A 144,179-nucleotide genomic window follows, 5' to 3' on the forward strand; every position below is an offset into this window, starting at 1 on the left:
TTTGCTTAAAATATAATGCATGTGAAATTATTTAAACTTTTCTTTTACTTTTCATACTAAGGTACATTTTAGCAATTACATGATTTAAAACCAAATACTTTTAGACTTTGACTCAAGTAGTATTTTACTGGGTGACTTTCACTTTTACTTGAGTCATTTTCTTTTAAGGTATCTTTACTTTTACTCAAGTATGAATTAATTAAGATTGGGTCTTAATACGTCTGTAAATAAGGCATTTATGTATTGCATTTTTTTATACATTTGCAAAAATGTATAGAAACCTATTTTCGCTGTGTGATTATGGGGTATTGTGTGTATATTGAAGAAGAAAACATTTAATTTAATTAATGTTAAGGCTGTAACTAACAAAAGGTGGAATAGTTTCCGAATGCACTGTATGCACATGGGCTTTTTTCACGCACTTTTCTGGAATGCTTGATTTTTTTCTATGGCTTTACTGGGAAGCTTAGCAGAGGTAGACATGCTCAAGTTATTTATGTTAGTGCAGAGTGAGCTGCACACAGTGGACATCCTTCTAGAGCACACCGCCTCAGTGCTAAAAGTATAACTCTGCATACAATAGCTGTAGGATCAGCAGAGGCATTCGGGGCAGTAAGAGGGACATACAGTATATTAGGTTATCTACATTGTGTATTCCAACGCCCCAGGGATAATGTACATTTGCTGAAGAATTATGACAACTCAGCGAAACAACGTTAAGTATGAAATTAGCTGGGCTTGGTTCATTGATAAGTCATTTTCTCAACGCAGCTTTATAATGCTGTGAAAGTATCTAGAAATCCAAATGATTTCGGTGGATCCCATCCTGTATCCTCCTTATAAGAACTTTGTCAACAAAATTGTCAATAAATGTTACACCAACAGAGCTGCAAGAGTCTCGTAACCAGTTATGGAGGGCTAAACTTCTGCTGAACCGTTCAATGCCACAATTTAGGGAGGGCATAGGGTCAGATATTATGGGGTGTTTGTTGGTGTCAACAAGTGGTTGGTTTAAAATGTTTGGGAGCAACACAACACAACTCCAAAAATATATAAAATAATCAAAGTGGGTACAAAACCCGTACACCCAACACATAACTTGCACAAACATACAATCAAACAATCCCTGACAAAGACATGAGGGGAAAGAGAGGGTAAATACACAATGTAATTTATGGGATTGAAACCAGGTGTATGTAAGACAAGACAAACCAATGGAAAATGAAAAATGGATCAGCGATGGCTAGAAGGTCGGGGACGTCGACCACCAAACGCCGCCCGAACAAGGAGAGAGACCAACTTCGGCGGAAGTCGTGACAATTGAACTTCCCAATAGAGTGGCTGGAGAAGGGAATTGAGAAATCCCCCTATTCCAATTAGTTGAGGTCCAGACCTCCCATAGCAGGCAGTGCCCATTCAGATCCAGAGAGAGGGAAAGTAGCTGAAATCGATGATGAAGCCGCTGCTGGAGTCAGCGTAGTTGTCTCAGACACAGGCAGTCTCAGCGATGAATGTGCAGGTAGATCAGGCACCAGTCCAGTGCTGATTGGAACACTTCTATCTGGCATCATGTCTTTGCCGTCATTAATGCCATGACGATTATTTTATGAAATCAATTAACTACATTTCATTATTACGGGATAGGGGGCAGCATTTTCACTTTGGATGAATTGCGTGCCCATAGTGAACTGCCTCCTACTCTGTCCCATATGCTAATATATGTGTATTATTATTATTACTATTGGATAGAAAACACTCTGAAGTTTCTACAACTGTTTGAATTATGTCTGTGAGTATAACAGAACTCATAGGGCAGGCAAACTTCCAAACAGGAAGTGAAAATTCTGGGGCTGGTTGATTTTCAACTCATCGCCTATTCACATCCAAATAAGATATGGATCTGTTCGCACTTCCTACGCCTTCCACTAGATGTCAACAGCCAGTAGAACGTGGAATGAAGCCTCTAGTGTGATGTGGGACCGGATGGCAGCTATTTGAGTCACTGGTCTGGCAGAAAGCCAGAGAGTAGTCTTTACAGTGCCTTGCGAAAGTATTCGGCCCCCTTGAACTTTGCGACCTTTTGCCACATTTCAGGCTTCAAACATAAAGATATAAAACTGTATTTTTTTATGAAGAATCAACAACAAGTGGGACACAATCATGAAGTGGAACGACATTTATTGGATGTTTCAAACTTTTTTAACAAATCAAAAACTGAAAAATTGGGCGTGCAAAATTATTCAGCCCCCTTAAGTTAATACTTTGTAGCACCACCTTTTGCTGCGATTACAGCTGTAAGTCGCTTGGGGTATGTCTCTATCAGTTTTGCACATCGAGAGACTGACATTTTTTCCCATTCCTCCTTGCAAAACAGCTCGAGCTTAGTGAGGTTGGATGGAGAGCATTTGTGAACAGCAGTTTTCAGTTCTTTCCACAGATTCTCGATTGGATTCAGGTCTGGACTTTGACTTGGCCATTCTAACACCTGGATATGTTTATTTTTGAACCATTCCATTGTAGATTTTGCTTTATGTTTTGGATCATTGTCTTGTTGGAAGACAAATCTCCGTCCCAGTCTCAGGTCTTTTGCAGACTCCATCAGGTTTTCTTCCAGAATGGTCCTGTATCTTCCCATCAATTTTAACCATCTTCCCTGTCCCTGCTGAAGAAAAGCAGGCCCAAACCATGATGCTGCCACCACCATGTTTGACAGTGGGGATGGTGTGTTCAGGGTGTTGCTTTTACTCCAAACATAACGTTTTGCAATGTTGCCAAAAAGTTCAATTTTGGTTTCATCTGACCAGAGCACCTTCTTCCACATGTTTGGTGTGTCTCCCAGGTGGCTTGTGGCAAACTTTAAACAACACTTTTTATGGATATCTTTAAGAAATGGCTTTCTTCTTGCCACTCTTCCATAAAGGCCAGATTTGTGCAATATACGACTGATTGTTGTCCTATGGACAGAGTCTCCCACCTCAGCTGTAGATCTCTGCAGTTCATCCAGAGTGATCATTTGCCTCTTGGCTGCATCTCTGATCAGTCTTCTCCTTGTATGAGCTGAAAGTTTAGAGGGATGGCCAGGTCTTGGTAGATTTGCAGTGGTCTGATACTCCTTCCATTTCAATATTATCGCTTGCACAGTGCTCCTTGGGATGTTTAAAGCTTGGGAAATATTTTTGTATCCAAATCCGGCTTTAAACTTCTTCACAACAGTATCTCGGACCTGCCTGGTGTGTTCCTTGTTCTTCATGATGCTCTCTGCGCTTTTAACGGACCTCTGAGACTATCACAGTGCAGGTGCATTTATACGGAGACTTGATTACACACAGGTGGATTGTATTTATCATCATTAGTCATTTAGGTCAACATTGGATCATTCAGAGATCCTCACTGAACTTCTGGAGAGAGTTTGCTGCACTGAAAGTGAAGGGGCTGAATAATTCTGCACGCCCAATTTTTCAGTTTTTGATTTGTTAAAAAAGTTTGAAATATCCAATAAATGTTGTTCCACTTCATGATTGTGTCCCACTTGTTGTTGATTCTTCACAAAAAAATACAGTTTTATATCTTTATGTTTGAAGCCTGAAATGTGGCAAAAGGTCGCAAAGTTCAAGGGGGCCGAATACTTTCGCAAGGCACTGTATATCGCCTTGTGTTCCATTTCTCTGTAGACAAAACGAATGCTCCGGTTGGAACGTTATTGTATATATATATGATAATAACATCCTGAAGATTGATTCTCTACTTAGTTTGACCAGTTTATTCGACCTGGAATATAACTTTTTGAAGTTTTCGTCCGAGTTCGCCTGGACCAGCGCCAGCTTTTAGACATGTGAACTAAACGTGCTAGCAAAAGTAGCTAATTGGACACTAGTAATGGACATTATGGAACAAAACAACGATTTATTGCGGAACTAGGATTCCTTGCACTGCATTCTGTTGAAAGATCATCAAAGGTAAGGGAATATTTATGATGTAATTTCGTATTTCTGTTGACTCCAACATGGAGGAGAAATATATTTACTTCTGAGCGCCGTCTCAAATTATTGCATGGTAAGCTTTTTTCCTAACATTTAAAAAAAATCTGTCACAGCGGTTGCATTAAGAACCAGTGTATCTTTAATTATATGTAAAGCATGTATCTTTCGATAAAGTTTATGATGAGTTTTTCTGTTATCTGACGTAGCTCTCTGTAAAGACTCCCAATATTTTGGAGGCATTTCTGAACATGGCGCCAATGTAAATCGAGATTTGTGGATATAAATATGCATATTATCGAACAAAACATAAATGTATTGTATAACATGATGTCATATGAGTGTCATCTGATTGTCACGTTCTGACCTTAGTACTTTTGGTTTTGTCTGTGTTTTAGTATGGTCAGGGCATGAGTTGGGGTGGGCAGTCTATGTTTGTTTTTCTATGTTTGTTTTTGAGTTTGGCCAAGTATGGTTCTCAATCAGAGGCAGCTGTCAATTGTTGTCCCTGATTGAGAATCATACTTAGGTAGCCTGGGTTTCACTTTTGGTTTCCGTGTGAGTGTTTTGTTCACATCGTTTATTGTTTTGTTCCAGTGTTCAGTTTGCTTATTAAAAAGACATGAACACTTACCACGCTGCACCTTGGTCCTCCTCTCTATGTCCAGAAGACATCCATTACAGAAACACCCACCACCAAAGGACCAAGCAGCGTGGTAAGGAGCAGCAGCAGGAGAGGCAGCGATATTTGGAGTACTGGACTTGTGAGGATATTCTGGACTGCAAAGGACCCTGGGCACAGCCAAGGGAATATCGCCGCCCCAAATCAGAGTTGGAGGCAGCGAAAGCAGAAAGGTGCCGGTATGAGGAGGCAGCACGGCAGCGCGGCTGGAAGCCTGAGAGGCAGCCCCAAAAATGTATTGGGGGGGGTCACACGGGGAGTGTGGCGAAGTCAGGTAGGAGACCTGTGCCAACTCCCCGTGCTTACCGTGGAGAGAGAGGGCGTCGTACTGGTCAGGCACCGTGTTATGCGGTGGAGAGCAAGGTGTCCCCAGTACGCGTGCTTAGCCCGGTGCACTACATCCCAGCTCCCCGTATCGGCCGGGCTAGAGTGGGCATCGTACCAGGTGCCATGAAGCCGGCTCTGCACATCTTTTCTCCAGTGCGTCTCCTCGGGCCGGCGTACATGGCACCAGGCATGTACGCATGGTGTCCCCGTGGTGTCCCCGGTTCGCCAGCCCAGCCCAGTGCCGGCTATTCCACCTCGCCGCACTGGCCTTGCTACAGGGAGCATTCAACCAGGTAAGGTTAGGCAGGCTCGGTGCTCGGTGCGGTCTATCCGGTGCCACCTCCACACACCAGCCCTCCGGTGGCAGCCCCCCGCACCAGGCTGTCTCTTCGTCTTCTCCCTACAGGTGCTCCCGCCTGTCCAGCGCTGCCAGAGCCTTCCACCTGCCCAGCACTGCCAGAGTCTCCCGTCTGTCCTGAGCCGCCAGAGTCTCCCATCTGTCCTGAGCTGCCAGAGTCTCCCGTCTGTCCTGAGCCGCCAGTCTCCCGTCTGTCCTGAGCCGCCAGAGTCTCCCGTCTGTCCTGAGCTGCCAGAGTCTCCCGTCTGTCCTGAGCCGCCAGATCTGCCAGTCTGTCCTAAGCCGCCAGAGCCGCCAGCCAGCCAGGAGCTTCCAGAGCCGTCAGTCAGCCAGGAGATGCTAGAGCCGTCAATCAGCCAGGAGCTTCCAGAGCCGTCAGTCAGCCAGGAGATGCTAGAGCCATCAGCCAGCCAGGAGCTGCCAGAGCCATCAGTCAGCCAGGCGAGGCCAGAATCGCCCTTCACTCCGGAGCTGCCGGAATCTCCCGTCTGTCCTGAGCCACCAGAGTCTCCCGTCTGTCCTGAGCTGCCAGAGCCACCAGTCTGTCCTGAGCTGCCAGAGCCGGCAGTCAGCCAGGAGCTGCCAGAGCCGTCATTCAGCCAGGAACCACCAGAGCCGTCAGTCAGCCTGGAGCCGGCAGTGCCGCCAGCCAGCCAGGAGCCGCCAGAACCGCCAGCCAGCCAGGAGCCGCCAGAGCCGCCAGTCAGCCAGGAGCCGCCAGAGCCATCAGTCAGCCAGGAGCCGCCAGAGCCGTCAGTCAGCCAGGAGTTGCCAGAGCCGTCAGCCAGCCAGGAGCTGCTAGAGCCGTCAGTCAGCCAGGTGAGGCCAGAATCGCCCTTTAATCCGGAGCTGCCGGAGTCTGCCGCCTGTCTGGCGCTGCCGGAGTCTCCCGCCTGTCCGGCGCCGGAATCTCCCGTCCATTCGGTACCCGTGGCTTGGGTCCCCAGTACAAGGTCGGCGGTGAGGGTCGGCGCTGTAAAGAGGCCATGGAGGCGGGCTAAGAGGCGAAAAAAAACTATGGTGAAGTGGGGTACTGTTTCTTTTTGTTCACATCATTTATTGTTTTGTTCCAGTGTTCAGTTTGTTTATTAAAAAGCCATGAACACTTATTATGCTGCACCTTGGAATTATCTCTAATTCTGCATTTGTGACTCTATCTTTGGCTGGGAAAAATGGCTGTGTGTTTTTTTGGATTTGGTGGTGATCTAACATAAATATATGTTGTGTTTTCGATGTAAAACATTAAAAAAATCTGACAAGATGGGTAGATTAACAAGATGTTTATCTTTCATTTGCTGTATTGGACTTGTTAATAACCTCTTGCGACGAGCAATCCCGTATCCGGGAGCGTAATCATAGCCTCAAACGCATTAGCATAACGCAGCGGACATAAATACCCCTAGAAACTTTTCCTATTCATGAAATTCCAAATGAAATGAAATAAATATATTCAAACACAAGCTTAGCCTTTTGTTAACAACACTGTCATCTCAGATTTTCAAAATATGCGTTACAGCCAACGCTAGACAAGCATTTGTGTAAGTTTATCATGGTATAATGCTATGCTAGCTCTGCTGGCAGCAGGCAACATTTTCACGAAAATAAGAAAAGCAACCAAATTAAATAATTTACCTTTGAAGAACTTCGGATGCTTTCACTCAGGAGACTCCCAGTTAGATAGCAAATTTTCCTTTTTTCCAAAAATATAATTTTTGTAGGCGAAATTGCTCCCGTTTCTTCATCATGCTTGGCTGAGAAATCGACCGGAAAATGCTGCAACTATAACGCCAAACTTTTTTCAAACAGCCAAAGTAAATATTTCACCTACTCTGTCCCCAGCACAAGTACAGGAAGTAAAAACCCTGATCCAGAAAAATAGAGATGTGTTTTCAGAGGGACCCGGCCGAACTGAGGTTACGGCTCATGATATTGTTTCCTTACCAGGGAGAAAAGTGAGCATGAGGCCATATTGGGTACCTGAGGCTCGACAGGCCGCAATTAGAGCAGAGATGGAGAAAATGTTGGCAGCTGGAGTGATCGAAGAGTCACATAGTGAGTGGTCTAGTCGATTTGTGATGGTCTCCAAGCCCGATGGGTCTTTGCGGCTCTGTAACGACTTTTGGAAGGTAAATTAACTCTCCAAGTTTGATGCCTACCCCATGCCCCTAGTAGATGAAATACTGGAGAAAATTGGTTGGTACAATACGACCCTGCACCTAACCAAAGGGTACTGGAAAATTCCTCTGACCCCCAGAGCCTAAGAAAAGGCAGCCTTTGCTACCCCTGACGGTTTGTTTCAATACACCGTCATGCCAATCGGCTCACACAGGGCCCCAACTACGTTTCAACTGCTAATGGACAAGGTCCTAAAACCGCACCAAGCGTACGCCGCAGCTTATTTAGATGATGTGGGGATCTGCAGCCCAGATTGGGAATCCCACTTACCCCGGGTAAAGGCAGTGTTAGATGCACTTAGGAAGGCAGGGCTCACGTCAAACTCTGCCAAGTGTTAGGTGGGGTTAGAGGAAACAGAGTATTTGGGATACACCGCGGGAAGAAGGTTAATTAAGGAGAATTGTGTCTAAAGTTCCATGTATAATAGTCATATCTTTATCAATGTTTTTTATGAGTATTTCTGTAAATTGATGTGGCTCTCTGTAATATCACCGCATGTTTTAGAACTACTGAACGTAATGCGCCAATGTAAACTCAGGTTTTTTATATAAATATGCACTTTATCAAACAACACATACATGTATTGTGTAACATTACGTCCTATGACTGTCATCTGATGAAGATCATCAAAGGTTAGTGATTAATTTTATCTCTATTTCTGCTTTTTGTGACTCCTCTCTTTGGCTGGAAAAAATGGCTGTGTTTTTCTGTGGCTTGGTGGTGACCTACCCAAAGAGGGCAATGTAATGAGAGCACGACAACACCTTTCCCCCCTCAGGAGACTGAAAAGATTTGGCATGAGTCCCCAGATCCTCAAAAAGTTCTACAGCTGCACCATCGAGAGCATCCTGACCTGTTGCATCATCGCCTGGTATGGCAACTGCTTGGCATCTTACCTTAAGCCGCTACAAAGGGTAGGGCGTACGACCCAGTACATAACCGGGGCCAAGCTTCCTGCCATCCAGGACCTATATAATAGGCACTGTCAGAGGAAAGTCTAGAGGTGAAAAAAACGCACATCTATTTAGGCGAGGTGCTGGCTAGCGGAGTGGATCACCTGTTTAGACGAGGTGCCGGCTAGCGGAGTGGAACACCTGTTTAGACGAGGTGCCGGCTAGCGGAGTGGAACACCTGTTTAGACGAGGTGCCGGCTAGCGGAGTGGAACACCTGTTTAGACGAGGTGCCGGCTAGCGGAGTGAAACACTTAAAAACATAAAGGAGAACCGTACAGTCTAGGAGCTCGGATGCAAAACTATTTATGTCCAACGTTTCGACAAGAAAGTTGTCTTCATCAGGGTATAATGACAAACACTGTGAGATGACTCATTTATATAGTATCAAAAGACACACAGGTGTCTGTAATCATGGCTGGGTGTGGCCTGATATCATTGGTTGATTCTCATATATTAAAATAGCATTAAAAAAACATAAATGGATAGCGTACGATCATAGATCCAATTTGGCTACGTCAGAGGAAAGCCCATAAAATTGTCAGAGACTCCAGTCACCAAAGTCATAGTCTGTTTTCTCTGCTTCCAGACTCTGCTATCAGACCCACGATGCGTTCAGAAGTCAATGATCAGAATACTATGATAAGAATACAAAGATCAGAATACAAAAGCTGCATGAACTGTCAAGTCTCGACTAACTTGAATCAGATTAATGAATCAGTTAAACGTTGGGGTCCGTCTCTATGGGCCGAGCCGGTTTCAATTCACCTAGTCTTGCGTCTCTGAGACTCTTCTAAATGTTGTCATTTTCGTAATGGTCAAAATGAATTGAAGTCATTGCAAATGTACGAGGCTGTTTCTCGGTCCGAGAACCTTCTAGAGCCACCTAACTCACCACGCACTATTGACCGGAGGTCTAGAACAGGTTTCTAAAGTTTCAGAACTCTAGGTCTGACGGTTCTTTTTTAGCTCGAACAAAGCTAACTATTGCAGGCAATGTCTGTCTCTACGCACTACGTCCCTCCTTCCAAGTTGTGTATCTGTGTGATTTAGTTTTCCTTTGAAATTTTATGGGACAAATGACTGATTTACAGTTCATGGGGGTTGCCTAATCACATATATGAAGTTTTGGACAGATCTGACTTTTTTAACCCTTCGAAACAGCCCCTGAGTCACCAATTATGGCACTTCCGGTTGGCACAGGAAGCTATAAGTCAACACATATCCTCATTGGGGTATGCTTTTACAGAATCCTGAGTTTGAAGTCTTTACGTTTAGAATTGACTGATTTACACAGGGTTGAATGCACTATGTCTACAAAACTGGTGGCAGGGTATGGATATACACTTTTAGGGTGATTTTAACCACTTCCGGTTGGTCCAGGAAGCTTATAATCAACACAGGTAGACCTCATAGTGGCCTGATGGACTGTTACCGAAGACAGGTTCATACGGCATTCATAACCCATATAGGCTTCAGGTTGAATTTAGGGGTGCAGGCAATGTATTCCTATGGGGAGAGAAGTCAATGCAAACTGTTTGATGTAAACACCTTATTTTTACTGTTAAGGGTTAGTGCCACACAGTCAAGGTTAGGCTTGCACAGATCGGGAGGACCTTAGGAACATTCCTGTGGTGGAAGTTTTCTTCTCACCCTAACGGTTCTCCCTCTGTCACCCAAAATCAAATGACGTTGTGGGGCAGGCTTCATTTTGGGCCTACTTTTCTAATGGTCGCTGCGCTTAGACCGAGCGAGCTACGGTCAAGCAGGATATCTCGTTGAACTCGGCACGGCCTAGGGATTATGGTAATGCCATTGCCTGCTCTCTGTGTCTTTAAGCACCGCACTTTGTCACTCCATCCTTGCTGTGTGTGTGTGTGAGAGCTTTTCTTTGACATCTGTTGGGAGAAATGACTGACTTACAGTTCATGGGGGTTGCCTAATCACACATATGAAGTTTTGAAAAGATCTGACCTCTTTAACCCTTGGAAACAGCCACTATGACAACATTTAAGGCACTTCCGGTTGGCACTATAAATAAACTCATATCCTGATTGGGGTATGCCTTTACATAATCCTGAGTTTTAAGTCTTTACGTTAAGAACTGAGTTATTTACGGAGGGTTTGGTATGTGTGTGTTATTTCAGAAAATCATAGAAAATCACAGAAATCTCGCAGAGCTCCACAGCACAAAAGATTCGTATGAACACCTTGCAACTGGATCTGTAACTGTTGAAAAAAAAAACGCCTATCTTTGAACATCCCCAATATGTCATTGTACGATTTCTCTTAAATGACGATAGATAAATGGCTGGTTCTTTTTTTATTGACACCGGAGGCTCCTTGACTTTGACGTGAAGTGGAAAAATAATTTCTCTATTTCCATTTTGGACCTTTAATTCCAGAGAAATTGCCATAACTCAAACACCGTTGAGGCCTAGACGCCATCTTGTTCTGGGCCAACTGCCCATTATGCCAAACCTACGCTCACCAAGTTTCGGCTTCGAAATACTTTCCGTTTTCGAGATAAGGCCCCGTCGTGATTCGTGATGTTTTGTACAATTGCAATATGATTCCTTATGCCCTCTTGTGGGAATTTCCGGGACAGCGGAAAAATTGACCAAAATTTGATTATTTTATAAAACGGAAACCGAATGTCCAACAAAGTTCATTTGATGACTTCCCGGTAGGTCCGGCCCTACCGCACGGCCCGACGCCGACCGCGAATTTTAGAAATGTTTTCGGAAGTCTAGTAAGGGACCGTACATTTCCAATATGGACTTTCTCACTAACTATACACGAAATGTCAAAATGTTCCCTTAAGGTATGATGGTGCCACATTGAAAGTCACTGTGCTCTGCAGTAAGGCCATTCGACTGCCAATGTTTGTCTATGGAGATTGCATGACTGTGTGCTCGATTTTATACACCTGTCAGCAATGGGTGTGGCTGAAATATATCTGAATCCAATAATTTGAAGGGGTGTCTACATACTTTTGTATATATAGTTTATTTTATTAGTAATAACGTTTATAATACATTCTCTACTGAGTTATGAGCAATATTGACCATGTACCATAGGTTAAATATTTATCTTAGGTTAGGAAGAAGTTATTCTGAAATAAAACAGGACAATCTTCATGAGATTTTATGATGAGTTACTGTATGTATAAACATTTGACTTATCTGCACACATCTTGGTAAAACAAGTATATACTCTAATTAAACAAGCAGTACACAGAAGGCTGAGTACTTTCCCTTTGCGCAGCAGCAGCAGGGGGGATGAAAAAGGATGTGTTATACAGTATTAGACAAGTAGTGTAGCACAGAAAATACATATTTTTCAAACGTGATTATTTAGCACTCAGCAATTTGCGAAGACATTTCTTTAAAGTGCTAGCTACACGAAAGAAAAGCTCATTTAATAATCAAGTCGTACATACTTGAATAGCCACAGCTGAGCACGTCACAAGTGTTTGTTTCAATTCCTCCCCATGACATGTTTCTTGGTATTTTTCTCTGGTTTTATAAAAAGTATATAACATTTTGGAGCAAAAATACAAATCAATAATCCAAAGGCGGAAGACAGAATAGCGAAGATCTCCACAGCTACAGTGAACTTCCCAGGAGAACTGACATAAGCTGGGATAAAGGTGATCCAGACTGCACAGAATATGAGCATGCTGAAGGTGATGAATTTGGCCTCGTTGAAGTTATCAGGCAGCTTTCGAGCCAGAAAAGCCAGAACCAAACATATCCCTGCAAGAATACCTATATATCCCAACACTGCATAGAATGCAGTCTCGGAACCAGTATTACATTCTAGAACTATCTTCCAATGACTATATCTGAAGTCCCTGTAAGGTGGGTTCAGGTTTAGCCAGAGCACACATATAAATATCTGAACCACGGTGCAGGAGCACACGATGATCCTCTGCTGGGAGGGCCCAAACTTCCCTGCCACGCTGTTGCCGGGCAGGGTAGCCCTGAAGGCTGTTACCACCACGATAGTCTTGCCCAGCATGCAGGAGATGCAGAGGGCAAAGGTCACCCCGAAGGTGGTGTGGCGCAGCATGCAGGTCCAGGCGGTGGGCCTGCCGATGAAGGTGAGGGGACAGAGGAAGCACAGGAAGAGAGAGAACAGCAGTAGAGAGCTCAGCTCAGAGTTACTGGCCTTGACCACTGGTGTTTCCTTATAGTGGATGAACACCAGCATGGTGGCAAATGACAGGCAGGCCCCAAGCAGGGACACCATAGTAAGAGCGATTCCCATTGGTTCGTGGTAAGACAGGAACTCGACTGTTTTCAGGATACATTGGTCCCTCCCGTCGTTGGACCAGTACTCCTGTGGACATGGGCTACAGTCCGCTGCTCCTGAATAACTCACACACAACACCAGCTTATAGTTCATTAACAGCACAAATTAGTTTTCATTTTGACTGTTGATACCTGTTGATATTGCAGTGTGTTGACTGTAAACCTACCTGTTAATATTGCATTGTGTTGACTCTAAACCTACCTGTTGATATTGCAGTGTGTTGACTGCTGGCTTACCCGTTGCATTGGCTATTGTCCCATCAGCACAGGGGATGCAATCAAAACAGCAGACAGATTTTCCTTTGATTTGGGCTTTTCTGGTTCCAACAGGGCAGATTTGAGAGCACACTGCAACAGGAATCTAATGAGGAAAGTAAATATGTATAGTAGTGGTATTATATTATATTGTTATTAGTAGTAGTTTGCAATGTTCCATGCAAATACTGTCAATAAATAAATTATTGTAACTCATCTTTCTACCCTAAATATTCTGTCAAAGGTGTGTTGCTATAGCTACCAGTTTCCCTGTCCTCCAGACTATGCTATCTTCCTGGATGCTGAGCTTGTAGGCCTGGTTAGCAGCTAAGCCAAACTGGCCCACAGTCACATGCTGCACCTGCCCTGCCCTCAGCTGCCAGTTGATGACGTCATACGAGGCAGGGGGGTCTCCATTTTCGTCAAAGAACACAGCCTCACCGAATTGATTTATGAAATGCACAGTCTTCAGTTGATCACTGACCTATCGATTAGAAGAAGGAGAAAAGATGAATGTTTTTGCATGAATAGTAGTAGGACAAGAAAAAGCCAATGCTTTTTATCCCCCTCCTCAGCTCACCTCATTAGGCTGTATCTGTGATAGATTTACACATGGTCTCATCGTGCCTTCTCTTTCTGTTTTGCAAAATATTAAGTGATGAAGGGCATGTGCAACAGCATACACTGCCTTATACACATTATAAGACACTCTCAGCTGTGTGACATTGAAGAACAGATCCTGTGAGTCCACAAGTGTCTCCGCTCCAGTACACGTCTTACTGCTCCTCTCAGAGACTGAGGGCTCACCGGCTGAGAGAGGCCGACAACCCACCATCTTCTCCCAGAAATCCCTCACAAAGGCAGCCTTTCGATCTGTGTATGGACTGATGCCCATGAGAAAGTGTCGTAGCTTTGGGATGGCCATCTTTCGCACCACAAATCCTATGGCACCACCGAAGGAGCTATATATTTCAGGGGTGGAGGGCCGGGCTGCTGTGATCCAAGCCTCGCTGGCGATCCACTGAATGTGTGTTATGTTCTGCCTCACCACCTCCCTCATCAGAGGGTAAAGGTCACCCTCAGGAACAAATGACAGGATGACTTGGACTGTTGATTGTTTGATCATGTCCACCACATCAAGGATTTTACTGCTTGGGTAGGTTCGTAACACTGTCCCAACGAACGCAATGCAAACCCCAAGTTTTTTAACCTCTTCAGTGAAGGCTTGGACCCCATTCCGGCCATAGTCATTATCGGACTGTATCGCCCCAATCCAAGTCCAGCCAAAGTGCTTGACCAGGGCTGCTAAAGCCTTTGCCTGATGGTAGTCGCTGGGGATGGTGCGGAAGAATGTGGGGTATTTACCTTTATCACTCAGACATGCACATGTAGAGAAGTAACTGACCTGATAAAATGCAGAAAAAAATAAAATAATAATGGGACGAAGAAGAAAGTCAATGAAAAGCTTTCTCTCTTTACTCTAAGTATGCTTTTTGATTTAAAAGCTTTACAATTAGGCAAACACATCACACATCTGACATGCAAACATTACAGGATATCAAGCGCATCGGTATTGTACACCTTTTCAATATAGCTAGACACCCGTCATGGATGAAGCATGTGGGTCTTACCATTGGCACTCTGAATGGTCCCAGTGTTCCAGCCACAGCCAGGGACTGAGAGGAGCCTGATTCAGCTATTAGGGCAGATATAGTAGGTAGGCATGGGGCAGTGGGCTCGATCTCCTCTGGACTGCTAACCAACGTCAGAGCAGCCCGTAAAGTATTGGTGGGAGACGCACACGAGTCAAGGATCCTGTAGCCTAGAGAGACGTTGGGTAGTAGACTACTGTCTTTGTTTATTTCATCAATCGCAAACATCATCACTTGGGTCCAGCGAAAGGCCCGCAAGTCAAATCTGCCAGAGTAGGTTTTCAGGAGAAGAAAAGGGTAAAAAAAAGTGTTAATAATCAGACTGAACAGACATACACACAACTGTTATCTCATGGTACAGAAGGGTGACACACTTACCCAGCACACTTCACTTTATCAGGCTCCTTCACAAAAGAGGCACTGCTGTCCTCTTGTTTGTTGAATACAGGGAAAATGCCCCCTATCATGACATCCCCTGCTTTGAACAAACTAGGCATGTCAAACCGGCCCAATAGTTCACAGGCAAACACTGTGTGGATGCAAAGCAATGGCAATGAGCCGAGTATGACCCTCTCTAGTCCACACATGATCGCTCAGCATCTTGTGACCGGGTTCCGTTCTATGTCTGGGCTTTATATACACCTCTGTTCCTGTTGGGGATGTGTGTATGTTTGGGATGTGTGTGTGTTGGGCATGTGTGTGTGTGTGTGTGTTGGGGACAGGCAGGAGGTGTGCCCACTGGAAAACATCCTTAGTGATGCTTCTCCCAGAGGGTTCAGCACTGGCATTCTTGGATTGGCACCACTTGGCAAAAATAGTGGGTACAACAAAATGATATACACATAGCTTAAAAGGGACTATAGAACAATAGAGAATAAAGAACCTATCTATTTCTATTGTAGAGGGGGACTAAAACCTTTAAAAACACGGAATTCTCAATAAAAAAAATTTAACGGCTTTATGGAACATTAAACATGGTAGTAACACTTTACAGTAAGGATCTTTAAATAGCTACCACACATTTAAGCTAACTTTACTGGACTTGACTTGGCAAAATGTATCTGAAGTTTATTTTAAGAAAAGCGAAGAATAGATTACAGTTTGTCCTGGCACTCACTGCGAGGAACCATCTACCATCTATTAGAAAGGGAACGAGGAATCATGGCCGTGTTTGTAATATATAGCAGTACCGGTGTGGACAGAAGAGGGCGCCACATGCCTGTTTCTAATGTGAGGTTGCTTCAAATCCTCTTGATAAGACAAATATATTACTAATATCATCAATATCAATACATCATAGCACGTTTTTGTGCTCATTCACTAGTTTTTACATGATTAAGTAGAATCCTGTTGAGTAAGTATGCTAAAGGGTTATATTTTGACAATGTGGCCCTTTATGTTTATAGCACCCCAGTATCTCTACTTGCACATTCATCTTCTGCACATCTATCACTCCAGTGTTTAATTGCTACATTGTAATTACTTCGCCACTACGGCCTATTTATTGCCTTACCTGCCTAATCTTACCTCGTTTGCACACACTGTTTATGGATTTTTTCTATTGTGTTATTGTACGTTTGTTTATTCCATATGTAACTCTGTGTTGTTGTTTGTGTCACACTGCTTTGCTTTATCTTGGCCAGGTTGCAGTTTTAAATGAGAACTTGTTCTCAACTAGCCTACCTGGTTAAATAAAGGTGTTCTCAACTGGCCTACCTGATTAAATAAAGGTGTTCTCAACTGGCCTACCTGGTTAAATAAAGGTGTTCTCAACTAGCCTACCTGGTTAAATAAAAGTGTTCTCAACTGGCCTACCTGGTTAAATAAAGGTGTTCTCAACTAGCCTACCTGGTTAAATAAAGGTTAAATAAATATATATATATCTAAGCTGGAGGCAGCTAGAGGTGGCCCTTTATCTAACTTCCTTCATAATCGACACAAAGACATAAAAATGGCATCCACAAAATATCCCTTTAAAAGTATCATTGATATTCCTAAAACATGAGTTGACAATGATACTGTTGCTGATTCCTGTTGCTGATTCCTGTTGTCATGTATTTTTAATTTTTATATTTTTATTTCACCTTTATTTAACCAGGTAGGCTAGTTGAGAACAAGTTCTCATTTACAACTGCGACCTGGCCAAGATAAAGCAAAGCAGTTTGACACATACAACAACACAGAGTTACACATGGAGTAAAACAAACATACAGTCAATAATACAGTAGAAAAATAAGTCTATATACAATATATACAATATACAATGAGATGTTAATAGGATTTGTTGTCCCACTACAGACAGGTGCATATAACAAAAAATATGATATTGTGATAACTATAAACGTTTATACTAACATCACAGATCTGAGGTCAAAAGGATGTGTATTTCCTGTAATTCTTGTGAAAACGTTAAATGTAGTAGCACATTCTGTCCACCATAAGTAAATTAGCTTATAATAAATCATTTCCAATGTCAAATGAAGAACGTTCAAAATGTTCAACATGAAAACCCAACAATGATATCTATTTCTTACTACTTTAACCATGGAGAGAGTTTAAAAATTCATGCAATCAGGGGCGAGTGGGGTACGGAAGCAATCTTTCCTCATTGAAAACCATGCTGCCAAGCCTGATTTCAGGCATTAACGACACACATACAGAGATGCTCGCTCTTAATTTGATTTTGTTGTTGAGATTTTTCCTGCATGCAAACTTTTAGTGTATTCAAGGTTTAAAAAGGCTTCTAACGTTTGTAATTTCCCCTTTAACATTTCAAACTTGTATATACTGTATAAATAAAAACAATATAAATATATAATATTTATATATAATACGTAAAATATATATAATATAAACATGTCCAACCGGCTTCACAACAGCCGACCACGTGTAACCACGCCAGCCCAGGACCTCCACGTCCAGGTTCTTCACCTGCGGGAACGTCTGAGCCCAGCCACCCAGACAGCTGATAAAATTGTGGGTTTGCACAACCAAAGAATTTCTGCACAGACTGTCAGAAACCGTCTCAACCCACCAGAAACAATCCTAAATCCGTAAACATGGCACCCTCATAGATATTATCCTGACCAGCTTGCCCTCCAAATACACCTCTGCTGCTTTCAATCAGGATGTCAGCGATCACTGCCTTATTGCCTGCATCCACTATGGGTCCGTGGTCAAACGACCACCCCTCATCACTGTCAGACTTTCCCTAAAACACTTCTGCGAGCAGCCCTTTCTAATCGACCTGGAAGGATATTGACCTCATCCCGTCAGTCGAGGATGCCTGGTCGTTCTTTAAAGGTAATTTTCCCACCATCTTAAATAAGCATAAATAAGCATAAATAAGCATGCCCTTATCAAAAAAAATAGAACTTAGAACAGATATAGAACATATATAGCCCTTGACCAGCACAACAACATTCTGTGGCGGACTGCAATAGCATCGAATCGTCCCCGCGATATGCAACTGTTCAGGGAAGTCAGGAACCAATACACGCACTCAGTCAGGAAAGCAAAGGCTAGCATTTTCAAACAGAAATTTGCATCCTGTAGCTCTAACTCAAAAAAGCTTTTGGACACTGTAAAGTCCATGGAGAACAATAGCACCTCCTCCCAGCTGTCCACAGATAAATCCATGATAATCTAAAATTTCAATAAGCATTTCTCTAAGGCTGACCGTGCTTTCCTCCTGTCTACCCCAACCCCGGTCAACAGCTCCGCACCCCCCCCCCCCCCCCCCCAGCTACTTGCCTGAGCCGCCCCCGATTCTCCTTCACCCAAATCCAGATAGAATATGTTCTGAAAGAGCTGCAAAACCTGGACCAGTACAAATCAGCTGGGCTAGACAATCTGGGCCATCTCTTTCTAAAACTATCTGCCACCATTGTTGCAACCCCTAACCCCTGAGATCACTAAAGATTGGAAAGCTGCTGCGGTCATCCCCTTCTTCAAAGGGGGTGACACTCTAGGCCCAAACTGTTATATACCTATATCCATCCTGCCCTGCCTTTCTAAAGTCTTCGAAAGCCAAGTTAATAAACAGATCACAGACCATTTCGAATCCCACCATACCTCCGCTGTGCAATCTGGTTTCAGAGCTGGTCTCTGAATGAGTGGACACTGTAGTGTCCCAGAGGTTTTTCATCCGCTCGACCGAGAGCGCGCCTTTCTTGTTTTCCTTTTATATTGACAAAGCTTTTGTCCGGTTGAAATATTATTGATTATTATGACTAAAAACAACCTGAGGATTGATTATAAACATTGTTTGACATGTTTCTGCAAACTTTACTGATACATTTCAGATTTTCCGTCTGCCTGTTGTGACTGCCTTTGAGCCTGTGGATTACTGAACAAAACGTGCGAACAAAACGGAGGTTTTTGGATATACAGAGGGACTTTAACAAAACAACCATGAATTGAGTAAATGGGAGTCTTGGGAGTGCAACCATATGAAGATCATCAAAGGTAAGTGGTTAATTTTATCACTATTTCTGACTTTTGTAACTCCTCTAATTGGCTGGTTACTGTTTGTAATGATTTATCTGCTGGGCGCTGTTCTCAGATAATCGCATGGTTTGCTTTCGCCATAAAGCCTTTTTGAAATCTGACACATCGGTTGGATTAACAAGAAGTTAATCTTTAAGCCGATGTATAACACTTGTGGATGTTTTATGAATTTCTATAATGAGTATTGCTGTTTTTGAATTTGGCGCTCCACAATTTCACTGGATGTTGGCCAGGTGGGACGCTAGCGTCCCACAGACCATAGAGAAGTTAACTAACCTCCGAACGAGCTTCAATGCCATACAACACTCCTTCCGTGGCCTCCAACTGCTATTAAACGCTAGTAAAACCAAATGCATGCTTTTCAACCCTTCGTTGCCCGCACCTGCCCGCCCGACTAGCATCACTACTCTGGACAGCTCTGACCTAGAAGAGGAGACTTACAATTCCCTCACTAACTTTAAACATCAGCTATCTGAGCAGCTAACCGATCGCTGCAGCTGTATATAGTCCATCTGTAAATAGCCCACCTAATCTACCTACCTCATCCCCATATTGTTTTTATTTACTTTTCTGCTCTTTTGCACACCAGTATCACGACTTGCACATCATCATCTGCTCATTTATCACTCCAGTGTTAATCTGTTAAATTGTAATGACTTCGCTATTATGGCCTATTTATTGCCTTACCTCCTCACTCCATTTGCACACACTGTATATAGACTTTATTTTTTTTCTATTGTGTTATCACCGCCTGGTATGGAAACCGCTCAGCTTCCGCCCATTGCCACCCCGACTATTTTCATTAGCTGGCTATCTGGATATGACTCTAGACAGTTAGCCATCACGAAGCTACCCGTAGTTACTGTATGTCAGAGAATGGTGCATTATTGGTAATTCCTGAGATGCCTGGAATAATGGATAATGTTGAAAGTCTTCTGTACTTCTGTATATGTAAAGTGTAATATTGGGATGTAAACTCACAATGTAACATGTTCTAACTCTATATCTGACATAGTACAGGTGCCCTCTTTATTTTAAGCCAATAACCATGTGTGTGAGGTGTACACTTTTGTTTCAAAGTAGATTGGTTTGAGACAACCCAGAAACAGTCTGCGTGACTGATTTAGCCCACTGCTATATGTTTAGGCTTAAAATGATAGGACCATACTGTACCTAGTGTGCTGATCACACCCCTATTTCAGCCTACTTGTTGGAGACCTGAATCAAATTTCAATGTAATGGACGCAGCTGGCTGATGAATGTCGTCTGTTGTGTGTGAGCTCTTTGTAATAATGAAAAGGGGGTTTAGGCCTCTGATTCTCACAATGGGCAGTACTACTACTATGTGCTCCATTCACTGCTATGTCAGTGGGGAGCCCAGCAGGGCTACAGCTCAAGCAGGTAACATATAGATGTAGGATCTTAATTTGATCACTCTTTTGTTGGTGAGAAAAGGCAAACTTGTAGTGTATTTAAGCAATAAGGCCCGAGGGGGTGTGGTATATGGCCAATATACCACGGTTAAGGGCTGTTCTTATTACGCAAAGCGGAGTTCCTGGATACAGCCCTTAGCCGTGGTATATTGGCCATGTACCACAAACACCAGAGGTGCCTTATTGCTATTATAAACTGGTTAACAACATAATTAGAGCTGCAAAAAGAAAGGTTTTGTCATACCCGTGGTATACGATCTGATATACCACATATTTCAGCCAATCAGCATTCAGGGCTTGAACCACCCAGTTTATAATTTAGTTTTAAACAGGCTTCTACAGCTCCGCACCCCTCCCCCCCCCCCCCCCCCCCAGCTACTTGCCTGAGCCGCCCCCGATTCTCCTTCACCCAAATCCAGATAGAATATGTTCTGAAAGAGCTGCAAAACCTGGACCAGTACAAATCAGCTGGGCTAGACAATCTGGGCCATCTCTTTCTAAAACTATCTGCCACCATTGTTGCAACCCCTAACCCCTGAGATCACTAAAGATTGGAAAGCTGCTGCGGTCATCCCCTTCTTCAAAGGGGGTGACACTCTAGGCCCAAACTGTTATATACCTATATCCATCCTGCCCTGCCTTTCTAAAGTCTTCGAAAGCCAAGTTAATAAACAGATCACAGACCATTTCGAATCCCACCATACCTCCGCTGTGCAATCTGGTTTCAGAGCTGGTCTCTGAATGAGTGGACACTGTAGTGTCCCAGAGGTTTTTCATCCGCTCGACCGAGAGCGCGCCTTTCTTGTTTTCCTTTTATATTGACAAAGCTTTTGTCCGGTTGAAATATTATTGATTATTATGACTAAAAACAACCTGAGGATTGATTATAAACATTGTTTGACATGTTTCTGCGAACTTTACTGATACATTTCAGATTTTCCGTCTGCCTGTTGTGACTGCCTTTGAGCCTGTGGATTACTGAACAAAACGTGCGAACAAAACGGAGGTTTTTGGATATAAAGAGGGACTTTAACAAAACAACCATGAATTGAGTAAATGGGAGTCTTGGGAGTGCAACCATATGAAGATCATCAAAGGTAAGTGGTTAATTTTATCACTATTTCTGACTTTTGTAACTCCTCTAATTGGCTGGTTACTGTTTGTAATGATTTATCTGCTGGGCGCTGTTCTCAGATAATCGCATGGTTTGCTTTCGCCATAAAGCCTTTTTGAAATCTGACACATCGGTTGGATTAACAAGAAGTTAATCTTTAAGCCGATGTATAACACTTGTGGATGTTTTATGAATTTCTATAATGAGTATTGCTGTTTTTGAATTTGGCGCTCCACAATTTCACTGGATGTTGGCCAGGTGGGACGCTAGCGTCCCACAGACCATAGAGAAGTTAACTAACCTCCGAACGAGCTTCAATGCCATACAACACTCCTTCCGTGGCCTCCAACTGCTATTAAACGCTAGTAAAACCAAATGCATGCTTTTCAACCCTTCGTTGCCCGCACCTGCCCGCCCGACTAGCATCACTACTCTGGACAGCTCTGACCTAGAAGAGGAGACTTACAATTCCCTCACTAACTTTAAACATCAGCTATCTGAGCAGCTAACCGATCGCTGCAGCTGTATATAGTCCATCTGTAAATAGCCCACCTAATCTACCTACCTCATCCCCATATTGTTTTTATTTACTTTTCTGCTCTTTTGCACACCAGTATCACGACTTGCACATCATCATCTGCTCATTTATCACTCCAGTGTTAATCTGTTAAATTGTAATGACTTCGCTATTATGGCCTATTTATTGCCTTACCTCCTCACTCCATTTGCACACACTGTATATAGACTTTATTTTTTTTCTATTGTGTTATCACCGCCTGGTATGGAAACCGCTCAGCTTCCGCCCATTGCCACCCCGACTATTTTCATTAGCTGGCTATCTGGATATGACTCTAGACAGTTAGCCATCACGAAGCTACCCGTAGTTACTGTATGTCAGAGAATGGTGCATTATTGGTAATTCCTGAGATGCCTGGAATAATGGATAATGTTGAAAGTCTTCTGTACTTCTGTATATGTAAAGTGTAATATTGGGATGTAAACTCACAATGTAACATGTTCTAACTCTATATCTGACATAGTACAGGTGCCCTCTTTATTTTAAGCCAATAACCATGTGTGTGAGGTGTACACTTTTGTTTCAAAGTAGATTGGTTTGAGACAACCCAGAAACAGTCTGCGTGACTGATTTAGCCCACTGCTATATGTTTAGGCTTAAAATGATAGGACCATACTGTACCTAGTGTGCTGATCACACCCCTATTTCAGCCTACTTGTTGGAGACCTGAATCAAATTTCAATGTAATGGACGCAGCTGGCTGATGAATGTCGTCTGTTGTGTGTGAGCTCTTTGTAATAATGAAAAGGGGGTTTAGGCCTCTGATTCTCACAATGGGCAGTACTACTACTATGTGCTCCATTCACTGCTATGTCAGTGGGGAGCCCAGCAGGGCTACAGCTCAAGCAGGTAACATATAGATGTAGGATCTTAATTTGATCACTCTTTTGTTGGTGAGAAAAGGCAAACTTGTAGTGTATTTAAGCAATAAGGCCCGAGGGGGTGTGGTATATGGCCAATATACCACGGTTAAGGGCTGTTCTTATTACGCAAAGCGGAGTTCCTGGATACAGCCCTTAGCCGTGGTATATTGGCCATGTACCACAAACACCAGAGGTGCCTTATTGCTATTATAAACTGGTTAACAACATAATTAGAGCTGCAAAAAGAAAGGTTTTGTCATACCCGTGGTATACGATCTGATATACCACATATTTCAGCCAATCAGCATTCAGGGCTTGAACCACCCAGTTTATAATTTAGTTTTAAACAGGCTTCTACAGCTCCGCACCCCTCCCCCCCCCCCCCCAGCTACTTGCCTGAGCCGCCCCCGATTCTCCTTCACCCAAATCCAGATAGAATATGTTCTGAAAGAGCTGCAAAACCTGGACCAGTACAAATCAGCTGGGCTAGACAATCTGGGCCATCTCTTTCTAAAACTATCTGCCACCATTGTTGCAACCCCTAACCCCTGAGATCACTAAAGATTGGAAAGCTGCTGCGGTCATCCCCTTCTTCAAAGGGGGTGACACTCTAGGCCCAAACTGTTATATACCTATATCCATCCTGCCCTGCCTTTCTAAAGTCTTCGAAAGCCAAGTTAATAAACAGATCACAGACCATTTCGAATCCCACCATACCTCCGCTGTGCAATCTGGTTTCAGAGCTGGTCTCTGAATGAGTGGACACTGTAGTGTCCCAGAGGTTTTTCATCCGCTCGACCGAGAGCGCGCCTTTCTTGTTTTCCTTTTATATTGACAAAGCTTTTGTCCGGTTGAAATATTATTGATTATTATGACTAAAAACAACCTGAGGATTGATTATAAACATTGTTTGACATGTTTCTGCGAACTTTACTGATACATTTCAGATTTTCCGTCTGCCTGTTGTGACTGCCTTTGAGCCTGTGGATTACTGAACAAAACGTGCGAACAAAACGGAGGTTTTTGGATATAAAGAGGGACTTTAACAAAACAACCATGAATTGAGTAAATGGGAGTCTTGGGAGTGCAACCATATGAAGATCATCAAAGGTAAGTGGTTAATTTTATCACTATTTCTGACTTTTGTAACTCCTCTAATTGGCTGGTTACTGTTTGTAATGATTTATCTGCTGGGCGCTGTTCTCAGATAATCGCATGGTTTGCTTTCGCCATAAAGCCTTTTTGAAATCTGACACATCGGTTGGATTAACAAGAAGTTAATCTTTAAGCCGATGTATAACACTTGTGGATGTTTTATGAATTTCTATAATGAGTATTGCTGTTTTTGAATTTGGCGCTCCACAATTTCACTGGATGTTGGCCAGGTGGGACGCTAGCGTCCCACAGACCATAGAGAAGTTAACTAACCTCCGAACGAGCTTCAATGCCATACAACACTCCTTCCGTGGCCTCCAACTGCTATTAAACGCTAGTAAAACCAAATGCATGCTTTTCAACCCTTCGTTGCCCGCACCTGCCCGCCCGACTAGCATCACTACTCTGGACAGCTCTGACCTAGAAGAGGAGACTTACAATTCCCTCACTAACTTTAAACATCAGCTATCTGAGCAGCTAACCGATCGCTGCAGCTGTATATAGTCCATCTGTAAATAGCCCACCTAATCTACCTACCTCATCCCCATATTGTTTTTATTTACTTTTCTGCTCTTTTGCACACCAGTATCACGACTTGCACATCATCATCTGCTCATTTATCACTCCAGTGTTAATCTGTTAAATTGTAATGACTTCGCTATTATGGCCTATTTATTGCCTTACCTCCTCACTCCATTTGCACACACTGTATATAGACTTTATTTTTTTTCTATTGTGTTATCACCGCCTGGTATGGAAACCGCTCAGCTTCCGCCCATTGCCACCCCGACTATTTTCATTAGCTGGCTATCTGGATATGACTCTAGACAGTTAGCCATCACGAAGCTACCCGTAGTTACTGTATGTCAGAGAATGGTGCATTATTGGTAATTCCTGAGATGCCTGGAATAATGGATAATGTTGAAAGTCTTCTGTACTTCTGTATATGTAAAGTGTAATATTGGGATGTAAACTCACAATGTAACATGTTCTAACTCTATATCTGACATAGTACAGGTGCCCTCTTTATTTTAAGCCAATAACCATGTGTGTGAGGTGTACACTTTTGTTTCAAAGTAGATTGGTTTGAGACAACCCAGAAACAGTCTGCGTGACTGATTTAGCCCACTGCTATATGTTTAGGCTTAAAATGATAGGACCATACTGTACCTAGTGTGCTGATCACACCCCTATTTCAGCCTACTTGTTGGAGACCTGAATCAAATTTCAATGTAATGGACGCAGCTGGCTGATGAATGTCGTCTGTTGTGTGTGAGCTCTTTGTAATAATGAAAAGGGGGTTTAGGCCTCTGATTCTCACAATGGGCAGTACTACTACTATGTGCTCCATTCACTGCTATGTCAGTGGGGAGCCCAGCAGGGCTACAGCTCAAGCAGGTAACATATAGATGTAGGATCTTAATTTGATCACTCTTTTGTTGGTGAGAAAAGGCAAACTTGTAGTGTATTTAAGCAATAAGGCCCGAGGGGGTGTGGTATATGGCCAATATACCACGGTTAAGGGCTGTTCTTATTACGCAAAGCGGAGTTCCTGGATACAGCCCTTAGCCGTGGTATATTGGCCATGTACCACAAACACCAGAGGTGCCTTATTGCTATCATAAACTGGTTAACAACATAATTAGAGCAGCAAAAAGAAAGGTTTTGTCATACCCGTGGTATACGATCTGATATACCACATATTTCAGCCAATCAGCATTCAGGGCTTGAACCACCCAGTTTATAATTTAGTTTTAAACAGGCTTCTAAAGTTTGTAATTTTCGCTTTGCCATTTCAGACTTGAATTTGCCCTAACGAAAAATGTATCAACCTCAGCAAAATGTCCATTCATAATAATCCACGTAATAATTCACATTTCCTGTTGCTGCAGGATTATTTTCCTGCTGTAGCAAACTGGCTCAAATTAAGATGCTACATCTGTAGTCTTGACACCTACAAACAACTCTATTCACCAGAGGTTCAGATACCTTATTATATGGTATAATGTCCTCTAAGGGTTAAAAGATGTACTTCTCAGTTTCATTGATTTGATTGTGGTATGATGTTATGATCACCAGTTTGTTAACCAGAGTTGAGTGTAATGATATTATTGTGTATTTTTGTATTTAGTATGGATCCCCATTAGCTGCTGCCAATGTATGTTGTATTGCACTTAAGGATGCTTTATGCACAGTTGTAGGAAACAGTCACATAATTACATTTTTGTATTGTTGCTTTATTAAGATGACATGACAAGATACATTTCTTAGGAGCGGCAGGTAGCCTAGTGGTTAGAGTGTAGAGGTGGCAGGTAGCCTAGCGGTTAGAGTGTAGAGGTGGCAGGTAGCCTAGTGGTTAGAGTGTAGAGGTGGCAGGTAGCCTAGCGGTTAGAGTGTAGAGGTGGCAGGTAGCCTAGTGGTTAGAGTGTAGAGGTGGCAGGTAGCCTAGCGGTTAGAGTGTAGAGGTGGCAGGTAGCCTAGCAGTTAGAGTGTAGAGGTGGCAGGTAGCCTAGTGGTTAGAGTGTAGAGGTGGCAGGTAGCCTAGCAGTTAGAGTGTAGAGGTGGCAGGTAGCCTAGTGGTTAGAGTGTAGAGGAGGCAGGTAGCCTAGCGGTTAGAGTGTAGAGGTGGCAGGTAGCCTAGCGGTTAGAGTGTAGAGGTGGCAGGTAGCCTAGCAGTTAGAGTGTAGAGGTGGCAGGTAGCCTAGTGGTTAGAGTGTAGAGGTGGCAGGTAGCCTAGCAGTTAGAGTGTAGAGGTGGCAGGTAGCCTAGCGGTTAGAGTGTAGAGGAGGCAGGGTAACCTAGTGGTTAGAGTGTAGAGGAGGCAGGTAGCCTAGCGGTTAGAGTGTAGAGGTGGCAGGTAGCCTAGCGGTTAGAGTGTAGAGGAGGCAGGGTAACCTAGTGGTTAGAGTGTAGAGGAGGCAGGTAGCCTAGCGGTTAGAGTGTAGAGGAGGCAGGGTAACCTAGTGGTTAGAGTGTAGAGGAGGCAGGTAGCCTAGCGGTTAGAGTGTAGAGGTGGCAGGTAGCCTAGCGGTTAGAGTGTAGAGGAGGCAGGGTAACCTAGTGGTTAGAGTGTAGAGGAGGCAGGTAGCCTAGCGGTTAGAGTGTAGAGGTGGCAGGTAGCCTAGTGGTTAGAGTGTAGAGGTGGCAGGTAGCCTAGTGGTTAGAGTGTAGAGGTGGCAGGTAGCCTAGTGGTTAGAGTGTAGAGGTGGCAGGTAGCCTAGTGGTTAGAGTGTAGAGGTGGCAGGTAGCCTAGTGGTTAGAGTGTAGAGGTGGCAGGTAGCCTAGCGGTTAGAGTGTAGAGGTGGCAGGTAGCCTAGTGGTTAGAGTGTAGAGGTGGCAGGTAGCCTAGTGGTTAGAGTGTTGAGGTGGCAGGTAGCCTAGCGTTTAGAGCGTTGGACTAGTAACTAAAGGTGACAAGATCGAATTCTAGAGCTGACAAGGTAGAAATCTGTTATTATGCACCTGAACAAGGCAGTTAGCCCACTGTTCCTAGGCCATCATTGAAAATAAGAATTTGTTGCCTAGTTAAGTAAAAATGTTGTGGTTACAAAGCTATTTTATTACTATGGATAATATTAACAAGTGATTAGAAAACAATGAATTTATGTACAACCGGGATGGGCAACTACAGTCCTCGGCGGGGCCTGATTGGTGTCACTCTTTCCCCCCATCCCTAGCTAACACACCTGATGAAACTAATTGCATTCTAAACCGAAGATCATGATTAGTTGAACATTGGAGTCAGGTTTGTTAGCTGAGACTGGGGCAAAAGTGTGACACCAATTAGGCCCTTGAGGACTGGAGTTGCCCATCCCTCGTGTACAACCTTTCAGTTTCTAGGTTTAGACATCTAGCTATGTTGAATGTATCTCAATGACCAGTTTATACCTTGTTGGTGCCCTGGAGGTTTGCAGCCATGCTGCTAATTGTACATGTATAAGAACAGTCAATAGAATGAACTTAGCTTGCATAGAAGGTAGCTTATTGACCAGAGAGACCAGAACAAAGCACAAGAAGGCTAGGAGCCCTATGTAGGGGAAAGGAGGGGAGACTGTTAACCAAAGCACACAGATCGAGACTTGTATGAGAGTGAAAGCCAGAACGCTGAGTCTCTGCTGTGGAGGACCAAACCATTTCATGACTTTACTGGCTGGAAGCGTAGCCCTGAAGGCCATCAACACCACTATTGTTTTCCCCAGAACACAAGAGATGCAGAGGACGAAGGTGATCCCAAACGCTGTGTGACGCAGCATACAGGACCATTCAGAGGGCCGGCCAATGGCGGTGAGAGGTGAGAGAGAACACAGAGTCTGTGTGATGAGCAGCAGGAAGCTCAGCTTTCTGTTGGCTCTGAGGACTAGGGTGTCTCTGTGAGATCTACTGGTGTAGATCATAAGCCAGAACAGAGCCGTCAGCAGAAGTCCTTCTTCCACCCAGCCATAAGAGACACACCGATGGCTGCTCTGCAGGATATGTGGGATATAGTTACTAGCATCTGGTAAAGAAACACAGCATTTAGAACAATGCGAGGATTTTACACTGTCAATAAGCAAAACATCAAAAAGGCGACATTGTAGCCTGAATAGATCATTGGTTATCTTTAATATGATTTGTGGTATTTAGGGTAATATCACACTGACTTAAAATAGATCATTGGTTATCTTTAATATGATTTGTGGTATTTAGGGTAATATCACACTGACTTAAAATAGATCATTGGTTATCTTTAATATGATTTGTGGTATTTAGGGTAATATCACACTGACTTAAAATAGATCATTGGTTATCTTTAATATGATTTGTGGTATTTAGGGTAATATCACACTGACTTAAAATAGATCATTGGTTATCTTTAATATGATTTGTGGTATTTAGGGTAATATCACACTGACTTAAAATAGATCATTGGTTATCTTTAATATGATTTGTGGTATTTAGGGTAATATCACACTGACTTAAAATAGATCATTGGTTATCTTTAATATGATTTGTGGTATTTAGGGTAATATCACACTGACTTAAAATAGATCATTGGTTATCTTTAATATGATTTGTGGTATTTAGGGTAATATCACACTGACTTAAAATAGATCATTGGTTATCTTTAATATGATTTGTGGTATTTAGGGTAATATCACACTGACTTAAAATAGATCATTGGTTATCTTTAATATGATTTGTGGTATTTAGGGTAATATCACACTGACTTAAAATAGATCATTGGTTATCTTTAATATGATTTGTGGTATTTAGGGTAATATCACACTGACTTAAAATAGATCATTGGTTATCTTTAATATGATTTGTGGTATTTAGGGTAATATCACACTGACTTAAAATAGATCATTGGTTATCTTTAATATGATTTGTGGTATTTAGGGTAATATTACACTGACTTAAAATAGATCATTGGTTATCTTTAATATGATTTGTGGTATTTAGGGTAATATCACACTGACTTAAAATAGATCATTGGTTATCTTTAATATGATTTGTGGTATTTAGGGTAATATCACACTGACTTAAAATAGATCATTGGTTATCTTTAATATGATTTGTGGTATTTAGGGTAATATCACACTGACTTAAAATAGATCATTGGTTATCTTTAATATGATTTGTGGTATTTAGGGTAATATTACACTGACTTAAAATAGATCATTGGTTATCTTTAATATGATTTGTGGTATTTAGGGTAATATCACACTGACTTAAAATAGATCATTGGTTATCTTTAATATGATTTGTGGTATTTAGGGTAATATCACACTGACTTAAAATAGATCATTGGTTATCTTTAATATGATTTGTGGTATTTAGGGTAATATCACACTGACTTAAAATAGATCATTGGTTATCTTTAATATGATTTGTGGTATTTAGGGTAATATCACACTGACTTAAAATAGATCATTGGTTATCTTTAATATGATTTGTGGTATTTAGGGTAATATCACACTGACTTAAAATAGATCATTGGTTATCTTTAATATGATTTGTGGTATTTAGGGTAATATCACACTGACTTAAAATAGATCATTGGTTATCTTTAATATGATTTGTGGTATTTAGGGTAATATCACACTGACTTAAAATAGATCATTGGTTATCTTTAATATGATTTGTGGTATTTAGGGTAATATCACACTGACTTAAAATAGATCATTGGTTATCTTTAATATGATTTGTGGTATTTAGGGTAATATCACACTGACTTAAAATAGATCATTGGTTATCTTTAATATGATTTGTGGTATTTAGGGTAATATCACACTGACTTAAAATAGATCATTGGTTATCTTTAATATGATTTGTGGTATTTAGGGTAATATCACACTGACTTAAAATAGATCATTGGTTATCTTTAATATGATTTGTGGTATTTAGGGTAATATCACACTGACTTAAAATAGATCATTGGTTATCTTTAATATGATTTGTGGTATTTAGGGTAATATCACACTGACTTAAAATAGATCATTGGTTATCTTTAATATGATTTGTGGTATTTAGGGTAATATCACACTGACTTAAAATAGATCATTGGTTATCTTTAATATGATTTGTGGTATTTAGGGTAATATCACACTGACTTAAAATAGATCATTGGTTATCTTTAATATGATTTGTGGTATTTAGGGTAATATCACACTGACTTAAAATAGATCATTGGTTATCTTTAATATGATTTGTGGTATTTAGGGTAATATCACACTGACTTAAAATAGATCATTGGTTATCTTTAATATGATTTGTGGTATTTAGGGTAATATCACACTGACTTAAAATAGATCATTGGTTATCTTTAATATGATTTGTGGTATTTAGGGTAATATCACACTGACTTAAAATAGATCATTGGTTATCTTTAATATGATTTGTGGTATTTAGGGTAATATCACACTGACTTAAAATAGATCATTGGTTATCTTTAATATGATTTGTGGCATTTAGGGTAATATCACACTGACTTAAAATAGATCATTGGTTATCTTTAATATGATTTGTGGTATTTAGGGTAATATCACACTGACTTAAAATAGATCATTGGTTATCTTTAATATGATTTGTGGTATTTAGGGTAATATCACACTGACTTAAAATAGATCATTGGTTATCTTTAATATGATTTGTGGTATTTAGGGTAATATCACACTGACTTAAAATAGATCATTGGTTATCTTTAATATGATTTGTGGTATTTAGGGTAATATCACACTGACTTAAAATAGATCATTGGTTATCTTTAATATGATTTGTGGTATTTAGGGTAATATCACACTGACTTAAAATAGATCATTGGTTATCTTTAATATGATTTGTGGTATTTAGGGTAATATCACACTGACTTAAAATAGATCATTGGTTATCTTTAATATGATTTGTGGTATTTAGGGTAATATCACACTGACTTAAAATAGATCATTGGTTATCTTTAATATGATTTGTGGTATTTAGGGTAATATCACACTGACTTAAAATAGATCATTGGTTATCTTTAATATGATTTGTGGTATTTAGGGTAATATCACACTGACTTAAAATAGATCATTGGTTATCTTTAATATGATTTGTGGTATTTAGGGTAATATCACACTGACTTAAAATAGATCATTGGTTATCTTTAATATGATTTGTGGTATTTAGGGTAATATCACACTGACTTAAAATAGATCATTGGTTATCTTTAATATGATTTGTGGTATTTAGGGTAATATTACACTGACTTAAAATAGATCATTGGTTATCTTTAATATGATTTGTGGTATTTAGGGTAATATCACACTGACTTAAAATAGATCATTGGTTATCTTTAATATGATTTGTGGTATTTAGGGTAATATCACACTGACTTAAAATAGATCATTGGTTATCTTTAATATGATTTGTGGTATTTAGGGTAATATCACACTGACTTAAAATAGATCATTGGTTATCTTTAATATGATTTGTGGTATTTAGGGTAATATCACACTGACTTAAAATAGATCATTGGTTATCTTTAATATGATTTGTGGTATTTAGGGTAATATCACACTGACTTAAAATAGATCATTGGTTATCTTTAATATGATTTGTGGTATTTAGGGTAATATCACACTGACTTAAAATAGATCATTGGTTATCTTTAATATGATTTGTGGTATTTAGGGTAATATCACACTGACTTAAAATAGATCATTGGTTATCTTTAATATGATTTGTGGTATTTAGGGTAATATCACACTGACTTAAAATAGATCATTGGTTATCTTTAATATGATTTGTGGTATTTAGGGTAATATCACACTGACTTAAAATAGATCATTGGTTATCTTTAATATGATTTGTGGTATTTAGGGTAATATCACACTGACTTAAAATAGATCATTGGTTATCTTTAATATGATTTGTGGTATTTAGGGTAATATCACACTGACTTAAAATAGATCATTGGTTATCTTTAATATGATTTGTGGTATTTAGGGTAATATCACACTGACTTAAAATAGATCATTGGTTATCTTTAATATGATTTGTGGTATTTAGGGTAATATCACACTGACTTAAAATAGATCATTGGTTATCTTTAATATGATTTGTGGTATTTAGGGTAATATCACACTGACTTAAAATAGATCATTGGTTATCTTTAATATGATTTGTGGTATTTAGGGTAATATCACACTGACTTAAAATAGATCATTGGTTATCTTTAATATGATTTGTGGTATTTAGGGTAATATCACACTGACTTAAAATAGATCATTGGTTATCTTTAATATGATTTGTGGTATTTAGGGTAATATCACACTGACTTAAAATAGATCATTGGTTATCTTTAATATGATTTGTGGTATTTAGGGTAATATCACACTGACTTAAAATAGATCATTGGTTATCTTTAATATGATTTGTGGTATTTAGGGTAATATCACACTGACTTAAAATAGATCATTGGTTATCTTTAATATGATTTGTGGTATTTAGGGTAATATCACACTGACTTAAAATAGATCATTGGTTATCTTTAATATGATTTGTGGTATTTAGGGTAATATCACACTGACTTAAAATAGATCATTGGTTATCTTTAATATGATTTGTGGTATTTAGGGTAATATCACACTGACTTAAAATAGATCATTGGTTATCTTTAATATGATTTGTGGTATTTAGGGTAATATCACACTGACTTAAAATAGATCATTGGTTATCTTTAATATGATTTGTGGTATTTAGGGTAATATCACACTGACTTAAAATAGATCATTGGTTATCTTTAATATGATTTGTGGTATTTAGGGTAATATCACACTGACTTAAAATAGATCATTGGTTATCTTTAATATGATTTGTGGTATTTAGGGTAATATCACACTGACTTAAAATAGATCATTGGTTATCTTTAATATGATTTGTGGTATTTAGGGTAATATCACACTGACTTAAAATAGATCATTGGTTATCTTTAATATGATTTGTGGTATTTAGGGTAATATCACACTGACTTAAAATAGATCATTGGTTATCTTTAATATGATTTGTGGTATTTAGGGTAATATCACACTGACTTAAAATAGATCATTGGTTATCTTTAATATGATTTGTGGTATTTAGGGTAATATCACACTGACTTAAAATAGATCATTGGTTATCTTTAATATGATTTGTGGTATTTAGGGTAATATCACACTGACTTAAAATAGATCATTGGTTATCTTTAATATGATTTGTGGTATTTAGGGTAATATCACACTGACTTAAAATAGATCATTGGTTATCTTTAATATGATTTGTGGTATTTAGGGTAATATCACACTGACTTAAAATAGATCATTGGTTATCTTTAATATGATTTGTGGTATTTAGGGTAATATCACACTGACTTAAAATAGATCATTGGTTATCTTTAATATGATTTGTGGTATTTAGGGTAATATCACACTGACTTAAAATAGATCATTGGTTATCTTTAATATGATTTGTGGTATTTAGGGTAATATCACACTGACTTAAAATAGATCATTGGTTATCTTTAATATGATTTGTGGTATTTAGGGTAATATCACACTGACTTAAAATAGATCATTGGTTATCTTTAATATGATTTGTGGTATTTAGGGTAATATCACACTGACTTAAAATAGATCATTGGTTATCTTTAATATGATTTGTGGTATTTAGGGTAATATCACACTGACTTAAAATAGATCATTGGTTATCTTTAATATGATTTGTGGTATTTAGGGTAATATCACACTGACTTAAAATAGATCATTGGTTATCTTTAATATGATTTGTGGTATTTAGGGTAATATCACACTGACTTAAAATAGATCATTGGTTATCTTTAATATGATTTGTGGTATTTAGGGTAATATCACACTGACTTAAAATAGATCATTGGTTATCTTTAATATGATTTGTGGTATTTAGGGTAATATCACACTGACTTAAAATAGATCATTGGTTATCTTTAATATGATTTGTGGTATTTAGGGTAATATCACACTGACTTAAAATAGATCATTGGTTATCTTTAATATGATTTGTGGTATTTAGGGTAATATCACACTGACTTAAAATAGATCATTGGTTATCTTTAATATGATTTGTGGTATTTAGGGTAATATCACACTGACTTAAAATAGATCATTGGTTATCTTTAATATGATTTGTGGTATTTAGGGTAATATCACACTGACTTAAAATAGATCATTGGTTATCTTTAATATGATTTGTGGTATTTAGGGTAATATCACACTGACTTAAAATAGATCATTGGTTATCTTTAATATGATTTGTGGTATTTAGGGTAATATCACACTGACTTAAAATAGATCATTGGTTATCTTTAATATGATTTGTGGTATTTAGGGTAATATCACACTGACTTAAAATAGATCATTGGTTATCTTTAATATGATTTGTGGTATTTAGGGTAATATCACACTGACTTAAAATAGATCATTGGTTATCTTTAATATGATTTGTGGTATTTAGGGTAATATCACACTGACTTAAAATAGATCATTGGTTATCTTTAATATGATTTGTGGTATTTAGGGTAATATCACACTGACTTAAAATAGATCATTGGTTATCTTTAATATGATTTGTGGTATTTAGGGTAATATCACACTGACTTAAAATAGATCATTGGTTATCTTTAATATGATTTGTGGTATTTAGGGTAATATCACACTGACTTAAAATAGATCATTGGTTATCTTTAATATGATTTGTGGTATTTAGGGTAATATCACACTGACTTAAAATAGATCATTGGTTATCTTTAATATGATTTGTGGTATTTAGGGTAATATCACACTGACTTAAAATAGATCATTGGTTATCTTTAATATGATTTGTGGTATTTAGGGTAATATCACACTGACTTAAAATAGATCATTGGTTATCTTTAATATGATTTGTGGTATTTAGGGTAATATCACACTGACTTAAAATAGATCATTGGTTATCTTTAATATGATTTGTGGTATTTAGGGTAATATTACACTGACTTAAAATAGATCATTGGTTATCTTTAATATGATTTGTGGTATTTAGGGTAATATCACACTGACTTAAAATAGATCATTGGTTATCTTTAATATGATTTGTGGTATTTAGGGTAATATCACACTGACTTAAAATAGATCATTGGTTATCTTTAATATGATTTGTGGTATTTAGGGTAATATCACACTGACTTAAAATAGATCATTGGTTATCTTTAATATGATTTGTGGTATTTAGGGTAATATCACACTGACTTAAAATAGATCATTGGTTATCTTTAATATGATTTGTGGTATTTAGGGTAATATCACACTGACTTAAAATAGATCATTGGTTATCTTTAATATGATTTGTGGTATTTAGGGTAATATCACACTGACTTAAAATAGATCATTGGTTATCTTTAATATGATTTGTGGTATTTAGGGTAATATCACACTGACTTAAAATAGATCATTGGTTATCTTTAATATGATTTGTGGTATTTAGGGTAATATCACACTGACTTAAAATAGATCATTGGTTATCTTTAATATGATTTGTGGTATTTAGGGTAATATCACACTGACTTAAAATAGATCATTGGTTATCTTTAATATGATTTGTGGTATTTAGGGTAATATCACACTGACCTAAAATAGATCATTGGTTATCTTTAATATGATTTGTGGTATTTAGGGTAATATCACACTGACTTAAAATAGATCATTGGTTATCTTTAATATGATTTGTGGTATTTAGGGTAATATCACACTGACTTAAAATAGATCATTGGTTATCTTTAATATGATTTGTGGTATTTAGGGTAATATCACACTGACTTAAAATAGATCATTGGTTATCTTTAATATGATTTGTGGTATTTAGGGTAATATTACACTGACTTAAAATAGATCATTGGTTATCTTTAATATGATTTGTGGTATTTAGGGTAATATCACACTGACTTAAAATAGATCATTGGTTATCTTTAATATGATTTGTGGTATTTAGGGTAATATCACACTGACTTAAAATAGATCATTGGTTATCTTTAATATGATTTGTGGTATTTAGGGTAATATCACACTGACTTAAAATAGATCATTGGTTATCTTTAATATGATTTGTGGTATTTAGGGTAATATCACACTGACTTAAAATAGATCATTGGTTATCTTTAATATGATTTGTGGTATTTAGGGTAATATCACACTGACTTAAAATAGATCATTGGTTATCTTTAATATGATTTGTGGTATTTAGGGTAATATCACACTGACTTAAAATAGATCATTGGTTATCTTTAATATGATTTGTGGTATTTAGGGTAATATTACACTGACTTAAAATAGATCATTGGTTATCTTTAATATGATTTGTGGTATTTAGGGTAATATCACACTGACTTAAAATAGATCATTGGTTATCTTTAATATGATTTGTGGTATTTAGGGTAATATCACACTGACTTAAAATAGATCATTGGTTATCTTTAATATGATTTGTGGTATTTAGGGTAATATCACACTGACTTAAAATAGATCATTGGTTATCTTTAATATGATTTGTGGTATTTAGGGTAATATCACACTGACTTAAAATAGATCATTGGTTATCTTTAATATGATTTGTGGTATTTAGGGTAATATCACACTGACTTAAAATAGATCATTGGTTATCTTTAATATGATTTGTGGTATTTAGGGTAATATCACACTGACTTAAAATAGATCATTGGTTATCTTTAATATGATTTGTGGTATTTAGGGTAATATCACACTGACTTAAAATAGATCATTGGTTATCTTTAATATGATTTGTGGTATTTAGGGTAATATCACACTGACTTAAAATAGATCATTGGTTATCTTTAATATGATTTGTGGTATTTAGGGTAATATCACACTGACTTAAAATAGATCATTGGTTATCTTTAATATGATTTGTGGTATTTAGGGTAATATCACACTGACTTAAAATAGATCATTGGTTATCTTTAATATGATTTGTGGTATTTAGGGTAATATCACACTGACTTAAAATAGATCATTGGTTATCTTTAATATGATTTGTGGTATTTAGGGTAATATCACACTGACTTAAAATAGATCATTGGTTATCTTTAATATGATTTGTGGAATTTAGGGTAATATCACACTGACTTAAAATAGATCATTGGTTATCTTTAATATGATTTGTGGTATTTAGGGTTTATTTATTTATCACACTGACTTAAAATAGATCATTGGTTATCTTTAATATGATTTGTGGTATTTAGGGTTTATTTATTTATCACACTGACTTAAAATACTGCACAATTCATTTATACCTTGGCTTTCGGGTCCTGATATATATTTTTTAAAATTTCAGCGTGATTTTCACACTAAATGTTAGGTTGAATCAAATGCTTGATCAGACATTTTATTCAAACAGATTATTTATATACAATTTGCGGTTCATGATTCGTTACAAAAACACAACCATTATTATAGAGGGGGAAGAGGAAGTCAACATTATATCAGTCACAATTCACAAGTGGATTTTTTTCCTCACCATTTTTCTGACCATGTTCTCTGTCTGTCGTCACTTTTAGGTTGAAACAACGTGATACTACTGTGTTAGCATCACTCCATCTGCCCAGCGGAGAGATATTTATGCACGCCGCCTTTGGTAGCTGTCAGTGGAATACTACAGTAGTTACTACACCATAGACACACAATGCACTTAGACAAATAATCTATATTTATATGGGGAGGAAGGTAGCCTAGTGGTTAGAACGTTGGACTTGTAACCTAAAGGTTGCTAGATTGAATCCCAGAGCTGACAAGGTACAAATCTGTTCTGTCCCTGAACAAGGCAGTTAACCCACTGTTCCCCTGAACAAGGCAGTTAACCCACTGTTCCCCTGAACAAGGCAGTTAACCCACTGTTCCCCTGAACAAGGCAGTTAACCCACTGTTCCCCTGAACAAGGCAGTTAACCCACTGTTCCCCTGAACAAGGCAGTTAACCCACTGTTCCCCTGAACTGGCAGTTAACCCACTGTTCCCCGGTAGGCCGTCATTGAAAATAAGAATTTGTTCTTAACTGACTTGGGAGAAAAACTTTTTTTGGGGGGGATCTGCCACTTTTAATTTTCCCCTCATTGCATCAGCCTTCATAAATAGTACAATGATCACAAAATTATAAGTAAACAAGTACCTGGTTTGGTGTCAATACAGCATATTTTATACAGTCAGACTCAGTATGACTGTCGCTGCATTCCTTTCTCATGTCAGCTGCCGTTGTCAATGCACACATGACCCTATGGACCTGGAACCATGCCCGGCCCTCAGGTAGAGGGGAGCACAGCCACTGCTGAGCAGCCAGGCTCCAGTCACAGATAAAGGTACTCTGTGATCCATCCCAGGGTATCAGATTTAGTAAGAACTCAGTCATGCCGGGGAGAACAAACCCCTTCACCTCATGTAAGGGAGCCTGACCCTCAGCTTTACCCTCCGGTATGCATGTCCCACAGACAACATCCACTCTGCTCCAGCATGTCAGGGGCAGCATCGGGGCTAGGTTCTGGGCACAGTGACTGGACTCTGCTCTGAGGAGAATGGCTCTGGGGTTAACATCTCTGTCTCTCAGACATGCACAAGTACATATGTGGATCATCTATGCACAAGGACAGAAAGGAGAACAACACACGTTTTTAGTTGACATATCATTATTGAACACACTTACTTGACTAATGTCGGAATCAACAAGATTTTATTACATTTTAAAACGTGCATTACTCAACAAATCATTCTGTAGGAGGTAGGGATGCACAATATGTACTGCTGGGTATCACACTCCCTGTCAGTCTCACCTGTAGCCAGTGTGAGGAGCTGCCGAGACCAGAGGAGGAGTGTCCTACCAGCGCCAGCACCCTGCTGCGGCCGCAGCTCCGCAGTCCTGTCGGCTCTCTCTGCTCCCCTCCTTTCAAATGTTCCAGAACGGCTCGCAGCAGGTTGTCCCTCCCACAGATGGAATAGACGTTGTAGCCCAGAGTCACAGCCAGTACAAGTTCAGAGTTTCTGTTGATCTCCTCTCTAGGGAATAGCACCATCCAGTCCTCTTGAATTGTGCTGGAGAATAAAATAGCATAAGATATTTTCACATGGCTGTACATCAACCCCCTACTCCCCCTTCAAAATCTTTTGAACAATTTGGAAGACAGTAAGATCCTCCTCCAAAAACCTACATTTAGCAAATAAATATGAATGTCTGGTGCTACATCTGTTCATTTAATACAGCTGTAACCTGCGTATAACAATTCAAGATGAGTGCAGTTTATTTGTGTACATTTAGTCCTCAACGACAGAGAGAGAGAGACAGAGATATCTGGAGTGACTTCGGGAGAAACTAGTACATTGCTCCGGCATCCTGTGGAGTTTCCCATCAGGTTGTTTAATTGCCTTTTTAGATGTCCCATGATATGTCATTTAGAGTCCAATCATTTGATCTCAGTTTCCCACAGAGACAATTAAAACAATTACAAAATCAGTGCTGATTAAACAACCAGGAGTGACATTTAAATCCAGGTTCTCCATGTCTTACAATATAATGTTATAATAAGAAGTTATGTGTGTATTACGGACAAAAATACATTATAGTTAGGAATAATCGATACATTTATTTAATGTTCCTAGAGAGAGAAATTGTTAGTGCTGAAAAGAGATGGTCAGATTTGCAAAATAAAATGACATTAGTAAAAAATATTTTTTTCTCCCAATAATTACAATTCCATTTGTATACTCACCGTTCATCTTTCAGAAACAGATTCATTCTACAGTGAGTGAGAGCGTCTCCAGCGGAGTTGTTTAAAGTGGAAGCTCTTGTCTCCCCATCCTCTCTAGTGTGTGGTAGCTCAGTGCTCGGGTCCAGAGTCAGACAGAGTCTTCTGCAGTAGGGAGTCACTGCCCCGGTGAACAGAGCTAACAAGACAAGTGTGACTGGTCTCATCTCAGAGCCTCGCCTTGGCACAGTCACCATCCTGGAGAGTCTCTGTGTTTTATAGCCTCCTGTCTCCTACCCAGCTGTAAGGGGCTATTCAATTGGGGACAGACTGACAAGCAAACACAATTATTGCGTAAGGCATCCAGAACTTAGGAGAGCAAACAACATGACATCTGATTCCTTGGTCAACCAATGGTAATTTCCGTTTATTTACCACAGTAATTGTTTATCTCTTTCAAGAGAAGTTTTCCCATTCCCACTCTCACTGTGTGTCCTAATATAACAGCCCTTTCCATTCTAGTGTACACAGTACGATGAATTATCTAAGTAATTTGTTATTAGATTACATTTAATTTATTTCAACATCTATCTGAAATGGGTTACACTGGTTTCCAGTTACAGAGAGATTTCATTCACAAAGCGTGTCAGCTGCAAAAATAGACCTTGATTCTATCTGCCATATTACGAAATCTATCTGCCATATTATGAAATCTATCTGCCAAATTATGACATCTATCTGCCATATTATGACATTTATCTGCCATATTATGACATCTATCTGCCATATTATGACATCTATCTACCACATTATGACATCTATCTGCAAAATTATGACATCTATCTGCAAAATTATGACATCTATCTGCCATATTATGACATCTATCTGCCATATTATGACATCTATCTACCACATTATGAAATCCATCTGCCAAATTATGATATCTATCTGCCATATTATGACATCTATCTGCCATATTATGACATCTATCTGCCATATTATGAAATCTATCTACCACATTGACATCTATCTGCCATATTATGACATCTATCTACCACATTATGACATCTATCTGCCATATTATGAAATATATCTACCACATTATGACATCTATCTGCCATATTATGAAATCTATCTGCCAAATAATGACATCTATCTGCCAAATAATGACATCTATCTACCATATTATGAAATCTATCTGCCAAATTATGACATCTATCTGCCATATTATGACATCTATCTACCACATTATGACATCTATCTATCATATTATGACATCTATCTACCACATTATGACATCTATCTGCCATATTATGACATCTATCTACCACATTATGACATCTATCTGCCAAATGATGACATCTATCTGCCATATTGTGACATCTATCTATCATATTATGACATCTATCTACCACATTATGACATCTATCTGCCATATTGTGACATCTATCTACCACATTATGCCATATATCTGCCATATTATGAAATATGTCTACCACATTATGACATCTATCTGCCATATTATGAAATCTATCTGCCAAATTATGACATCTATCTGCCTTATTATGACATATATCTACCACATTATGACATCTATCTACCACATTATGACATCTATCTGCCATATTATGACATCTATCTACCACATTATGACATCTATCTGCCAAATTATGACATCTATCTGCCATATAATTACATTTATCTGCCATATTGTGACATCTATCTATCATATTATGACATCTATCTGCCATATTATGACATATATCTAGCTACCATATTATGACATCTATCTAGCTACCATATTATGACATCTATCTGCCATATTATGACATCTATCTGCCATATTATGACATCTATCTACAGTATTATGACATCTATCTACCACATTATGACATCTATCTACCACATTATGACATCTATCTGCCATATTATGACATCTATCTGCCACATTATGACATCTATCTACCATATTATGCAATCTATCTGCTACATTATGACATCTATCTATCATATTATGACATCTATCTACCACATTATGACATCTTTCTTCCGTATTATTACATCTATCTACCACATTATGACATCTTTCTTCCGTATTATGACATCTATCTACCACATTATGACATCTATCTGCCACATTATGACATCTATCTGCCATATTATGACATATATCTACCATATTATGACATCTATCTGCCATATTATGACATCTATCTGCCATATTATGAAATCTATCTGCTGTATTATGACATCTATCTACCGTATGATTACATGCGTGTTACAAGTAGTGTATAAAAGGCATCTTGTGATCAGCATAGCTTGCTTCCTCTTTGTTATCTATGTTCTGTCTGGGGGAATCTGGTGTTGGAGTTCTTAGTTCCGGTGTGGGGGTTCTCTGTGGTGCAGGAGGTGGAGGGCCTAGGCGGCAGGTCTTGAGGCCTTAACTAAGATGACACTAATAGGCCTGTGGTAGGAGTTAGCCTACTGCCTGGCTCGGTGATACATCCTCCAGAGTGTGACATCACGCTGGCACCCTCCTTCAGCAGAGATAATGATGATGACACATCAGTTGTCTGTTACCGGAAGCTCACAGCTATGCCCGGTGAATGGCTGGACATTTAAATGCTCTTGATACTAATGCTTGTTATACAGAGGTCTGAATACTTAATTGAAACTATAACAAAATGGCATCCTCTGTTTTGGTAAAAAACAGCTAAGGTAAGGACCTGGAGAATTGTAACCACTCTCAAATTCATGGACAGAGCTATGGATGCAAGGACTGACCATCCACGATATCAACATTATACACTGCTCAAAAAAAATGAAGGGAACACTTAAACAGCACAATGTAACTCCAAGTCAATCACACTTCTGTGAAATCAAACTGTCCACTTAGGAAGCAACACTGATTGACAATACATTTCACATGCTGTTGTGCAAATGGAATAGACAACAGATGAAAATTATAGGCAATTAGCAAGACACCCCCAATATAGGAGTGGTTCTGCAGGTGGTGACCACAGACCACTCCTCAGTTCCTATGCTTCCTGGCTGATGTTTTGGTCACTTTTGAATGCTGGCGGTGCTTTCACTCTAGTGGTAGCATGAGACGGAGTCTACAACCCACACAAGTGGCTCAGGTAGTGCAGCTCATCCAGGATGGGACATCAATGCGAGCTGTGGCAAGAAGGTTTGCTGTGTCTGTCAGCGTAGTGTCCAGAGCATGGAGGCGCTACCAGGAGACAGGCCAGTACATCAGGAGACATGGAGGAGGCCGTAGGAGGGCAACAACCCAGCAGCAGGACCGCTACTTCCGCCTTTGTGCAAGGAGGAGCAGGAGGAGCACTGCCAGAGCCCTGCAAAATGACCTCCAGCAGGCCACAAATGTGCATGTGTCTGCTCAAATGGTCAGAAACAGACTCCATGAGGGTGGTATGAGGGCCCGACGTCCACAGGTGGGGGTTGTGCTTACAGCCCAACACCGTGCAGGACGTTTGGCATTTGCCAGAGAACACCAAGATTGGCAAATTCGCCACTGGCACCCTGTGCTCTTCACAGATGAAAGCAGGTTCACACTGAGCCATGTGACAGACGTGACAGAGTCTGGAGACGCCGTGGAGAACGTTCTGCTGCCTGCAACATCCTCCTGCATGACCGGTTTGGCAGTGGGTCAGTCATGGTGTGGGGTGGCATTTCTTTGGGGGGCCGCACAGCCCTCCATGTGCTCGCCAGAGGTAGCCTGACTGCCATTAGGTACCGAGATTAGATCCTCAGACCCCTTGTGAGACCATATGCAGTGCGGTTGGCCCTGGGTTCCTCCTAATGCAAGACAATGCTAGACCTCATGTAGCTGGAGTGTGTCAGCAGTTCCTGCAAGAGGAAGGCATTGATGCTATGGACTGGCCCGCCCGTTCCCCAGACCTGAATCCAATTGAGCACATCTGGGACATCATGTCTCTCTCCATCCACCACAGACTGTCCAGGAGTTGGCGGATGCTTTAGTCCAGGTCTGGGAGGAGATCCCTCAGGAGACCATCCGCCACCTCATCAGGAGCATGCCCAGGCGTTGTAGGGAGGTCATACATGCACGTGGAGGCCACACACACTACTGAGCCTCATTTTGACTTGTTTTAAGGACATTACATCAAAGTTGGATCAGCCTGTAGTGTGGTTTTCCACTTTAATTTTGAGTGTGACTCCAAATCCAGACCTCCATGGGTTGATAAATTCGATTTCCATTGATCATTTTTGTGTGATTTTGTTGTCAGCACATTCAACTGTGTAAAGAAAAAAGTTTTTAATAAGAATATTTAATTCATTCAGATCTAGGATGTGTTACGTTAGTGTTCCCTTTATTTTTTTGAGTAGTGTATTATTTAACCATGCTATGATGCTATACAGTGTTTGTTTAACATTTACTTTGTTTACAAAAATTGGAATAAAACAAGCTCATATTTTGGGTTCTGATGGGGTACGACAGTTGAACTAAGCCCATGAGGAATTTATAAGTTATATTCCTCAAGAATCAATGGCTTAAACACTGTATATCATTTATTTCTTTTACATTTTAAGTCGAAAAAAGGATGTTGCAATTAAAGATTTTAGCTTTAATCTAATTAATTTAATTTAAGGACGTTTCATATGTTTTATTGGGAATTCGAATATAGATTTTTTGGATTTGTTTCAAAATATATCTAATGAATAACTATCTTTGTAAGTAATTGATTATGGATAAGTTTCTTTCACATTTGATGAATATGCGAGATATGCATTAGAAGTGTATTTTTGTTATTGGACACAGAGAGAATATTTAAAATTCAGCCAAGGCTATGCATGTCTGTAGACTTTAAAGATGTCAATGAATGAGATGTAGTTATACTTCAAACTTAAATCCACTAGAGGGTAGACCGTTTTCTTTGCCAACCCTTCAGCATTGTCGGTATGTAGTACTGTACATCTTTCCTCAGGTGCACTGGGCTGCTGTTGTATGCGTTATACTATTGGATGTGTATTGAAAGGTGTTTGGTTTTTAAGCATTATGTTATGGCAGATGGGTTACGGTTTGAATTCTAATAAAACAGCAAACATACAGTAACCAGACAATTGTAAATTTTAAATCAACAATAAATGATTATAAGACATTGATATTTTACATTGAATTGTTTTTGCTTAAAAGATGACCTAAAAGTTAGTCATGTATATCATTGATCTTCTACCCCATGAGAATGTTTTTTTTTTGTGTGTGTTTTCCTCTGGCTTTTTTAGAAGAAAGATACAAAATAGCATTCCATAACTAAAGGCTAGAATAGCAAAGATATGTTGTGGAAATTCTACACAGGGACACTCAACGTCAATCTTGAATGAATCATCCTTTATTATTAGTGCTCTGGAGAGATTTCAACAAACTCAATGCACCAAGTACACATGTTGATCAGGAGCTCTACCGGGGCAGTCCCGTTAGTTCTCTTATAGACTTCAGACAAGTTATATTTGCTTGATTTAGCTGATTCATAATTAATTCATCATTAGCGTTTGCTTCATTCATGTGACCGACCAATACTGGTTCATGCATGTGACAGAGTAATACCTCACGAGGCTTCTTCTCTCTAAGCTGAAACTGAGATATTTCTCATTCCCAAAAACAAGGGTCTGGGCATTCTGAAAGTGAGGATCGTTCAATAAGTTACTTTCATGAACACAGAAATTGGTTATTCCCAGGAGAGCTGACATTAGCTGAATACAGTATGAGCATGCTGAAGGTGATGCATTTGGCCTCATTGAAGTTATGAGGAAGATTTTAAGACAGAAAAGCCAGCACAAAGCACAAGAGAGACAGGAGTCCTATATAGCCCAACACAGCCCAGAAACCAATAGCTGAACCCACATCACACTCAAGAATGATCTTGTCCTTATATGTCTTCACATTGTTGTATGGGAAAGGAGGGGAGACTGTTAACCAAAGAGCACAGATCAGGACCTGTATGAGAGTGAAAGCCAGAACACTGAGTCTCTGCTGTGGAGGACCAAACCATTTCATGACATTACTGCCTGGAAGTGTAGCCCTGAAGGCCGTCAACACCACTATTGTTTTCCCCAGAACACAAGAGATGCAGAGGGCGAATGTGATCCAAAACGCTGTGTGACGCAGCATACAGGACCATTCAGAGGGCCGGCCAATGAAAGTAAGAGAACAGAGAAAACACAGAGCCAAGGAGAAGAGCAGCAGGAAGCTCAGCTCAGAGTCGTTGGCCCCTGGCGATGGGGGTCTCTCTGAATTGGAATAAAATTGTTGCTATCATAATAGTTAAACAAACCAATCAAATATACCAAAAACAAAATTGCCCTCATGACCTCAGAGTAGAACAGGAATTCAATCTATCCCCTCTCCCATTGGATCAGTACTGGACTGGGCACTTCATGCACTCGGCTGAATCTGTTTGGAGAAAAAGTCCACAAAAAAACACAATGTTAATGATTCAGGAAAACAAACAGACTCACATAAGTGTCCAAGGAGAGTGTGTGTATTCATGTTCACTCATGTGCATATCAATCATCAATGCTTGTTCACTGTAGAGTGTGTGTTACTTGACTTGTCTCGATACTTTACATACCAACAGGGGCTGAGTGGCTGAGGTTCAGTGTAATTGTTGTGTTATTGAATATCATGCAGGATAGCATACTGACTCCCCAGCCAGAGATATGAGACAATATGACAATTTACGGTCTCACTACGTCCTCCCCAGATAATGCTAGAAACCACTTCCATGGTCCCGATGTAGCACTATGTAAGTGTATAAGTTCATATCTGGCTGGGGAATCTCCATTGCTGTAAAAAAAAAGAAGCCTCTCTTCCCATTGTGAAATTTACAGTATGTAAGTAGCGAAAATGCTAAAGAGGAAAATGTTAATCAGGGAAAAGTATTTTTTTTTACGTAACTTTTGCATTCATCGTTCTGTTACTGAATTATCAGACTACAGTGAAATAATTTATTTTACTTTAAATTATTTGCAATAGACAAAGGTCACATTTATAGAGTGGCGTATAGGAAATAAACCTCAGATATACAGTAGATTAAAAGATCACTCTTAATATTGAAAACAATAAAACTCAGAATTTTCTAGTCACGTGAAACAGGATACTCACTTCCTCCGATAGTAGATCTGGTAAACTCTGGAAGTCGGGTACCCTGCTGTCGTACTCCGTCTGGAAGGTGACGATGCCTCCGATGACGAGTTCCCCGTCCTTGGCCATGTCTGGCAGCTCTGCCCTGCCCTGCAGCCTGCACACAGGCTCTCCCTCCCCCATCACCACCAGCAGCACCAACAGGACCAGCTCCAGCAGTGGAACGGCTCCTGGCTCCGTAGTGTAGTCTAGAGCTAGGGATGGATCTGTAGTGCAGTCTAGAGCTAGGGATGGCTCCGTAGTGCAGTCTGGAGCTAGGGCTGGCTCCGTAGTGCAGTCTGGAACTAGGGCTGGCTCCGTAGTGCAGTCTGGAGCTAGGGCTGGCTCCGTAGCGCAGTCTGGAGCTAGGGCTGGCTCCGTAGTGCAGTCTGTAGCTAGGGCTGGCTCCGTAGTGCAGTCTACAGATAGGGCTGGCGCCGTAGTGCAGTCTGTAGCTAGGGCTGGCTCCGTGGCTCTTACTCCTCACAGCTCCTCTTTTTATACTCTCTGAACCCTGCGTCTGTCTCAGAGCCTTACCAGAGAGGCCCTGTCTGTCGGTGCTCCCGCCCCTTACTCCTGCCCCCGTCCACATCCTGCCCACACACCCCTCAACCTGGCATGTAGGAGGTGTGACACGTCTCTGAGGTATCGAGAGCATGACATAGGGGTGTTAAGAGAGCATCAGAGAGCCAGCCGGTGCCGGGCTACCCAAGTCCTCACAGTGAGGACGCATGCGCCCTGCATGATTTAGGATGTAGATCTCTCTAACTACTGTACCATAGGTAGTACCGTAGTGTCCACAGTCTAATGTAACACTGATGTGGCACATACATATCCGGGCACGTTGCTGCTATCTGATGTGCTCCAAAGCTCTGTTACAGCCGTTCAAATTCACAGATATAAAAATGTGTGGCGGCTGCAGTCTGTGAGATGTACAGAAAATAAATCAGGGGGTTTATGCAATCGACCTTTACTTGCCGAAACCATTTGCAAAATGAACAAACAAAAAAACAACAACATGAAACTGGACTCATTGAGGGTATAAATGTGTACCCATAACTAGATCTCCTTTCTTCACCAGCTGGGGTTGTTGAGGTTTTCAGTCTGCAAAGGTCAACTGTCCTTTTAGAAGAGCTTTATCAGCCACCAGGAGAGGATGAGGCACCACCATGGACTCTCAACCAGGAGAGGATGAGGCACCGCCATGGACTCTCAACCAGGAGAGGATGAGGCACCTCCATGGACTCTCAACCAGGAGAGGATGAGGCACCTCCATGGACTCTCAACCAGGAGAGGATGAGGCACCTCCATGGACTCTCAACCAGGAGAGGATGAGGCACCACCATGGACTCTCAACCAGGAGAGGATGAGGCACCACCACGGACTCTCAACCAGGAGAGGATGAGGCACCTCCATGGACTCTCAACCAGGAGAGGATGAGGCACCACCACGGACTCTCAACCAGGAGAGGATGAGGCACCTCCATGGACTCTCAACCAGGAGAGGATGAGGCACCACCACGGACTCTCAACCAGGAGAGGATGAGGCACCACCGTGGACTCTCAACCAGGAGAGGATGAGGCACCACCATGGACTCTCAACCAGGAGAGGATGAGGCACCACCGTGGACTCTCATTGACACCTGTCCAACCCCAGTTATCCAGCAGGTCCCTTTGTATTACAATGGTTGGGATAAAGTGACAGGCTGATATCTGGGTACATGGTTCATTTGATAATACAGTGTATTTTTTGTAGTATAATTGCTAAAGAGCAGGTTTAAAGAGATTCGGTCAAATACCCTGCCCTGGTTTAGGCCTCTTCGTATGTAAGGAGAGGGCAGCATTTTCTTGTGTTTATCTACAAAGCACTCATGCAAAAGCAAAATGTCCTATGTATCTGTCATCATTAATTCAATTTAGACTTACAAATGAACAAACCTGGTCTCAGGATTCGATTTACACTGGAGGCCCCTTCGGTCTCCACAGAATTGGGTTTTTGCATCATTTATGTGGAACAACTTACAGAGCTCTCTGAAATTAGATGTTCTGATCCCCCCCCCCCCCCCCGTGGTCAATTCAGAGACATGATCAGAGACCTCTATGTTAATAATAAATGTGTCTGCTTTTCTTAATGTGTTTTGTAATGTTGTATATTGTATGTTGTATGTGTTTGATGTATTTATGCAGGACTCATCTGTAGAAGAGAGCCTAGTCTTAGTATGACTTCGCTTTAAAAACATTAAAATAAAAAATACATTTAAAAAGAGGCACGTTGCACTATAAAATGGAGTGCCATGGATCATAATGTTCTGTTTTTGTTTTCAAAATTGATTGAAGACTATTGTTAACCCTGTAGGCACCTTGCAACTAACCAGAGGTCAGTTACATTACAACGTAATGGATTATCATTGCCCCAAATTAATTAGGACTTTTTCATTGTTTTTCATTTTTTCAAATTCTTGATCCTGTGCAGTTTTAAATCAAATGTAAACACCAAAACATACATTTATATTTACTTTAGAAGAAATAGCAAATCATGCAAAGGTGGTCACAATTTGACAGAATCTGTATAGTACAGTATACTGTGTCTTTGGATGGGAAGCTGCTACTGTTGTTGTTGTGTTAAAGGATGAGCTAGGGGCCTTGAGGTGTTTACTCCACCGGGACGGTGCTCTGTGGCATTAGCAGCAGCTCCTCTGTACCTGGAGAGACACATCCCACTGTACATGTGTGTGTCAAAGGGACTGCTTGTCTGTACCAGATGGTTACCAGTCTGTCTGTCTGTCTGTCTGTCTGTCTGTCTGTCTGTCTGTCTGTCTGTCTGTTTGTTTGTTTGACTGCATGTCTGTCTGTCTGTCTGTCTGTCTGTCTGTCTGTCTGTCTGTCTATCTGTCTGACTGCATGTCTGTCTGACTGCATGTCTGTCTGTCTGTCTGTCTGTCTGTCTGTCTGTCTGTCTGTTTGTCTGCCTGCCCTGTGTTTTCTTGCACACAATAACTTATTGAGACAGCCTGTCTATCTTTGACAATGTCCTAATGTTCATGTTTCAATATCTCTTATTTCACAAAAGGTTTTTGTTGATTGTGATTTATTTAAATACACACAACACTGAAAGCACTAAACACTAAACAGTTAGTGATTTATATTATTTTAACAAGGTTCAAACATGCAGCAGTTGTTGTCCTCACAGTTTACTACAAAACATTTGAAAAACAGTATATCAATTAGTAGGCCCCAACATTTTCTAAAATATGTTAATGACGTATATCATTGGATGTTTTCCCCATCATATGTTTCTTGGTGTTTTGCTCTGGCCTCAGCAAAATAATGAAACATTTAGGGGCAAATATACAGAAAAGTAAACCATAACTAGAGGCCAGAATAGCAAATATTTCCACAGCTACAGTGAACTTCCCAGGAGAGCTGACATAAGCTGGGATAAAGGTGATCCAGACTGCACAGAATATGAGCATGCTGAAGGTGATGAATTTGGCCTCATTGAAGTTATCAGGCAGCTTCCGAGCCAGAAAAGCCAGCACAAAGCACAAGAGAGACAGGAGTCCTATATAGCCCAACACAGCCCAGAAACCAATAGCTGAACCCACATCACACTCTAGAATGATCTTTTCCTGATATGTTTTCATATTCTTGTAGGGGAAAGGAGGGGAGACTGTTAACCAAAGAGCACAGATCAGGACCTGTATGAGAGTGAAAGCCAGAACACTGAGTCTCTGCTGTGGGGGACCAAACCATTTCATGACATTACTGGCTGGAAGCGTAGCCCTGAAGGCCATCAACACCACTATTGTTTTCCCCAGAACACAAGAGATGCAGAGGACGAAGGTGATCCCAAATGCTGTGTGGCGCAGCATACAGGACCATTCAGAGGGCCGGCCAATGAAAGTAAGAGAACACAGAAAACACAGAGTCAAGGAGAAGAGCAGCAGGAAGCTCAGCTCAGAGTTGTTGGCCCTGACGATGGGGGTCTCTCTGTAACAGTAGAAAATGAATGATGTCATCACAGTAAGAAACACCCCTAGCAATGAAAACAAGGCCAGCAGTGTCCCCATGATTTCCTCATAAGATAAGAATTCAAATTCTTTCGGGCGGCAGGAATCTCTGTACTTGTTGGACCAGTATTCCAGCTGGCACCTCATACATTCGATGGAATCTGAAGTTAGATGAAAAAAAAACAACAGTGAGACTCCACTTTTACATTCGTAAAGCAATTACATACTTAGATCGATGTCTGAAATATGACATCATTTAAAATGTTTTTTTTTTAGGAATGTGCCTCTGGGACCTGTGTCGATTTCTGAGTGACTGTTTCAGTGAGCCGTAATGCTGTGTGTTTGCTCATCACCTGTAGCGTTGCTGATCTCTCCGTCTGAACATGGCACACAGTCAAAACAGCATACGGGCTTTCCTTTCTGCACAGCCTTACGAGTGCCTGGGGGACAGCTCTCACTGCACACTGACACAGGTATCTTTAGGGGAGAGAGAGCATACATGGTTTAACTGTAAATGTTACATGTTTTACTCCAGCAGGGTTTGTTACAGTTTTCACTGCACACTGACACAGGCACCTGATACACGTAGATCCTAAAATGTATTTTGACCTAGAATATGAAGAATACAGATAGTTTTGTATCCACTGTAGAATAAATATATATAGAGAGAGAGATGTTTGAGTGACTAAGAGCCTCACCATTTTACTACGTCCTCTCCATATGACACTGACGTTATTCATCGTGAACTGGTGGCCTTTTGGCAGTGCGGCATCATAGGTACCGACGGTGACCCCATCCATGGTGCCTGGGTTAGTGGTTTGTAAGTTAACCAGTTCGTATCTAGCCGGTGAGTCTCCGTTACCGTCGAAAAACACTCTCTCCCCCTCCTCTGTTGTGAAATTCACTGTTTGAAGGTAATACAAAACCTTTTGTGGTTTTTAGGGGGGAAGAAATTACAAAAATAGTTCAGCTACTAAAAAAGTTGAAGAAAAAAACGCATAATCTCTCACCAGTGTATTTGTTAATGATACGTAACGTGTGACAATGAAAACTAGTGAATTCTCTGGTTCCTGCTCACCTGCCAGGGCTGTATGCGTGTGGGTTGAGCACAGCTCCCGTTAGAGAAGGGTCCCCGGCTCTCCTCACATGTCAACAGGTTGTGGAGGGCATAAGCTACAGCATACACAGACTTATACACGTTATTAGTGAATGTGAACTCGGACACATCTGTGAATGTGTTCTGCACGTCTCTTAAACTCTCAGAGCCGTTGCATGGCTTCCTCTTAGGTTCTGTAGTCATATTGAGTGAGCAGTCGAACACAATCTCCCAGAAATCCCTGAGAAACATGCTGTCGGGGAAGTGAGAAGGGTGGACGTCCTTCAGATGCTCTCCCAGCCCAGGGATGTGAGCCCTGGTCACCGTGAAGCCTATGGCGCCCAGCAGGGCGCTGTGTCCCTCGATGGCAGTGAGAGAAGGGTCTGTGATCCATGCATCGCTGCCGATCCACTGCAGTCCTGTGATATTGTGCCTGTAGAGCTCACTCACCAGAACCTTGATCTCCCTGTGGGTCATGAAGGCCATGATGACCTTTGAACTGGACTGTTTAATAATCTCCACTATCCTGAGAAGCTCATGGCGCGGACCTGTCTGCTCAAATGCCTCAGAGTATTCTATACACACTCCCTCCTCCTGTGCAGCTAGCATGAAGGTGGCTAGGCCTCTATTCCCGTAGTCATTATCACTGCTTATAGCCCCCACCCAGCTCCAGCCAAAGTGCTTGACCAGTTGGGCCAAGGCTCTGCTCTGGTAGAAGTCACTGGGGATGGTTCTGAAGAAGGAAGGGAACTCCTTTCTGTTACTCAGACACCCACAGGTGGCGAAGTGGCTGATCTGTTTAAGTGAGGGTCACAAAAGACAGTTTGTGACATTAGTGACAAAATATCACACCACTTCTGAAAATGACAGCACATTGCATCACAGCACTTCTGAATATGACAGCACTTCTGAATATGACAGCACTTCTGAATATCACAACACTTCTGAATATCACAGCACTTCTAAATATGGCAGCACTTCTGAATATCACAGCACTTCTGAATATGACAGCACTTCTGAATATCACAGACTAGATTATACTGTAGATACTTGTGCATTTGATTTAAAAGCTATGTGAAGTAGTAATTTGCTCAAGCTGACATTGCATTTACTAGGCAGTTTATGTTGTTCAATGTATGTTCATTTTGTATCTTACCACTGGTATTTGAAACCTCCCAACCATCTGTGCCATTCCGATAGTAGGTGTTGATCCAGAATGCCCAAGGATGGCCTGGACTGTGTCCGATTCAGTGCAGTTGTTGTCATGGATTATGCTCTTCTGTCCGTTCACCAGAGCCATTGCAGCTCTCAGTATATCCATAGTGCCACAGTGATTGTAGATTTTGTATCCAAGCTTAATGCCTGGAAGAATTTCATAGTTTCTGTTGATCTCCTCAATTGCAAAGATCATTGTTTGAGCAAACTGGAATTCTCTGAAATTATAACTAAAAAAATGTGTAGTTAGAAATGATTTAATACACTTTAAACTTCAAATAAATAAAAACAACAACGTTTGAAACAAATAAACATGATGAATATACCTACTTTATGCATCTACGAATTTTAGGGATTGTCTGAAATGTGTCTATGACCCCATCTTGTTCGGTGCGGAACGAGAAGATGCCTCCAATGACAAGGTCCCCGTCCTTGGCCATGTCTGGCAGCTCTGCCCTGCTCTGCAACCTGCACACAGGCTCTCCCTCCTCCATCACCACCACCAGCAGCACCGACAGGAACAGCTCCAGCTGTGACATGGCTCCTGGCTCTGTAGTGCAGTCAGCGCTCTTAGACTCTACAGTTCCCGGCCTCAGCCCATATATAGCCCCTGGCCCCCCGCCCCTGCAGCAGGGTTAGCTGCTATGGCTCCATCCCTGGTGTGGCTCCTGGAGGAGGAAGGTCTCAGGAGAACAGGGGACACTCAACCAAACAAGGAATCAAAGACACGTTGAGATTCTGTGTTATTGTGATCAGGATGTTGTTTTTGGTACTCTCTCTGAATGTTGGGAAGGTGGCATGGTACTCTGGTTGTTGGGAAGGTGGCATGGTACTCTCTCTGGTTGTTGGGAAGGTGGCATGGTACTCTCTCTGGTTGTTGGGAAGGTGGCATGGTACTCTCTCTGGTTGTTGGGAAGGTGCATGGTACTCTGGTTGTTGGGAAGGTGGCATGGTACTATGGTTGTTGGGAAGGTGGCATGGTACTCTCTCTGGTTGTTGGGAAGGTGGCATGGTACTATGGTTGTTGGTAAGGTGGCATGGTACTCTGGTTGTTGGGAAGGTGGCATGGTACTCTGGTTGTTGAGAAGGTTAGCATGGTACTCTGGTTGTTGGGAAGGTGGCATGGTACTCTGGTTGTTGAGAAGGTTAGCATGGTACTCTGGTTGTTGGAAAGGTGGCATGGTACTCTCTGGTTGTTGGGAAGGTGGCATGGTACTATGGTTGTTGGGAAGGTGGCATGGTACTCTCTCTTGTTGTTGGGAAGGTGGCATGGTACTCTCTCTGGTTGTTGGGAAGGTGGCATGGTACTCTCTCTGGTTGTTGGGAAGGTGGTATGGTGCTATGGTTGTTGGGAAGGTGGCATGGTACTATGGTTGTTGGGAAGGTGGCATGGTACTCTCTCTGGTTGTTGGGAAGGTGGCATGGTACTATGGTTGTTGGTAAGGTGGCATGGTACTCTGGTTGTTGGGAAGGTGGCATGGTACTCTGGATGTTGAGAAGGTTAGCATGGTACTCTGGTTGTTGGGAAGGTGGCATGGTACTCTGGTTGTTGAGAAGGTTAGCATGGTACTCTGGTTGTTGGAAAGGTGGCATGGTACTCTCTCTGGTTGTTGGGAAGGTGGCATGGTACTATGGTTGTTGGGAAGGTGGCATGGTACTCTCTGGTTGTTGGGAAGGTGGCATGGTACTATGGTCGTTGGGAAGGTGGCATGGTACTATGGTTGTTGGGAAGTTGGGAAGATGGCATGGCAATCTTGTTGTTGGGAAGGTGGCATGGTACTATGGTTGTTGGGAAGGTGGAATGGTACTCTCCCTGGTTGTTGGGAAGGTGGCATTGTACTCTCTCTGGTTGTTGGGAAGGTGGCATGGTACTCTCTCTGGTTGTTGGGAAGGTGGCATGGTACTATGGTTGTTGGGAAGGTGGCATGGTACTATGGTTGTTGGGAAGGTGGCATGGTACTCTTATTGTTGGGAAGGTGGCATGGTACTCTCTCTGGTTGTTGGGAAGGTGGCATAGTACTATGGTTGTTGGGAAGGTGGCATGGTACTCTCCCTTGTTTTTGGGAAGGTGGCATGGTACTCTCTCTGGTTGTTGGGAAGGTGGCATGGTACTCTCTCTGGTTGTTGGGAAGGTGCATGGTACTCTGGTTGTTGGGAAGGTGGCATGGTACTCTGGTGGTTGGGAAGGTGGCATTGTACTATGGTTGTTTGGAAGGTGGTATGGTACTCTGGTTGTTGGGAAGGTGGCATGGTACTATGGTTGTTGGGAAGGTGGCATGGTACTCTCTCTGGTTTGTTGGGAAGGTGGCATGGTACTCTGGTTGTTGGGAAGGTGGCATGGTACTCTGGTTGTTGGGAAGGTGGCATGGTACTCTCTCTGGTTGTTGGGAAGGTGGCATGGTACTATCTCTGGTTGTTGGGAAGGTGGCATGGTACTCTCTCTTGTTGTTGGGAAGGTGGCATGCTATTATGGTTGTTGGGAAGGTGGCATGGTAATCTGGTTGTTGGGAAGGTGGCATGGTACTATGGTTGTTGGGAAGGTGGCATGGTAATCTGGTTGTTGGGAAGGTTGGCATGGTACTTTCTCTTGTTGTTGAGAAGATTAGCATGGTACTTTCTCTTGTTGTTGAGAAGGTTAGCATGGTACTTTCTCTTGTTGTTGAGAAGATTAGCATGGTACTTTCTCTTGTTGTTGAGAAGGTTAGCATGGTACTCTCTCTTGTTGTTGAGAAGATTAGCATGGTACTTTCTCTTGTTGTTGAGAATGTTAGCATGGTAGTTTCTCTTGTTGTTGAGAAGGTTAGCATGGTACTTTCTCTTGTTGTTGAGAAGAATAGCATGGTACTTTCTCTTGTTGTTGAGAAGGTTAGCATGGTACTTTCTCTTGTTGTTGAGAAGGTTAGCATGGTACTTTCTCTTGTTGTTGAGAAGGTTAGCATGGTACTTTCTCTTGTTGTTGAGAAGGTTAGCATGGTACTTTCTCTTGTTGTTGGGAAGGTTGGCATGGTACTTTCTCTTATTGTTGGGAAGGTTAGCATGGTACTTTCTCTTGTTGTTGAGAAGGTTAGCATGGTACTTTCTCTTGTTGTTGGGAAGGTTGGCAGGGTACTTTCTCTTGTTGTTGAGAAGGTTAGCATGGTACTTTCTCTTGTTGTTGAGAAGTTGGCATGGTACTTTATCTTGTTGTTGAGAAGGTGAGCATGGTACTTTCTCTTGTTGTTGAGAAGGTTGGCATGGTACTTTCTCTTGTTGTTGAGAAGGTTAGCATGGTATTCAGGTTATATACCTCATTCACTACATTTTAGCCATACTCTGACATAAAAATAAATTCTGTTGAATTGGACTTAGTTCATAATCAAAAAAAACAATCAATTCAATTTCTAGTTATACATGGTTTATTTTCAACATTTAAACGTTCAAACCTGAAATAATTCAAATGTAAAATGAAGTACATTATCATGACAAACATGACTAAACAATATATACGTTCATGCTGATTTTGTTTACATTTTTCCCATCATCAACTTTTTTGTGTTTTTCTCTGGTTTCATTAAAATTATATAACATTTAGGTGCAAATATACAGAAAAGTAAACCAAAACTAGAGGCCAGAATAGCAAAGATCTCCACAGCTACAGTGAACTTCCCAGGAGAGCTGACATAAGCTGGGATAAAGGTGATCCAGACTGCACAGAATATGAGCATGCTGAAGGTGATGAATTTGGCCTCATTGAAGTTATCAGGCAGCTTCCGAGCCAGAAAAGCCAGCACAAAGCACAAGAGAGACAGGAGTCCTATATAGCCCAACACAGCCCAGAAACCAATAACTGAACCCACATCACACTCAAGAATGATCTTTTCCTTGTAGGTAGTGAGGTTTTTAATGGGGAAGGGAGGGGACAGGACCAACCACAGAGTGCATATCAAAGCCTGGACAAACGTGAAGGACACTACAGTCAATCTCTGCTGTGGAGGACCAAACCATTTCATGACATTGCTGGCTGGAAGCGTAGCCCTGAAGGCCATCAACACCACTATTGTTTTCCCCAGAACACAAGAGATGCAGAGGACGAAGGTGATCCCAAACGCTGTGTGACGCAGCATACAGGACCATTCAGAGGGCCGGCCAATGAAAGTAAGAGAACACAGAAAACACAGAGCCAAGGAGAAGAGCAGCAGGAAGCTCAGCTCAGAGTTGTTGGCCCTGACGATGGGGGTTTTCTTGTATCTGAAGAAAATAAATGCCACAATACTCGTCATACATGTTCCTAACAGGGAGACAGCAGTCAGCAACACTCCCATGATTTCTTCATAGGAGAGAAATTCTATTTCCTTCTTTTCACACACATCCCTCTTCTTATTGGTCCAAAACTCAGGATGACATTGATCACAGGTGACAGAATCTATAAAAAAAAACAAAAGGAATGTAATTTGTTTTAGAAATTTTTCATTCCAGGACAACTGTGTAGGTTGGTTTTTTTTCTCTTATCACTGTTTGACTGATTGTTACTACCTGTGTTATTGCTGATTTCTCCCTCTGCACATTGGATACAGTCATAACAGCATACAGGCTTTCCTTTCTGCACAGCCTTACGAGTACCTGGGGCACAGCTCTCACTGCACACTGACACAGGCACCTGTAATAAAACATTTAAAAAAGCATTGCTGGTTTACATTAGAGAACATGGTGACACACTACTCTGTGTACAGTTACAGATGATAGCCTGCAACACATAGCGTGTATTTGACATTCAATTAGTCGCACCAGCTTTGCATTCTGTGTCCACACTAAGGAGCTGTTGTTGATGGTGAGTTGCCTGTCTGCAGGTAGGGAGGCATCGTAAAGACCCACGGTAACAAACTCCACACTGCCGTCCTCTTTCGGCTGCCAGTTGATGATGTCATACTTGGCAGTAACGTCCCCTTTCTCGTTGAAATACACCTCCTCCCCTTCCTTTGTCTTGAAACGCACATTTTTTATGTGCTCGAGAATCTAAGGAGACATAACAATAACAGTAATAATATTAACATAGCATGAATGTTCACAACCCAGCTTTTTATTGTAGTTTGAACTGAAATGTCTGACATATGAAGATCTGAGTTACACTTCCTAACGTGTGCTTATCAACTCACTGTCTGTGGATCAGGCTGTGTCTTGTTGCCACACGTCTCCCCACAGCCCCAAACATTATGGAGGGCATGGGCCACAGCCAGAACACCTTTATAGACATTATTAAAGATGGCCATTAGAGACAGATCAGTGAAGATGTTCTGCAACCCAGACAGATTCTCCCTGCCTGTACACTCTCGCTGAGACTGACCCGTCTCGGACTCTGAGCTCTCACCCTGCCTGAAGCGACAGTCAAACAGAGCCTGCCAGAACTCAGTGAACATGCTGCTGTCAATGCCGGCGGATTTAAGTGGCCTCACGTCCAGGATGAACTCTCCCAGCCCTGTGACATGGGCTTTGGCGATGGACAGGCCTATGGCTCCGTTTAGGATGTGGTGGGCATCCACCCTGGCGATGTAGGAGTCAATGATCCATCCCTCGGAGCCCACCCACTGGTAGCCTGTCAGATTGTGGAGGGCAAATTGCCTCACCAGCAAGTCTAGGTCCAGGAAGGAGAGGAAGGCAACAATGACCTTGGATTTGGACGTCTTGATGCTCTCTATGACCCTCTGCAGCTTCTCCTCAGGGTCTGTCCTGAAGAAGGCCACAGAGTACTCCAGACAGATCCCCAGCTGCTCTGCTGTCTCAATGAACGTGGCCATGCCGTTATTTCCATAGTCGTCGTTGGTTCGGATGGCGCCCACCCAAGTCCATCCAAAGTGCTTGACCAGCTGGGCCAGGGCTCTGCTCTGGTAGCGGTCACTGGGGATCGTTCTGAAGAAGGAGGGGTATTTGACTTTATCACTCAGACACCCACATGTGGCAAAGTGGCTGATCTGAGGAAATAAATTGTACAGGAGACACAATAGACAACCAATTAGGACATACAACTATCTATCAACAGTCTAAGAATAGACAACACTTCCAAATAATACTATTTAGGGGGAAAGCATTTTTCAAAAAGTTTTTAATGACTACCAATGAGCATGTTTTGAGTTAATGTATAGAACATCTTAATTCACTGATACCCTCTTGACTCCTAACCCTGCCCTCTGCCTACCATCGGGATATGGAAGGGACCGAGGACGGTAGCAGTGGCCATGCTGGGTGAGGAGGAGTCCTCCCCCATGATGGCCTGAACCTGGGCTGGTCTGGAGCAACCTGAACCCTCTGTGGATGTCTCCTGGTTCCCGTTAGCCAGCGCCAGGGCCACCCTCACCCCTCTGGCTACGGAGCCACATGAGTCATAGATCTTATAGCCTAGAGAGACACCGGGCAACAGGGATGTGCTGTTGTTGATCTCCTCTATGGCAAACAGCATAGCCTGGGTAAACTGGAACGCTCTGAAATTCAGACTGGTTCCAACACGACAGTTGTTAATGTCAGGGTTTGGGGTTCAAATGTCCCCTGACTAAAATGCACAATATTTTCGAAAAAAATATTTTGGAAGAAATGATTCTAGAGATACATTATTGAAACCGATAATTGTTGATAACCATAGTATAAAAAAAAAATAAGGAATTAGCTGTTTTCTTAATATGTATGTTGTTCTTAAAACTTACCCATGGTATTTTCCCTGATTTTCAAAATTATGCCAACCTTATTCCTGCCAGTAGTTTACCTGGTGCACTGCAGAGGTGGTGGGCTCTGTGTGTAGTTCAGCTCTCTGTTCTGCCAGCTGCTGTGGAATGAGAAGATGCCTCCCAGAATGATGTCTCCGTCCTTGGCCAGCTGTGGGTACTCTGGACCTCCTCTCCGCCTGCACATCACCAGGCCCTCTGGCTCTGCCTTGGATAGAGCAGCCACCAGAACCAGCTGTAGCATCGCCCAGCCCTGCTCTGGCCACCTATGTGTGGACAGCATACCTGACACTGCTAGGCTTCTGTAGTATCCTAGGCTGGCATTACAGGTGCCCAACAAAGGGATGGCAGTGCTGAAACTGATATTTATACGGTGTCACACTCCACCAGGGAACGAGCACCATTGGGCATCAGTGAGGGAGGTGCTGCATTGTGTCATGATAACAACACTGTATTGATTACCGGAAAATTACTGGCATGTTTAGTGTGGAGTTGTTTCAGGAAGGTCATTCCAAGGATGATTATGACACTGTATTGATTAGTAGAAAATGACTGGCATGATTAGTGTGGAATTGTTTTAAGAAGGTCATTCCAAGGATGATTATGACACTGTATTGATTAGTAGAAAATGACTGGCATGTTTAGTGTGGAGTTGTTTCAGGAAGGTCATTCCAAGGATGATTATGACACTGTATTGATTAGTAGAAAATGACTGGCATGATTAGTGTGGAATTGTTTTAAGAAGGTCATACCAAGGATCATTTTGCTATTTGATTTTGAATTTTAAGACCTCTTGAAGTATCAAAAAAATATCCCCCCAAAATATTTGATGAAACATTGAAATTGGCCTTACTGCTAGTAGCCCATACAAATGCATTGAATAACATATTCACTACATGGAACAATAGATAGTCCCCCCCAAAAAATCTAAAGGAAGTTTGTTCTGAAGTGTCTGTCTTATATCTGCCAGATATGAGAAAGATCAGGAAATGTAACAATATATTTTTCGCACTTAATGGTCTCCATGTAACGTAACAAAATGTGGAACAAGTCAAGGGGTCTGAATATTTTCCGAACGCATTGAATTTGGAAATGATTCAGACCCCTTGAATTTTTCCACATTTTGTTACGTTACAGCCTAATTCTAAAATGGATTCCTAATTCCCCCTCATCAATCTACACAATACCCCATATCGACAAAGCAAAAAAGGAAACATTTTTTGTTGTTGAAATTTCTTACAAAAAAATGATAATAATATCACATTTACATAATTATTCAAACCCTTTACTTGGTACTTTGGCAGTGATTACAGCCTTGAGTCCTCTTGGGTATGAGGCTACAAGCTTGGTACACCTGTATTTGGGGAGTTTATCCCATTCTTCTCTCAAACTCTGTCAGGTTGGATGGGGAACATTGCAGCACAGGTATTTTCAGAGATGTTCGATTGTGTTCAAGTCCTGGCTCTGGTTGGGGCACTCAAGGACATTCAGAGGCTTGTCCCGAAGCCACTACTGCGTTGTATTGGCTTTGTGCTCAGGGTTGTTGTCCTGTTGGAAGGTGAACCTTTGCCCCAGTATGGAGTCCTGAGTGCTCTGGTCAGGTTTACATCAAGGATCTTTCTGTACTTTGCTCTGTTCATCTTTCCCTCAGTCGTGACTAGTCTCCCAGTCCTTGCCGCTGAAAAACATCCCCACAGCATGATGCTGCCACCACCATGCTTCACTGTAGGGATGGTGCCAGGTTTCCTCTTCGACATGAGTCTGACACCTGGCTTTCAGGTCAAAGAGTTCAATCTTGGTTTCATCAGACCAGAGAATCTTGTTTCTCATGGTCTGAAAGTCCTTTAGGTGCCTTTTGGCAAACTCCAAGTGGGCTGTGATGTGCCTTTAACTGAAGAGTGGCTTCCGTCTGGCAACTCTACCATAAAGGCCTGATTGGTAGAGTGCTGCAGAGATTATTGTCCTTCTGGAAGGTTCACCAATCTCCACAGAGGAACTCTGGAGCTCTGTCATAGTGACCATCAGGTTCTTAGTCACCTCTCTGACCAAGGCCCTTCTCCCACGATTGCTCAGTTTGGCCAGGAGGCCAGCTCTAGGAATAGTCTTGGTGCTTCAAAACTTCTTCAATTTAAGAATGATGGAGGTCACTGTGTTCTTGGGGACCTTCAATGCTGCAGAAATGTTTTGGTGCCCTTCCCCATATCCGTGCCTCGACACAATCCTGTCTCAGAGCTCTATGTATAATGCCTTCGACTTCATGGCTTGGTTTTTGTTATGAATTCTTTTTTTATTTTTTATTTTTTTTTCAACTTTATTTAACTTATTTGGGACTGGGGGCAGTATTGAGTAGCTTGGATGAATAAGGTTCCCAGAGTAAACTTCCTGCTACTCAGGCCCAGTTGCTAATATATGCATATTATTATGCATGAAACTCTGAAGTTTCTAAAACTGCTTGAATGATATCTGTCAGTATAACAGAACTCATACGGCAGGCAAAAACCCGAGAAAAAATCCAACCAGGAAGTGGGAAATCTGAGGTTTGTAGTTTTCAAGTCATTGCCTATTGAATATACAGTGTCTATGAGGCGATATGTTGCACTTCCAAAGGCTTCCACTACATGTCAACAGTCTTTAGAACCTTGTTTGATGCTTCTACTGTGAAGGAGGGGGGAATAAGAGCTGATTGAGTCAGGTCACTGCCAGAGTGCCATGAGCTGATCATGCACGCTCACGTGGGAGCGACCTGCGTTCCATCACATTTCTACAGACGAAAGAATTCTCCGGTGGGAACATTATTGAAGATTTATGTTAAAAACATCCTACATATTGATTCTGTACATCGTTTGACATGTTTCTACGAACTGTAATATGACTTTTTGTCTGAACTTTCGCCTGGACTTGCCCGAGCCTTGTGAGTTTGTATTGTGTACTAAACACGCAAACAAAATGGAGGTATTTGGACATAAAGGACTTTTTCAAACAAATCAAACATTTATTGTGGAACTGGGATTCCTGGGAGTGCATTCTGATGAAGATCATCAAAGATAAGTTAATATTTATAATGCTATTTCTGACTTCTGTTGACTCCACAACATGGCGGATATCTGTATGGCTTGTTTTGTTGTCTGAGTGCCGTACTCAGATTATTGCATGGGGTGCTTTTTCGGTAAAGCTTTCTTGAAATCAGACACAGAGGTTGCATTAAGGAGATGTTTATCTAAACTTCCATAACACTTGTATTTTCATCAACATTTATAATGAGTATTTCTGTAAATTGATCTGGCTCTCTGCAAAATCACCGGATGTTTTGGAAACAAAACATTACTGAACGTAACGCGCCAATGTAAACTGAGATTTTTGGATAAAAATATGAACTTTATCAAACAAAACATACACGTGCGTGAAGTCCTATGAGTGTCATCAAAACATACATACAGGTTAGTGATGAATTTTATCTCTATTTGTGCTTTTGTTGACTCCTCTCTTTGGCTGGAAAAATGGCTGTGTTTTTCTGTGACTAGGTAGTGACGTAACATAATTGCTTGCCATGCTTTCGTCGTAAAGCCTTTTTGAAATTGGATACTGTGGCTGGATTTACAATGAGTTCATCTTTAAAATGGTGTAAAATACTTCTATGTTTGAGGACATTTTTGCTACTCGGGCCCAGAAGATATGATATGCATATACCTGGTAGATTTGGATAGAAAAAAAACTGTTACAATAGTGTCTGTGAGTATAACAGAACTGATTTAGCAGGCAAAAACCTGAGAAAAATCCATTCAGACAGTAGTTTTTTTTGTTAGTTTTGTAGTTTTCTATTCAATGCCATTACAGTATCCATTGACTTAGGACTCCATTTGCAGTTCCTATGTATTCCACTAGATGTCAACAGTCTTTAGAAATTGTTTCAGTCTTGTATTCTTATGAATGAGTGAGTAAGACCAGTCTGAACGTGTGGACCCTATCGTGTCGCAGAGCTTTTTCAGCCGCATGTGCATTTCTTGTTTACCTTTTATATTGACAACGTTATTGTCTGGTTGAAATATTATAGATCATTTAGGCTAAAAAACAACCTGAGGATTGAATATAAACATTGTTTTACATGTTTAATGAACTTTACGGATACAATTTGGATTTTGTTGTCTGATTGTTTTGACTGCGTTTGAGCCTGTGGATTACTGAAGAAAATGCGCTAACAAAACGGATGTTTTTGGATATAAAGAGACTTCATCAAACAAAAGGAACATTTATTGAGTAAATGAATGTCTTCTGATTGCCACCATATGAATATCATCAAAGGTAAGGGATTAATTGTATCTCTATTTCTGAGTTTTGTAACGCTTCTGCTTGGCTTGTTGCTGTTTGTAATAATTTGTCAACTGGGCTATGTTCGGGGCTAGGTATGTTCTGGGCTAGGTATGCTTTCGCCGAAAAGCATTTTACAAATATGACACTGTGGTTGGTTTAACAAGAAGTTAATCTTTAAACCTATGTAAAATATGTTTTTTTTTCTGAATTTTTATAATGAGCATTTCTGTTTTTGAATATGGCGCTCTCTCTCACTGGATGTTGGCCAGATGGGACGCTAGCGTCTCGCATACCCTAGAGAGGTTAACCAGGTAGGCTAGTTGAGAACAAGTTCTCATTTACAACTGCGACCTGGCCAAGATAAAGCAAAGCATTATGACAAAGACAACAACACAGAGTTACACATGGAATAAACAATAAACAAGTCAATGACACATTAGAAAAAAAAAGAAAGTCTATATACAGTGTGTGCAAAAGGCATGAGGAGGTAGGTAATAAATAGGCCATAGGAGCGAATAATTACAATTTAGCAGATTAACACTGGAGTGATAAATGAACAGATGATGATGTGGAAATAGAGATACTGGTGAGCAAAAGAGCAGAAACGTACATTTAAACTGTATGTGGGATGAGGTAGGTAGATTGGATGGGCTATTTAGAGATGGTCTATGTACAGCTGCAGCGATCCGTTAGCTGCTCAGATAGCTGATGTTTAAAGTTGGTGAGGGAAATAAAAATCTCCAAAATCTCTTTTGCAATTCGTTCAAGTCACTGGCAGCAGAGAATTGGAAGGAAAGGCAGCCAAATGGGGTGCTGGCTTTGGGGATGATCAGTGAGATATACCTGCTGGAAAGTATGCTATGGTTATCGTGACCAGTGATCTGAGATAAGGCAGAGCTTTACCTAGCATAGACTTATAGATGACCTGGAGCCAGTGGGTCTGGCGAAGAATATGTAGCGAGGGCCAGCCGACAGGTCGCAGTGGTGGGTTGTATAAGGTGATTTGGTAACAAAACGGATTGCACTGTGATAGACTGCATCCAGTTTGCTGAGTAGAGTATTGGAAGCTATTTTGTAGATGTCATCGCCAAAGTCGATGGTTCTGTAGTATAGTCAGTTTTACTAGTGTAAGTTTGGCGTAAGTAAGGAGGCTTTGTTGCGAAATAGAAAGCCGATTCTAGATTTGATTTTGGATTGGAGATGTTTAATATGAGTCTGGAAGGAGAGTTTACAGTCTAACCAGACACCTAGGTATTTATTGTTATCCACATATTCTAGGTCGGAACCGTCCAGGGTGGTGATGCTAGTCGGGCGGGCGGGTGCGGGCAGCGAACGGTTGAAAAGCATGCATTTGGTTTTACTACCTTTTCAAAGCAGTTGGAGGCCAAGGAAGGAGTGTTGTATAGCATTGAAGCTCGTTTGGAGGGTAGTTAGCACAGTGTTCAAGGAAGGGCCAGAAGTATACAGAATGGTGTCGTCTGCGTAGAGGTGGATCAGGGAATCTCCTGCAGCGGGAGCGACATCATTGATATATATAGAGAAAAGAGTTGGCCTGAGAATTGAACCCTGTGGTACCCCAATAGAGACTGCCAGAGGTCCGGACAACATGCCCTCCGATTTGACACACCGAAGCCTGTCTGTAAAGTAGTTGGTGAACCAGGCAAGGCAGTCATGAGAAAAAACAAGGATATTGATTCTGCAGACTAGAATTTGGTGATTGACAGAGTCGAAAGCCTTGGCCAGGTCAATGAAAATGGCTGCACAGTTCTGTCTTTTATCGATGGCAGTTAATATATCGTTTAGTACCTTGAGCGTGGCGAAGGTGCACCCGTGATCGGCTCGGAAACCGGATTGCACAGCCGAGAAGGTAAGGTGGGATTCTAAATGGTCAGTGATCTGTTTAGTAATTTGGCTTTAAAAGACCTTAGATAGGCAGGGCAGGATGGATATAGGTCTGTAACAGTTTGGGTCTAGGGTGTCACCCCCTTTGAAGAGGGGGATGACCGCGGCAGCTTTCCAATCTTTAGGGAACTCGGACGATACGAAAGAGAGGTTGCACAAGCTGGTAATAGGGGTTGCAACAATGGCGGCGGATAGTTTTTGAAAGAGAGGGTCCAGATTGTCTAGCCTAGCTAATTTGTTCTAGTCCAGGTTTTGCAGCTCTTTCAGAACATCTTCTATCTGGATTTGGGTGAAGGAGAAGCTGGGGAGGCTTGGGCGAGTAGCTGCAGGGGGGCGGAGCTGTTGCCCGGGGTTGGTTGTAGCCAGGAGGAAGGCATGGCCAGCTGTAGAGAAATGCTTATTGAAATTTTCGATTTTCATGGATTTATCGGTGGTGACCGTGTTACCTAGCCTCAATATCCTTCAAGGATATTTCTGCTCTCCTGCGTCTGACTTCACTGCCACCAGCTCTGCAAACCTTACAGTGGAAGGCTACCTGAAACGTTTGACCCAAGTTAAATAATTTATAGGCAATGCTACCAACTACTAATTGAGTGTATGTAAACTTCTGAAGCACTGGGAATGTTATGAAAGAAATAAAAGCTGAAATAAATAATTCTCTACTTTTAGTCTGACATTTCACATTCTTAAACTAAAGTGGTGATCCTAACTGACCCAAGGCAGGGAATTTTTAGTAGGATTAAGTGTCAGGAATTGTGAAAAACTGAGTTTAAATTTATTCAGCTAAGGTGTATGTAAACTTCCGACTTCAACTGTATCCATGTTTAAAATCTAATTAAACATCACTATTATTTTGTAAGAAATGTAAGGTATTTTTGACATGTTTCAATAAAGTTGTCTGAATGTAGAAGCTCATCTTTTGTAGGTATTTTCACTTGGTAATGAGTAATAAGTAATTAAATAGAACTCGAGAACTCGACAAAGCCTGTGTAACACCTAGTAATTACATTGTACTTATGCAGATATTACATGATATTACATTATGTGGTGTAGTTGTGGGTTGGTTGGCAAGGAGGTTCAGCTTGTCATAATGGGTAACATTAATTGTATGGAAAAAATATTATAATCTGGGATGAACAACATTGAGTGGATATTTTGAAGAGTTCGCATTCACAGGTAGGTAATGAGAGCCTATTGATCCTTCAACATTTGTAATCTCGGACACCCAGCGCATTTGTCCACAAGATATTCCAACCTTGTGACAATTATTACTGAATAGGATGCAGCTGAGAAGAAACTACACACTAAATTGGTCAATTAAATGGAAACTTGCCCATTTGTAATATGCATGGTAAAAGCTTTTGTTGTTACACCTCCGCAATTACAAACTGTAGTTACCACCAGTTAAATAGGGTAAGTGTAACTATACAATTAACCACATTACTTGGTACAGCGTAATTACATATAAGGACCCCTTAAAATTAAGTGTTGCAGCATGATGAGCTCATTGTTTTGGTGTAGTGGTTTAACCTTTTAAAATAACTGGCAGAAGTGATTTAAACATTTTATTCGTTTCACTGAGTTTCAATGGTTATTATCACAGTTGAGAAGAAATCTCTGAGAAGTTAGCAGAGAAACCATTATCAGCCATTGTTTCTTGCATATTACACAGGTAAGGAAGGATATTAAGATATGAGATGAAACTCACACGCTATATTATCTAAAAACATTACATTAAACAAAGACTTTATAAACAATACCATCTAACATCAAAACATTTTAAAGTCAGTAATGTAAAAATATATTCAAACTTCAAAGTGTCAAAGTGTTTTTGATGACGTTTTACCCATCAAATGTTTTTTGGTGTTTTTCTCTGGTTTACATAAAATTATGTAGCATTTGGGGAGAAATATACAAAAGAGCATTCCATAACTAGAGGCCAGAATAGCAAAGATCTCCACAGCTACAGTGAACTTCCCAGGAGTGCTGACATAAGCTGGGATAAAGGTGATCCAGACTGCACAGAATATGAGCATGCTGAAGGTGATGAATTTGGCCTCATTGAAGTTATCCGGCAGCTTCCGAGCCAGAAAAGCCAGCACAAAGCACAAGAGAGACAGGAGTCCTATATAGCCCAACACAGCCCAGAAACCAATAGCTGAACCCACATCACACTCTAGAATGATCTTGTCCTTATATGTCTTCATATTGTTGTATGGGAAAGGAGGGGAGACTGTTAACCAAAGAGCACAGATCAGGACCTGTATGAGAGTGAAAGCCAGAACACTGAGTCTCTGCTGTGGAAGCCCAAACCATTTCATGACATTACTGGCTGGAAGCGTAGCCCTGAAGGCCATCAACACCACTATTGTTTTCCCCAGAACACAAGAGATGCAGAGGACGAAGGTGATCCCAAACGCTGTGTGACGCAGCATACAGGACCATTCAGAGGGCCGGCCAATGAAAGTGAGAGAGCACAGAAAACACAGAGTCAAGGAGAAGAGCAGCAGGAAGCTCAGCTCAGAGTTGTTGGCCCTGACTATGGGAGTCTTTCTGTAGTTGAAGAATATCAGTGCTATTGTCATTGTCAGACACCCACCAAGCACAGAGAAGGCTACCAGCAGTATACCCATGAGTTCCTTGAAGGTGAGGTATTCAATGCCTTTCAAATGACAATTATTCCTCTCTTCATTTGACTTGTACTCGGGGGGGCATGTTGTACATGTCACTGCATCTGAAAGCATAAACAATTGTATTATGTACAGCGAGTACATCTTTAGATAGACCAGTAAAGTGCTGGCTGAGATTTTTCCCAAAATGAACAGGATGAAGGCTAGCGTAAAGGCTACGAGTCCTGAGGTCTCACTTGTGGTGTTGCTGAACTCCCCGTCTGCACAGGCGATGCAGTCAAAGCAACAGAAAGGTTTCCCCTTAACGAAGGCCCGGCGTGTCCCTGGCAGACAGCTCTCACTGCAGATAGACCTGGGTACCTGGAACACACAGATACCCTTTACGACACTCATATTTAAACACACACAAGTTCACAGTATACTTTAAAGCAAAACTCTTGAAGGAACACATTCACAGTTGTGTTGAATGATTAATAGATGCTTCTCCCCAACAAGTCTTCACCTCAGGCTGATTGTCTGCCCAGACAGCACTCACACCTTCCTTCATCTCAAACCTCTGGCCCTCTGGTTGTGAGGCATCATAGTAGCCGATGGTCTCAAACAAGATGTACCCTGTGCTATCCATCTGCCAGTTGACCAGGGCGTAGTGTGCTGATGGGTCCCCCTGATCATCAAAGAACACCCTCTCACCATGCTTAGTGGTGAAATTCACCTGGGTCAGGTAATGTAACACCTGGAGGAAGGAAATAAAATAAGGGGTGTTGATTTTTTAGCTTTTTACCCCCCCATTTCGTTGTATCTAATTGGTAGTTACAGTCCTTGTCTCATCGCTGCAATTCCCGTACGGACTCGGGAGAGGCGAAGGTTGAGAGCAATGCGTCCTCCCCTAACCAAGCTGCACTGCTTCTTGACACACTGCTCGCTTAACCCAGAAGCCAGCCACACCAATGTGTCGGAGGAAACACAGTACACCTGGCGACCGTGTCAGCGTGCATGCGCCCGGCCTGGCAGAGGAGTCTCTAGAGCACAATGGGACAAGGACATACCTGCCAGCAAAACCCTCCCTTAACCCAAACGATTCTGGGCCAATTGTACGCCGTCCCATGGGTTTCCCGATCCCGGCCGGCCGAGACAGAGCCTGGACTCAAACTCAGAATTTCCATTGGCACATCTAGCAAATGCAATGCAGTGCCTTAGACCACTGCGTTACTCGGGAGGCGCAGTGGTATTTTTTTTAACACAGTCTTACGTTCTCTACCCGATCTTGTGTCATAGTCAACAGGTGTTATTTGTTAGCTTATTAAAGCCACATAGTTACAGGCTACAGGTGTTATTTGTTAGCTTAGTAAAGCCACATAGTTACAGGCTACAGGTGTTATTGTTAGCTTAGTAAAGCCACAGGCTACAGGTGTTATTGTTAGCTTAGTAAAGCCACATAGTTGCAGGCTACAGGTGTTATTTGTTAGCTTAATAAAGCCACATAGTTACAGGCTACAGGTGTTTTTGTTAGCTTATTAAAGCCACATAGTTACAGGCTACAGGTGTTATTTGTTAGCTTAGTAAAGCCACATAGTTACAGGCTACAGGTGTTATTGTTAGCTTAGTAAAGCCACAGGCTACAGGTGTTTTTGTTAGCTTATTAAAGCCACATAGTTGCAGGCTACAGGTGTTATTGTTAGCTTATTAAAGCCACATAGTTACAGGCTACAGGTGTTATTGTTAGCTTAGTAAAGCCACAGGCTACAGGTGTTTGTGTTAGCTTATTAAAGCCACATAGTTACAGGCTACAGGTGTTATTGTTAGCTTAGTAAAGCCACAGGCTACAGGTGTTATTGTTAGCTTAGTATAGCCACATAGTTACAGGCTACAGGTGTTATTGTTAGCTTAGTAAAGTCACATAGTTACAGGCTACAGGTGTTATTGTTAGCTTAGTAAAGTCACATAGTTACAGGCTACAGGTGTTATTGTTAGCTTAGTAAAGCCACAGGCTACAGGTGTTTTTGTTAGCTTAGTAAAGCCACAGAGTTACTTTACCTGCCACGGCTCTATTTTATCCCTGGCTGCACACGTGTTATCTTGAAAAGGCCCCTTCCCACTCTGACAGGTAGTGAGCAGGTGTAGCGCGTGAGCCACAGCATACACAGCCTTGTAGATGTTGTTGAGCAGACTAGCATCTGACACGTCTGTGTAGCGGGATCCAGTGTCTCTCAGGGATTCCCTCCCTGTGCAGGCTCTGCCCGGGGAGCCAGGAGTCATGCTGCAGCTGAACACGCTCTCCCACAACTCCACCAGACCCCTGTTCCCCAGCTGGGTGGAGGGCCGCCTGTTGGCCAAGAACTCCGCCAGGCCGGGGATGACCGCGTTGGGCACAGCGAAGCCCACCGCCCCCTGGACCACGGCGTAGTTGACGTGGGAGGCGATGTAACGGTAGGTGATCCATCCCTCGCTACCCACCCACTGTAACCCCGTCACGTTCTGCAGGTGCAGCTCTTTTATCAGGATTTCCAGGTCTGTGCCGTCTGCAAAGGCCACGATCACCTTGGAGGTGGACTGTTTAATGACGTCCACCACCTTTAGGAACCACTCTCTGGGGTCGGTCCTGTAGATTGCCACTGAGTAGTCGACACACACTCCTTCACTGGAAGCTGCTTTCAGGAAGGTGGCCATGCCGTTGTTACCATAGTCACTGTTGGTTCTGATGGCCCCCACCCAAGTCCAGCCAAAGTGTTTGACCAGCTGGGCCAGAGCTCTGCTCTGGTAGTGGTCACTGGGGATGGTTCTGAAGAAGGAAGGGTATTGCCTTCTGTTACTCAGACAAGCACAGGTGGCTGAATGACTGAGCTGGAAAGACAACAAAGACAGACGTTTCTAACACGCTGCTCAAACGTTGCCGTTCTGTTGAAAGTAGCACATTGGGCCACAGCAGTATTTTCACATAGTATCATATCTGCCTTTCACTCTCTCAATACATACAGACATACACTCCCTGACTCACCACTGGTATGTGGAAGGGACCCATGGTGCGCGCCATGGCTATAGTGGAAGTGGACGTGGTCTCCCCTATGACAGCATGCACGGTGGAGGGCTTGGTGCAGCTCTGTGGCTCCTCCTCATATCCGTTCATCAGAGCCAGGGACGCCCGCACAGACAGGGGGATGCTGGGGCACGAGTCAAAGATCCTGTAGCCCAGAGACAGGCCTGGCAGCAGCTCAGAGCTGTTATTGATCTCCTCTATGGCAAAGATCATAGTTTGGGCATACTGGAGCTCACCTGGGTCCAGCCTGCAGAGAGGACTTCTAGTACTGTCACTTCAGTTTTAGTCAGTGAAAACCCAGCCAGAAACAGACCTATAAAGCATTTAGTCAGTGAAATCCCATCCAGAGACCTATAAAGCATTTAGTCAGTGAAATCCCATCCAGAGCCAGAGACCTATAAAGCATTTAGTCAGTGAAAACCCATCCAGACACCTATAAAGCATTTAGTCAGTGAAAACCCATCCAGAGACCTATAAAGCATTTAGTCAGTGAAAACCCATCCAGAGACCTATAAAGCATTTAGTCAGTGAAAACCCATCCAGACACCTATAAAGCATTTAGTCAGTGAAAACCCATCCAGACACCTATAAAGCATTTAGTCAGTGAAAACCCAGCCAGAGACAGACCTATAAAGCATTTAGTCAGTGAAATCCCATCCAGAGACAGACCTATAAAGCATTTAGTCAGTGAAATCCCAGCCAGAAACAGACCTATAAAGCATTTAGTCAGTGAAAACCCCAGCCAGAGACAGACAGTTGAACACTTTTTGAATATAATTTCTCTTACACACCTGTGATCATACATGTTTGTCCATGTGAACAGAGACATACGCGTTATGATTCACACCAAACAATTCAACATTTACTTACCCTTCACACTGAATGCTTCCTGGGTTGACCTGCAGAGTTGGATTCACACTGACTGGGTTTTGGTGAAAGGAGAAAATACCTCCTAAGTTGACGTCTCCCTCCTTTGAGAACTGTGACAGTTCTTTTGTTCCATAAGATCTGCACACAGGCTGCCCAGCCTTAGCTGTCACTGTCAGTAGAGTGATCACCAGGAGGTCTGCTAGCTGCAGCATAGCTTTTCACCGAGTCTCTCACCTCTCACCGTCCTGACAATGCTCCATCTGGGCTCCTTTATATGTTACCATTAATGATGGGTATGATGCTATAGGAGCTTAGATTTGTTTCAGTGTCTTAGTTTCGACCAATGATGACACTCACTGTGTGATTGACAAAACAGTTGGCCTATTAGGTGTTAAAAGGGATCCCTAAGAGGATTTAAGTAAGAGTAGTGCAGTCCCGTGTGTCTTTCCCAGAACCAATGGCTCAGTCACTTCTGAATATAGATTCTAGAAGATGAGTACTCTGAAGAATACTTTTTTTTTTTTTACATGGAGAGTGTTTTGGGAAATCAGACAGTTTCCGGTGAAACTGTAATTCAGGCAGAAATACAGTAAAGTTGTTTTTGGATTGTTAGTGAATGGTAGTCATAATTTGTCCCTAGGAAATAACTTATTTCAATCAGTCAACATGTACTGTAGGTTATTTATAATAAGCGGTACCTGGAGAAAATCTGACCTATCTGCAATCAAAATCGATGGCCCTCCCTTCAGGAAAAGCATATTTTAACTAAACTCTCCATGAAAGATAAAAAAATAAAAAAACAAGTGACCCTCCCCTAAACCCCAAATAATAATTAAAACATAAAGTCGATAGCAGAAAACCTGCCTACCATTGATCCTCACAATCCAGGGCCCGGTTTCCCATTAGCGACTGTTTTAACGATGCATCTTTCCTAAAACAGCCGAAGACTTAACATGCGTTTCCCCAAACATTACGCAGAGAGAACGGTCGCTAAGTGCGTCGATGGAGAGCGTGTCGATATTGATAGCATCGAAAGAAAGACAGCGCTGCTCTCGGATCATCTTCCTCCATTCAAACATTTCACAATACTGACCATTTCGGGGGGGGGGGGGGGCAACCAATGCACCTGTCTAACACCCACAACCTCCCTAACCCTTCTCAATACTAAAGTGTGTATAAAGTTTAGGTAATATGATATAATACTTGGGAGCAAATATATAGAAAAGTAAACCATTTGAATTTGGCCTCATTGAAGTTATCAGGCAGCTTCCGAGCCAGAAAAGCCAGCACAAAGCACAAGAGAGACAGGAGTCCTATATAGCCCAACACAGCCCAGAAACCTATAGCTGAACCCACATCACACTCTAGAATGATCTTTTCCTGATATGTTTTCATATTGTTGTATGGGAAAGGAGGGGAGACTGTTAACCAAAGAGCACAGATCAGGACCTGTATGAGAGTGAAAGCCAGAACACTGAGTCTCTGCTGTGGAAGCCCAAACCATTTCATGACATGACTGGCTGGAAGTGTAGCCCTGAAGGCCATCAACACCACTATTGTTTTCCCCAGGAAGCTCAGCTCAGAGTTGTTGGCCCTGTCAATGGGAGTCTTTTTGAAGTGAATGAAGACCAATGGCGCCACTGTGGTTAAACACGCTCTGACCAATGAGATTGCAGCCAGGAGGATTCCCATGATTCCCATGGTTTCAAATGAGAGAAATGACACCTCCTTTGGGACACAGCGACTCTTGTCTCCATTTGACCAGTATTCCTGGGAATGTACAAGGATAACGCTATAATCAAGTAGTCTATTATAATAGGCAGCTGTCACTTCCCAGAGCCGGGTTGATTTTCTAGTTAGATCCTAATGTTACCTAGCTAACTAACATTGAACCTGGCTGATTAACTCCAGCACTGTGGCATTATTGGCACTGTGTTCATTGTTGTTTAACTAGCTAATGTTAGCTGGCTGGCCCGTTAGCTGATGTTACGTGACGTGTGTACAACACACGTTGAATATGGCCGGTGTCAGGAAACGTCTAGAATAAAGCGCAATAAAAAAAATTACAGCTAGGCTTGTAAGGCTGTTTTCATGTTGTCGGGAGGTAAACAAATCATCGGCCAGAGCATCAGGTGTGCGCTCTGAGAGCGAAACGAGATGGGTGGGGCTAAAGCTTAAGAGGGTGTGAACGATGCTGAATGAGTGTTGACAACGACGAGTTCTTCACTCGATACCAAAACATTCAAAGGCAATTTTTCTCAACAGTGAGTTTACAAGCTGATCAACATTCAAAGCAGAATTATCCTCCAGTATTTATGCTGCAGTAGTTTATGTGTCGGGGGGCTAGGGTCAATCTGTTATATCTGGAGTATTTCTCCTGTCTTATCATTTGTCCTGTGTGAATTTTAAGTATGCTCTCTCTAATTCTCTCTTTATCTCTTTCTTTCTCTCTCTCTGAGGACCTGAGCCCTAGGACCATGCCTCAGGACTACCTGGCGTGATGACTCCTTGTTGTCCCCAGGCCACCTGGCCGTGCTGCTGCTCCAGTTTCAACTGTTCTGCCTGCGGCTATGGAACCCTGACCTGCTCACTGTGATTACAATTATTTGACCATGCTGGTCATTTATGAACATTTGAATATCTTGGCCATGTTCTGTTATCTCCACCTGGCACAGCCAGAAGAGGACTGGCCACCCCTCATATCCTGGTTCCTCTCTAGGTTTTGGCCTTTCTAGGGATTGTATCCTAGTCACTGTGCTTCTACACCTGCATTGCTTGCTGTTTTGGGGGTTTAGGCTGGGTTTCTGTACAGCACTTTGATATATCAGCTGATGTTAGAAGGGCTATGTAACGGTTTTCCTGTTGTGAAGGAGAAGCGGACCAAAATGCGGCGTGGTTATTCATGTTTTTAAGAAAGGAAAACTATACATGAATAAACTACAAAACAATGAAATGTGAAAACCCAAAACAGCCCTATCTGGTGCAAAACACAGAGACAGGAACAATCACCCAGTCAGCTGAGGGGCTCTGGCGCCTCTGGGCTGACTGGCGGCACTAGCGGCCCCTGGCTGACTGGCGGCACTGGCGGCCCCTGGCGGCACTGGCGGCCCCTGGCTGACTGGCGGCACTGGCGGCCCCTGGCTGACTGGCGGCACTGGCGGCCCCTGGCAGACTGGCGGCTCCTGGCAGACTGGCGGCACTGGCGGCTCCTGGCAGACTGGCGGCACTGGCGGCGCTGGGCAGACGGGCGGCTCAGGCAGGCGGCGCTGGGCAGGCAGGCGGCTCAGGCGGCCCCTGGCTGACTGGCGGCACTGGCGGCCCCTGGCTGACTGGCGGCACTGGCGGCCCCTGGCAGACTGGCGGCTCCTGGCAGACTGGCGGCACTGGCGGCTCCTGGTAGACTGGCGGCACTGGCGGCGCTGTGCAGACGGGCGGCTCAGGCAGGCGGCGCTGGGCAGACGGGTGGCTCAGGCGGCGCTGGGCAGACAGGTGGCTCAGGCGGCGCTGGGCAGACGGGTGGCTCAGGCGGCGCTGGGCAGACAGGTGGCTCAGGAGGCGCTGGGCAGACGGGTGGCTCAGGCGGCGCTGGAGAGACGGGTAGCTCCGGCAACGCTGGAGAGGAAGGCTCTGGCAGCGCTGGACTAAGGAGCTCTGGCGCCTCTGGAATGAGGGGCTCTTGCGCCTCTGGACTGAGGGGCGGGAGCTCTGGCAGCGCCGAATAGGCGGGAGACTCCGGCTGCGCTGGAGAGGAGGAAGGCCCGGCAGCGCTGGAGAGGGATCCCCTGTAAGGATAAGCCGGAGAGACAGCCTGGTGCGGGGGGCTGCCACCGGAGGGCTGGTGCGTAGAGGTGGTGACGGATAGACCGGACCGTGCAGGCGTACTGGAGCTCTTGAGCACCGAGCTTGCCCAACCTTACTCGGTTGAATGGTCCCGGTCGCCCTGCCAGTGCGGCGAGGTGGAATAGCCCGCACTGGGCTATGCAGGCGAACCGGGGACACTGTTGCGCAATGCTGGTGCCATGTAAGCCGCTCATAGCCTGGTTCCTCTCTAGGTTTTGGCCTTTCTAGGGATTTTATCCTAGTCACTGTGCTTCTACACCTGCATTGCTTGCTGTTTTGGGGGTTTAGGCTGGGTTTCTGTACAGCACTTTGATATATCAGCTGATGTTAGAAGGGCTATGTAACGGTTTTCCTGTTGTGAAGGAAAAGCGGACCAAAATGCGGCGTGGTTATTCATGTTTTTAAGAAAGGAAAACTATACATGAATAAACTACAAAACAATGAAATGTGAAAACCCAAAACAGCCCTATCTGGTGCAAAACACAGAGACAGGAACAATCACCCACAAACACACAGTGAAACCCAGGCTACCTAAATATGGTTCCCAATCAGAGACAATGACTAACACCTGCCTCTGATTGAGAACCATATCAGGCCAGACATAGAAATAGACAAACAAGACATCCAACATAGAATGCCCACTCAGATCACACCCTGACCAACCAAAACATAGAAACATACAAAGCAAACTATGGTCAGGGTGTGACAGTACCCCCCCCCCCCCCCCTCCCCAAGGTGCGGACTCCGGCCGCAAAACCTGAACCTATTGGGGAGGGTCTGGGTGGGCATCTGTCCACGGTGGCGGCTCTGGTGCTGGACGTGGCCCCCACTTCACCGTAGTCTTAGTCCCCCACCTTGACCGCTTCCGTGGCCTCCTAGCCACGGCGACCCTACTTAATGACACTGGACTGAGGGGCAGCTGCTCGGGACAGAGGGGCAGCTGCTCGGGACAGAGGGGCAGCTGCTCGGGACAGAGGGGCAGCTGCTCGGGACAGAGGGGCTCTGGCGGCTCTGGGCTGAGGGGCTCTGGCGCCTCTGGGCTGAGGGGCTCTGGCGCCTCTGGGCTGAGGGGCTCTGGCGGCTCTGGGCTGAGGGGCTCTGGCGGCTCTGGGCTGAGGGGCTCTGGCGGCTCTGGGCTGAGGGGCTCTGGCACCTCTGGGCTGAGGGGCTCTGGCGCCTCTGGGGTGAGGGGCTCTGGCGCCTCTGGGCTGATGGGCTCTGGCGCCTCTGGGCTGACTGGCGGCACTGGTGGCCCCTGGCTGAATGGCGGCACTGGCGGCCCCTGGCTGACTGGCGGCACTGGCGGCCCCTGGCAGACTGGCGGCTCCTGGCAGACTGGCGGCACTGGCGGCCCCTGGCAGACTGGCGGCACTGGCGGCGCTGGGCAGACGGGCGGCTCAGGCAGGCGGCACTGAGCAGACGGGTGGCTCAGGCGGCGCTGGGCAGACGGGTGGCTCAGGCGGCGCTGGAGAGACGGGTAGCTCCGGCAACGCTGGAGAGGAAGGCTCTGGCAGCGCTGGACTAAGGAGCTCTGGCGCCTCTGGAATGAGGGGCGGTAGCTCTGGCAGCGCCGAATAGGCGGGAGACTCCGGCTGCGCTGGAGAGGAGGAAGGCCCGGCAGCGCTGGAGAGGGAGCCCCTGTAAGGATAAGCCGGAGAGACAGCCTGGTGCGGGGGGAAATGTAAATACCTTTAATCTGATTATCTATGTTTTATGAAAGTACCTGAAACTGCTACCACGTGTTTTCTGTGTAACTGTGTACCTTAAAGGGATTGCCAGCCCATTCTATCTTTATCCCAATCATGGCAAACTGCTCTCCATTAGCGAGAGGGACATCGTTAGTTCCTCACAGTGACAAACACTGTCCTTGCTGTCTGGTCTCTCTGCCAGTTCCACACCTCCAATTTTTTTTTTACTCTCCCCAGACTTCATGGTGAAGTTTACGTCTCGCAGATATCTCAACACCTGCATGAGTTAAAATAATCACCATGTACTGATGTACACTGTCCCAGTAGGATAACACCTTTTGGTTGCTAATAAAACCATGTTTGGTTCCCATGTAGAACCCTGTGTGGAAAGGGTTTTACACGGAATCCAAAAAGATTCTACCTGGAACCAAAAAGGTTCTAGAGGTTCCTTTAAGGTTCTAGATAGCACCTTTTTTTTAAAGAGTGTATAATTAATGTACTTTAGAAGTAAAATCATGTTGTGATTGTAAATATTTGTCATTTTCATAAAACCAGTCAGGCAATTATCAAATCAGTTGAACAAAATGAACTATCTGTGGGCCATAAAGGTAGCCGCTCACCTGTGCTGGCTCGATGCTGTCTCACCTGTGCTGGCTCGATACTGTCTCACCTGTGCTGGCTCGATGCTGTCTCACCTGTGCTAGCTCGATGCTGTCTCACCTGTCCTGGTTCGATGCTGTCTTACCTGTCCTGGCTCGATGCTCTCTCACCTGTCCTGGCTCGATGCTGTCTCTCCTATCCTGGCTCGATGCTGTCTCACCTGTCCTGTCTCGATGCTGTCTCTCCTGTCCTGAATCGATGCTGTCTCACCTGTCCTGTCTCGATGCTGTCTCTCCTATCCTGGCTCGATGCTGTCTCACCTGTCCTGGCTCGATGCTGTCTCTCCTATCCTGGCTCGATGCTGTCTCACCTGTCCTGTCTCAATGCTGTCTCTCCTGTCCTGGCTCGATGCTGTCTCTCCTGTCCTGGCTCGATGCTGTCTCTCCCGTCCTGGCTCGATGCTGTCTCACCTGTCCTGGCTCGATGCTGTATCTCCTGTCCTGGCTCGATGCTGTCTCACCTGTCCTGGCTCGATGCTGTCTCTCCTGTCCTGGCTCGATGCTGTCTCACCTGTCCTGGCTCGATGCTGTCTCTCCTGTCCTGGCTCGATGCTGTCTCTCCTATCCTGGCTCGATGCTGTCTCACCTGTCCTGGCTCGATGCTGTCTCTCCTATCCTGGCTCGATGCTGTCTCACCTGTCCTGGCTCGATGCTGTCTCTCCTGTCCTGGCTCGATGCTGTCTCTCCTGTCCTGGCTCGATGCTGTCTCTCCTGTCCTGGCTCGATGCTGTCTCACCTGTCCTGGCTCGATGCTGTCTCTCCTGTCCTGGCTCGATGCTGTCTCACCTGTCCTGGCTCGATGCTGTCTCTCCTGTCCTGTCTCGATGCTGTCTCACCTGTCCTGGCTCGATGCTGTCTCACCTGTCCTGGCTCGATGCTTTCTCTCCTGTCCTGGCCCGATGCTGTCTCACCTGTCCTGGCTCGATGCTGTCTCTCCTGTCCTGGCTCGATGCTGTCTCACCTGTCCTGGCTCGATGCTGTCTCACCTGTCCTGGCTCGATGCTGTCTCTCCTATCCTTGCTCGATGCTGTCTCACCTGTCCTGTCTCAATGCTGTCTCTCCTGTCCTGGCTCGATGCTGTCTCTCCTATCCTGGCTCGATGCTGTCGCTCCTGTCCTGGCTCGATGCTGTCTCTCCTGTCCTGGCTCGATGCTGTCTCACCTGTCCTGGCTCGATGCTGTCTCTCCTGTCCTGGCTCGATGCTGTCTCACCTGTCCTGGCTCGATGCTGTCTCTCCTATCCTGGCTCGATGCTGTCTCACCTGTCCTGGCTCGATGCTGTCTCACCTGTCCTGGCTCGATGCTGTCTCTCCTGTCCTGGCTCGATGCTGTCTCTCCTGTCATGGCTCGATGCTGTCTCTCGTGTCCTGGCTCGATGCTGTCTCTCCTGTCATGGCTCGATGCTGTCTCTCCTGTCCTGGCTCGATGCTGTCTCTCCTGTCATGGCTCGATGCTGTCTCACCTGTCCTGGCTCGATGCTGTCTCACCTGTCCTGGCTCGATGCTGTCTCACCTGTCCTGGCTCGATGCTGTCTCTCCTATCCTGGCTCGATGCTGTCTCTCCTGTCCTGGCTCGATGCTGTCTCACCTGTCCTGGCTCGATGCTGTCGCTCCTGTCCTGGCTCGATGCTGTCTCACCTGTCCTGGCTCGATGCTGTCTCACCTGTCCTGGCTCGATGCTGTCTCACCTGTCCTGGCTCGATGCTGTCTCTCCTGTCCTGGCTCGATGCTGTCTCACCTGTCCTGGCTCGATGCTGTCTCACCTATCCTGGCTCGATGCTGTCTCACCTATCCTGGCTCGATGCTGTCTCTCCTGTCCTGTCTCAATGCTGTCTCACCTGTCCTGGCTCGATGCTTTCTCACCTGTCCTGGCTCGATGCTGTCTCTCCTGCCCTGGCTCGATGCTGTCTCTTTGTATACAGTTCCTATTCACACCTTGGCCTTTACTGTGTCTGCTGGTCAACAGGTCGTGTATGGAGTGGGCTACATCATACACTGCTTTATACACATTATTAGAGAAGCTCAGCTTGGACATGTCAGTAAACGGGTTACTCATTAAAAAATGTATATGGTGAAACTATTCCTTTTTGAAACTTTTGTGGAACATCTGTTAGTCAAATGACAGTGTAAAAGCAGCTGGGTCGACTCTTGGTCATTTTCCTGTTTTGTGGTGGAAAGCTGAAGCGGGTCGACTCTTGGCCATTTTCTTGTTTTGTGGTGGAATAGCTGAGGCGGGTCGACTCTTGGCCATTTTCTTGTTTTGTGGTAGAAAGCTGAGGCGGGTCAACTCTTGGCCATTTTCCTGTTTTGCGGGTCGAACATAACACGTCAACCCTGTTACCCGTAAATAGACAGGCTAGAAATGCTTAATTAAAGAACTCTTTTAAGCATCGTCACCTTTTTTTCATTTTTTGCCTGAAATGACATACTCAAATTTAACTGCCTGTAGCTCAGGACCTGAACCAAGGATATGGTATTGGTACCATTTGAAAGGAAACACTTTGAAGTTTGTGCGAATGTGAAAGGCATGTAGGATAATATAACACAATTGATCTGGTAAAAGATAATACAAAGAAAAAAGAAAAATACAAAGAAATAAATGCAAGAGAAAGGCCATAATGTATTATTCCAGCCCAGGTGCAATATGCAGTGTATGTGCAAAGTTTTAGACTGATCAAATGAACCATTGCATTTCTGTTCAAGACATTGTATCAAGACTGCCCAAATATGCCTAATTTGTTTATTAATAACTGTCTATGTTAAAAAGTGTGCACTCTCCTCAAACAACAGCATGTTATTCTTTCATAGTAATAGCTACTGTAAATTGGACAGTGCGGTTAGATGAACAAGAATATAAGCTTTCTGCCAATATCAGATATGTCTATATCCTGGGAAATATTATTGTTACTTACAACCTCATGCTAATCGCATTAGCCTACTATTAGCCTTTTATTCAGTTGAACGTGTCCTCTTCATGACAGAATATTAAAACCAGGTGAAATCAACCTTATTTTTTCCCACCAAGTTACACTAGCCAAAATGGACTCATTTTCGTGGAAAGACCCATAGCGTATTTGCCAGAATAAGGACATGCCATTTGCTTGTGTGTCTTTCACTAGCAGTGGGGTGCAGGTACTGTATGTTGACAGAATAGCATTGAAGCTTAACACATTTCCAATGACATGTTTTATCTGTTCCAGCAGAGCAGCACATGAAAAGATTTTAGGAAAAGCATCATTACATGTTTTTAGTGTAAGTTTTAATTTTATTTCATTTTGCCCATCATATGTTTCTTGGTATTTAGCTCAGGTTTAAACAGGATTATATAACATTTAGGTGCAAATATACAGAAGAGCATTCCATAACTAGAGGCCAGAATAGCAAAGATCTCCACAGCTACAGTGAACTTCCCAGGAGTGCTGACATAAGCTGGGATAAAGGTGATCCAGACTGCACAGAATATGAGCATGCTGAAGGTGATGAATTTGGCCTCATTGAAGTTATCAGGCAGCTTTCGAGCCAGAAAAGCCAGCACAAAGCACAAGAGAGACAGGAGTCCTATATAGCCCAACACAACCCAGAAACCAATAGCTGATCCCACATTACACTCTAGAATGATCTTTTCCTTGTAGGTTTTCATATTCTTGTAGGGGAAAGGAGGGGAGACTGTTAACCAAAGAGCACAGACCAGGACCTGTATGAGAGTGAAAGCCAGAACACTGAGTCTCTGCTGTGGAGGACCAAACCATTTCATGGCATTACTGGCTGGAAGTGTAGCCCTGAAGGCCATCAACACCACTATTGTTTTCCCCAGAACACAAGAGATGCAGAGGACGAAGGTGATCCCAAACGCTGTGTGGCGCAGCATACAGGACCACTCAGAGGGCCGGCCAATGAAAGTAAGAGAACACAGAAAACACAGAGTCAAGGAGAAGAGCAGCAGGAAGCTCAGCTCAGAGTTGTTGGCCCTGACGATGGGAGTGTCTTTCTTTTTCAAGTAGAGAATAGCCACAAGCACAGTTAGAAACACTCCAAACAAGGAGAAAAGCACAAGTACAATCCCCATGACCTCAGTAAAGGTCAGGAACTCAATAGCCTTAAATATACATTTGTCTCTGCCAAGATTGGACCAGTACTCATCAGGGCAGTCTATGCAGCCATTAGAATCTGAAAGGAAATCATGATTAGTATGATTAGTACTAAAGTAGAACACATGATGTCATAATCTAGACATTACATTGACCAATGACTGAACTCTGAAAAACTGGATTAGGACACACATCGCGCAACTTGTGAAAGTTCTGTGCAGAATGAATTTTGGGCTTGTGGTACCTGTAGCGTTGCTGATCTCTCCCTCTGAACATGGGACACAGTCATAACAGCATACGGGCTTTCCTTTCTGTACAGCCTTACGAGTGCCTGGGGGACAGCTCTCACTGCACACTGACACAGGCATCTTTAGGGGACAGAGAGCATACATGGTTTAACTGTAAATGTTACATGTTTTACTCCAGCAGGGTCTGTCACATAAATGTTTTCAATTGTAATAATGAGTCACACAATAAGGAAAGGAAAGGATGTTTTATTGTCACACACACCAGGTAGGTGGAGTGAAATGTGTTGTTTTACAGGGTCAGTCATAGTAATACAGAGGCCCTGGAGCAAATTAGGGTTAAATGCCTTGCTCATGGGCACATCGACAGATATTTTAACCTTGTACGCTTGGGTTTTTGAACCAGCAACCTTTCGGTTACTGGCCCAACGCTCTACCCGCTAAGCTTCTGTTATTCAGAAACGTTGTGTTTGTAAACAGTTTGGTTTTAATCTGTTGGCACCTATTTACTGTACCTGTTGGAGCTCCCCAGGCCACATGATGTCCTCTGTCCTGAGGACGAACTGTTGTCCCGGGGGTAGGGAGGCATCATAGTAGCCCACTGGTTTAAACTGGACCCCTCCGTCTGGCCCACGTTGCCAGTTCACCACCTCGTACCTGGCTGCTGCAGCACCTGTACTGTCAAACCACACCTGGTCCCCTGTCTTTATGGTGAAATTCACCTGCTTCAGAGACTCCACTACCTGGGGAAAAAAGGAACAAGTATCAGTTTTTTTTATTTTATTTTGAGATATACTGTCAGTGAGGAATAGAGAATGGATGTTTTTAGTCGCTGTTACCTGCCAAGGTTCAGTTCTCACATTTTGATCACATCCGAGTCCGTCTTGGCACTTTAGCAAGCTGTGCAGCGAGTGGGCCACTGCATATATGGCTTTATAGATATTACTAGAGTATCTGAGCTCATCCACATCTGCATTATAATCTCTCAGCTCTATCAGATCCTGACTCTCACTACAAGGACTACTCACATTCTCCTGCTGGCTTGTCTCTGTGCATTGAAATGCCGTGTCCCAGAACTGCTTAATCACAAAGTCAGAGAAGCCGCTGATGTTGGCCTTCTGGACAGCGAACCCCAGTGAACCCCCCAGCACACTGTAGCTAGTAGGGGTGACCAGGCTGTCTGCAGTGATCCAGGCCTCCACACCAATAAACTGTAGGCCGGTGATGTTCTGCAGACTGAGCTCCTTCAGCAGGTTGTTCATCTCCACGTGGGCCAGAAAGCCTACGATCACCCTGGCCGTCCCACCTCGGATCACATTAACAACCTTTAACAGCTTCTCTGGCTCCGTCCGGCTGAACTTCTCTGAGTATTCCACACAGACACCCTCCTCCTGGGCTGAAGCCAGGAAGATAGCCATGCCGTTGTTGCCATAGTCACTGTCACTGTTGACCGCTCCCACCCAGCTCCAGCCGAAGTACTTGACCAGCTGGGCCAACGCTCTGCTCTGATAGAGGTCACTGGCGATGGTTCGGAAGAAAGAAGGGTACTCCTTCCTGCTGCTAAGGCACTCACATGTGGCAGAGTGGCTGATCTACAGAAGAGAGAGAGGACGAGAGAGACATGGAGAGAGAGAGAGAGAAAAGAGAGAGACAGGGATTGGGAGAGAGAGAGAGATAGAGAGAGAGAGAGTGAGAGAGAGAAAGGGAGAGAGAGAGAGAAAGGGAGAGAGAGAGAGAAAGGGAGAGAGACAGGGATTGGGAGAGAGAGAGGACGAGAGAGACAAGGAGAGAGAGAGAAAGTGAGAGAGAGAGAGAGAAAGGGAGAGAGAGAGAGAGGACGAGAGAGACAAGGAGAGAGAGAGAGAAAGGGAGAGAGAGAGAGGACGAGAGAGACATGGAGAAAGAGAGAGAAAGGGAGAGAGACAGGGAGAGAGACAGGGATTGGGAGAGAGAGAGAGACATGGAGAGACAGAGGGAGAGAGAAAGAGACGGAACTGAATACACTAAAACAAGATTGACTTAAAATCTTGTATAGTTGCTTGTCGCATAGGGCCTCTTACCACAGGTATTTGGAATGGACCGGTGGTGCGTGACATCACTATAGTGGAGGAGGACTCTGACTCTCCGATGATGGCGTGAACTGCTGTTTGGCCAAAGCAGGCCTTTCCCACCGTCCTCTCCTGACCGTTCATCAGGGCCATGGCCGCACGCATAGAGTACAGAGTCGAGCCGCAGTTGTCATAAATACGATATCCAATAGAGACATTCGGAAGCAGAGTGTCACTGTTGTTGATCTCCTCGATGGCGAAGATCATGGTCTGAGCAAATCGGAACTCTCTGAGGTTTACACTAGAGGAAAGGTAAAGAAAGATATAAGTTCATATAAGTTTTACAAATCATGAGCATACACAACCACAAAAGTTGTGTTTAATTTGATTATTTTTTTAAACTTATAATAATAAAATAGCCAAATATTCAATAAACTGTAACCAAGGAGGAGCTTACTTGGGGAATTTGAGAGGTGGTGTCTGTCGGTGAAGGAGCTTACCTGGAGCAGGTGAGAGGGGGTGGTGTTTCTATGAAGGAGAGCGGGGGCTGTGTGGTTTTGCTGTGGATGGAGAAGGCTCCTCCTATAGTCACGTCTCCTTCCTTGGACAGCAGAGGGAACTCTGGGCTCCCCAGCATCCGACAGACAGCCTCCGTTCCCTCTGCCCCAAAGACTCCTAACAACCCCACCACTACCACCCACAGCAGCTGCATCACACTCTGAAGGGGTTTCACTCCCTGACCTGAGACCTGAGCAGACTCCTACACTGAGTTTTATACTCACAAAGACAGCTGCAGCGCATGGTGGACTAGAGTTATCCAATCAGAGACAGGCGTAATGGGACGGTCTCTACGGGCCACTGTGGATATTATTGCCTCTATTGAAATAACGTATCATCACTGTGCTGCATTAAACACAGGATAGCAGGAAGACATTCCACTGCGCTGCTTTAAAGACAGGATAACATTATGACATTTCACTGTGCTGCTTTAAAGACAGGATAACATTATGACATTTCACTCCGCTGCTTTAAAGAGAGGATAGCAGGATGACATTTCACTGCGCTGCTTTAAAGAGAGGATAGCAGGATGAAATTTCACTGTGCTGCTTTAAAGACAGGATAGCAGGAAGACATTCCACTGCGCTGCTTTAAAGACAGGATAACATTATGACATTTCACTGCGCTGCTTTAAAGAGAGGATAGCAGGATGACATTTCACTCCGCTGCTTTAAAGAGAGGATAGCAGGATGACATTTCACTGTGCTGCTTTAAAGACAGGATAGCAGGATGAAATTTCACTGTGCTGCTTTAAAGACAGGATAGCAGGACGACATTCCACTGCGCTGCTTTAAAGACAGGATAACATTATGACATTTCACTGCGCTGCTTTAAAGACAGGATAACATTATGACATTTCACTGCGCTGCTTTAAAGAGAGGATAACATTATGACATTTCACTCCGCTGCTTTAAAGAGAGGATAGCAGGATGACATTTCACTGTGCTGCTTTAAAGACAGGATAGCAGGATGAAATTTCACTGTGCTGCTTTAAAGACAGGATAGCAGGACGACATTTCACTGCGCTGCTTTAAAGAGAGGATAACATTATGACATTTCACTCCGCTGCTTTAAAGAGAGGATAGCAGGATGACATTTCACTGTGCTGCTTTAAAGACAGGATAGCAGGATGAAAGTTCACTGTGCTGCTTTAAAGACAGGATAACAGGATGACACTTTAGTGCATTAGGGACATCATCAGTGATCATCCACTTTCTAAGGTTGGGGGGGTGAAATTTATTCTATTCAAATACACTATCCTGTAGGTCAATAGCATCATGAAGGGGAATGTCCTGTCTCCCAGTGGTAGAGCTCCATGACTTCAACTGAGAGGCAGAGCTCCATGACTTCAACTGAGAGGCAGAGCTCCATGACTTCAGCTGAGAGGCAGCGCTCCATGACTTCAGCTGAGAGGCAGAGCTCCATGACTTCAGCTGAGAGGCAGCGCTCCATGACTTCAGCTGAGAGGCAGCGCTCCATGACTTCAGCTGAGAGGCAGCGCTCCATGACTTCAGCTGAGAGGTATAGGTCCATGACTTCAGCTGAGAGGCAGAGCTCCATGACTTCAGCTGAGAGGCAGCGCTCCATGACTTCAACTGAGAGGCAGCGCTCCATGACTTCAGCTGAGAGGCAGCGCTCCATGACTTCAACTGAGAGGCAGCGCTCCATGACTTCAGCTGAGAGGCAGCGCTCCATGACTTCAGCTGAGAGGCAGCGCTCCATGACTTCAGCTGAGAGGCAGCGCTCCATGACTTCAGCTGAGAGGCAGCGCTCCGTGACTTCAGCTGAGAGGCAGAGCTCCATGACTTCAGCTGAGAGGCAGCGCTCCATGACTTCAGCTGAGAGGCAGCGCTCCATGACTTCAGCTGAGAGGCAGCGCTCCATGACTTCAACTGAGAGGCAGCGCTCCATGACTTCAGCTGAGAGGCAGCGCTCCATGACTTCAGCTGAGAGGCAGAGCTCCATGACTTCAGCTGTGTAGTAGAGCTCTATCCATAATTGAGTGACCTCTGGTGGCAGATCATTCCATGATGACATGGCTCTATCCATAATTGAGTGACCTCTGGTGGCAGATCATTCCATGATGACATGGCTCTATACATAACTGAGTAATTAGTCCCTCCTGCAAAAAAGCACTCCCACAACATGATGCTGCCAACCCGTGCTTCACGGTTGGGATGGTATTCTTCGGCTTGCAAGCCTCCCCCTTTTTCCTCCAAACATAATGATGGTCATTATGGCCAAACAGTCCTATTTTTGTTTCATCAAACCAGAGGACAATTCTCAAAAAAGTGTGATCTATGATCGCAGCGGTATGACGGCTGTGTGGTCCCATGGTGTTTATACTTGCGTACTATTGTTTGTACAGATGAACATGGTACATTCAGATGTTTGGAAATTGCTCCCAAGGATGAACCAGACTTGTGGAGGTCTACAATTATTTGTAGACTGAGGTCTTGGCTGATTTCTTTTGATTTTCCCATGATGTCAAGCAAGGCGACACTGAGTTTGAAGGTAGGCCTTGAGGCCTTGACAGGTACACCTCCAATTGATTAAATTAGCCTCTCAGAAGCTTCTAAAGCCATGACATACTTTTCCGGAATTTTCCAGGCTGTTTAAAAGCACAGTCAACTTAGTTCATGTAAACTTCTGAGCTGCTGGAATTGGGATACATTGAATTATAAGTGAAATAATCTGTCTCTAAACAATTGTTGGAAAAATTACTTGTGTCATGCACAATATAGATGTCCTAACCAACTTTCCAAAACTACAGTTTGTCAATAAGAAATTTGTGGGGTGGTTGAAAAACGAGTTTTAATGACTCCAACCTAAGTGTATGCAAACTTCTGACTTCAATTGAATGGGGACAGACAATGCATCTGCATTGCTTGCTGTTTGGCGTTTTAGGCTGGGTTTCTGTGTAGCACTTTGTGACTTCGGCTGATGTAAAAAACGCTTTATAATTACATTTGATTGAATTTGATTGATAATAGAAAGATCAAGAAACGTTTGTTATTTTTTTGTACATGTATTTAACCCCTTATGAATGTCTCTTAACAGTCTCCATATATACAGTACTTCCCATAATGTTTTTCAACTGGCACCAGGGGACCTTCAGACAAGTCTGGTGAGGACATCCTAGAGCAAAACAATGTACGTGTTTGTGAGTGTCTCACTTTTCCACGGAGGGGTTATAGTGTTAGCCCAAACTGTTGGGAAGTTCGACTTCGACCTTAGGAGGTTAACCCTCCTTTTACGTTGTTGGTCACTTTGACCCATTTCCACTTTTGATTTGTCTAAAATAATAGTTAACCTCTCTTTTTCTCCATGAAATGAAATTACTTTTCCTCGTTTAGGGTCATGAAGCTGCACTACCATTCAAAAGTTTGGGGTCACTTAGAAATGTCCTTGTTTTCCATGAAAACATATGTGAAATGAGTTGCAAATGAATAGGAAATACAGTCAAAATGTTGACAAGGTTATAAACAATGATTTTTAATTGAAATAATAATTGTGTCCTTCAAACTTTGCTTTTCCTCAAAGAATCCTCCATTTGCAGCAATTACAGCTTTGCAGACCTTTGGCATTCTAGTTGTCAATTTGTTGAGGTAATCTGAAGAGATTTCACCCCATGCTTCCTGAAGCACCTCCCACAAGTTGAATTGATGAGCACTTCTTACGTATCATAGGGTCAAGCTGCTCCTACAACAGCTCAATGGGGTTGTGATCCGATGACTGTGCTGGCCACTTTATTAGAATACCAGCTGACTGCTTCTTCCCTAAATAGTTAATGCATAGTTTGGAGCTGTGCTTTGGGTCATTGTCCTGTTGATGGAGGAAATTGGCTGCAATTAAGCCCCCCCACAGGGCATGTCATGTTGTTAAAAAATGGAGTGAGAGCCGTCCTTCTTCAAGATGCTTTTTACCATGTACAAATCTCCCACTTTACCACCACTAGACCATCACATTGCCTCCACCATGCTTGAAAGATGGCATCAAGCACTCCTCCAGCATCTTTTCATTTTTTCTGCGTCTCACGAATGTTCTTTTTTGTGATGCGAACACCTCAAAATTAGATTTGTCTGTCCAGAACACTTTTTTCCAATCTTCCTCCATCCAGTTTTTTATTTATTTTACCTTTATTTAACTAGGCAAGTCAGTTAAGAACAAATTCTTATTTTCAATGATGGCCTAGGAACAGTGGGTTAACTGCCTTGTTCAGGAGCAGAATGATATATTTATATATATACTATTATAGCAACCTTCCTTTTATTAGTCCAACGCTCTAACCACTAGGCTACCTTCCGCCGACCTGCTGCCGACAGTGTCTGTGTTATTTTGCCCATCTTAATCTTTACATTTTATTGTCCAGTCTGAAATATGGCTTTGCAACTCTGCCTAGAAGTCCAGCATCCCGGAGTCGCCTCTTCACTGTTGACGTTGAGCCTAGGGTTTTGTGGGTACTATTTAATGAAGCTGACAGTTAAGGACTTGTGAGGCGTCTGGTTCTCAAACTGGACACTCTAATGTACTTGTCCTCTTGCTCAGTTGTGCACCGGGGCCTCCCACTCCTCTTTCAATTCCTTGTTGGAGCCAGTTTGCGCTGTTCTGTGAAGGGAGTAGTACACAGACAAAATAAAGTTTGGTCTGTTTTTACTTGCTTCTTTGACTGTCTTGAGTCGTGTTTTAAACTGTGTGGGTCAATCTGGCCCATATCACAATGGACATAATTGTTCAGCAAAGCACAAGGGTTAAAGGTGAGTCTAGACTGACTGATCTACAAATCACCTTGCGTCAATAATGACTATTGAATAGTATGTGTAGAACAGTCAGGCAGTCACAATTGACCCATGATACATCACGGTTTTTAATGCTCTTGAACAGAGCCACTGTGTGTGAGTCCGTGCGTGAGTACTTGTGTGTGCACATGTTTGGCAGACAGCTTATTTGTTTATTTTTGTGTAATTTTGATTTGATGTATTCACTTCCGTCATCTCTCTTTACTTCACCTCATTCTTCTGCAATTTAGGCCCATCATAATCATCTAGATGTGGGTATTAAGATCAAACTTTTGACAGTCACTCCATGTAAACAATTCATTCAGTGTGCCTCATTTAGCGAGTCATTGGCGATGTCTTCAATCTGTTGTTATTATGTTTCCCAGACCTGCAGATGTTTAATGATCTTCTGATATTTAATTAAAACCTGGGTTGTTTGTGTTGTGTGTTTGTGCAGACGCCTGTCAGATCGTTTTCCAGGCGAGTGATCTTCTGAGGGCCATCCATAGGGGAGTTAGATCTGAGCTCAGGAACACGTGTTGAGCTGGAGGAGCCTGAGGCCTGCCCCTTGGACTCCTGTGGTTCTTCCTGGTTTGCCTTTGTGTCTTGCACCATGCTAACCTTATGGCTCTGAGCTGAGGAAAGCATGGTCTGCCCCGTGGCCTCCTGTGGTTCTTCCTGGTTTCCCCCGTGTCTTGCACCATGCTAACCTTATGGCTCTGAGCTGAGGAAAGCATGGCCTGCCCCGTGGCCTCCCGTGGCGTTGAAAGTGGTCAACACAACCTGGCCAATAAAGAACGGACAGAGGAACAACACTTTCTAATCACAAATCCAATGTTAACTTTCAAACGTTCAGCCTCCCTGCTAAATTAAATTGAGCTTCAGCCTCCCTGCTAATTAACACTGAGCTTCAGCCTCCCTGCTAATTAACACTGAGCCATTGTAAGGCTCACATAGAGTTGCATCTAATCAAATGGCTACTCAGATTATTTGCCATACCCGCCCTTTACACCGCTGCTACTACTCTCTGTTTATTATCTATTATTATCTATGCTATCTACATGTACATACTACCTCAATTACGTCGACTAACCGGTTCCAATTATGTCTACTAACATTGACTCTGTACCAGTAACCCCCTGTTTATAGTCTCGCTATTGTTATTTTACTGCTGCTCTTTAAATATTTGTTACTTTTATTTCTTCATCTTATTCATATTTGTTCTTCTTCTTTTTTTATGAACTGCTTTGTTGGTTAAGGGCTCGTAAGTAAACATTTCACTGTAAGGTCTTCACCTGTTGTATTCAGCATTTCACTGTAAGGTCTACTACACCTGTAGTATTCGGCGCATGTGACTAATAACATTTGATTTGATTTGAATACATAGAGTTTCAATACATAGTGTGGCAATACATAGAGTTGCAATACATAGAGTTGCAATACATAGAGTTGCAATACATAGAGTTGCGATACCTACCAAAAGGTAGGATACCTATCCACTAGCATGTACTGTAGCTATGTCATTGATTCAATTATGGTTAATTTGGGATAGTGAGCAGATATCCTATTGGTACAGTCTTGGACTGCTGTAAGACAATGGGACAGTCTTGGACTGATGTAAGACAATGGGACAGTCTTGGACTGCTCTAAGACAATGGGACAGTCTTGGACTGCTCTAAGACAATGGGACAGTCTTGGACTGATGTAAGACAATGGGACAGTCTTGGACTGCTCTGAGACAATGGACAGTCTTGGAATGCTGAAAGACAATGGGACAGTCTTGGACTGCTCTGAGACAATGGTACAGTCTTGGACTTATGTAAGCCAATGGTACAGTCTAGGACTGCTCTAAGACAATGGTACAGTCTTGGACTGCTCTGAGAATGGAACCTTCTTGGACTTATGTAAGACAATGGAACAGTCTTGGACTGCTCTATGACAATGGGACAGTCTTGGACTACTCTAAGACAATGGGGCAGTCTTGGACTGATGTAAGACAATGGGACAGTATTGAACTGCTCTATGACAATGGGACAGTCTTGGACTGCTGTGATACAATGGGACAGTATTGAACTGGTCTAAAACAATGGGAAAGTCTTGGTCTGCTGTGAGACATTGAGACAGTCTTCGACTGCTGTGAGACAATGACACAGTCATCTATTGCCCAGTCCAAAATCAACCATGTCCTGCAATAAAATGCTAATTAATTACTTAAAAATCATACAATGTGATTTTCTGGATTTTTGTTTTAGATTCCGTCTCTCACAGTTGAAGTGTACCTATGATAAAAATTACAGACCTCGACATACTTTGTAAGTAGGAAAACCTGCAAAATCGGCAGTGCATCAAGTACTTGTTCTCCCCACTGTATTGGTCGCAGTGTGACTCCCTTTTAAAATGAAGGTTAAATACACATTTTTAAAAGACTCCTACCACTATCCCTGGACCATGTGAAAGGAAAATAGATGGGTATAAACAACAGGAAATACGGCCAGATGGAGAGCCACGACATTACTTATACCGAACCCATTCTTTCATGTGTCCATTCTGGCATGGGCTAAGGGTTAGGTGTTGCTTTCAGAGTATGTGTCTCTCTGCCCAGACACAGGTGTTGACTACTAACTATCTCAGTGAGACAGAGAGGCACAGAGGGCCATATCATGGACTCTGTCTCCCTCCACTGACTGTGTTGACTGAGAGCAGCCTCGCTAGATCACAAATAGTGAATGACAACATGCAGAAGCATCCCCTCTGTCAACACGATGTTGACTGCAGATGTATTATGGGGCATGTTATTCATCAGGGGTTGCATCAGTCTCCTGATAGTGTGAGAAATATATATATTTTTTATCACTGCCATTAACTTGACTATTACAACAAATTATTATGTTCTCCCAATGCTGTAGCTTCTCTACATGGACTCTCATGTGTGCACCAGCATTCTCAACATTATTTGCCAAATCTTTTTTATTAAAGGGGAAATCTGCATTTGAAACGTCCATTTTTGAAATCATAATAATTGTAAATATTCTAGGGATGTATGATTCACCTATACGCATTGGTCCCTGGTTGAAATGTTAAGATATGAGTGCATTGGGTCTGGGGGATCCCAAACTAATCCAAATGAAGCATGAATCAGTCAGAAAACCTATTCAAATGTTAAAAATGGCTCACTATTGTTTTTTTTTAATTATTTGTTTTATACCTCTGTTGAAATGATGCGTTCTCTCCTTCAGTTCATTAGCCTATCAAACTTTTATGCTTGTAACTGCATATGACTGTCAGATAACAGGTGTGCGGGACACACAGCTGCAGGCGCCAAAGACAGGTATCACTGTTCTTCTACTAGGCTAATCGTAAATCTGGCGCCAAAATTCAGATGCTGCAAAATGGATTTTGCGATGTCAATTCATAGTCTTTATTAGTTGAGTGACAACCAATGTAATTTGCTGGGTCATTGTTACCAAATGCGCTGTAAAAAAGTGTGTTTTACAGGAGTTATGTAGCCTACCAGAGTGGATACAACTCACATTTTCAGTCATGCAAATTGTATTTCGATTTTACAGGTTCACCGTAATAAATAGTTTGGCTACTTTTTCCTTAAACAGTCAGTATATTTGGTCATTTTCAGATGAACAGGGTAACAGGGACAGCAATCATTTCGTATTTATTGGTCAGAGTGGAGCTTCTTAAATTCCAAATGGGCTAAACCACTTGATTTCGAGATGGGGGGGGGGGTAAAATTCTAAGCATGGCATTATATTTTAATTGGCTAAATGCCAATGCCAAAAATGACCAGTTAATCAGTGGGCAACCTCTGCTTAGTCCCCAACAACTGGATGGTCAAGTGTTGAAGGGAAATGGAAAGAGAGCTTGTGACGAGACATTAATAAGGCCACACTGCATCTTAACTCCTCTTCCACATCTACTGGATTGGTTGAACATTTTTTTTTTTCATTCTCGTCAAGACCAGTATGTTGAGGATCTAGTTTCAGGCCTTTCTTTTTACGCCTGCTACGATAGGTTAATCAGTGGGTGATGGAGATTTCAGATAATATAAAGTTGGGGGGGGCATACATTTCTCTCCCACCCTAGTCTGATAGTGGGGTGGTAGATTCTCAGATAGCTGGTCTCAGCGCAGGTGCCTACACACCATTTGAAAATAAAGGAGAGCCGCACACTCTAGGAGCTCAGATGCAAAAATGTAATACCAACGTTTCGACAGCCAAGCTGTCTTCATCAGGGTATAATCACAAACACTCTGGGATGACTCGTTTATATAGTGTCAAAAGACACAGGTGTCTGTAATCATGGCCAAGAGTGGCCTAATACCATTGGTCAATAATCAAATATTAAAATGTCACACAAAGAACAGATCAAAGAGAACACTTGAACAAACTATACAAAACAATAAACGAATAACGACCGTGAAGCTATAATAAGAACTGTGCTGACACAAGCAACTAACATAGACAATCACCCACAACCCACAATGACAAAACAGGCTACCTAAATATGGTTCCCAATCAGAGACAACGACTAACACCTGCCTCTGATTGAGAACCATATCAGGCCAAACACAGAAACAGACAAACTAGACATCCAACATAGAATGCCCACTCAGGTCACACCCTGACCAAACAAAACATAGAAACATACAAAGCAAACTATGGTCAGGGCGTGACAGTACCCCCCACCCCAAGGTGCGGACTCCGGCCGCAAAACCTGAACCTGTAGGGGAGGGTCTGGTAGGGCATCTGTCCACGGTGGCGGCTCTGGGGCTGGACGTGGCCCACACTCCACCATAGTCTTAGTCCACCTTAGTAGCGTCCTTTGAGCGGCGACCCTCGCCACCGACCCTGGCCTGGGATCCCTAATAAATGGGCCCACAGGACTGAGGGACACCTCTGGACTGAAGGACGCCTCTGGACTGAAAAAGGGGCAGCTCTGGACTAAGGGGCAGCTCCGGACTGAGGGGCAGCTCCGGACTGAGAGGTAGCTCAGGACTGAGAGGTAGCTCAGGACTGAGAGGTAGCTCAGGACTGAGAGGTAGCTCAGGACGGAGGGGTAGCTCAGGACGGAGGGGTAGCTCAGGACTAAGAGGTAGCTCAGGACGGAGGGGTAGCTCAGGACGGAGGGTAGCTCAGGACTGAGGGGTAGCTCAGGACTGAGAAGTAGCTCAGGACTGAGAGATAGCTCAGGGCTGAGGGGTAGCTCAGGACTGAGGGCAACTCCGGACTGAAGGACAGCTCCGGACTGAAAAGCAATTCCGGCATCGCCGACGTGACAGGCGGCTCTGGCAGCTCCTGGCTGACTGACGGCTCTGGCAGCTCCTGGCTGACTGGCAGCTCCTGGATGGCTGACGGCTCTGCCAGCTCCTGGCTGGCTGGCGGCTCTGGCAGCTCCTGGCTGGCTGGCGGCTCTGGAAGCTCCTGGCTGGCTGACGGCTCTGGCACCTCCTGGCTGGCTGACGGCTCTGGCAGCTCCTGGCTGGCTGACGGCTCTGTACAACGCCCGCCACAGCTGGTGCATGGAGGTGGTACTGGATAGACCGGACCGTGAAGGCGCACTGGAGATCTTGAGAGCAGGGCTGGCACCATCCGCCCTGGCTGGATCTTCACCCTAGCCCGGCAGATTTCGGGAGCTGGGATGTAGCGCACCGGGCTAAGCATGCGTACTGGGGACACCATGCGTTCCACCGCATAACACGGTGCCTGACCAGTACAACGCCCGCCACAGTTAGCAAGGTTAGGAGCGCTATAGCGCTGAGCTGGCACAGGACGTGCAGGGCTAGGGAGGTACACAGGAGGCCTGGTGCGTGAGGCTGGGACAGTCGTCACCAGACGACTAGCACGCAACTCAGGACGAGTATGGAGAGCTGACCAAGGTGACATCAACCCACCAACACACTCCGCCGGGTGGATGCCGTGCCTCTTGCACCAACACAGCAACTCCCTCATAACTCTCTCCTCCAATTTCCCTATTAACTCCTTCACTGTCTCTGCTTCGCTCACCTCCAACACCGCCCTGACCAGCTCTGGTTTCCTCCTTGGCTCCTTACGGTAAACAGGGGGAGTTGGCTCAGGTCTGACTCCTGACTCTGCCACACTATCCCTGTGCCTCTCCCAAAGACATTTTTGGGGCTGCCTCTCGGGCTTCCATCCGCGCTGCCGTGCTAGCTCCTCGTAATGCCGCCTCTCTGCTTTCGCTGCCTCCAGCTCTGCTTTGGGACGGCGATATTCCCCTGGCTGCTCCCAGGGTCCTTTGCCGTCCAAAATCTCCTCCCATGTCCAGGAGTCTTGTGATGCTGGCCGCTGCTGCTGCCCGTTACCACGCCGCTTGGTACTTGGTTGGTGGGTGATTCTGTCGCGATCGTCGTCCTCCTCGTCTGAGGAAGAGTAGTTGGAAGGATCGGAGGACCAAAATGCAGCGTTGAATGTGCTCATCGTGAATTTAATAATGAACAGAGAACACTTGAACAAACTATACAAAACAATAAACAAATAACAACCGTGAAGCTATAATAAGAACTGTGCTGACACAAGCAACTAACATAGACAATCACCCACAACCCACAATGAGAAAACAGGCTACCTAAATATGGTTCCCAATCAACAACTAACACCTGCCTCTGATTGAGAACCATATCAGGCCAAACACAGAAACAGACAAACTAGACATCCAACATAGAATGCCCACTCAGATCACACCCTGACTGAGCAAAACATAGAAACATACAAAGCAAACTATGGTCAGGGCGTGACACACACACACACACAAACACACACAAACAGAGGGCCACTCAGTTTAGAGAAGTCATCTCAGACACACAAAACTCAGAGAGGCCCAGCTCCTGAGCTCCCATCAGCAGCAGAAATGTTTTTGAAATGGAAAATGAATCTGTTCATGCCAAAGAAATCGCATCGAACCGAAATGCGTCAATCAAATCAAATCACATCAAATCGTTTCAAGCTAAAACGTATCGTTCCTGAATCGTTTCGGAGACCATGCATCTAGATTCATGTTGAACTTTCATGAAAGGAGAGACGCTAACATTACTAACACCCATTGATTCTTGAAGAATATAACTTAGAAATGCCTCATGAACTCAGGTCAACTGTCACACTCCATCAGAACCCAAAATATAAGCTAGTTTTACTCCAATGTTTGTTAACAAAGTCAATAATAAACAAACACTGTTTAGCCTTAAAAATGGTTTGAACTAATATGTTTATATCATGGACGGTCAGTCCTTGCATCCATATCTCGGTCTATGAATTTGAGAGTGGTTACATTTCTCCAGTCCTATCCCTCAACTTTTTACCAAAACTGAGGCGGGGTTCCTGCTTTGTTATTGCTTTAACTGCGGATTAGCCCTTTTAAGATAGAATGGGCCAATTCCTAACTAGATAATTTAGTGAGTAAATCATGTACTGATGTCAATGGTAGATTTGTTTTAAACTTTGAGATGTGTGCTTATACAGCAGGCTACGTCAGCCAGTGTTGATTGTCCTGGATCCTGGAAAGACTCATGTCATACCTGTTACACAGGCCCCATCTGTACATCAGCCTAGCACAGTCATTGTGATCTGTCATTACACATCTGTGACTGTCATCTTCACACTATTGTTCTATTAACATTCAACATGTAAAGAGTAAAGGTTATAATATTATAATATAATGTAAAGGCTTATATCAATGTCTTCAGAAAGATTTAAATTTGTCTCTCCATTTCAACAGCACATATAACATTGTTTATTGTATAAATAGGTCTACTCCTGTGGTCTGCAGTGTGCGCAGCCCTTCCCAGCCTATAGTTAATAAGTGTTTTTGATCATTGAACAGAGCCACAGTTTACCCCTCTGAGTGCACCTTGCCAGCCTGTTGCATCTCCTAATGCATGTCCTAATCACGTCCCCGTATCCATCTGTCAGACCTGGAGACGAATTATGTTTCCACGCCACACCTGGTGAACCCTCGCCTCATCGCCCCCGGGTCCTGATGTCATCACCTGTGTATGAAACACCTACCTGCCCCCGCCTGCCCGCCCGGCCTCTCCGTTCCTCCTGTACCCCCAGGGCTTCCCGTAAATTGGCAGGTCTGGGGCAAGGTCTCCTCAACGTTGCCCGTCCCTAAGCGCCACGTTAAACTGGTTCAGCGAGTCTTTGTCATGCTTCGTTACATCTGGCCTAAGATGGCTCGTTAAAACAGAGCTCCAGGCAAGGCTGGGACGTTGCGCAGGTGATTTTCCGGTGCTCTAAGTTCACAACAACCCTCCGTCTCTCTCCGGGGAAGCCTCTGTGTAATTGTTTTTCTTCGCCAGTCTGCTACAGTTAGTGGTGTTTTCCACTTCGAGGCACCTCAGGTGAAACTATGGGAGCTCAGGGAGAGAAAATATTATGTTTGGCGTCTCCACCCACATGCTTTTCATTAAACAGCAGGGGTGGGAGGGGGGGGGGGGGTTGAACATTAAAATGAATAATAGCTCATCCATAAAATAAGTTGGGGCCTGTTTGGCTACCTGTACTCTAGAGATAAAGTATTCAGCAGTATATGTACAGTGTGACAGCACAGTCTGAAATAACTCCATATACACAAAGAACATGACTACCTTAAGAATCTCTCTCTCTCTCTCTCTCTACCTCTCTCTCTCTCTGCCATGCCATCACCTTTCATTTATTAGATTCATATCTCTCAGATCCCCATCTCTGTCACAGGACAAGAAGTGAAGTGCTCTCATGTTATGTGACCTCTACACCAGGCGGTGTCAGAGGAAGGCCCATTTTTTCAAACAGAGTTGTGTTTCAAGCAAACTGACTTGTTGTGGATAAAAGGCTGTGTGTGATGTAGTGCACGTGACGTAGTGCACATACAAATTGCCCACTCACTGAATAAAATACATAGGTTAACTGGGTTTCCATTGCATTTTCAACTCCACCAACGGTTTAGTCACAGACTGTTGCGATAAATAGTAAACTTACCCTATCTGGTTTACACCCGTGCTCTCTAGACAAGAGTTCGATGATAAAGTGGACAGGGGGTTAAATGATGTGATATGGATAAGAGCAATAACATCATGTCACCAGCTTTCAAATAATAGTCTATCCTCAATATTTAGTCTATTGGAGACCTACATCAGCACCATGTGAAGTTTTTTTTATTTCATCTGCCTATAAACCTTCCATGTTATTCCACATCGTGGTGGTAGGCCTACAACATAACATATTATCATGTGACTACACGTTTACTTCGATATGATGGTTATTATATCTACAGTGGGGCAAAAAAGTATTTAGTCAGCCACCAATTGTGCATGTTCTCCCACCTAAAAAGATGAGAGAGGCCTGTAATTTTCATCATAGGTACACTTCAACTATGACAGACAAATTGAGAAAAAAAATCCAGAAAATCACATTGTAGGATTTTTAATGAATTTATTTGCAAATTATGGTGGAAAATAAGTATTTGGTCAAAAACAAAAGTGCCTCAATACTTTGTCATATACCCTTTGTTGGCAATGACAGAGGTCAAACGTTTTCTGTAAGTCTTCACAAGGTTTTCACACACTGTTGCTGGTATTTTGGCCCATTCCTCCATGCAGATCAACTCCCTCCAAAGATTTTCTATGGGGTTGAGATCTGGAGACTGGCTAGGCCACTCCAGGACCTTGAAATACTTCTTACGAAGCCACTCCTTCGTTGCCCGGGTGGTGTGTTTGGGATCATTGTAATGCTGAAAGATCCAGCCACGTTTCATCTTCAATGCCCTTGCTGATGGAAGGAGGTTTTCACTCAAAATCTCACGATACATGGCCCCATTCATTCTTTCCTTTACACGGATCAGTTGTCCTGGTTCCTTTGCAGAAAAACAGCCCCAAAGCATGATGTTTCCACCCCCATGCTTCACAGTAGGTATGGTGTTCTTTGGATGCAACTCAGCATTCTTTGTCCTCCAAACATGATGAGTTGAGTTTTTACCAACAAGTTCTATTTTGGTTTCATCTGACCATATGACATTCTCCCAATCTTCTTCTGGATCATCCAAATGCTCTCTAGCAAACTTCAGATGGGCCTGATCATGTACCGGCTTAAGCAGGGGGAGATGTCGGGCACTGCAGGATTTGAGTCCCTGGCGATGTAGTGTGTTACCTATGGTAGGCTTTGTTACTTTGGTCCCAGCTCTCTGCAGGTCATTCACTAGGTCTGGGATTCTGGGATTTTTGCTCACCGTTCTTGTGATCATTTTGACCCCACGGGGTGAGATCTTGCGTGGAGCCCCAGATCGAGGGAGATTATCAGTGGTCTTGTATGTTTTCCATTTCCTAATAATTGCTCCCACAGTTGATTTCTTCAAACCGGTCTACAATTTTGGTCTACAATTTTGTTTCTGCTGTCCTTTGACAGCTCTTTGGTCTTGGCCATAGTGCAGTTTGGAGTGTGACTGTTTGAGGTTGTGGACAGGTGTCTTTTATACTGATAACAAGTTCAAACAGGTGCCATTAATACAGGTAACGAGTGGAGGACAGAGGAGCCTCTTAAAAAAGGTCTTACAGGTCTGTGAGAGCCAGACATCGTGCTTGTTTGTAGGTGACCAAATACTTATTTTCCACCATAATTTGCAAAAAGAATTCATAAATAATCCTACAATGTGATTTTCTGGATTTTTTTTCTCATTTTGTCTGTCATAGTTGAAGTGTACCTATGATGAAAATTACAGGCCTCTCTCATCTTTTTAGGTGGGAGAACTTGCACAATTGGTGGCTGACTACATTTTTTTGCCCCACTGTATATTTGCGCATTAATAAGGCAGTTTCCACCAACATGTCTCGCTGTAAGGACCAACGCTGGAGTTGAGAAGCAGGTATGGGGAGTCAAACATTTAATGATGAACAGACAAGAAACAAGACAGGAACAGCGTCAGAACACAGGTAACAAAACAACATAAGACCGTTAATGTGGACGCGGGGAACAGAGCTGGGCGACAGAAAGATATAGGGAAGGAAATATCAGCTGATTGAGCATCCCGTGGGGAGAACGAGTATTTGATACACTGCCGATTTTACTTACAAAGCATGTAGAGGTCTGTAATTTTTATCATAGGTACACTTCAACTGTGAGAGACGGAACCTAAAACAAAAATCCAGAAAATCACATTGTATGATTTCTAAGTAATTAATTTGCATTTTATTGCATGACATAAGTATTTGATACATCAGAAAAGCAGAACTTAATTTTTGGTACAGAAACCTTTGTTTTCAATTACAGAGATCCTACGTTTCTTGTAGTTCTTGACCAGGTTTGCACACACTGCAGCAGGGATTTTGGCCCACTCCTCCATACAGACCTTCTCCAGATCCTTCAGGTTTCGGGGCTGTCGCTGGGCAAAACGGACTTTCAGCTCCCTCCAAAGATTTTCTATTGGGTTCAGGTCTGGAGACTGGCTAGGCCACTCCAGGACTTTGAGATGCTTCTTACTGAGCCACTCCTTAGTTGCCTTGGCTGTGTGTTTCGGGTCATTGTCATGCTGGAGGACCCAGCCACGACCCATCTTCAATGCTCTTACTGAGGGAAGCAGGTTGTTGGCCAAGAGATCTTGCATGGATCCCCAGACCGAGGGTGATTGACCGTCATCTTGAACTTCTTCCATTTTCTAATAATTGCGCCAACAGTTGTTGCCTTCTCACCAATCTGCTTGCCTATTGTCCTGTAGCCCATCCCAACCTTGTGCAGGTCTACAATTTTATCCCTGATGTCCTTACACAGCTCGCTGGTCTTGGCCATTGTGGAGAGGTTGGAGTCTGTTTGATTGAGCGTGTGGACAGGTGTCTTTTATACAGGTAACGAGTTCAAACAGGTGCTGTTAATAATACAGGTAATGAGTGGAGAACAGGAGGGCTTCTTAAAGAAAAACTAACAGGTCTGTGAGAGCCGGAATTCTTACTGGTTGGTAGGTGATTAAATACTTATGTCATGCAATAAAATGCAAATGAATTACTTAAAAATCATACAATGTGATTTTCTGCATTTTTTTTTCCGTCTCTCACAGTTGAAGTGTACCTATGATAAAATTTACAGACCTCTACATGCTTTGTAAGTAGGAAAACCTGCAAAATCGTCAGTGCATCAAATACTTGTTCTCCCCACTGTAGGTGAGTCCAAATGATCACTGATGTGGGTGACGAGGGCAGCAGGTGTGCGCAACGATGGTGGCAGGAGTGTGTAATGCTGAGGAAATTGGCGCCCTTGAATGCCAGGGGGGAAGAGCGGGAGCAGACGTGACGGTACCTGCCCCTCTAGGGGCACCACCCGCATCCCACCTGGGCGAGCCTGATGGGCCGGGTAGAGGCACGGGTGCTGGACAAGCCGGCTGGGCGTAAAATCAGGACAAACTTGCATAGTCGTCAGAGCCTGGCAAGCCGGCTGAGGCGTGAAAGTCTGCTTATCACGCCGGAACAATGGAGCCTGATGAGCCGGCTGAAGCGCAGACGCCTGGCGAGACGGCTGTGGTGTAAAACCCTGGCAATCCGGCTGAGGCCTGATGTAGGATGGGCTCCTGCCTAGCCAACTGGGGCAAGGAAACATCTCGAGCCAGCTAGCGCGTGAAAGCCCGACGAACTGGCTTAGGCACCCCCGGCTCCATCTGCGGCGGCACCCGGACCCGACTTCACCAGCAACTGAAATGCCAGCACTCCCCAATGCTTCTTTTGATGGCTTCCGCATTCTGTAAGGACTGGCGCTGGAGTCTAGAAGCAGGTACGGGGAGTCAAACATTTAATGAGGAACAGTCAAGAAACAAGACAGGAACAGCGTCAGCACACATGTAACAAAAACAGCATACACATTTTTATTCTTGACGCTACCCAGCCCTGTAGCGGGATCATTTTCGTCAGCAACCGCTGAATAGCATAGCGCAACAGTCAAATAATATTACTAACAAATATACATATTCATGAAATCACAAGTGCAATATTAGCCTTTTGTTAATCACCCTGTCGTCTCAGATTTTGAAATTATGCTTTACAGCGAAAGCAATCCAAGCGTTTGTCTAAGTTTATCAATAACCTAGCATAGCATTATGTAGACTTAGCATCAGGAAGCTTGGTCACGAAAATCAGAAAAGCAATCAAATTAGCCGTTTAACTTTGATGATCTTCGGATGTTTTCACTCACGAGACTCCCAGTTACACAGCAAATGTTCCTTTTGTTCCATAAAGATTATTTTTATACCCAAAATATCAACGTTTGTTTGTCGCGTTATGTTCAGAAATCCACAGGAAAGAGCGGACACCACAACGCAGATGTATATTCCAAATACTATCTATAATGTCCACAGAAACATGTCAAACGTTTTTTATAATCAATCTTCAGGTAGTTTTTCAAATACACTTCTCAAAAAAAAGGGAACACTAAAATAACACATCCTAGATCTGAATGAATGATATATTTTTATTAAATGATTTTTTCTTTACTTAGTTGAATGTGCTGACAACAATATTACACAAACATTATCAATGGAAATCAAATTGATCAACCCATGGAGGTCTGGATTTGGAGTCACACTCAAACTTAAAGTGGAAAACCACACTACAGGCTGATCCAACTTTGATGTAATGTCCTTAAAACAAGTCAAAATGAGGCTCAGTAGTGTGTGTGGCCTCCACGTGCCTGTATGACCTCCATACAACGCCTGGGCATGCTCCTGATGATGTGGCAGATGGTCTCCTGAGGGACCTCCTCCCAGACCTGGACTAAAGCATCCGCCAACTCCTGGACAGTCTGTGGTGCAACGTGACGTTGGTGGATGGAGCGAGACATGATGTCCCAGATGTGTTCAATTGGATTCAGGTCTGGGGAACGGGCGGGCCAGTCCATAACATCAATGCCTTCCTCTTGCAGGAACTGCTGACACACTCCAGCCACATGAGGTCTAGCATTGTCTTGCATTAGGAGGAACACAGGGCCAACCGCACCAGCATATGGTCTCACAAGGGGTCTGAGGATCTCATCTCGGTACCTAATGGCAGTCAGGCTACCTCTGGCGAGCACATGGAGGGCTGTGCGGCCCCCCCAAAGAAATGCCACCCCACACCATGACTGACCCACCGCCAAACCGGTCATGCTGGAGGATGTTGCAGGCAGCAGAACGTTCTCCACGGCGTCACCAGACTCTCACGTTTGTCACATGTGCTCAGTATGAACCTGCTTTCATCTGTGAAGAGCACAGGGCGCCAGTGGCGAATGCGCCAATCTTGGTGTTCTCTGGCAAATGAAAACCGTCCCCCACCTGTGGACGTCGGGCCCTCATACCACCCTCAAGGAGTCTGTTTCTGACCGTTTGAGCAGACACATTTGTGGCCTGCTGGAAGCCATTTTGCAGGGCTCTGGCAGTGCTCCTCATGCTCCTCCTTGCACAAAGGCGGAGGTAGCGGTCCTGCTGCTGGGTTGTTGTCCTCCTACGGCCTCCTCCACGTCTCCTGATGTACTGGCCTGTCTCCTGGTAGCGCCTCCATGCTCTGGACACTACGCTGACAGACACAGAAAACCTTCTTTCTACAGCTCGCATTGATGTGCCATCCTGGATGAGCTGCACTACCTGAGCCACTTGTCTGGGTTGTAGACTCCGTCTCATGCTACCACTAGACTGAAAGCACCGCCAGCATTCAAAAGTGACCAAAACATCAGCCAGGAAGCATAGGAACTGAGAAGTGGTCTGTGGTCCCCACCTGCAGAACCACTCTTTTATTGGGGGTGTCTTGCTAATTGCCTGTAATTTCCACCTGTTGTATATTCCATTTGCACAACAGCATGTGAAATGTATTGTCAATCAGTGTTGCTTCCTAAGTAGACAGTTTGATTTCACAGAAGTGTGATTGACTTGGAGTTACATTATGTTGTTTAATTAAGTGTTCCCTTTATTTTTTTGAGCAGTGTATATATTCGATACTATATCAACCGTGTGTAGCTTTTTCCATAACAGCGGTAGGAACAATGGCGGCTTTACCCAATTGCGCACAAACTCACTCGGAGAGCCCCCACCTCTACACTTACGCAATGTGATCCTTCACACTCATTTTTCAAAACAAAAGCCTGAAACTATGTCTAAAGACTGTTGACACCTCCGGGAAGCCAGAGAAAAAGGAATCTGGTTGATATCCCTTTAAATGGAGGATAGACATGCATAGGAACAGAAGGGTTTCAAAATAAGAGGCACTTCCTGATTGGATTTTCTTCAGGGTTTCGCCTGCAATATCAGTTCTGTTATACTCACAGACAATATTTTGACAGTTTTGGAAACTTTAGAGTGTTTTCTATCCTAATCTGTCAATTATATGCATATTCTAGCATCTTGTCCTGAGAAATAGGCCGTGTACTTTGGGAACGTTATTTTTCCAAACGTAAAAATAGTGCCCCCTAGCTTCAAGACGTTAATGCAGAAGTGGGGAACAGAGCTGGGTGACAGATAGATATAGGGAAGGAAATAACAGGTGATTGAATCCAGGTGAGTCCAAATGATCGCTGATGTGTGTGATGAGGGAAGCAGGTGTGCGTAATGATGGTGGAGGGAGTGAGTAATGCTGGTGAGCCCGGTGCCCTCGAGCGCCAGGGGGGCAGAGCGGGAGCAGGCGTGACACTCGCCAAATTAATTTTACAGACTCAAAAACACCCCACCTTGTCCAACGCAGAAATTGTCTATTCGACATTCATGAAATTGTACTGGAATTTCGTGTTTCCAGCAGCCATGTCATTACTTTTTTTCATGTGTAAGTTATCTGCATGAAATGGTTGGATGGAAACCTGGTTAGATGAAAACCTTGTACCTCCATCCTGGCATCCTGGCGTGTTATGGGTTATTCTCATGTCTGTGCTTCTTGACTGTTCATCGTTCGCCAGGCATCTCACCAGGCATCTGCGCTTCAGCCGGATCTTCAGGCTCCATTGTTCCGGCGTGATCAGCAGGCTTTCACGCCTCAGCTGGATCGTCAGGCTCCTATGCCTCAGCCGGCTCGCCAGGCTCTGATGCCTCTGCCAGTTTGTTGGGATTTTACGCCCAGCCGGCTTGTCCAGCGCCCGTGCCTCTACCCGGCCCATCAGGCTCGCCCAGGTGGGATGCGGGTGGTGCCCCTAGAGGGGGGGTACCGTCACGTCTGCTCCCGCTCTTCCCCCCTGGCATTAAGGGCGCCTATTTCCTCAGCATTACGCACTCCTGCCACCATCGTTACGCACACCTGCTTCCCTCGTCACCCACATCAGCGATCATTTGGACTCACCTATACTCAATCACCTGTTATTTCCTTCCCTATATCTATCTGTCGCCCAGCTCTGTTCCCCGCGTCCACATTAACGGTCGTATGCTGTTTACGTTACTTGTGTTCTGACGCTGTTCCTGTCTTCTTTCTTGTCTGTTCATCATTAAATGTCTGACTTCCCTTACCTGCTTCTCGACTCCAGTGTCGGTCCTTACAGCGAGAAATGGAAACTGCCTTTATGTGAAAATATAGATATATTAATCATCATATCGAAGTAAACGTGTTGTCACATCATGATATGTTACGTTGTAGGCCTACCACCTCGATGTGGAATAACATGAAAAGTTTATAGGCAGATGAAATTTAAAAAACTTCACATGGTGGTCATGTAGGTCTCCAATAGACTAAATATTGAGGATAGACTATTATTTGAAAGCTGGTGACATGATGATTGGTTTTTGCTCTTATCCATATCTCATCATTTAACCCCCTGTCCACTTTATCATCGAACTCTTGTCTAGAGAGCACGGGTGTAAACCAGATAGGGTAAGTTTACTATTTATCGCAACAGTCTTTGTGACTAAACCATTGGAGGAGTTGAAAATGCAATGGAAACCCAGTTAACATATGTATTTTATTCAGTGAGTGGGCAATTTGTATGTGCACTACGTCACGTGCACTACATCACAGCCTTTTATCCACAACAAGTCAGTTTGCTTGAAACACAACTCCATTTCAAAAATCTGCATCTTGTTTTCATGCATATTTTAGAATAATCACATAAAAAACTGTCACCAATCACATACCTCCCTCCTTCCTACAAACCTCTGGAGCTGGTGTTTACAGAACATTTTGTTTGGCTTCCCACAAACCTCTGGTGCTGGTGTTTACAGAACATTTTGTTTGGCTTCCCACAAACCTCTGGTGCTGGTGTTTACAGAACGTTTGGTTTCCTACAAACCTCTGGTGCTGGTGTTTACAGAACGTTTGGTTTCCTACAAACCTTTGGTGCTGGTGTTTACAGAACGTTTGGTTTCCTACAAACCTCTGGTGCTGGTGTTTACAGAACGTTTGGTTTCCTACAAACCTCGGGTGCTGGTGTTTACAGAACATTTGGTTTGGCTTCCTACAAACCTCTGGTGCTGGTGTTTACAGAACATTTGGTTTGGCTTCCTACAAACCTTTGGTGCTGGTGTTTACAGAATGTTTGGCTTCCTACAAACCTCTGGTGCTGGTGTTTACAGAACATTTTGTTTGGCTTCCTACAAACCTCTGGGGCTGGTGTTTACAGAACATTTTTTTTGGCTTCCTACAAACCTTTGGTGCTGGTGTTTACAGAATGTTTGGCTTCCTACAAACCTCTGGTGCTGGTGTTTACAGAGCATTTGGTTTGGCTTCCTACAAACCTCTGGTGCTGGTGTTTACAGAACATTTGGTTTGGCTTCCTACAAACATCTGGGTCTGGTGTTAACAGAACATTTGGTCTTGTCTGATCAGGATATTAAGGGCCTCCAGTTAGACATGTTTTCAAGGTGATTTTGATGTATTCTATATGCCTAGTCCATATCAGTGTTCTGTTGATAATATGAGAGTCATGGCATCTGATCAAGTCAAGTTCAGTGTTAGCTACCAAACTTTTTTATCAGTATTCTGGGTTTAGACACACAAATATTAGACATTAGACATTTACAAATGAGTGCAATGAAGTATAATGTTATGCTTTTCTATTTAAAACTGGTTGAATGACTATTTTTACCGTGTAGGCACCTGCAACTTACTACAGGTGAATTAAATTACACAGACAATTATAATCATTACCTCCAACCAAATTAATTTGAATTTGGAATAATTTAGTCCAGGCCAATTTAATTCAGTTTAAAATTGTATTGGTCCTTTGCAGTTCTAAATCAAACAAATACATGTGTAAACACCACATGTTATTTTTTCAATTTCAATTTTAGAAGAAATAGTGAATCATGCAAGAGTGCCAATACACATGTATTTGCTCGCATTTGTACACTGCGTGATTAAATCTCTCCGCTCTGTGCCTCCTGTCTCTTCCCTAGAGGAGCTTATTGACACTGTAACTGTCTCAGTGTTGTTCTCTCTCATCATGTTGTCTTCATTATCACCTGATCAGGTCCTCCTCTGAGAGAGGTGCACCCTGGGACATCTTGTTATGACCCTACTTACTAAGCAGAGGTAGTCTCAGGGATGTATTAGAGGAGAGGAGAGGAAACTGTTGCCTGGAGCGCCACAACACACCTCTTTACCTCTTTATTGCTCTCCACCACCCCCTCCCTCCCTCCCTCCCTCCATCCCTTCCCTTCCCTTTCCCACAAGGGGAGATATTAGTTAAGAGGAGACAAACTATAGCCTGGGGCAACATAACACTCATTCTGTTTTTTTTCTCTTTTTTTTCTCTCTCTCTCTCTCTCTCTCTCTCTCTCTCTCTCTCTCTCTCTCTCTCTCTCTCTCTCTCTCTCTCTCTCTCTCTCTCTCTCTCTCTCTCTCTCTCTCTCTCTCTCTCTCTCTCTCTCTATCTCTCTCTCTCTATCTGTCTCTCTCTCTCTATCTGTCTCTCTCTCTCTCTCTATCTGTCTCTCTCTCTCTATCTGTCTCTCTCTCTCTCTCTCTCTCTATGTCCTTCTCTCTGTCTCATATAGCCTGCAGCGTTCCCCAATGGCACGGCAGGTTATCACACAAAGTGGGCCTTTATGAGTCATCACTCCATAAGTTTACAGTAGTCATGTGTCTAGAGAGTTGGGCCAATAAGGTTTGCTGCATTATGAATCATTTGAATGACACTACAATATTCTATGGCAGCCAGGCTAGCTCCCCATTAACACTACATGGGGATTATTTCAACAATCTATTTTCACGGAATGTCTAGAAAAATAACAATATTTAAAATGCTAAAAGTTGGCTCAACTCTGTAAATATATGATTATCTTGTTCACAGCTGCATTACTCCACAAAGACACTGAGAGCTGGCATTCAGGGAAAAGAGCAGTACGGTGTCCTGAATGAATCCCCTACACACGTATATATTAAAACGTCTACACTCTACATCACATGGAAGACTTAGCTCTATACGGACCATTGTGCTCGTATTCTGCCACGACAACAGCTTCCTTGAGGAGTGTGTGGATTAGAGGTCTGAGACTTACAGCAGGTACCTACCTGTGAGCGGTGAGAGAGGTGAGCCCTCTGCCTCTTCACATCCCTGTAGGATACGTTGGTGCTCTACTCAGGCAGAGTGGTGAACGGTGTTTGTCTCCTGTCTCACTCCATCATGGTCCACTGTGCATGGCAGTTGTGCGTTGTTGTCACTGCCTGCTGTGAAACTGGCAGATGCTCTCGTCATTCCATTGACCGGTGTCCCGTGGGGAGATCGGACCTATCGGACAGGAGGTGATCTGAGAGGGTGGTCAGCCAGCTAGACAGCATGTAAAGAGGCCTCTTGACGTGTGAGGGTCTACATGCCCTACTGTCTTTGAGGTTTCAGCATGGATGGAACTCTTTGGCAGTTGGACAGGTGTATTCTGGGACGAGGGCTTCATGAGGATATGGATTGTGGTAGAGTTCAGTAGGGTGTGATTTCTAAAACTAGAGGAAACTCCTTACTGGAACTTGAGGCAACATGCAGGGTGGTGTAGTGTGTTAACAACATGCAGGGTTGTGTAGTGTGTTAACAACATGCAGGGTGATGTAGTGTGTTAACAACATGCAGGGTGGTGTAGTGTGTTAACAACATGCAGGGTGGTGTAGTGTGTTAACAACATGCAGGGTGGTGTAGTGTGTTAAAATGCAGGGTGGTGTAGTGTGTTAACATTCAGGGTGGTGTAGTGTGTTAACATCATGCAGGTTGGTGTAATGTGTTAACAAAATGCAGGGTGGTGTAATTTGTTAACAAAATGCAGGGGGATGTAGTGTGTTAACAACATGCAGGGTGGTGTAGTGTGTTAAAATGCAGGGTGGTGTAGTGTGTTAACATTCAGGGTGGTGTAGTGTGTTAACATCATGCAGGGTGGTGTAATGTGTTAACAACATGCAGGGTGGTGTAGTGTGTTAACAACATGCAGGGTGGTGTAGTGTTTTATCAACATGCAGGGTGATGTAGTGTGTTAAGCGGTCAAATTTGCGCTGTCTTTCCATTTTCAACCTATAATACCAGAAAATGGACATTAAAACCTGTTAAAAAGAGGTGTTCCTCTCAGGGAACCCCGTTCAGCTGGAACGGTGGCGCATGGAATGCAAAAATATTCTTAGAAATATTTAACCTCCACACGTTAACAAGTCCAATAGCTCAAATGAAAGACCTTGTTCATCTACCCAGTCATATTTCGAAAATGTTTTACGGCGAAAACATAGCACATATTTATGTCAAACCACCACAAAGACACAGACGATATGCAGCCATTTTGTCGAACAAAAGATGCAATCACAAAAGAAGGATTAAAATAAAAATAATTCACTAACCTTTTGAAAGTCTTCATCAGATGACAGTAATAGGACATGTTACACAGTACATTTCTCCGTTTACATTGACGCTATGTTCAGAAAATGCTCAAAAATGTCCGGAGAAATTATAGATAGCACCGCCAGATAACAGAAATACACATCATAAACTTTGACTAAATATACATGTTCTACATATAGTTAGAAAGATACACTGCTTCTTATGTGGGCCACCCCACATAGCCTGGTTCCTCTCTAGGTTTCTTCCTAGGTTTTGGCCTTTCTAGGGAGTTTTTCCTAGCCACCGTGCTTCTACACCTGCATTGCTTGCTGTTTGGGGTTTTAGGCTGGGTTTCTGTACAGCACTTTGAGATATCAGCTGATGTACGAAGGGCTATATCAATAAATTTCATTTGATTTGATTTGATTTAATGCAACCGCTGTGTTACATTTATTTTTAACGTTAAAGAAATCACTCACTAGGCAATAATCTGAGGCGGCGCTCAGACGTAAGCAATATTTCTCCGCTATGTTGCAGTCAACAGAAATACAAAATTACAACATAACTATTCCCTTACCTTTGATGGTCTTCGATCAGAATGTAGTGGAAGGAGTCATACTTACCCAATACATCGTTTGGTTTCAAGTCGTGTGTCTTTGTATTAGCATATGCTACCACTTTCAGCTGAAATGCATCCAAAATGACTTCTGGTCCCGAACAGTTGCGCATCAAAACTTCAAAATTACATATTATATGTCGACTAAACTGGTCAAACTAAGTGCAGAATCAAGCTTTAGGATGTTATAAACGTACAAAACAATTCTCAATTCAACAGGACAATCACACTTCTTCTCAGGCGAGCTGGAACAAAGGAAGCTCTGTGCCCAAAGCGCGCCCTAACGCGTATTTTCTCGCGACCCCCTCTCTTTCGCCTCCCAAAGGGTCAAAACGCGTCTCAGTGGCTGTGAGAGGTTTTAAATTGGACCACACTTAGGATGCTAAATAACTGACAACAAACAACAAATATATAAAGATAACTTCATCCCATTATTCAACTAAATGAAAGCAGATCTAATTAAATGGAAAAAAATCATTCCCATAAATCTTACAGGTAGAATAAACCTCTTCAGAATGGCTCCCAAAGTGTTTTAGAATTCATCTCTGTAATACCAATTACACCACCAAAGACATTCTTTAAAAAAGGTATACTCGGTCATGACAGACTTTATAAAATAAAATAAAATAAAAAATAAAAATAAAACTGATAGAATATAAAGGAACGTTTTACATCTTCCTATGTCAGGGTGGTTTTAACCTTCCAGACTTGGAATTGTATCAACTCGCCAACCAGGGCTTTTACTTATGACATATAGTTAAATGCACTAACGAGGAAAGGGTACACATTGGAGATGCGCATTTTCATCCCCAGAATATTTTTACGTTTCTATTTTCTAAGGCTAAAGTTCAAAACATGAACAACTTCATAGTTAAGAATACTATAACAATATTGAAGTAAATTAACGTATTCTGCACAAACCAATATCACTCCCTAAAAACACAATCTTATAGAACAATCCTTGATTAGCTTTTTCCGAATTCACCAATCACCAATACATTGGTCCAAATGGAAAACTAAAGGCATAGAAAATGATTTGGTAAATGATTTGGTGACAATAAATACATGTATTTCCATGACAGAAATAAAAGACAATTTTGGACTGATGAATGTAGATATTTTCAAATGGATGCAACTTAAAAGTTTCACATCAAGAAATTTCGATTTGAAATCTTTTGGACATCAGAGCTTGAGGGAATCCTTTTTGAATCATAATGTAACGGTTGTCTCCCATCTGTCCGGAGCTGCCAGAGCCGCCCGTCAGTCCAGAGCTGCCAGAGCCGCCCGTCAGCCCGAAGCTGCCAGAGCCGCCCGTCAGCCCGGAGCTGCCAGAGCCGCCCGTCAGCCCGGAGCTGCCAGAGCCGCCCGTCTGTCCGGAGCTGCCAGAGCCGCCCTTCACTCCGGAACCGCCAGAGCCGCCCGTCAGCCCGGAGCTGCCAGAGCCGCCCGTCTGTCCGGAGCTGCCAGAGCCGCCCTTCACTCCGGAACCGCCAGAGCCGCCCGTCAGCCCGGAGCTGCCAGAGCCGCCCTTCACTCCGGAACCGCCAGAGCCGCCCGTATGTCCGGAGCTGCCAGAGCCTCCTGTCAGTCCGGAGCTGCCAGAGCCGCCCGTCAGTCCGGAGCTGCCAGAGCCGCCCGTCAGCCCGGAGCTGCCAGAGCCGCCCGTATGTCCGGAGCTGCCAGAGCCTCCTGTCAGTCCGGAGCTGCCAGAGCCGCCCGTCTGTCCGGAGCTGCCAGAGCCTCCTGTCAGTCCGGAGCTGCCAGAGCCGCCCTTCACTCCGGAACCGCCAGAGTCGCCCTTAATTCCTGAGCCGCCAGAGTCGCCCTTCACTCCGGCGCCACCAGAGTCTCCCGCCTGTCCGGCGCCGCCAGAGTAAGGGTAAGGGTCCCCAGGTCGGGGTCGGCGGTGAGGGTCGCCACTCCAGAGGCGCGGGTCTACGTCCCGCACCAGAGCCGCCACCTGGGTGAAATGCCCACCCAGACCCTCCCCTATAGGTTCAGGTTTTGCGGCCGGAGTCCGCACCTTTGGAGGGCGGGGGGTACTGTCACGTCCTGAAGTTAGTTCCTTTTTTACGTCTCTATTCTGGTTTGGTCAGGGCGTGAGCTGGGGTGGGCATGTTTTGTTCTATGTTTTGTACTTCTATGTGTTTGGCCTGGTATGGTTCCCAATCAGAGGCAGCTGTCAATCGTTGTCTCTGATTGAGAACCATACTTAGGTAGCCTGTTCCCACCAGTGTTTGTGGGTAGTTGTTTTCTGTCTCTGTGTCTGCACCAAATAGACCTGTTTTGTGTTGGTCTATTTTTGTTATTTTGTCTTAGTGTTCTGAGTTAAAATAAATATTAACATGGACACTTACAACGCTGTGTTTAGGTCCGATCTTGACTACTCTTCATCAGACGAAGAGGATTGTTAAACTTCTGTAGAGAGTTTGCTGCACTGAAAGTAAAGGGGCTGAATAATTTTGCACGCCCAATTTTTCAGTTTTTGATTTGTTAAAAAAGTTTGAAATATCCAATAAATGTCGTTCCACTTCATGATTGTGTCCCACTTGTTGTTGATTCTTCACAAAAAAATACAGTTTTATATCTTTATGTTTGAAGCCTGAAATGTGGCAAAAGGTCGCAAAGTTCAAGGGGGCCGAATACTTTCGCAAGGCACTGTATCTTATAAATGCATTGTTCACAGGAAAAACTATCCATGAGTTGAGCATATTGGCTGGAAACGAACCAGTAGCACGTTATTATGTTGGAATCATATCTAACCCACTGTTAGATATGATTCCACCACAAAACTGGCTACTATATGAGTGACGTCATGCACTCAAGAAGGCTCAACCAGATTAATGAATATTCAGGAACCCCCACACCCCCAACTAATTTAGTGCGAGGTGGGGGGGCTCCCTCCAAAACAATCTTGCTTAGGGCACCCAAAAGGCCAGAGCAGGCCCTGCATATGTGTGTATAATGTACAATCAGTTAGTGAGAGAGAGACAATAGTATCATATTGATTTGTATGTCTACTGTATACTTGAATCACGGCAAATTGGTTCCTGTTTCAGTCATGTCTTTGGTCACGTTCACGTGGGTCAAACTAAACAAACAATGATTGGTTGACGATAGAACCTCCCACTATGCAGGTGATGGCTGCAGGATGACGTTGGTGAAGAGCAAATGCAGAAACTTGCAGATGACTACAGTAAATACCTTTGATTACGTGATTTTTGTCAAATTCATGTTGTCTACAAAAAAATCTCTCTCTCTCTCTGTCTCTGTCTCTGTCTCTGTCTCCATCTCTCTCAATTCAATTCAATTCAATTCAAGGGCTTTATTGGCATGGGAAACATGTGTTAACATTGCCAAAGCAAGTGAGGTAGACAACATACAAAGTGAATATATAAAGTGAAAAACAACAAAAATTAACAGTAAACATTACACATACAGAGGTTTCAAAACAGTAAAGACATTACAAATGTCATATTATATATATATACAGTGTTTTAACAATGTACAAATGGTTAAAGGACACAAGATAAAATAAATAAGCATAAATATGGGTTGTATTTACAATGGTGTTTGTTCTTCACTGGTTGCCCTTTTCTCGTGGCAACAGGTCACAAATAATGCTGCTGTGATGGCACACTGTGGAATTTCACCCAGTAGATATGGGAGTTTTTCAAAATTGGATTTGTTTTCGAATTCTTTGTGGATCTGTGTAATCTGAGGGAAATATGTCTATCTAATATGGTCATACATTGGGCAGGAGGTTAGGAAGTGCAGCTCAGTTTCCATCTCATTTTGTGGGCAGTGAGCACATAGCCTGTCTTCTCTTGAGAGCCATGTCTGCATACGGCGGCCTTTCTCAATAGCAAGGCTATGCTCACTGAGTCTGTACATAGTCAAAGCTTTCCTTAATTTTGGGTCAGTCACAGTGGTCAGGTATTCTGCCGCTGTGTACTCTCTGTGTAGGGCCAAATAGCATTCTAGTTTGTTCTGTTTTTTTTTGTTAATTCTTTCCAAAGTGTCAAGTAATTATCTTTTTGTTTTCTCATGATTTGGTTGGGTCTAATTGTGCTGTCCTGGGGCTCTGTAGGGTGTGTTTGTGTTTGTGAACAGAGCCCCAGGACCAGCTTGCTTAGGGGACTCTTCTCCAGGTTCATCTCTCTGTAGGTGATGGCTTTGTTATGGAAGGTTTGGGAATCGCTTCCTTTTAGGTGGTTGTAGAATTTAACGGCTCTTTTCTGTATTTTGATAATTAGTGGGTATCAGCCTAATTCTGCTCTGCATGCATTATTTGGTGTTCTACGTTGTACACGGAGGATATTTTTGCAGAATTCTGCGTGCAGAGTCTCAATTTGGTGTTTATCCCATTTTGTGAAGACTTGGTTGGTGAGCGGACCCCAGACCTCACAACCATAAAGGGCAATGGGCTCTATGACTGATTCAAGTATTTTTAGCCAAATCCTAATTGGTATGTTGACATTTATGTTCCTTTTGATGGCATAGAATGCCCTTCTTGCCTTGTCTCTCAGATCGTTCACAGCTTTGTGGAAGTTACCTGTGGTGCTGATGTTTAGGCCAAGGTATGTATAGTTTTTTGTGTGCTCTAGGGCAACAGTGTCTAGATGGAAATTGTATTTGTGGTCCTGGTGACTGGACCTTTTTTGGAACACCATTATTTTGGTCTTACTGAGATTTACTGTCAGGGCCCAGGTCTGACAGAATCTGTGCATAAGATCTAGGTTCTGCTGTAGGCCCTCCTTGGTTGGTGACAGAAGCACCAGATCATCAGCAAACAGTAGACGTTTTACTTCGGATTCTAGCAGGAAGAGGCCGGGTGCTGCAGACTTTTCTAGTGCCCGCGGCAATTCGTTGATATATATGTTGAAGAGGGTGGGGCTTAAGCTGCATCCCTGTCTAACCCCACAACCCTGTTTGAAGAAATGTGTGTGTTTTTTTGCCAATTTTAACCGCACACTTGTTGTTTGTGTACATGGATTTTATAATGTCGTATGTTTTACCCCCAACACCACTTTCCATCAGTTTGTATAGCAGACCCTCATGCCAAATTGAGTCGAAGGATTTTTTGAAATCAACAAAGCATGAGAAGACTTTGCCTTTGTTTTTGTTTGTTTGGTTGTCAATTAGGGTGTGCAGTGTGAATACATGGTCTGTTGTACGGTAATTTTGTAAAAAGCCAATTTGACATTTGCTCAGTACATTGTTTTCATTGAGGAAATGTAAGAGTCTGCTGTTAATGATAATGCAGAGGATTTCCCCAAGGTTACTGTTGACACATATTCCACGGTAGTTATTGGGGTCAAATTTGTCTCCAATTTTGTGGATTGGGGTGATCAGTCCTTGGTTCCAAATATTGGGGAAGATGTCAGAGCTAAGGATGATGTTAAAGAGTTTAAGTATAGCCAATTGGAATTTGTTGTCTGTATATTTTATCATTTCATTGAGGAGACCATCAACACCACAGGCCTTTTTGGTTTGGAGGGTTTTGATTTTGTCCTGTAACTCATTCAATGTAATTGGAGAATCCAGTGGGTTCTGGTAGTCTTTAACAGTTGATTCTAAGATCTGTATTTGATCATGTATATGTTTTTGCTCTTTATTCTTTGTTATAGAGCCAAAAAGATTGGAGAAGTGGTTTACCCATACATCTCCATTTTGGATAGATAATTCTTTGTGTTGTTGTTTGTTTAGTGTTTTATAATTTTCCCAGAAGTGGTTAGAGTCTATGGATTCTTCAATTGCATTGAGCTGATTTCTGACATGCTGTTCCTTCTTTTTCCGTAGTGTATTTCTGTATTGTTTTAGTGATTCACCATAGTGAAGGCGTAGACTCAGGTTTTCAGGGGTCTCTATGTTTTTGGTTGGACAGGTTTCTCAATTTCTTTCTTAGATTTTTGCATTCTTCATCAAACCATTTGTCATTATTGTTAATTTTCTTCGGTTTTCTATTTGAGATTTGATAGGGAAGCTGAGAGGTCAAATATACTGTTAAGATTTTCTACTGCCAAGTTTACACCTTCACTATTACAGTGGAACATTTTACCCAGGAAATTGTCTAAAAGGGATTGAATTTGTTGTTGCCTAATTGTTTTTTGGTAGGTTTCCAAACTGCATTCCTTCCATCTATAGCATTTCTTAATGTTACTCAGTTCCTTTGGCTTTGATGCCTCATGATTGAGTATTGCTCTGTTTAAGTAGACTGTGATTTTGCTGTGGTCTGATAGGGGTGTCAATGGGATGACTGTGAACGCTCTGAGAGACTCTGGGTTGAGGTCAGTGATAAAGTAGTCTACAGAACTACTGCCAAGAGATGAGCTATAGGTGTACCTACCATAGGAGTCCCCTCGAAGCCTACCGTTGACTATGTACATACCCAGCGTGCGACAGAGCTGCAGGAGTTGTGACCCGTTTTTGTTGGTTATGTTGTCATAGTTGTGCCTAGGGGGGCATATGTGGGAGGGAATGCTGTCACCTCCAGGCAGGTGTTTGTCCCCCTGTGTGCTGAGGGTGTCAGGTTCTTGTCCGGTTCTGGCATTTAGGTCGCCACAGACTAGTACATGTCCCTGGGCCTGGAAATGATTGATTTCCCCCTCCAGGATGGAGAAGCTGTCTTCATTAAAATATGGGGATTCTAGTGGGGGGATATAGGTAGCACACAGGAGGATATTTTTCTCTGTTAGGATAATTTCCTTTTGAATTTCTAGCCAAATGTAGAATGTTCCTATTTTGATTAATTTAATGGAGTGAGTTAGGTCTGATCTATACCAAATTAGCATACCCCCTGAGTCCCTTCCCTGTTTCACACCTGGTAGTTTGGTGGATGGGACTACCAGCTCTCTGTAACCTAGAGGGCAAACAGTGGGTCCGTCTCCTCTATACCAGGTTTCTTGCAGGATGACAATGTCTGTATTACCGATTTCTTTGGTGAAGTCCGCGGTTTCTGCTCTTTAGGCCAGAGGCAGATGACCTCAGGCCTTGGATATTCCAGGATGATATAGTGTCCAATGTTGTTGGTCGTGGTTTGGCCTCAGGCCAGTAAGTGTGAGCAGAGCCTGCTGAGCATCTGGTACATGCCATTGGCTTTGGCGAGTGTGAGAGTGGGGGTTGGGACTGTTTGCCCGCTCACTACCTGGGCGTATGTGTGGCTTCCATGTTGAGGCCCTCTTTGCGGGGGTGGTGTGCATGGGGTGGGCAGGAGTGGCATAGGTCTGATCTGAGGGGGCCTAAATGGGGTGTGGGCATGTTTGACGTGGGTGGGGTGTTGATTGGTTGGGGTGGGGGTGTGGATGTGTCTGGGTGTACTGTGGTCTGGATGTAATTCCTCTTGGCGTGGGTCCTCTATGTGTAGGTCCAGGGGGGGGTCCTGCAGGTCTGGGAGGGTGTCTCGCTGGTCTGGGTGGGGTGTCTATTGATCTGTTGCTCCTGTGTGAAGTGTTGGGGATACGTTTGAGAGCGATGTCCTTTAGAGTCCGGGCAAAGGTGGGCACTGCTGCCTTGTAGAGGTGGACCTGGTCATAGAGGCTGTTCAAGTCCAGGGTGGAGTGGTGGGCCAGGAAAACATTTGGTTTTGAGGCACAGTCACGGGAAATACTTGCGTTTACCCGCTGTATTGTGGCAGGGTGGAAGTCTTTTCGTGGTAGCAGGGTGGAGATAACCACTTGTGCGTTGGGGAAAGTATAAGAAGCCTTTTCAATCACTCCCTTCAGTGCTGTGGCCACCCTTTCCTGCTGTGCTCTCAGGTCGTTTGTGCCTGTGTGTATTATTATGTGGCTGGGTGAACCTAGTTGGTCCTCAGACAGGAAGTCGAGGGCGCGCTGGGTGTTTGGACACCAGAGTTTAGACACACTGTGTTTGGGAAAAAGTTTTTTTTCTTCTATGTATTTCCCATTTGAGTCCATAAGTAGTACAATCTGTGTCTTGAGTTTGTCCTCAGTTCGTGTGGGGGGGTTGTCAGGAGGGCTATCAGGGTGGCTGACAGGGGGGGTACTCAGAGGGGGTGAGAGCCGCTGAGCTTGTGGTTCTTCATTTGTCTGTACTGCTGTGATGTCGACTCTATGGTCAGGGTCTGGTGTGGACTGTTCTGCTGTGGTGTCGACTCTATGGTCAGGGTCTGGTGTGGACTGTTCTGCTGTGGTGTCGACTCTATGGTCAGGGTCTGGTGTGGACTGTTCTGCTGTGGTGTCGAGACTTTTGTCAGGTGCTGAGGTGGGCTGTTCTGCTGGCTTCTCTGTGGGGGTGGCCACCTCTCTCTCTCTGTCACTCTCTGTCTCTGTCTCTGTCTCCATTTCTCTCTCTCTCTCTTTCTCTGTCACACTCTCTCTCTGTCTCTGTCTCTATCTCCATCTCTCTCTCTCTCTCTCTCTCTCTCTCTCTCTCTCTCTCTCTCTCTCTCATTATGTCTCTGTCTCTCTCTGTCTCTCTGTTGCTCTCTGTCTCTGTCTCCATCTCTCTTTCTCTCTCTCTCTCTCTCTCTCTCTCTCTCTCTCCCTCTCTCTCTCTCTCTCTCTGTCTCTCTCTCTCTCTCTCTCTCTCTCCAACCATCCTTTCACCTTTTTACTTCAGTGCGCTAAAGGGTTTCTTAGTCTTAAAACAAATCTACTTTGAGACAAATGTCAAACATCTCACACACATGGTTATTGGCTTAAAAAAAAAAAAGAATCCTGTACCATGTCAGATATAGAGTTTAAATGTATTCCATTTTGAGTTTGCATCCCAATATTAAACTTTATATGCATCACAGAAGACTGAATTTTTTGTTGTTGACATAAAACACCGGATTTTCGGCTGCTTTTTATTTGTGAAACTGTGAAAAATATGAATAACATTCCACCCATGAGGCCACTAGGTGACTTGACAGCAGGAATGGGCGACTCGATTTAGTCACATGTACAGTATTTTATTAAGACAATCAGTCATAAGAATGAATAAAGTATGACATCAGATGTTGTTGAAGAACAGACGCTGATTCTCCTCTCCTACTACATTACCTTCAATAACATCACCCTCATAGGCTTTCTCCAATTACCCTCAATTACCTGTTCCCCAAGTTATCCTCCAATAACATGCCCCAATTAACCCCCTCCTGCCCCACCCGTCCCTACAAGCACCCCCTGGTGGCTGTGTGCCTGTTTTTTAGCCGGGGGCTTATTTCTCCCTATATCAGCATCTCCCCTTCTCTCCTCTTCCTCTCCCTCTTTCACTCTCTGCAGGAGATGCTAGACTGACAGACACTCATCCTCTCTGTCTGTCTGTCCGTCTCTCTCACCAGGATAAGGTTTACTGTTGATAGGTAGGGCAGAGATGGAACATGTTTTTTTGTGTGTCTATCCCTGTTGTTTCATACAACTGTCTGGTTACAGGTGTCCGTGGTGTATGGTGTATGGTGTATGGTGTATGGTGTATCTCTTAATTGCTAGCGTTTCTTTGTTCATGTCATTCTATGTACTCAGTGTTCTGTCTGTACGATCTTGCTTTGATCTCTATCCTCCAGGTGACGGACTTTCCCAGTCCTCGACCTTGTCTCTATCCAGGTGATGTGCCTCTGTGGCTGGCTGTGGCTACTCTGCTGCCTCCCTATCCCTGGGTGTGTCTGGGGTCAGTCTGGAGGTGAAGGGGGGGCCTGTCGGCTGATGGCTAACCCCATCTCGGGCAGTGTTTATCGGGCAGGAGATGTGGTCATTGGAGGCCTGTTCCCCGTCCATGTGGAAGCCCCTCTACCAGAGCAGGAGTTCAGGAGTATTGAGGGAAATGTGACATGCACAATGTACGCAACTCCGAAGTGATGTGTGATGACAGCTTTGTGTCATTGTTTTCACGTGTAAAGTGTTTTCAGTCACCTCCTCTCTACCTGTCTCTTCCCTTCCTCCATCTGTCAGTTTCTACCAGCGTGCTTACCGCTGGCTCCAGACTATGATCTTTGCGGTGGAGGAGATTAACCGCGACCCATTCCTCCTTCCTAACCTCACCCTGGGGTTCATGGCTGCTGACACATGCCTGGCAGAGGGTACCACTCTGGGGGCAGCCCTAGCCATGGTGACAGGCCAGGATGCCTCTGTGGCAGGCACAGAGTGTGGAGCAACCCCTGAGGTGCCCGTCATCATCGGTGATGCCCGCTCCTCAGCCTCCATCGTGGTGGCACAGACCCTCGGGCCGTTTGATTTACCCATGGTAAGGCAGGGGGTTGGATTACAGACTGGGATGGAAAGAGATAACGACTCTCTTACAGATTACATTCAAATATCTATCTAAATGACTTTCTTACAGATTACACTCAAATATATATCTAGATAACGCTTACACATTCAATTAAATATCTATCTTGAAGACTCTATGTTCACTTCTTCTCTCCTTCTTCACTTCTCTCCTTCTGATCTCTGAGTCTTACAAATTCTTATTCTCCCTGACTCTCTCTCTCTCTTTTCTCTCCCAGGTGAGTTATTTTGCCTCCTGTGCCTGTTTGAGTGACAACTGGAGGTACCCGTCGTTCTTCCGTACGATACCCAGCGATGCCTTCCAGGCTCGGGGCATGGCCAGGCTGCTGCATCAGCTGGGCTGGGAGTGGGTGGGGCTGGTGTCAGGGGATGATGACTATGGAAAGTTTGGGGTTCAGATGCTTCTCCAAGATCTCCAAGGATCTGGGGTTTGTGTCGCCTACGCAGAGGTCATCCCCAAGGTACGACCTCACTCTGATGATTTCTGTCTCTCTGTAACTCCGCCCCCTCTCCATGAATATAAAATATAAACACTATCTCTGATCTTCTCTGACTCTCTTCCCTCTCCCTCACTGATGGGCATCCCCAAGGTACCATCTCAGAGACGGATGAAGCACATCGTGGACACCATCAGAGGATCTACTGCCAGAGTGGTGGTGACATTCGCTATCTCTCAGGATGCACGGGTAATCAGTTACTGGTCAGAGTATTGTTAAGTATTTGTTACACAACTGTAGCAGAGTGTTTTTGTCCTACCATGTCTTGATGCCCTTTATAGACAAGTATTTTCTTATTGATAATCATGTACTTCAACTTGACTATCTTGATCTTTTTAACCGTCTCATTCTTCAGGCCCTGATGGAAGAGGTTGTCCGTCAGAACATAACAGACAGGCAGTGGATCGCCTCGGAAGCCTGGGTCACCTACTCTACTCTCTCTTCCCCAAAAAACCTGCCCTCTCTTGCCGGGACTATTGGATTTGCCCTGAAGAAAGCTGTCATTCCCAGCCTGGGCCCTTTCCTAACACGCCTACGTCCTGATGGGGACTACCAGAAATCCGACCCCTTCCTGAGGGAATTGTGGGAGGAGATTTTTGGGTGTTCCCTGGGGATTGACCTTAGCATGACCCCGTCGTCCCGGCGACAGTGTACTGGTTCAGAGGTCATTGGTGAGGGAGAGTTTACAACTAATGCTCTGTTTTATGTGTCCTGATCCATTCCCGATGTTGTCTCAGTAAAATGAAGTGTCAATCCTAGGTGAGGGGGAGAGCCAGTATGCTGACGTGTCTCAGCTGAGAGCCAGCTACAATGTGTACAAGGCTGTTTACGCCATCGCCCACGCCATTCAGGACATGGTGGCCTGTTCACCAGGGGAGGGACCCTTTAATAGTGGACAGTGCCCTGATGTCAGGAAGCTTCAGCCCAGCCAGGTGACAATACCATGTTGATCTGTTTTCAGGTTAACAACTCTAACGTTTCCAGTCAGGATACAATGGAATCACTTTATACGTGTTGAGCACTAAAAGCCCAAAGCCACCACTGGTTCTAACTCTTAATCCTGTTTCAATAAACCTTTTGTCTTTGAGATTGCTCATTATCTGAGGAGAGTGAACTTCAGTACTCCTGTGGGGGATTTGATCCACTTCGACATGCATGGTGATCCGCCTGCCTCTTATGACATCATCAACTGGCATGTGACCCACGAGGGGACAGCGGAGTTTGTCCAGGTCGGCCATTTTCTGTCTTCAGTGGGAGTGGACGACCAGTTTCACATCAATATGGAGAAGGTGGTGTGGGGAGGGGGCAGCGGAGATGAGGTGAGTACCATTTAGCTTGGTTTCTCTGAAGCAGAGAGTTGTGTGTGTGTGTGTGTGTGTGTGTGTGTGTGTGTGTGTGTGTGTGTGTGTGTGTGTGTGTGTGTGTGTGTGTGTGTGTGTGTGTGTGTGTGTGTGTGTGTGTGTGTGTGTGTGTGTGTTAGAGAAAAAGACTTGTTTAGTTTCTCACCCTGAGGCAGACATACAGCAAAGAGAAAGACAGGAAAGAAAAAACAAATAACACATGAATGTTCAGACAGGAAGCTCTGTCAACAATACGATACTGAATGTTAGATTAGACAGGAAGCTCTGTCATCAATTTGATACTGAATGTTAGTTCAGACAGGAAGCTCTGTCAACAATACGATACTGAATGTTAGATTAGACAGGAAGCTCTGTCATCAATTTGATACTGAATGTTAGTTCAGACAGGAAGCTCTGTCAACAATACGATACTGAATGTTAGATTAGACAGGAAGCTCTGTCATCAATTTGATACTGAATGTTAGTTCAGACAGGAAGCTCTGTCAACAATACGATACTGAATGTTAGTTCAGACAGGAAGCTCTGTCAACAATATGATACTGAATGTTAGTTCAGACAGGAAGCTCTGTCAACAATACGATACTGAATGTTAGATTAGACAGGAAGCTCTGTCATCAATTTGATACTGAATGTTAGTTCAGACAGGAAGCTCTGTCAACAATACGATACTGAATGTTAGTTCAGACAGGAAGCTCTGTCAACAATACGATACTGAATGTTAGATTAGACAGGAAGCTCTGTCATCAATTTGATACTGAATGTTAGTTCAGACAGGAAGCTCTGTCAACAATACGATACTGAATGTTAGTTCAGACAGGAAGCTCTGTCAACAATATGATACTGAATGTTAGTTCAGACAGGAAGCTCTGTTAATAATATGATACTGAATGTTAGTTCAGACAGGAAGCTCTGTCAACAATATGATACTGAATGTTAGTTCAGACAGGAAAATCTGTCAACAATACGATACTGAATGTTAGTTCAGACAGGAAGCTCTGTTAACAATACGATACTGAATGTTAGATTAGACAGGAAGCTCTGTCATCAATTTGATACTGAATGTTAGTTCAGACAGGAAGCTCTGTCAACAATACGATACTGAATGTTAGTTCAGACAGGAAGCTCTGTCAACAATATGATACTGAATGTTAGTTCAGACAGGAAGCTCTGTTAATAATATGATACTGAATGTTAGTTCAGACAGGAAGCTCTGTTAATAATATGATACTGAATGTTAGTTCAGACAGGAAGCTTTTAATAATATGATACTGAATGTTAGTTCAGACAGGAAGCTCTGTTAATAATATGATACTGAATGTTAGTTCAGACAGGAAGCTCTGTTAACAATACGATACTGAATGTTAGTTCAGACAGGAAGCTCTGTTAACAATACGATACTGAATGTTAGTTCAGACAGGAAGCTCTGTCAACATTATGATACTGAATGTTAGTTCAGACAGGAAGCTCTGTTAACAATACGATACTGAATGTTAGTTCAGACAGGAAGCTCTGTCAACAATACGATACTGAATGTTAGTTCAGACAGGAAGCTCTGTCAACAATACGATACTGAATGTTAGTTCAGACAGGAAGCTCTGTTAACAATACGATACTGAATGTTAGTTCAGACAGGAAGCTCTGTCAACAATATGATACTGAATGTTAGTTCAGACAGGAAGCTCTGTTAACAATACGATACTGAATGTTAGTTCAGACAGGAAGCTCTGTCAACAATACGATACTGAATGTTAGTTCAGAAAGGAAGCTCTGTCAACAATACGATACTGAATGTTAGTTCAGACAGGAAGCTCTGTCAACAATACGATACTGAATGTTAGTTCAGACAGGAAGCTCTGTCAACAATATGATACTGAATGTTAGGTCAAACAGGAAGCTCTGTCAACAACATGATACTGAATGTTAGATATTTATGTGGTCAGATTCCTCACATAGTCCCCAGAGGGGCCCAGCAAACCTGCCTGTGTGTGTGTGTGTGTGTGTGTGTGTGTGTGTGTGTGTGTGTGTGTGTGTGTGTGTGTGTGTGTGTGTGTGTGTGTGTGTGTGTGTAATAATGGTGATAATAGTGATGATGATGATGATGACTGCGTCCTCCCCACCGTCTGGTAGGTCCCTGTGTCTATATGCAGTGCTGCCTGCCCCCCTGGTACCAGACATGCGGTACAGAAGGGGAGGCCCGTTTGCTGCTTCGACTGTCTGTCCTGCGCTGAGGGAGAGATCAGCAACACAACAGGTCATCTATCAACTTTTCTCATTCCAATTCATATTTGACTGGTCCTGATTCTGACTGGTCCTGATTCTGGCTGGTTCTGACTGGTCCTTATTCTGACTGGTCCTGATTCTGACCGGTTCTGAATCTGACTGGTCCTGATTCTGACTGGCCCTTGTTCTGACTTGTCCTGATTCTGACTGGTCCAGATTCTGACTGGTCCTGGCTCTGACTGGTCCTGTTTCTGACCATCCCTGAGTCTGACTGGTCCCCATTCTTACTGGTACTGATTCTGGCTGGTCCTGATCCTGACTTTTCCTCATTCTGACTGGTTCTGACTGGTCCTGGTCCTGACTGGTCCTGGTCCTGACTGGTCCTGATTCTGACTGGTCCTCATTCTGAATGGTTCTGACTGATCCTGGTCCTGACTGGTCCTGGTCCTGACTGGTCCTCATTCTGACTGGTTCTGACCTGCCCTGGTTCTGACTGGTCCTGGTTCTGACTGGTCCTGGTTCTGACTGGTTCTGATTGGTTCTGATTCTGACTCTTGATTTCTGTTCCTTCTCTGTCAGGGTCAGTTGAGTGTAGCAGGTGTCCAGAGCGGTTCTGGTCCAACCCAGATCGTACGGCCTGCGTCCCACAGCTGGTGGACTTCCTCTCCTACAGCGACACCATGGGCGTCATCCTGTCCGTCATCTCAGTTTCCGGGGCAACGCTCACAGCTGGTGCCCTGGCCACCTTCTTCTACCACCGCCACACTCCCCTGGTGAGTTGAATCATGTGATCATAGAAATACAATGAATAGAACGGGTGTCCCCATTCAAGTCAATGATGGCATAATGGATGGACTGGCTGGCATTTTGGATGCGTTCATAAATTCACTCTGGCTAATCTATTCCGATTTCAGAGCACTCTCCTCTGATTCTAAATACTGTAGCTTAATTCAATTGTTGCCAGCAACCCAGTTATAGTCACCAACGCGCTGGATAACACGAAAGTAGCCAAACCAGCTTTGCTATGGCAAATAAAATGGTCAGAGTGAGGTGATCTCTCATTTATGTCTGGAAGTAGCTAGCAAGCTAGCTAACTTTAGCAAGTTCACTTGGGTGCTTGACTGCCGTTGTGAGGTCAGAATGCTCGGATCAACCCTACTCCTCGACCAGAGCGTCCAGTGTGTTCTCTAAATGCTCCAGGTGCGAAAACCTCTGAATTTACCAGGATACAATCTGACAATGCTCTGAATTTACGGAATGCCCAGAGTGCACTCTGAGCGCTCTCTGGCACATCAGAGTGAATTTACTAACGTACCCTTTGAGTGTTCCCGATGTCAGGAAGTAAAAGCTGGAAGTGTACCCTTCAAACTGTGCTGTGATTTGTTGAGTCAACTCTACTGACATTGCAAAAAATACATTCCATTGCATGAGCCACATCAGTTGGTATCATTTTTTTTGATGTATATTAAATTTTTTTAAACTTTTATTTATACAGGTTTTCTCATTTAGATAACATCTCTTTTCCAAGAGAGACAACCTGTGGTTACCTAGGTTACCCATCAACTGACAGAAAATAGTTTACTTTTTTCAAACACAATTTTATTGTGGTCTGCTTGTTTTAAGTCAATTTCAAAACTACATTTAAGAAAACTACAATATGTCTAAAGATTACCTTTCAACATTGTATGCTCCAGAACATTCTCACAATTTCGTAAAGTGTAATATTGTAGGGCTTCCCTCATGCCCCTTTTCATGACGATGCTAGCAGCCACTAGCTAGCTACCGACCGGAACATTAAGCTAGCCAAGACCAACAACACATACAAACAGACTATACAACTACAAGTAGTGAGTGGAGTTGCTAACAGACTATACAACTACAAGTAGTGAGTGGAGTTACTAACAGACTATACAACTACAAGTAGTGAGTGAAGCTACTAACAGACTATACAACTACAAGTAGTGAGTGGAGATACTAACAGACTATACAACTACAAGTAGTGAGTGAAGCTACTAACAGACTATACAACTACAAGTAGTGAGTAGAGTTACTAACAGACTATACAACTACAAGTAGTGAGTGGAGTTACTAACAGACTATACAACTACAAGTAGTGAGGGGAGTTACTAACAGAGTATACAACTACAAGTAGTAAGTGGAGTTACTAACAGACTATACAACTACAAGTAGTGAGTGGAGTTACTAACAGACTATACAACTACAAGTAGTGAGTGGAGTTACTAACAGACTAACAGACTATACAACTACAAGTAGTGAGTGGAGTTACTAACAGACTATGCAACTACAAGTAGTGAGTGGAGTTACTAACAGACTATACAACTACAAGTAGTGAGGGGAGTTACTAACAGAGTATACAACTACAAGTAGTAAGTGGAGTTACTAACAGACTATGCAACTACAAGTAGTGAGTGGAGTTACTAACAGACTATACAACTACAAGTAGTGAGTGGAGTTACTAACAGACTATACAACTACAAGTAGTGAGTGGAGTTACTAACAGACTATACAACTGCAAGTAGTGAGTGGAGTTACTAACAGACTATACAACTACAAGTAGTGAGTAGAGTTACTAACAGACTATACAACTACAAGTAGTGAGTGGAGTTACTAACAGACTAACAGACTATACAACTACAAGTAGTGAGTGGAGTTACTAACAGACTATACAACTACAAGTAGTGAGGGGAGTTACTAACAGACTAACAGACTATACAACTACAAGTAGTGAGTGGAGTTACTAACAGACTATACAACTACAAGTAGTGAGTGGAGCTACTAACAGACTATACAACTACAAGTAGTGAGTGGAGTTACTAACAGACTATACAACTACAAGTAGTGAGTGGAGTTACTAACAGACTATACAACTACAAGTAGTGAATGGAGTTACTAACAGACTATACAACTACAAGTAGTGAGTGGAGTTACTAACAGACTATACAACTACAAGTAGTGAGTGGAGTTACTAACAGACTATACAACTACAAGTAGTGAGTGGAGTTACTAACAGACAACAAGTTAAATGTCTTAACATGTGATAAAATATTTTACACACATATTGCTGTATTTAGCCTACTCTCCCACACCAAATAGCTTGAAGCCAAGCGACTCTTCTCACAGGCTTACATTGTTACTAGTCATGGAACGACCGACATAGCAGCTTCTTCAGCATGTTTTGTTATATCTGTGTAACAACAAATTTGACGATAAAGTTGATAATTTTACATTGCGGGTCATTAGGAAAGAATGTTTGTTTTTCCCACTTTGTGGGCGTGGTCGAGGGGAATTTCTTATTTTACGTGAATATTTACTCAGAGTATCAGTTCAGATCAAATGTTATTGGTCACATATTGATCACACATCAGATGTTATTGGTCACATCTTTAAAATATGTTATTGGTCACATATTCAACAGATGTTATTGGTCACATATTCAACAGATGTTATTGGTCACATATTTAACAGATGTTATTGGTCACATATTTAACAGATGTTATTGGTCACATATTTAGCAGATGTTATTGGTCACATATATAACAAATGTAATTGGTCACATACAAATATTTAACAGATGTTATTGGTAACATACACATATTTAACAGATGTTATTGGTCACATACACATATTTAACAGATTCTATTGCGGCTGTAGGGAACTGCTTGTGGCGTAGCGAAATGTTACCCAATTGTGTCATACTGTATAAGGATGAGATTTATGATGTTACTCAGTCTACATTTTTGTTCTCTGTCTCATTTCAGGTGAAAGCCAACAACTCTGAGCTCAGCTTCCTGCTCCTGCTGTCACTCAAGCTCTGCTTCCTGTGTGCACTGGTTTTCATTGGCCGGCCGAAGCCATGGACTTGCATGCTGAGACACACCCTGTTTGGTATAAGCTTTGTGTTCTGCATCTCCTGTCTGCTCAGCAGGACTGTGGTGGTGCTGGTGGCCTTCAGGGCCACTCTGCCTGGAGAGAACCTGATGAGATACTTCAGCCCAGCTCAGCAAAGGATGGGTATCTCCATCTGCACACTCATCCAGGTGAACATCTAGTTTTTACTATTGGAATTTATTTATTTCCTTCACTGACCGTATTCTGTTGTTATGGTGACTGTGTGTTTTCCTTCCATACCCCTTTCCCTTCCACAGGTGCTGATCTGTGTGCTGTGGCTGGCCCTAGCTCCACCCCGGCCGGCTGAGCGGGGCGGCAGAGAGGGTCGGGGGCCGAGGGTGGTCCTGGAGTGTGAGGTGGGCTCTGTGGTCGGCTTCTCTTTGGTGCTGGGCTACATTGGCTTGCTGGCCTCTCTCTGTCTCCTCTTAGCCTTCCTGGCCAGGAAACTCCCTGACAACTTCAACGAGGCCAAGTTTATCACCTTCAGCATGCTGATCTTCTGTGCTGTATGGATCTCCTTCGTCCCTGCCTACGTCAGCTCTCCTGGGAAGTACACAGTAGCTGTGGAGATATTCGCCATCTTAGCATCCAGCTTTGGGCTGCTGTTCTGTCTGTTTGCTCCAAAGTGTTTCATCATCCTCCTGAGACCAGAGAGAAACACCAAGAAACACATGATGTCCAAATAGAAACCACCAAGAAACACATGATCGACAATTAGGAACCACCAAGAAACACATGATCGACAATTAGGAACCACCAAGAAACAGATGATGGTCAAGTCGGAAACAAAAAGAAACACCTCTATTGACCACAGGAGTGTGATGTTGTGCCTCCTCAAAGTCAGTTGATAAAAGATGTAATAAAAGATCATCCATCCTACATTGATCCTCACTCAGCTTGTCCTCTTAACACCTCTATCAGCTCATTGTAGTGTTGAACAGGTATCCTAATAGAATCGAATGAAACGAGAGTGTTCTCTCACTGCAGGCCCACAAGCTTTCATTCTCCTCTTCTTTCAGTGCTCAGTCAGAAATCAAACCCCTGTCTGCTCCCTAGCCCCCGAGCCCCCTAGCCCCCTAGCCCCTAGCCCCTGGCCCCTAGCTCCTAGCTCATAGCCCCTAGCCCCTGATTTGATGGGTTTAGGAAACATAGAAGTAACTTCACCCAGCTCTCTGGTAGGATATCTCTTCTCACAGAGCCCTCTAACAGGGAGAGAGGATCAGAGAGAGGCTCGGTCACTAGAGGCCTGGCGAGGCTATATTCAGTTTTTGATTGTTAAAAAAGTTTGAAATATCCAATAAATGTTGTTCCACTTCATGATTGTGTCCCACTTGTTGTTGATTCTTCACAAAAAAATACAGTTTTATATCTTTATGTTTGAAGCCTGAAATGTGGCAAAAGGTCGCAAAGTTCAAGGGGGCCGAATACTTTCGCAAGGCACTGTAGACTGTAGCCCTGCAGGCTAACACAGGCCAGAGTGATGAGAGAGTCCAGAGTGATGAGAGAGACCAGAGTGATAAGAGAGACCAGAGTGGTGAGAGGGACCCGAGTGATGAGATGGGCCAGAGTGATGAGAGACGGGCCAGAGTGATGAGAGGGGCCAGAGTGATGAGAGGGGGACCAGAGTGATAAGAGAGGCCAGAGTGATGAGAGAGGCCAGAGTGATGAGAGAGGCCAGAGTGATGAGAGAGACCAGAGTGATGAGAGAGGGGCCAGAGTAATGACAGAGAGGTCAGAGTGATGAGAGAGGGGCCAGAGTAATGAGAGAGAGGTTAGAGTAATGAGAGAGAGGCCAGAGTAATGAGAGAGAGGTCAGAGTAATGAGAGAGGGGCCAGAGTAATGAGAGAGAGGTCAGAGTAATGAGAGAGGGGCCAGAGTAATGAGAGAGAGGTCAGAGTAATGAGAGAGACGGCCAGAGTAATGAGAGAGAGGTCAGAGTGATGAGAGAGAGGCCAGAGTGATGAGAGAGAGTCCAGATTCTCTCTGAGGTGACAGGCTGTCATTGGATCGTTAAACTTTCCTCTTTTGAAACTCTAACACACCTGTACAATATTAACACACCTGGATGTCCCTGCAAAAATAAACTAGAATTTCAGCCCTTTTTCTACTTGGACGCTGCTGCCCCGCTGCCACCCTGCTCAATAGCAATTGATCTGTTGCTATTCCTGCTCAGGCAAGATGGAAGGATATGGGGCCCCGGAAAGAGAAGGGGGAGGGGTGTGCTGTTATGTAAGGATATGGGGCCTTGCACAGGGGGGGGGCTCCTGTTATGGTTACATAATGACACAACACATGTTTTGATGATACTCTCTGACCATGTGGGACTGAATATGTCACTCACTTTCTATTGTTGCCTAGGCCTCCCCGAACAACTACCAGAGGGGGCTAGTGTACACTTGTGGAAAATGACTACAATGACAAACTGTGTATGCATTACAAGGGCTTGTAAGTCTGCATTTCACTGTAAAGTCTCCTATACCTGGCACATACGACAAATACAATTTGAAACTGAAACTGTATGCATGTCCTGGAGTTTTACACTGGGATACAGTGATGGATATTTATTGTGTGAAGGTTGTATTGGTAAAAACGTGCAGAATGCCAAAACCTTTTGTTTATGTCCTAGGAGTGCTAGATTAAATTGACTGAAAATAGGTTGGTTGTGTTCCAAATGTAGAGACGAAAATGACTCACCGGGGTTTCTGATGCCATTTTAGTTGATGCATGGCATGAATACGCTTTCACCAGTCATAGGCAGCGTACCTCCTGCACTGTCGCACAGAAAAATAAGAGCTTGAACTTTCAGTGCTCAGTCAGAAATCAAACCCCTGTCTGCTCCCTAGCCCCCGAGCCCCCTAGCCCCCTAGCCCCTAGCCCCTGGCCCCTAGCTCCTAGCTCATAGCCCCTAGCCCCTGATTTGATGGGTTTAGGAAACATAGAAGTAACTTCACCCAGCTCTCTGGTAGGATATCTCTTCTCACAGAGCCCTCTAACAGGGAGAGAGGATCAGAGAGAGGCTCGGTCACTAGAGGCCTGGCGAGGCTATATACAGTGCCTTGCGAAAGTATTTGTCCCCCTTGAACTTTGCGACCTTTTGCCACATTTCAGGCTTCAAACATAAAGATATAAAACTGTATTTTTTTGTGAAGAATCAACAACAAGTGGGACACAATCATGAAGTGGAACGACATTTTTTGGATATTTCAAACTTTTTTAACAAATCAAAAACTGAAAAATTGGGCGTACAAAATTATTCAGCCCCCTTAAGTTAATACTTTGTAGTGCCACCTTTTGCTGCGATTACAGCTGTAAGTCGCTTGGGGTATGTCTCTATCAGTTTTGCACATCGAGAGACTGAAATTTTTTCCCATTCCTCCTTGCAAAACAGCTCGAGCTCAGTGAGGTTGGATGGAGAGCATTTGTGAACAGCAGTTTTCAGTTCTTTCCACAGATTCTCGATTGGATTCAGGTCTGGACTTTGACTTGGCCATTCTAACACCTGGATATGTTTATTTTTGAACCATTCCATTGTAGATTTTGCTTTATGTTTTGGATCATTGTCTTGTTGGAAGACAAATCTCTGTCCCAGTCTCAGGTCTTTTGCAGACTCCATCAGGTTTTCTTCCAGAATGGTCCTGTATTTGGCTCCATCCATCTACCCATCAATTTTAACCATCTTCCCTGTCCCTGCTGAAGAAAAGCAGGCCCAAACCATGATGCTGCCATCACCATGTTTGAGAGTGGGGATGGTGTGTTCAGCTGTGTTGCTTTTACGCCAAACGTAACGTTTTGCATTGTTGCCAAAAAGTTCAATTTTGGTTTCATCTGACCAGAGCACCTTCTTCCACATGTTTGGTGTGTCTCCCAGGTGGCTTGTGGCAAATTTTAAACAACACTTTTTATGGATATCTTTAAGAAATGGCTTTCTTCTTGCCACTCTTCCATAAAGGCCAGATTTGTGCAATATACGACTGATTGTTGTCCTATGGACAGAGTCTCCCACCTCAGCTGTAGATCTCTGCAGTTCATCCAGAATGATCATGGGCCTCTTGGCTGCATCTCTGATCAGTCTTCTCCTTGTATGAGCTGAAAGTTTAGAGGGACGGCCAGGTCTTGGTAGATTTGCAGTGGTCTGATACTCCTTCCATTTCAATATTATCGCTTGCACAGTGCTCCTTGGGATGTTTAAAGCTTGGGAAATCTTTTTGTATCCAAATCCGGCTTTAAACTTCTTCACAACAGTATCTCGGACCTGCCTGGTGTGTTCCTTGTTCTTCATGATGCTCTCTGTGCTTTTAACGGACCTCTGAGACAATCACAGTGCAGGTGCATTTATACGGAGACTTGATTACACACAGGTGGATTGTATTATCATCATTAGTCATTTAGGTCAACATTGGATCATTCAGAGATCCTCACTGAACTTCTGGAGGGAGTTTGCTGCACTGAAAGTAAAGGGGCTGAATAATTTTGCACGCCCAATTTTTCAGTTTTTGATTGTTAAAAAAGTTTGAAATATCCAATAAATGTTGTTCCACTTCATGATTGTGTCCCACTTGTTGTTGATTCTTCACAAAAAAATACAGTTTTATATCTTTATGTTTGAAGCCTGAAATGTGGCAAAAGGTCGCAAAGTTCAAGGGGGCCGAATACTTTCGCAAGGCACTGTAGACTGTAGCCCTGCAGGCTAACACAGGCCAGAGTGATGAGAGAGTCCAGAGTGATGAGAGAGACCAGAGTGATAAGAGAGACCAGAGTGATGAGAGGGACCCGAGTGATGAGATGGGCCAGAGTGATGAGAGACGGGCCAGAGTGATGAGAGGGGCCAGAGTGATGAGAGGGGGACCAGAGTGATAAGAGAGGCCAGAGTGATGAGAGAGGCCAGAGTGATGAGAGAGGCCAGAGTGATGAGAGAGACCAGAGTGATGAGAGAGGGGCCAGAGTAATGACAGAGAGGTCAGAGTGATGAGAGAGGGGCCAGAGTAATGAGAGAGAGGTTAGAGTAATGAGAGAGAGGCCAGAGTAATGAGAGAGAGGTCAGAGTAATGAGAGAGGGGCCAGAGTAATGAGAGAGAGGTCAGAGTAATGAGAGAGGGGCCAGAGTAATGAGAGAGAGGTCAGAGTAATGAGAGAGACGGCCAGAGTAATGAGAGAGAGGTCAGAGTGATGAGAGAGAGGCCAGAGTGATGAGAGAGAGTCCAGATTCTCTCTGAGGTGACAGGCTGTCATTGGATCGTTAAACTTTCCTCTTTTGAAACTCTAACACACCTGTACAATATTAACACACCTGGATGTCCCTGCAAAAATAAACTAGAATTTCAGCCCTTTTTCTACTTGGACGCTGCTGCCCCGCTGCCACCCTGCTCAATAGCAATTGATCTGTTGCTATTCCTGCTCAGGCAAGATGGAAGGATATGGGGCCCCGGAAAGAGAAGGGGGAGGGGTGTGCTGTTATGTAAGGATATGGGGCCTTGCACAGGGGGGGGGGCTCCTGTTATGGTTACATAATGACACAACACATGTTTTGATGATACTCTCTGACCATGTGGGACTGAATATGTCACTCACTTTCTATTGTTGCCTAGGCCTCCCCGAACAACTACCAGAGGGGGCTAGTGTACACTTGTGGAAAATGACTACAATGACAAACTGTGTATGCATTACAAAGGCTTGTAAGTCTGCATTTCACTGTAAAGTCTCCTATACCTGGCACATACGACAAATACAATTTGAAACTGAAACTGTATGCATGTCCTGGAGTTTTACACTGGGATACAGTGATGGATATTTATTGTGTGAAGGTTGTATTGGTAAAAACGTGCAGAATGCCAAAACCTTTTGTTTATGTCCTAGGAGTGCTAGATTAAATTGACTGAAAATAGGTTGGTTGTGTTCCAAATGTAGAGACGAAAATGACTCACCGGGGTTTCTGATGCCATTTTAGTTGATGCATGGCATGAATACGCTTTCACCAGTCATAGGCAGCGTACCTCCTGCACTGTCGCACAGAAAAATAAGAGCTTGAACTTTGCCCCATTAGTGTGCACTGAATAGATCAATGTTTTTTCAGTGATCGAATCAATGTTATATCAGCCCCTTTTCAATGCAACAAACCAAAACAAATCTAACTTTGTAACACCGTGATCTTTTCAACCCCCCCAGCAGGTGTCTCCTATTTTTCCCCATTACCCCCTGTGTATTTATACCTGCGTTTTATGTTTGTCTGTTGCCAGTTCGACTTGTGTTGTCATGTCGTCCCAACGGGTTTTTCATGTGTTACCGGCTCTCTAGCTCTTGTTTTCTAGTCTTCCTGTTTCCAACCTTTCTCCCTGCCGTTCTGCCCCTTTTTGACTCTGCCTGGGACTACAAACCTCTGCCTGCCCTCGACCTGCCTTTTTGACTCTGCCTGGGACTACAAACCTCTGCCTGCCCTCGACCTGCCTTTTTGACTCTGCCTGGGACTACAAACCTCTGCCTGCCCTCGACCTGCCTTTTTGACTCTGCCTGGGACTACAAACCTCTGCCTGCCCTCGACCTGACTTTTTGACTCTGCCTGGGACTACAAACCTCTGCCTGCCCTCGACCTGCCTTTTTGACTCTGCCTGGGACTACAAACCTCTGCCTGCCCCTCGACCTGCCTTTTTGACTCTGCCTGGGACTACAAACCTCTGCCTGCCCTCAACCTGCCTTTTTGACTCTGCCTGGGACTACAAACCTCTGCCTGCCCCTCGACCTTCCTTTTTGACTCTGCCTGGGACTACAAACCTCTGCCTGCCCTCGACCTGACTTTTTGACTCTGCCTGGGACTACAAACCTCTGCCTGCCCCTCGACCTGCCTTTTTGACTCTGCCTGGGACTACAAACCTCTGCCTGCCCTCAACCTGCCTTTTTGACTCTGCCTCGGACTACAAACCTCTGCCTGCCCTCAACCTGCCTTTTTGACTCTGCCTGGGACTACAAACCTCTGCCTGCCCCTCGACCTTCCTTTTTGACTCTGCCTGGGACTACAAACCTCTGCCTGCCCCTCGACCTTCCTTTTTGACTCTGCCTCGGACTACAAACCTCTGCCTGCCCTCGACCTGACTTTTTGCCTACCCCTTTGTTATAATAAATATTCTGAGAACCGAACCATCGGCCTCTGTGTCTCCATCTGGGTCATATCCTAAGTCGTGATAGTACAAACTGGCCATGACTCACCCAGCAGACACAGACCAGCTCCACAACGCTGTCTCCCTGCAAGGAGCCACCATTGGAAGACATGAGGAGCAACTTCAGAACCTGATGGAAGGACTCCAGACCTTGGAGGAACGCTGTGATGTTAAACTCATTACTGGAGAAAGCCACAATGGAAACCACTAACTGAAAGCTACGAACTGGTCCGTTTGGTACAATTTTGTGAAACTCATGAGAGACAATAAGGCCACATTACCATAATGCTGTTTATATAATAGCTCTTATAATAAACTCTTAGACTATCGATACCGACAGAATAAGAACAAGTCTTTGATATTAATTATTGGTCTGCAGCTAGGAATTCGGTGTCATTGAACGCGAAGACCGACAACCACCGAAACATCTATTCTATAACGACATGAATGAATGTCACTCTGAACTATCCATCCTAACCACGATAGAGAGAGAGAGCGGACAAACTCTCCAACAGAAACAAACTTTTCAAAAGAGATCCCTACGACACACTGAACGTAAATATATATATTGATTGCAATTGTTCCTGAATGAGTGAGCGTTCATGTACAAAGGATTAGCATTTCAAATAATTATCATCTTTGTAGTGTCTCATCTCAGTCGACCCCCACTTCCCTTTTTGTCCACCAAGCTGCATTACCGGTTTATCCCACTAGGGAAACTCCTTTATCATTTCCTTGTAACTATCTACTATTTGTTTATGCATTTCTGTGAATTATTTAGTGAGTAAATTAATATTTTCCGTATGGATGACTCATGGTGAAGACTGGGTTCGTGCAGATAACCAATAATTTACGACGTTTGGAATGAGACTAACTTGAGGTAAATAATAATTCATTAATTCGAAGACGAATTGATCAGATATAAAATATCTGAAGAGTTAAATTAGGAAAATTATAACTTTGTAATCTGAATATTTTCCTTGGTGCCCCGACTTCCTGGTTAATTACAGGTACATGATTAATCAGTTTAATCGCGTAATAATAATTACAGAGAGTCAGTTGAGAAATAAGTCTTCAGTTTAATGATGCCAAAGACACGACAACTCTCACCCTTTAAGTGTTCCTTGGGTTACAAACCCCGCTCTTCCCTGAGGAAGAGGTCAACATACCCTCGGCTCAGATGTTCGTCTGCCGCTGTTGGTGTACCTGGAAGAAAGCCCAGTCCACTCTTCTTAAGACCACCTACAGGTTTCAGCGACAGGCAGATCGCCACCGGACCTCTGTTCAAATAAACCTACCATTAAAATTATAGACTTATAATTTCGTTGTCAGTGGGCAAACATACAAAATCAGCAGGGGATCAAATACTTTTTTCACTCACTGTACATCCTACTTAAAACACTCCTTCTCTCCTGAAAAACTACCAACCCTCAGATGTCCCACTTCCTGGTTGGATTTTTCTCAGGTTTTCGCCTGCCATATCAGTTCTGTTATACTCACAGACATCATTCAAATAGTTTTAGAAACCTCAGAGTGTTTTCTATCCAATAATAATAATAATATGCATATATTAGCATCTGGGACAGAGTAGGAGGCAGTTCACTCTGGGCACGCTATTCATCCAAAAGTGAAAATGCTGCCCCCTATCCCAAAAAGGTTAATACAAGGTATTCAATTAAACCGTACTGGTCACCATGTAATGTTATTGAAAACATTATATTATTATATACAGAATAATTCATGAATAATAAATCATAAATTAATATCTGTATTTAATGCCTTTTTTCCACTTTACAGAAGCAAGAGGGAACAAAATAAATAATAATTGAAAGTAATGATAAATAATTGAATAACAAATCTGTGATTGAAAACACGTAGCCTACATCTACTGGCCATTTGTCCATTAGTTCAAGAGTGAGAGACCCGAGTGGATCCTGTAATCACGTTTACAAAAACAATATGGTAACCTTTTGGACCTGCTTTGTTGTTATCCTGTCAATACATTGTTTGTATCGCGGCAGAGACGAAAAGCTCATGAAAGCATTTCACTAATAGAAATAATAGGTGCTATTCGAGAAAATAAAAAAGTATTTTTGGGGAGAATCCTTTGAAGAATCATTTTTTGTTCCAGGTAGAACCTTTTTTCGGTTCCATGTAAAACCCTACAGAGGATCCTACATGGAACCCAAAAGGGTTATCCTATGGGGACAGCCGAAGAACCATTTTGGAACCCCTTTTTTTCTAAAAGTGTAGACTCATGACCAATGTTCTCTCAAATTGTTTTGGGCACTGAGCACATTTTTGGTCTTGTGAGAGGAAACTTGAACATTGTGAGGATTTTTGTGCAACTTCCGCCGTGGAATTACAGTGAACACTGAGGCTACACCCTTATAGTTTTACACAGTAGCCAACAGGCTTTTGTGGCTATTGGAGTGTAATGTAGGCCGACCAACACAACTAATGGAGCAAATCACATAACATTTACACATGGAAATAGCCTTTGATTTCTATGATATTGCCTATATGTAGTGTTCAATTGCATTAGACTTTAAAAAGGTTTTTACATTATGAAGGGTCTTGGTATTAATTACTTTTTTCTTAGTCTGTAACACCATGGGCCAAATAGGTGACTGTAAATTGCATTACACTCTGTTGTATGATGCATGAAACCATTTTACAAATAAAAAGTAAGTATTACCACACATAGAATTAGGCAATGTAGGCTCATTTGCATTTTTAAGCCCGTCTCAAAATACAACACTGCGTCTTTAATGAAGAAAAAAGCATTTGATTTATTATTATTTTTTCTGTGAGGCAGGTAGCCTAGTGGTTAGAGCATTGAGCCAGTAACCATAAAGGTTGCTAGATCGAATCCCCGAGCTGACAAGGTGTTAGGTTCTTATTTTTCAGAATAAATAACCCACAGACACTAGAGAACCTTAACCAAGTTAAATGTTTCCCAAAGGTTCTGTACAGCTGTAATCAGACAGCAACACATTTCTCACATCACAGTTATACACATCCTAGTTAAAACATTCCTCCTTCTCTCCAATCCTTACATTTTATGGCTCCACGGGAAGCTAATAAAGAGGGTAACAGGATAACAAACATTTATTACTCCCTTAAGAGAATCTGTCCTCACCTCCTGACCTCAACACCTCCTTCTTCTAATCTACAGATGTCCATCTGTCTCCCCTGTTTCACACATTGCTTTCCTCTCATCCCCACAACACATTCCCGAAGACATCGGTCTTTCTTCAGAGACATAAAACCCAGTCTCTTTCATTTCCTATCATTCAGTTACTATCTCAATGATCAAAGTTTAGCCGATTCCAACAGTCCTTCCTCTTGAACAATAGCGTCATAATGTTCACTTTACATAAACTTGGAAATTACTTAAATGTATAAACAATGATAATAAAACACAAATAAAAAAAAATAACAAATGATTATAAAACATGAATTAAACAAACAAACAAATGAACAAACAATGAACAACCAGTCACTGCGAGGTGTTCAAATTCAGAGACTTATGGCCTCCGAACTATGATCACACAACAAAATGCCATTCCAGCTGAGTCTGCGGTCTCCTTCAATGGAAGATGGTGCAGCTTTTAGTTTCTCCACTTTCCCCTTCTGTTCATAAGAGTGATAGCACAAGACTTGGAAAGCAATAATGTAATATAAAACAGAACAGTATTAACAATGCGATAAACGATGCATATTTATATATGCATGAAAACCAAAGTCTGAAACCATGACAATATCTACTCTCTCTTCGCCTGACTATGCCTCCAGGATAATGTCCTGGTGGGTTCCATAAAAATGAAAGCTCTAAAAAGCTTCCTCATGCTTTCACCCAGTCTTCCCCTTTAGGCCCCAGGTTCCGAGAAGTGTTCCCAAGTCATGTCATTTTCACTTTGTTCCCCATCTTCTAAATTTCATCTGATAGGCACAACACCTGATATGCTAGTGCGTATCCCTAACATACCCTTACCTACATTACATCCTCTTGAGGGAACTCAGAAGTGCATCTGCTTTCACATCAATACCTTCAACATGTTGTTCACAGTAGAATTACCCCTCTATCCTCTATCATATGATGCATTAACCCATAAAGCAGCTAAACCCCAAACCAACTATGATGTTTATAGTAGTTCCCAGACCCAACCCATCTGTACATCTTACAGTGGCCTCTAGTCTCTCTCTCTCTCGCTCCGCTTCCTGTGTCATGGTGTCTTCACTTCCTGTGTCATGGTGTCTTCACTTCCTGTGTCATGGTGTCTTCACTTCCTGTGTCTTGGTGTCTTCACTCACCCATTATGCAGTTGGACCTAACTTCACGTGAAAACTATGCACCCCCCTGCCCTTCTGTGACAAACTCATTACTGAAAGTTGGCAAATGTGTATGTAATGACAACACATTCTCTGCTACTTTCACCATTATCTGGGCATGTGTAACGTTCAATTAAGTCCCCATATTGTGTGCAGTTAGCTGCTCTCCTTCTTCTATGCGCTGTCTCCTGTAACAAATCAAATCATTTATTTATATAGCCCTTCGTACATCAGCTGATATCTCAAAGTGCTGTGCAGAAACCCAGCCTAAAACCCCAAACAGCAAGCAATGCAGGTGTAGAAGCACTGTGGCTAGGAAAAACTCTCTAGAAAGGCCAAAACCTAGGAGGAAACCTAGAGAGGAACCAGGCTATGGGGTGGCCAGTCCTCTTCTGGCTGTGCCGGGTAGAGATTATAACAGAACATGGCCAAGATGTTCAAATGTTCATAAATGACCAGCATGGTCAAATAATGATAATCACAGGCAGAACAGTTGAAACTGGAGCAGCAGCACGGCCAGGTGGACTGGGGACAGCAAGGAGTCATCATGTCAGGTAGTCCTGAGGCATGGTCCTAGGGCTCAGGTCCTCTGAGAGAGAGAAAGAGAGAAAGAGAGAATTAGAGAGCGCATACTTAAATTCACACAGGACACCGGATAGGACAGGAGAAGTAAATTCAGTCTCTGGGAATGATACTCCTCTTTCATTACATCTAACCCATAACACACTATACTCCTATATCATTACATCTAACCCATAACACACTATACTCCTATATCGTTACATCTAACCCACAACACACTATACTCCTAATGCATTTTCTACATTTACAAACATACTAACACATTATCACCTCAGTTAATCAATAGACATCATTCCCTCCTCTGGAACAATGAACACCCTCATGTTCCACGAAACCTAAAAACATATTGACTTGAAAAGAAAACAGAAATAAAGGACATGTTTAATAACTCAGCACCACTCATTGATGCGGTGTAACATAAAAACTCTCAATACAGGGTTAAACAAAACAAAAAACTTTCATTGTTGTCCCGAAGCTGTCATCCAGTGATTCCCCCAAACAAACTTCCTCCCCTCACGATGACACTTAGAGACAACTTTCTGTAAACTCTCTCTAGCCCACATAAATGTTAGCAGCGCATCCACCCCTCAACGTGCTTTAGCAATTCTCTCTCGCTGTATGCCAATCACAAAGAAAACATTTTATAAAATATCTGACCCGAGTGCTTACCTCAGTGCTTACTTTGAGTCTAATGCTCAAATTCCAGTTTACCAACTTAGCACAGATCATCCCTGTTAGAACATACATTTATAAACAACGTTCTATTGCCGGTCATAACTCTTCTCATTACAGCCCCCCTTTGTCCTTGTTTTCGTGTCAAGAGTGTGCTGGTAAAGAAAGACCAGTATCTCAATGCATTTTCAGTTTAAATAGTTAGCCAGGCGTACACCCCAGCCCCCCTCCCCCACCCCCCCTTTCCTTCACCCGGCATCATTCTAGCGCGTCTTCTTCGGATATTGTTTACAGTTTTTTCCCAACGGCACATGTAACTTTTGCATGTCAAATTTCATGGACCTTGATAATGTCCCGATTTTAATATCCAAGTAGACACTTCCGTTTTTCCCACGTACACGAGTCTCTCACCTGAGCTTGTTCTCTCTCTCCACGTTCACTCCACACACGCTCTCAGCACCCCCGCCCTGGTTTATGGCTCGGACTCAG

At 43.3% G+C, this 144,179-nt stretch overlaps 7 protein-coding genes and 1 pseudogene across 7 annotated transcripts; 1 reads left to right on the forward strand and 7 right to left on the reverse strand.

Annotated features, from left to right (window-relative positions):
- Nucleotides 1-11,950: 11,950 nt before the first annotated feature.
- Nucleotides 11,951-44,273, reverse strand: LOC139382656 (vomeronasal type-2 receptor 1-like). Its single transcript, XM_071126746.1, is given in 12 exon segments — nt 11,951-12,837; nt 13,024-13,147; nt 13,301-13,525; nt 13,622-14,446; nt 14,673-14,958; nt 15,072-15,222; nt 28,492-28,839; nt 39,313-39,490; nt 39,687-39,945; nt 40,230-40,243; nt 43,913-44,176; nt 44,178-44,273. Coding segments are annotated over 12 exon segments (3,657 nt in total).
- Nucleotides 44,274-46,284: 2,011 nt separating this feature from the next.
- LOC139382657 (extracellular calcium-sensing receptor-like) lies at nt 46,285-48,349 on the reverse strand (annotated as a pseudogene).
- Nucleotides 48,350-51,010: 2,661 nt separating this feature from the next.
- Nucleotides 51,011-54,526, reverse strand: LOC139382414 (extracellular calcium-sensing receptor-like). The gene is made up of 6 exons (XM_071126444.1): nt 54,408-54,526; nt 54,019-54,307; nt 52,845-53,657; nt 52,465-52,692; nt 52,120-52,243; nt 51,011-51,927 (listed from the first exon to the last, which is right to left on the reverse strand). The coding sequence occupies exons 1-6, from the start codon at nt 54,515-54,517 to the stop codon at nt 51,011-51,013; spliced, it is 2,481 nt and encodes an 826-aa protein (XP_070982545.1). The 5' UTR covers nt 54,518-54,526.
- Nucleotides 54,527-56,600: 2,074 nt separating this feature from the next.
- LOC139382658 (putative uncharacterized protein DDB_G0282499) lies at nt 56,601-57,569 on the reverse strand. Its single transcript, XM_071126747.1, has 2 exons — nt 57,564-57,569; nt 56,601-57,224 (listed from the first exon to the last, which is right to left on the reverse strand). The coding sequence occupies exons 1-2, from the start codon at nt 57,567-57,569 to the stop codon at nt 56,601-56,603; spliced, it is 630 nt and encodes a 209-aa protein (XP_070982848.1).
- An 11-nt stretch (nt 57,570-57,580) lies between these two features.
- Nucleotides 57,581-60,953, reverse strand: LOC139382445 (extracellular calcium-sensing receptor-like). The gene is made up of 6 exons (XM_071126500.1): nt 60,808-60,953; nt 60,247-60,541; nt 59,210-60,022; nt 58,842-59,069; nt 58,590-58,713; nt 57,581-58,479 (listed from the first exon to the last, which is right to left on the reverse strand). The coding sequence occupies exons 1-6, from the start codon at nt 60,951-60,953 to the stop codon at nt 57,581-57,583; spliced, it is 2,505 nt and encodes an 834-aa protein (XP_070982601.1).
- A 7,843-nt stretch (nt 60,954-68,796) lies between these two features.
- LOC139382459 (olfactory receptor C family, j1) lies at nt 68,797-73,722 on the reverse strand. Its single transcript, XM_071126522.1, has 6 exons — nt 73,511-73,722; nt 72,602-72,887; nt 71,641-72,447; nt 70,109-70,339; nt 69,843-69,966; nt 68,797-69,710 (listed from the first exon to the last, which is right to left on the reverse strand). Exons 1-6 carry the CDS (start codon nt 73,720-73,722, stop codon nt 68,797-68,799), a joined length of 2,574 nt encoding a protein of 857 aa, XP_070982623.1.
- Nucleotides 73,723-82,960: 9,238 nt separating this feature from the next.
- LOC139382659 (extracellular calcium-sensing receptor-like) lies at nt 82,961-86,722 on the reverse strand. Its single transcript, XM_071126749.1, has 6 exons — nt 86,577-86,722; nt 86,089-86,377; nt 84,868-85,620; nt 84,544-84,771; nt 84,028-84,151; nt 82,961-83,862 (listed from the first exon to the last, which is right to left on the reverse strand). Exons 1-6 carry the CDS (start codon nt 86,711-86,713, stop codon nt 82,961-82,963), a joined length of 2,433 nt encoding a protein of 810 aa, XP_070982850.1. The 5' UTR covers nt 86,714-86,722.
- A 35,565-nt stretch (nt 86,723-122,287) lies between these two features.
- Nucleotides 122,288-131,638, forward strand: LOC139382681 (extracellular calcium-sensing receptor-like). The gene is made up of 11 exons (XM_071126769.1): nt 122,288-122,517; nt 122,630-122,921; nt 123,184-123,426; nt 123,556-123,651; nt 123,818-124,133; nt 124,222-124,394; nt 124,551-124,781; nt 126,951-127,074; nt 127,623-127,816; nt 130,823-131,101; nt 131,210-131,638. The coding sequence occupies exons 1-11, from the start codon at nt 122,288-122,290 to the stop codon at nt 131,636-131,638; spliced, it is 2,607 nt and encodes an 868-aa protein (XP_070982870.1).
- Nucleotides 131,639-144,179: the final 12,541 nt, after the last annotated feature.

The sequence above is a fragment of the Oncorhynchus clarkii genome, chromosome 24 (assembly GCF_045791955.1).
Source record: "Oncorhynchus clarkii lewisi isolate Uvic-CL-2024 chromosome 24, UVic_Ocla_1.0, whole genome shotgun sequence".
Taxonomy (NCBI): Eukaryota; Metazoa; Chordata; class Actinopteri; order Salmoniformes; family Salmonidae; genus Oncorhynchus; species Oncorhynchus clarkii.

Bases quoted from the DNA above. Each gene is read 5' to 3' on its own strand.
- LOC139382414 (XM_071126444.1), bottom strand. From the start codon at position 54,517: ATGGCCAAGGACGGGGACCTTGTCATTGGAGGCATCTTCTCGTTCCGC. The intron at 52,244-52,464 runs GTGAGGCTCTTA...TCTCCCCTAAAG, and splicing joins GGAGAGGACGTAGTAAAATG to ATACCTGTGTCAGTGTGCAG. The intron at 51,928-52,119 runs GTGATGAGCAAA...ATCTAACTTCAG, and splicing joins AGAGATCAGCAACGCTACAG to ATTCCATCGAATGTATGAGG.
- LOC139382445 (XM_071126500.1), bottom strand. From the start codon at position 60,953: ATGTGCAGGCGGAGAGGAGGTCCAGAGTACCCACAGCTGGCCAAGGAC. The intron at 59,070-59,209 runs GTGAGTTGATAA...ATGTCTCCTTAG, and splicing joins CACAGCCTGATCCACAGACA to ATTCTCGAGCACATAAAAAA. The intron at 58,714-58,841 runs GTGCGACTAATT...GTTTTATTACAG, and splicing joins GGACACAGAATGCAAAGCTG to GTGCCTGTGTCAGTGTGCAG.
- LOC139382459 (XM_071126522.1), bottom strand. From the start codon at position 73,722: ATGCTGCAGCTAGCAGACCTCCTGGTGATCACTCTACTGACAGTGACA. The intron at 72,888-73,510 runs GTAAGTAAATGT...TCCTCTCTGCAG, and splicing joins GGAAGCATTCAGTGTGAAGG to GCTGGACCCAGGTGAGCTCC. The intron at 69,967-70,108 runs GTGAAGACTTGT...TGTGTGTTCCAG, and splicing joins GGGCAGACAATCAGCCTGAG to GTACCCAGGTCTATCTGCAG.
- LOC139382659 (XM_071126749.1), bottom strand. From the start codon at position 86,713: ATGCTGGGGAGCCCAGAGTTCCCTCTGCTGTCCAAGGAAGGAGACGTG. The intron at 86,378-86,576 runs GTAAGCTCCTTC...CCTTTCCTCTAG, and splicing joins CCCCCTCTCACCTGCTCCAG to TGTAAACCTCAGAGAGTTCC. The intron at 85,621-86,088 runs GTAAGAGGCCCT...TCTCTTCTGTAG, and splicing joins GTCCATTCCAAATACCTGTG to ATCAGCCACTCTGCCACATG.
- LOC139382681 (XM_071126769.1), top strand. From the start codon at position 122,288: ATGTGCCTCTGTGGCTGGCTGTGGCTACTCTGCTGCCTCCCTATCCCT. The intron at 124,782-126,950 runs GTGAGTACCATT...ACCGTCTGGTAG, and splicing joins GAGGGGGCAGCGGAGATGAG to GTCCCTGTGTCTATATGCAG. The intron at 131,102-131,209 runs GTGAACATCTAG...TCCCTTCCACAG, and splicing joins CCATCTGCACACTCATCCAG to GTGCTGATCTGTGTGCTGTG.